Source organism: Corvus kubaryi, unplaced genomic scaffold, assembly GCF_017639235.1.
Source record: "Corvus kubaryi isolate FWS band 111438036 unplaced genomic scaffold, C.kubaryi_AGA036_p1.0 split1-131, whole genome shotgun sequence".
Taxonomy (NCBI): Eukaryota; Metazoa; Chordata; class Aves; order Passeriformes; family Corvidae; genus Corvus; species Corvus kubaryi.
In genome coordinates this window covers 20,599,555-20,740,595 of record NW_024582073.1, presented here as the reverse complement: position 1 = coordinate 20,740,595, position 141,041 = coordinate 20,599,555, and the positions used below count along the sequence as shown (strand labels likewise).

At 40.1% G+C, this 141,041-nt stretch overlaps 4 protein-coding genes and 1 long non-coding RNA gene across 7 annotated transcripts in view; 2 read left to right on the top strand and 3 right to left on the bottom strand.

Annotated features, from left to right (window-relative positions):
- The first annotated feature begins 302 nt into the window (after positions 1–302).
- On the top strand, positions 303–5,745 carry LOC121676810. Its single transcript, XR_006020616.1, has 3 exons — positions 303–1,264; positions 3,055–3,153; positions 5,378–5,745. It is a non-coding gene; the product is annotated as an uncharacterized LOC121676810 (long non-coding RNA).
- Positions 5,746–48,548: 42,803 nt separating this feature from the next.
- GRPEL1 (GrpE like 1, mitochondrial) lies at positions 48,549–54,864 on the top strand. Its single transcript, XM_042053128.1, has 4 exons — positions 48,549–48,659; positions 49,504–49,672; positions 51,165–51,246; positions 53,627–54,864. Exons 1-4 carry the CDS (start codon positions 48,589–48,591, stop codon positions 53,971–53,973), a joined length of 669 nt encoding a protein of 222 aa, XP_041909062.1. The 5' UTR covers positions 48,549–48,588; the 3' UTR covers positions 53,974–54,864.
- A 1,479-nt stretch (positions 54,865–56,343) lies between these two features.
- Positions 56,344–62,573, bottom strand: TADA2B (transcriptional adaptor 2B). Its single transcript, XM_042053127.1, has 2 exons — positions 62,279–62,573; positions 56,344–60,967 (listed from the first exon to the last, which is right to left on the bottom strand). Exons 1-2 carry the CDS (start codon positions 62,546–62,548, stop codon positions 59,975–59,977), a joined length of 1,263 nt encoding a protein of 420 aa, XP_041909061.1. The 5' UTR covers positions 62,549–62,573; the 3' UTR covers positions 56,344–59,974.
- A 1,759-nt stretch (positions 62,574–64,332) lies between these two features.
- TBC1D14 (TBC1 domain family member 14) lies at positions 64,333–129,723 on the bottom strand. 3 transcript variants are annotated; one of them, XM_042052932.1, is made up of 15 exons: positions 128,940–129,224; positions 122,808–123,543; positions 107,439–107,559; positions 92,343–92,461; positions 89,680–89,762; positions 87,529–87,646; positions 85,867–85,973; positions 84,930–85,010; positions 83,874–83,924; positions 83,445–83,539; positions 82,332–82,403; positions 80,894–81,022; positions 77,837–77,946; positions 68,904–69,162; positions 64,333–67,667 (listed from the first exon to the last, which is right to left on the bottom strand). In XM_042052932.1, the coding sequence occupies exons 1-15, from the start codon at positions 128,980–128,982 to the stop codon at positions 67,602–67,604; spliced, it is 2,190 nt and encodes a 729-aa protein (XP_041908866.1). In that variant the 5' UTR covers positions 128,983–129,224; the 3' UTR covers positions 64,333–67,601. The 3 variants fall into 3 exon arrangements, with proteins under 3 accessions (XP_041908866.1, XP_041908867.1, XP_041908868.1); XM_042052933.1 differs by lacking the exon at positions 83,874–83,924 and having other exon boundaries at positions 128,940–129,723; XM_042052934.1 differs by lacking the exons at positions 83,874–83,924; positions 107,439–107,559; positions 122,808–123,543; positions 128,940–129,224 and adding an exon at positions 96,539–96,643.
- A 6,785-nt stretch (positions 129,724–136,508) lies between these two features.
- KIAA0232 (KIAA0232 ortholog) overlaps positions 136,509–141,041 on the bottom strand; it is a 71,882-nt gene continuing 67,349 nt past the window's right edge. The window contains exons 8-9 of the mRNA XM_042052931.1: positions 140,115–140,212; positions 136,509–139,138 (exon numbers count right to left, since the gene is read on the bottom strand). Coding sequence (XP_041908865.1) covers positions 138,959–139,138; positions 140,115–140,212 — 278 coding nt within the window. The 3' untranslated portion in view covers positions 136,509–138,958. The remainder of the gene's footprint in view (positions 139,139–140,114; positions 140,213–141,041) is intronic.

The window sequence follows — 141,041 nt, the reverse complement described above, 5'->3', positions numbered from 1 at the left end:
GCGGCGGCGCCCAGCAGCGGCGGCAGCAGAAGCAGCAGCAGCAGCAGCAGCAGCGGCGGCGGCGGCGGCAGCCGGGCAGCCCCGCGCGGAGCGGCAGCGGCGGACACGCGTGGCCCGCCGTGCGCCATGGTGGCTCTCCGGCGTGGTAGTGACAGGCGGGGAGGTGGCGGGGAGGGAGGGAGACACCGCGGCGGAGGGCGGGGGCGGGGGAGGGCTGTAACCGGAGCGGGGCTCAGCGGCAGCGCCGTGCGCGGGGCTGCGCGCCCAGCCGGGGCGGCGCCGCCATCTGCTGGTCCGCGCCGAAACGCCGGGCGGGCTCCGGCACTCGCGGACACGGGCATCGCGCCCCGCGGGAGCCGCGGCGGGGACGGGTCTCTCGGTGGCAGCAGAGCCCGCCGCTTGTGAACTTTCACGCAGAGCTCCAGGGAGAGGCTTTCCGAGAGCGGCCGAGCAAGATTCATGCAGCCTCTCGGGGTGTGTGCGCTGCAGCCCGAGGGGCGCTGGGGGCGAGCACCCACCGCTGCCTCTTTGGACACGAGGGATGGCCTTGGTTGGCCGTCCGTCCCAGGAGGCTGCAGTGAAACGGTCAGAAGAGGTCTGTGGTCAGCAGCTGAGAGCCAAAGAACAAATGAAGCAGGTGCAAAAATACGATATCTGTCATTAAGACAAGTGTTTCCGTGGGGAAAGGGACCCTGTCCGTTCTTCTGCTCCCCAGCTCCTAGGAGGCACCAGGCTCGTCACCTGCATTGTCGAGATCCAATTGCTAATCCATTGTTGCCCACTGTGGGGAAGGGTGGCTTGTAATTTGGGATTGATCCATGGCAGCCCCAAGAAATGCTCTACTGGCGTGATCACAGCCAGCAGGGGCGATGACTGGGGCTGTGCAAGGTGGCATCACTCAACTGACAGGTGAAGCGGTGGAAGAAGATTCAGCCACCACAGACTGGGTGCTCTTCCTGCTTCACTGCAGTGTGCTATGTAACTGTGAATAAATTGGAGCTTGGGAAGCAATTTGCCTCAAATGCTGTGAAAAGGGCACAAGTTAGAAACCCAGAATAACTAAGGTTGGCAGGGACCTCTGGAGAACTCCTGGTTCAACCTGCTGCTCAGCCCAGGGCCAACTCTGAAGCTGAATCTAACTTCACAGTAAGATAAGGATACTCAGGCCTAAATGTAAGAAAACAAGTTTGAAAGACCATTGGGGAAAGTAATGACTCCAAGTATAGGCACCTAACAGAAGAGATCTGGGCTGGGTAAACACAAGGTGAGTAAAGTTAATAAACCAGCTTTAGTTGTAATCTGCCTTTACCCTAATGGCCTAGAAAATTAGGATTACGAAGGCTTTTCTAGGAAGATTAATAGAAAAAAATAGTATCCACTGGTTTTACTGTACCATTTACAGGCCTGTGATGACTACCACAGTGACCTAAAGTGACCTGGTTATACCAAGTTCATGTAAAAATTACTTTCAGCAAGTTATATGATTACATATTAGCTGTACACCTTCAGTGCTAGGAGACCTATGGTAACCTGCCCTGTCATTACTGTAATAGCTCAAACTAGAAGGCAGTTTCAAATTCAGGATGACTTTCCATTTCAAAAGAAATACAGAATAAAAATTAAAATATTACTTTTAAAAAATCACATGTACTTTTTCTGCAGCTCCCAATAAAGTCCTCTTTCAGAGTTCCAAGCATAGCCCCACAATCTCAAAACAACCTCTGTGCAGCCTTCCCCCTTGTTCCTTCGGCACAGCATCTGAACTAAAAGAAGATACTGTCCCTTATCTAGGAGTCTCCAGATGCCAGTTATGGAGATTCTGTCCCAAACACCCTGCCAAACAGGAGCCCAGGCAGCGATAGAAACTCAGGCAGGCAGCACTGCATGACCCAGGTCACCAGTAGTTGCCTCTGGGACTCTTGAAGGGGCCATGTATTAAATTCATTCCTGAAGTACATCTTGTGTAAAGAGCAAGTTAATTTTTCGTCTCAGACCTTGATTTCTGGAGACAGTACCAAAAGCTCAGAAAGCCTAGGAGTAGCTATAGGGAATTGTCTAAGGGAGATGAAACAGGAGCGTGAGACGAGACTGACTTTGCATCCATTTAGTTTTCTCACGGCGTCTTATCCCTCTGAAACATTACCCTTGTAAGGCAAAAAAGACCTGGGTTTAAGTGAGCAGAAAGTTAATTTTCCAGACAAAACCCTCTTGACTCTAGTAAACTGGTCTCAACGACAGCTGGGGTCAAACACTTGTTTGAATCACTGCTGTTTGGGCAGTGATTCAACAGTTCACAGAAGACACACAAGCAGAAAGTCATTCCTGTCAGAATAACAGTTTCATACTAAGCGAGTCACCTTCCATCTTTTGCACCTCTGCACAAAGAGGAACAAGAGGAAAGCACAATGCCAAATTGTTAAGAAAACACTGACCAGCCACAATTGTATCAACCGGCATGAAGGGGTCATTTGCCCATTATTAGGAATACAATAATTTTGATTCTTACATCACAGCCTATCTCCTGTGTAATTGTAATCATTACCCACAGTTTGTAGAATAACCTAAAAGTATTCAGAAGAGATGGAAGGGCCCAAGTCCCTACATGTTAAAACTGGCATGCAAAACCTAATACTTCATCTGTATAAATACGGCTGGACTTTGTCATGCTCATCCATTTTGCATTCACCACTGTGTTTGACAGGTTGGGCTCCCATAAGCAGCAGCAAAGAGATGGTAACATCCACATTCCTAAGAGTCAAGCTCTCTATATCTGTCAGTTACTGACATTTCCCATAACGTGACTTAAATAGGAAAAGAAAACCAAGCATTTGCTGCAGAAGTAATGAAGCCTGGTTTCCTCCAGCTTTGCACCCTATGGTCAACTGCAAGGTCTGCTCTAGTCTTTCCCCCATTGTCAGAATATCTTTTCCATTATTTTCACAGGAACCTAGCAAACCCACTAATAAAGTTCTCCTTGTCTGTCCAATCACAAAACTTGCCATTTATTTTTGTGATCACCCCCAGTTTGACAATTCAGTTGAAACTGTCTTACAGACAATTTCTGTACAGAAGACTCTGACCAAGGTGGATGGACAGATACACAGCCCAATGAATCACTCACTGACAAGGACTAATCAGGCCTTTTATTCTTAGGTAAGTTAATGAAACATTTCACCTAAAGAATGCTAAAGCTGACAGAAATTGATGTAATTCTTATGTATGAATTGTGAGACTTGAGTACATGGGGATGAATCACTCAACCTACAACTGTACTTGTCACTAATTGAATCCCTTAGTATCAGGCTTTTAAGAGGTCAAGGATATAATGGAACCCAAAGCAACTTCTCCATTTTCCCTTCTTTAGATATTATCATAACCAAGACAGATGTGTGGACAACACTATAAAAATCTTTGCACCATCTCTTGTCTCTCCCACTTAGTGAAAGGCTTTTGCTTGGACATTTCTTCAATGGCTGTTGAAGCTGGTTTTACATCAACCACATTAATACTCACTTACTGAATATTACAATCTAATAAATAATGCATATTTAATATATCAGTAATTCACAGTAATAAAATGTGTCTCTAGACTAGGGATGCTGTAGAAACAATACCCATATGGCATTATTTCACTGTGGTGCACACTTAATGACAGTAGAGTTTCAAAATATGAGTATTGAGCAGATCGGATGAGAATGCTAAGGTTCGCAAAACTGGAAAGGAAGCTTCATTATATAACTCCCATTAATGCATTCAAACTCCTGTAGCTAAGTCACCTAAGAGATAAAACGATGGCTTTGTATTGTCCAAAGTCAGGGGACATCATCACAGGTCAGAACCCAACTGTCTTAGGTAGGTACTGCACAAAAAGAGAAAACAAAGGGTTGATCCAGCTTCCATTCCATCCATGTTTGGTTATGCAAAGGACAATCAAAACAACATACTTCTAGTCCAAAGCATGACCAGAATATTTAATTACTTCTTATTCTCTTGTCACTATTCTAGGTGAAATGCAAACACAAGAGAACAGAAGTGCTTCTGATTTTTATAGGTTTGTTAGCATCAAGGTTGCTAATAAAAGAAGGAAGCTAATTTACAGACTAGAAAATATGATTTTGTCTAGGAAGCCCAAGCAAGCTCAGCAGTGTAAGACACCAACTCTGATAAGTGAGGAGCTCTCCCAGTTTCAAATTTTGTTTAACTGGAACTTTTTAAGGGTTGCCAGAAGGATGGTTTAGATTTAGTTTAAGGATTCCTAAAACAAAGAGGCTTCCCTTAATGTCTGTAACCTTTTATGTCTCTTATAAATTCTGGTTCAGCAAATATACAGGGGCAGACAAGAAGACAAATAACTGACTATCAGTTATCAGTAACACCTCTAAGCTCCTCCAGTCCCAGAATAGAAATAGAAAAGGCTCAAAAAAAAAAAAAAAATTAGTGTGTTGTAAATCCAAGGCAAGTTTCTTCCTGTCAATGGCAGAATTATTAGTGCTATACTAATAACGTTTACTCACATTTTTACTGACTGTCAGATTAGATTAAAAGGCTTCAATTAACTCACTTTATTTTTATCAGATTAATTTCTGATCAAATACTGGAAATATTACAGAAACCTTCAAATTCTGCTCAGGCAGAAACCAAGATGCAATGCTTTATTCCTTTTGCTTGCAAATAAAAATATTGATAACAATTTGTTACATGTTTCACCCTCATAGCTGTCTTAGGTTGATAAATCAAGATGTCTGCAGAGGCACAATATAGTAGAAAATCATGGGAGAATTACCCATTTAAGCATGCTCCTAGTACATTGTTCACCTCTTAAAGGTTGATTTAAATTAATGCATCAAGATGCATTTAGGATACGTTATTCTATTCATTAGATACAAAACAATTTCCAGTTACATTGTGTTTATGTTAACCGCATCATTACACAGTGACCTGCAGGTTTTTTGACAAAATGCTCATGCATGAAAGCAACTTAATCTCATATGTTTTTCAAGATGCCCAACCCCAAAACACCTTATGATTCACTCTGACCATATCATTAGACAACAAATTAATAAACAGCAAAGCTTTATTGCCTTGTTACTCAATTAACATAACCCAAATGCTTTCTTCTGTGTTAAATGCAAATTATTATACATAATGCCATACCCTTATGCCAAACAGCAGAGCTTTTATTTAGCTAGGCCTCTCAGGGTCCAAAATAATTTCTGTTTGTGTACTGCACTACCAAAAAAAAAAAAAATCTTTCTATAGTCAACAAATCTAGATGTCTGAACACTTTTCTCAGTAGTTGCTCCATCTGACAGAATAAAAACCAAAGCAGGTGTCAGGTTGTTTTATTAGCATTAATTCATTGATACATTGCTTTCAGCACCCAGCCCAGATGTCCACAGAAGAAAGCCTAATTAATAGGTAGCATTCCTTGTCACAAAGAAAAAAAACTACTTCTGTGGGAAGTTCTGAAGTCAAAAAAAGTGAGTAACTGCCTTTGTTCTATGAAGAACTGACTAAGCTACAAAGTACATGTTCAATTATTCTGCTCAAATTTGAACAATATAAAAGAGTAGATTTCAGTATAGTGTATTATCTCTGATTATTACAGAGTGCTCTCTGCAGGTATGGGTATACTAGCTGGCATGCAGTTATGTGAATAAATTTGGAAGAGCTGTAAATGATTGTCCTGGGTTGCAGTGTATTCTATCACCATCCCCATCAGCTGTTGAAATCAGATGGGGCAGTGTTTCCTTGCCTCCTCCCCCCAGACTATCTTGCTGTTAATTGCCCACCATTGTCCTGCCGCATGACTCAGAGATAACTCCCTCCGGACTATCTTCTGTTAATGAGCCTAATCAACACTTGGCCTCATGACTCGTTACCCCATTGTGAGATGCTCCACCCAGAGGGAGGAACCAAGCATCCCATCGTGGATATAAGCTGGGACTCTAAACGTGGATATAAGCTGGGACTCTTCCCACTGGATTTCCAGAGGACAGGAGCTACACAGCTATCATTGGACTTTCTGAGGAAGAGCAGACTCTTACTACAGGATCACTGCTTCAGAGGACTGCAGCCACCATTCTACCAGACTGCTACCACCACCCTGCCTAACAGGGTGTCAGGTTGTACCTTGACTCTGTCAGTTTGAACCAGTGTTTTCTTTTACTTTTTTTCCCTTTTCTTTAATTTCCATTAAATTGTTATTCTGACTTGGTGCCTCCCACTGGTTTGTTTTCAAACTAGTACAATGATTTAAGGAAAAGCTAAGTAGCTTCCAATTCTAGCAGTATCAAGATAGCAAATAGCATGTACACAGAAAAAACACAACCACCCCCTTGGCCAGTAGCCCATAAACAGGCAGTCACTGAGGTTGGCTAGAAACATCATCCTTTGAGCACATCAGCTCTCCTCTAATTCAATGAAAGTAACTGAGCAGCTCAGCACCTTGCAGGACTTCTGCTACTGAGTAGGTAAATATACACTATAATTTTGTTTAGCTCTAGCTCATAAAAGAGAAAAAAAAAGTTGTGAAATCACTGTCACTGAAAAAACAGGCTAACAATTAATACAAGCTGTCTTGATCTCCTTAGGTTTTATCTTCCATCAATCAAAAGAAAAAAAAAAATGTAGCCTGTACATATTTATTATGCCACAAAGCCTGAAACAGTGGCTTAGTCTGAAACAGAAAATAAAAGGTGAAGCGTAATGTTGTGGTGGCTATTGTAAAATTATCTGTCTTCAACCTTCATAATTTCTCATCAACAATTAATGAGCAGAGCTCTGAAAACATGAGAATGGACTCATTGTCTACACCTTAAGAGCTCACAGAGAACAACATGTTTTTCTTTTATGTGGTCAGCTAGACTGTGGGAACTTGTTTTCCCAGAATAGCTTTGCATTCATGTTTTCTGCCCTAAAATTTCTATGAAGCTTATTTGGCAAAATATGGAAAGTTGAGAAATATTTGGGTATTTAGATAATCAAATGTGGTGTGGAGGACATAATCCTCAGGTTTAAATTCAGCTTCATATTTGTCTATTAACTTCATTTTATTTCAAATATAATGTTAATGTCCTACCAACCACTTAAATTCTGATCTAATCTTAACAGTACTTTTATCAGTGACATTTTATTAAACAATTTGCTAATACAGTTGCATTTCTGATGAAATGGTGTGAGAAAAATAAATATTAAGCTCACCTAAAACCAAACCATTCTAAATTAGTCTTAGTCTTTTGCAAATTATCCCTGAAGGCACCATTTTTCTAGTAGGAGATGCACCCGCCTGGTAGATGTTTAGTGGGAAGTCAGTATGACATGTTTACAGCTACCTCAATCCCCTTGAACTCTTCATGGAGAGAGCTTAGCAAGGAATGCAGATGTAAGTAGACTCCAATTTATGGTTAATAGGTTTTGACCATGGAGCAAATCCTTTCTATTGCAAGCATGCAGGCTTAAGTGGGTGTGGGACTGGGACCTAACTGTGTGGTCTTGCATGCCTGTTTCAAGGGATGGGGAAGAGTTTTGCTCTGAGTTTTCCAGGGAGTGTGCTAAATTTTGTTTAATGGCTGAGGTCTGCAGATACAGCACTGGCTGGTTCAAAGCCAAACCAAGAAAAATGAGAGGGTTTTCTGCAGAAGACATATTCAGCTAAAATATCATAGAAGACCACATTATTTTTAAGCTGTGAAATAGATTTACTTAAAGTAACAACCCTCAGGAGTGTCTTCTTTAAATAATTAACAGAATTGTACATGAATTTTGTTTAGGTAGTACCTTTTTTTTCTGAGCTGGCTTATTCTTTTTCATGTCCATTTTTTTTTCTTGCTTGCTTGCTATAAAGATTTGCGTGGTCTCAGTGAATAGATAAGTCTTTACCCAAAAAAGGAAGTTACTGAAATAGCGTATCACTGTGAAAAATGTGTACTATCAGATGCCAGGGAACCTGACTGCCACACATTTTGGAGATAATTTTCAAAAAAAAAAAAAAAAGCTGTATGAGAAATAGTGAAAATTAAAGTAATAGAAACATAATAGACAACTGGTGCCAATTTCTCTCCTAAAAACTATTGTTTCTGAAAAGCAAAACAGCTGGAGGCAGATGTTTTATGTAAGTAAAAGGCTGGAGGGCTTTGGAATCACGAGCTGGAGAAATACAAAGCACTTCACACTTTCCAAGGCTCCCCTTATCAATTCCATTTCTCCATTTCAGCATTCATTTCCTTCCATGCTCTGCATTTGAGCCAGTAAAACAATAAAAAAACCTGCCATATTTTTAACATCTTAAAAATCCTGTTTTATGCACCAAACCAGGTTACTTATATCAAGATACTATACTACTTTTCCCAAAGAAAAGGTACCTTTTATTATTGCCCTATGAACATAGGATGACCTAAATATCTGGAGGAAAACCAAACTGGAGCATAAATATCATACTGTTTTGAACAGCCCTCTATAAATCCCATCATTGTTGCCTCATATAAACACATAGGATGAAAAGGTAAAGTATTTCTCTATCTTTTTTTGTTTTCTATGTGATATTTTCTCTCCAGTCTCAAACATTTGTGGCCTACTGTGAAGTTCCCTTTCAGCCAAAATCCTGAAAGAGTCTAAATGTCTAAAAATGAAGGTAGACATTTTTGGTGCTCTTGGTTCCTTATTTTTAGAAAGATCAATGGGAGCTAAGAGCCCATATGCATTACAAAATGAATTTGCATTTAGAAATTTGGCATTAGTGGCTATTTCACTTTTCTTTGGAATTATCAAAAACAGGGAAGTCTGGGAGACATCTATGTTTTTTCCATATGCCTGGTACATTGTTCACTTTGAAGCTGGCAATATGTACCGTGTGAGAGGTAAGTAAGAGCAAATGTGTATCCATAGGAAACAATTCACTTGCCCAGAGAGGTTGTGGACTCTCCATCTCTGGAGGTGTTCAAGACCAGGCTAAATGGGGCTGAGTAACCTTGTGGAAGGCTCCCTGCCCATGACAGGGGGTGGAACTGAATGATCTTTAAGGTCCCTTCCAACCCAAACCATTCTGTGATTCTAATACATAAAGCTTATACAGCAGCTTATAGAGTCACAATAATTTTCTTAGAGCTCCAGCTATAAGATCAAGAGACTACATGTAAAGTCTTAGTGCTGGCTTTAGAAAGTGTAATAGCCCTCATGTCTTCAAAGAAAGACTGAAAGCAGAATAAATTAATCCTCTAGACTCAGGATATTGGAAGCCAAAGAAAGAGGGGTCAAGAATTTTATTTTAATGCCACATTATTTAAGACATTCTCATGATTTTTCAACATTTTAGTTTTTCTTTCACAGTGCTGTGACAGAAGGGTCTAGCTTGATTTTCTCACCATCTTCATCTGCCTGACTAAACTTGCAAAAGCATTTGGTGGTTATTACGTTATTGGACTTGAGATGATTGCTTCTACTTTTGAAACAATATTTAGAATCACAGAGTCATAGAATGGTTTAGGTTGGAAGGAATCTTAAAGATCGTCTAGTTCCAACTAGACGTCATATGCAGGGAACCTTCCACTAGATCAGATTGCTCAAAGCACCATCCAGCCTGGCCTTGGGAAGTAATTTTTATGAAAAAGCAACCTTAACTAGAATTCTTTTTTTTTCCATCTTTGGTTGATAATTCTGTATCCCTGAACTACAGAAGACAGAACTAGAAATCTGGGGAAAATGACATTTGAAACACCTAACAAAACAAATCTGCCTAGGGCTCATGAAAGAGTGTTTGAAATCTGAATTTGCATCACCTAAACTGTAAAAATTGACAAAGAAACAGAGAATGACTTTTATACACATTTTAGTGACAACACTACTGCTAAATTCCCCTGCCTCGCTTTAATTTCATATATGATTCAGAGTGTAGCCAGAGAAGTAGTACATTTATCCACCAAAATACTTAAAATAAATGCAACAGTTAAAAAACCGCAATCAAACAGAATGATCACATCTTTTCTTCCAAGACAACTTGCTCAAGAAAAATACAGTAAGCCTACAAATTTGTTTCTGCTATTGTTAAGATTCTGCATTTTTAGTCTACTGTAATCATATAAATTCATTCATCAATAAACATAACTACTGTAAGTCTTATTCAAGAAAAACCATTAAAAATACCTGACTGGAAGAGCAAAAATAGCAGTCTGAAAAGCAAATAAACCATCCATAGCTATTTTTATAAGACTGAAACCACCTACACCATACTGTCAAAAATTACTTTTCCCCATGAATTTTAAAACTGTTTTATGTGGCAAAAATAATCACTCTTTGTGCCTATAGCGCAGTGTTTATATATTTTCCCTTGTTCATTTTTCGATAGAGGAATAAATCATTGTTCCTGCAATTTTCCAGCAACAGTTCCAGCTCTTGTAGTTTCAGCCTGCATAGAACTGCATCAAAGGATACAAATCTTCTGGTTTGGGAAGAAAAAATAATTAAAAAAAAAAATTTCTCATGGGGTCTCTCTTGTCAGCAGAAAATATTAGTAAAAAGATTCAGTTGCAGATAGCTTGATACAGAATTTTTCTCATCCTTAGTTTATTTCTACCACTTTATTTTCAAAGCACCTTAATTTTCCAGGTTTTCCACCTCAGCTATATTAGTAGTTATTCCTAGGGATATGAGTATTACTGTGAATCAGGTGCATATTTGATCTTTCTTTTTTTTGTTGCCTGAGTATCCATCCATCTCCAAAACCATTACAGCTGCAATGCAAATAAGATTGTTTCCTAACAATTTTTTTCACTAGATTCCATTATTTCCAGTTAGTTAGATATCCTTTCAATCTCTCCAAAAAGTTTAACCCTTAACCTCTTCATGGTGTCTGTTAACTTTAAAGAGTTCTGCCAGTGTTCCCCATCATCATCATCTTGTAACTGTGGTTTCCCCGAGTTTTACACATTAAACTAGATTCACGTGTAGGGTTGAAAGAGACAACCCAACCAGCTCTGCTTAAGCTCAGTTGTGCCATCCCCAGCTATGTTACTGAGGCTGCTGGGCTTATGCTGACTTACCCAGCTGGAACTCCAACAGAGACTGCACTGACTCCTCCCTGAGAAACGTGTCTTGCTGGACACCAGGAAGAGATTCACACCCATGTTTGCTTTTTCCTTAGGGAGCTCCCTGGAGTGGCAAATCAGGATCTGACTTCTCTTCATAAAAGGTTTGCTGATTATGAATGTTCTGTACCATTCTTTACCTTCTTATCTCCTCCAGACCTCCAGAACATACATATTAGGAATCTGTGCATCCTGTATTACAAGAGGACCTTGCATTTCAGCAGCAGAACTTTCATGAGGGTCTGCTCAACTGTCAGAGAATATTATCCCATGGGATTGATTGTTTCCACAAATACACTTGACCAAATTCCTAAAACATTCTGAATGAACATCTTCAAAAATATAGAGCAACGGTGTCCAGAGTAGGTTTTCTTACAAAAACCAGATTTTGCCATGCAGATTGTGAATGAGGCATTTATCACTGAATCAATAAACGTATCACTTACTTCTGTAGTTAGTTTGACCCTGCAATTTTGAGTGTTAAAATAAATGAACCTACAATAAGATAACAAAAAAAAAAAGAAGACAGGTGGAAACATTAAGTGTCTTCCTTAAAACAAATAAACAAGAAAGAAGGTATTTACAAAGATTTGAAGCTCATAAATGCAAACTCAATCTCATTAAATATTGCCAAGAGTTGACCCACTAATGACAAGAAGATGAGAAAATTGTCATTGGTTTAATAGGGAGCAAGATGAGGCTTTTTAGATAATCATACACCAGTCTACTCAGTCAGGGCCAGACTCTGCAGGTAATCAAATACCTCCTAGAAGCTGCTGTTCTCACAAGAATGACTAGATCACTCACCTTCTGTGCCATATCATGTTTTACACTTCTCAGAATAGCATCTGCTTTTTTGATATATGTGTGTCACAAGGGTTTGGGTAGAAAATCCTTGAACAATAATATTTTAGAAGAACTTTCATTGGCTCTATTTTTTTTTCCAAACGTGCAGGTGTAAGAGGCAGAAAGGTTTGGCTCTTAATGCCACAACATTCCTCATCTACACACCTGCACTTCTGGCTGCACTTCTCATCAGATTGCTGAGAGCTGATAACTAGCACTGCTGTATGATTAATTTTAGTGTTTAACATGTACTAGCTCTGTGCTTTGACTAAGCTAATCAAAACTAAATAATACATGGCACTATCCAACTGCCTAAAAATAGAGCAAATCACACAAATTCTTACCCATTTTGAAGTCAACAGAGTTAATTGTTCCAAACACCTTATGTGTTGAGTTTAGCCTTGGTTATAGACCGAGTGCAGCTGTAGCACTGACCAATACAGAAAGGGCATTCATCTGGCATGTTGTCTGAACATGCTTTTTTCCAAATCCTCAAGGAACCACATTGGATAAGATACTTGAAAACAGTCCTCTCCTCACACAAAATTTCAACATAGCATCTGTTGTTTTACCATATTCAACAGCAGCAAGGCCATCAATAGACACTAAATCTATGCAACTCCCACAGGATCCTCCTGTGATATGCTGATTCACTCACTCAGAATACTTTGTCATGTGGCTGGACTGTGGTGCTGAGCTTTCTTTTCAGAGCACTTTTCATTGCTAAAGAAACCTGTGAATACTTGTCTAGTTCTAGAAAAGCACCAGGAACACCTTTCTCAGCAATTGTTTCATATGAGAACTGAATTTGCCTCTCTGCTACTTTTATTATGTATTTCTCAAATAATATCAGTAATCACTCTATTGTCACAACACTTTTGATGAAACATATTCAAATTAGAATTCACCAGCTATGAATGTTTCCCCCCCAGGTTGTATGCCCATGGATTTCTCTAAGAAGCATTCTCCTTTCAAAGCCAGGCATTTCTTCCAGGCTCAATATGGTGCATTCATACATTTGCGATTGGCTGATAGATATCTAGCCAAAAAAGTAGCTACAAATAGCTGTCGGACCAATATGCAAATATTTCTGTGTAAAATACACTAGACAGAAATACAGCATCTCTTCTATTTTGTTGATGACACATGTTCCCAGTCTCCAGAGGTGATCAGATCACTCCAGACTAGAGCCCCAGGATATCATACAGACATTAGGGATGATTTGGGAAGCAGAGAACTGAAGCTTGAGCTTCAAGCTAATACATCAGTGGGATCTCATTCTCATCCACTGAGGAAGTGGTTGGAAGCAAAGGGTCTGAAATGCAGAAAGAAATATTAAGGTGAGGTATCAGGAGAAGTTCCATGAGGTGAATTGACAACACTTGGAAGAGAATGCCTCTGGTGACTGCAGATCCCTCTGCACTTTTTTAAGCACCAGTAGAACAACGCTTTCTGGAGAATGGCTGAGGTACAGCTGACCCTGGTTTGGAGCCAAGAGGTTCACCAGATGGCCATTACCAGCTACATTTTACATGTGCATAGGCCTTATTTTAAACCAGAACACCACAAATGGGAATTTATCCCCCAAAAGAGCAAAAGTACTCAGCAATACCTTTGGCTCAACTTTTCCTCTACCCCTTTTTCAACCAGATATTCCTTTTACTCCTTTCAAGCTACAGTCCTTCTTGTATACCTTGGTCTCCTGGCCCATTTGCATAGAGATTTTCAAAGCTCTTCTATGCTTTAGGCTTATATTATCATTTAGTTTTCCAGTCACTCTGCTTGCCAGCTTCTTTACCCTCCATTACCTTGTCTGATAGAATTTAGATTGCTTTTCCAGTATCTACTTCACTGAACCATTTAAAAGTCATTCTTAACCACTCTTGTATTATTTCTACAGCAACTTTCATTTATTATTCTCAAAACTCCTTACATGTTGTACATACAGGTCTAAGATTATGAGGAGAAAAATATATCTCAGGCAGAAGTTTGTTAGTAGTGGAATATTTTGTAGCTTTTTTAAAGCAGATGTTTCATCTATCAATAATAACTTTTTATCATGTCATGAGTACAAAAGACTTCCTCTGCATAAAATCATGAATACAATACTATGATAGGAAGTGCTTGTTATTAACCTTACTGTGTATTTAGCATTTTTATTTAGTATTTTTATTGCTGTAGCTGCAGAGACCTGGGGGGTTTTGACATCTTCACTTGAAGATGGGTCTGAAGCAGAAGAAAATATGGTCTCAATTCAATTGTTATCACCTGATAAAAAGAAATGGAGAAGGAGCATATACAGTATATATATAGCATAGGCCAGAATATGGCATATACATGGCAGGTATGTATAATCTGGGAAGCATTTTTGCATACATAACCTGGGGAGCTGCAGTTACACCAAGCAAGCAGCCAGAGGCAGCTGTGGACCTCAGAATGAAAGGGCTAAAAGAAGTACAGGTCAAAGAAGTATCTGCTACAGAACCTGTCATATCCAGTGAAGAGAATCTGGTCATTCAGGTGCTCTGAAAATCCTTAGAAGGAGGAAAGGGTGCATTAGACGAGATTAAAGGGGTAAATTCTCATCTTCCTGGATGAACTGCAAGACCCTGTAAATGTTGTGACAAGGTATTCAAACATTATTTTTCCCTAGGATGGTCACATCTTTAAAAAGAAATTGGGTATAGATGCAAACACAATTATCACTGTTGTGTTTATACTTTACCCAGAGAAGTTGTGGATGTCCCATCCTTGGAAGTGTTCAAGGCCAGGTTGGATGGGGCTCTGAGCAACCTGGTCTAGTGAAAGGTGTCCCTGCTCATGGCAGGGGGTTGGATAAGGTCCTTTCCAACCCGAACCATTCTATGATTCCATGAAATTCTGCATGCAGTGCTCTTCCTATTTCACAAAGGATGTAACAAAACCTGAAGAAGGGAATGTGCAAGGATGATTGAAAGTATGAGCAACACCTGTGTGAGAAGAGGCTAGTCAGGCTCTTGAGCTTAGAAGAAGGATGGCTAAAGAGGAGTACAATATAGTTCTGTGAAATAATTGGTAGGAAGAGAGTAGCTCATGAATTCAGCATGAAGAAGAGCTAAAACATATAAAAAGAAACACTTCTTAGCATAATTAAACTCCACATGAGATGTTGTGGAAGCCAGAAGTATAAAGAGACAGTAGAGACAGGTAATGGCACATTAAGGCCTTTGAGCATCATGATACAGATGAAACATCCAGCCAGGTCTGAAAGTCCCTGAGCTGCTGTTTACAGAAAGGCTGGATGGCACCAGGGAAAGATTATTCAGTACTTGCCCTGTTTCCTTTATTTTTCTCCAAACATCTGTTACTGTATATTGAGAGAAAGTGTTCTATTTATATCTCTCTGCTTTGTTTGTATCATCATTTTAACTTTTTAAATGCAAAGTACCTAAAATATAAAAGGAGAGCACAGCATCAACTTTCTATCCCTATGAACTACACTCAGATATGAAGCACTAATAACTAAATCACAACAAAGGCATGTGAAATTCAGTGACTGACATGATGGCATTATCAAACTAGCCAGACAATCGTCAGAATTTTGTCCAAATGTTATTAATTTCATGAATTTGAATTGACTTTTGCAAGACATTAAGGAAGTCAGCCATGTGAACATCTGGGGCCCAAAAAACTTGGTGTAAAAGCACCAAGCTTAAAGTCTCCCTCTTAAGGAATATGTTATTTCAGTGAAGGAAATGGTGCAAGATTACTGAACTGTAAGAAATCATTGTCTAGTCACAGAGGGATTTAGGAAAATGAAATTATTTAGTTTCTCAGGAACTGTGAGGGTAGACTGGAGTATGTGTTCTGGACAAATAGGATTAAAGACATAATGGCAAAAACAACTGTAGAAAGAAATCTGTATCTGCTGGATAGATTATTATTAGTTACTAGACATTTTCAGCAACAATTCTGGTTAAAATTTATTGAACTCTTCCTAATGCACAGTGATGGTAAAATTCTAGTAATGCTCACCAGTAAAAAGGAGCTGCAAACTGTTAGGTTTCTAAACACTCACTTTTAGCCTCATGCAGGACAACTTCAGTTTTTGAGTTTTTGCTCACACCAATCTTCTCTATATTGCCTACTCTCCTAAAACATTACATGGCACCTACCTGCTCCTTTGCATTATAATAAAGTGAAAAGTCTATTCCAGGTTGATTTGGGCAAAGTCTTGTCACTAACAGATAATACCAGAAATTATTGTCTCTATAAGATATTTAATATCAGTCTGAATAGAAGTAAGGTGTAGTTTCTACTTATTAAAATCCTGGCTCTAAACCATGAAAAACATGCATAATTAATTTCAAAAAGAGAGAGCAGATTCTACTAAAATCAAGTGCCTTCGCATCACAATGAATAGCGAATGTTCTGTTACTTATGGTCTGCATATAACTTCATTTAGTTCTCTTTAATGAAGCTTTTTTTATTATCCTAAGTTACAATCCCAACATAGAAAAAGTGTTGGAAGCCTTGATTTTACTCTATTTAATGACTACTCCTTCTGAAAAATATCTGTTTTGTTTTTTGAATTACACCTTCTGAGTATGAAGTTCAGAATTTTTCATTCACACTTAGACCCTCAGTTTACAGTTTAGTTATGGAGTGCAGTCTATTTCGATAATGAACCAAAACGCACTGTTCCAATAAGGCTGAGAAACCGAATTACACAAATTAAGTGGTTTGGGGTTTTGTCAGGTTGTTCAGAACAAATGAAAAGAGAACACCAAACCCCACAAAGGATAGCTTTCAAATTTCAGTCAGATAAATGACAAAGTTATAAAGATTAGGAACACAGGATCAATATGGTTCTATCTCCTGGAGCAAGTCTGCATTAAATATTTACAGTCTGAAAGCATCATGATGTACCTGATTACTGTGAGTTTGAAAAATAGATCAAACATATGGATCTGACCTTTATATCTAAAAGTATGCTCTAAAATATGTGGGAGGTGATATGCACAGGATTCTTTGGGAGGCTGAGATATCTGCCTTGATCTTCTTGCAATAGAAACTCTCTTTTACAAATAAATAAATAAGAAATTTTTTTCAATAGTTTTTAAGGACGTTGAGAACCTTTACAATTTCAACAATTATTTCTTGTATATTCAAAAGGTTGTCTAGTTTAAAATTAAACAACTGCAGAAAAAGTTCAGAAAATCCAGTTTTTCCCAGACAAAGCCTTCCAATTATAAACTACAATCTAAATAAACCATGTTTTAATGAGCTCCCCTGACTTAAAATATGTACTTCAACAACTACTGGCATTAAGAAAACTCAGGATGGATTGACACTGATGCCTGAATACATTTGAATCAAAGCTATTCTGACACAAACAGGTTACACCTCCCTCACCAGCCAACCTGTTCTCACAAAACATGCAGGAATATTATACTTCTACTCCATTTCACATTCTGGTGACTTAAGCATAACTATTGGTGAAACCAGACCTGGCTGTGTCTTTCCCTAGGAAAGAGGCTGTTATTATTTATTGCCACTAAATGACTCAAAAAAACTTACTGATGCTGCTCAAAGGGCAAAGGAAGCTAAAACCACAAGTGGAACATCCATCTGCAAGAACACACCATTGTCTAGAAAAATAGAGTTGATACAGCTGCAGGAAATAAAAAAGAAAGGAGCAGGGATGGGAGCATTATTCCTAATATGTCAGAATCTGACCCTACAGGAAGGAGCTTCTTGCTGTTGAGAGAGTGGTTGTGGAGCAAAGTCAGGGCATGGTGCTTCACTCCTTTCACTGTCCCTTCACTTCACAAAGCTACTGTGGGTGAGAGGAAAGCAGTGGACCAGGAGGAGTACATAATATTTGTCAGATGTGTCCAGCAGCATCCCTTCTCTCACGTTATGGCTGCATCTGGTACTGGCATTCTTCTTAGGTCAATTTGTAGCATTCCCATGACTTTCAAATCTCTGAATAAAAGCTAATTATTTTCAGCAGTTTTAAAATCAGAGGGACAATTCTTGTTGCCATGGTACCTACTGAACTCAAAAGCAACTTGGTTGCAGGTACATGGTGGAAATACGGCTCCATAAGACCTTGAGATCTTCACACTCCATGATAAGGAAAAGACAAAAGTAACAAATAATTCATATTACACAAAAACAAACAAATTAACAAACCAACCAACCAAAAAAAAACCACCCCAAAAACCAGTCAAACAAAAAAATCCGCCTGAAAATGCATTTTAAATTTAAAAAAAAAAAGTTTTCCTATAAACTGCAGGTGCACATTTCTTAAAATCCCCATTCCTTGATATAAGGAATAGTAGATTCTGTAATTTATAATCACAAAAGAGAATATAATAAACAAAACAGGAATAAAAATAAATTTCTCCCAATATTTTTATTTCCTTCTTTTAAAACTGCTGGTGAATTCTGAGTTCCATGCAGAATGTATATCAGCAGAAACAAGTAGTTTGAAAGCATGAAAGCTGCTCAAGTGCTGCAACATGTTTGCCTTACGCAGAAGACTGCTGAGTGATGTGAACGCTATGATCAATTTGACAGTTTGCAGACATGTTGAGCAGCAGAAAGACTGAATTAGAATTTTAAAATATCTCACTAGAAACTGTAGCTACAGCATTTGCTGTGCAGTGAGCCAGTCTGAAGACGAACTGGTAGAAAACAAGACAAACAAAACTGTACTAGCTGGCTTGATAACGCACCGGCTACAGAAACAATGTAAGGAGGAGAAACACAGAAAGACAGCTGGATTTTGCTTATTCAGTATAGTAAATCAAACTTTCAGTGTCATCAAAAATTACCAGTTTGGGCACCTGTGCTTTGCATAATTAATATGCAAATAATTAATTATGAACAGAATACAGTAGGTCAACAGGGTACCTGAAGTTACGAGCACTGAAAGAACAAATCCCAGTTCGTGTTTTATAAGGACTATCAATATAGCCAGGTCCCTCTGTGGACTCAAACCCAGAGAAGACTGGGACAAGGGAATGACACTCATAACCTCAGCAAGTCTCTTTCAGTATCAGTGGTTTAGCACTTTAGAATTTATTTATCTGACACAGACATTTTTATCATTACCCAATTCTGCCATGATGCCTAGAAGAAATTAGCTAATCTGTAATTAAGCTAAAAGGTTTGTTTCTTTACTTACTCTAGCAAAAACATGTGCCCTGATACATGCATGTGTGTACTTTACACATGGAATGGTCATTTGTTTTGGCTGTTTTTACATTTTCAACCTCATACTGTAGAAGCCAGACACTTTGCTACCAGCCTCATGCAGCATTAAACAGGGAAAAGCCCTGGCTTTCTCCAGCTCCTCCAAGTAAGACAGACATGATTGATAGTGGTGATCAGTGCCAGAGTCCTGAACTACTCAATACTAAGACAGAGTCATGTTGTTCCAATGCTATATTATCTCAGATGAGTCTTGCATGGACTGACTGCCACAAGGAGGGAACACTGGGGATGAATGCTGAATTAGTAAGTAATAATTGATGATCTGTGGTAAGACCTATCATGACAGGTTGACTCATGCATTAGGCGAAGATTCTTTTATAATCACAGAAAGTATCTAATAAACCCTCAGAATTTTTAATTGCTGTGCACTTGAAAGTTCTAGAAGCAATAAATTATTTTTTTCCATCATATCATCCAGCTGTTTAGATAAAATGTGTGCAATTAATAAGATGCCAGATGTATACTTCTGTAGATACAAAAATGCTGCTAGCAAGGATTTTCTTGCTATTTTCTAAGCCCGTGAGAGACTTTTCTCCCTCGCAGAAGAGGTAGTGGAGCTATGTAAACAACCAAACACCTGCAGCCTTGAAAAGTCTTGTTTATGGTACAGTAGAAAAATATTTTGACAAGGGATGTTTTAGGATTTTAGCCAATCACCCCAAGGGGTGGCTGATCCATTGTCCAATTAGACTATGAAGAAAAAAGCTACAAAAGAGTTTGTAAAATAATTAAATAAATCAATCTTGCTGCACAATTCCTGCCTGCTGGATCTTCTCTCCTCCTCCCTACGGCTGCGGGACATGGTGATATACCCTAGGGTTGCGGTAATATACTACCAAGCAAAAATATTTTTTATTTTATTCCTATATCTGATATATATGTACACATACTAAATACACCAATCTACTACATATCTATTCTCTGTATCAATCTAAAATGATATGTAAGTACTCATATATGGTTAATTTGTGTACCCAGTGTACTGTGTCCTTTCACTCTTTGAATACACTGTGTACATTCTTGCCATGGAATGAGATTTTCATACCTATATGCACATTAGGACTCAGCCAGGCAATAGGCTGTACACTGTATTGCTCCTCTACACAGGCATACATTTTTTTGTCCATTTTAAGTGTTTTGAGGAAAAGGGATGTAATTTTCTTCAGATTTTTCTCATCCTGCACTCTTGAACATATCTCAGCATGTTGCTTGTTCATGCTAATTGCAGCTAACGAAGCTACAATTCTTAGGCGTTGTTGCTTCCTTATCAGGATGTATTATCCCTGCTGGATCATTTGGCCATGGCTGTGGTCACCAGCCCATCTTTAGCTGAGTTTCCTCATGCTAAGGGAATGATACAACATATTTGTCTGACTCACTGACCCATGGAGCATTGACCTATTTGAGCCAGTGGAGAGGAGGGCAATGCAGATGCTCAGGGGGCTGGAGCACCTCTATGAAGACAGGCTAAGAAAGTTAGGGTTGCTCAGCCTGGAAAAGAGAAGGTTCCAAGGAGACCTTACAGCACCTTCCAGTACCCAAGGGTGGCCTTTAAGAGAGTGGGAGAGGCACTTTTGACAGAGGCATGTAGTGACAGCACAAGGGGAAGTGGCCTTAAGCAGAAAGAGAGAAAGTTTAGATTAGGTATTAGGAAAAAAGTCTTTACTGTGTGGGTGGTGAGACACTGGCACAGGTTGCCCAGAGAAGCTGTGGATGCCTCATCCCTGAAAGTATTCAAGGCAGCCAGCGTGGATGGGGCTTTGAGCAACCTGGTCTAGTGGAAGGAGTCCCTGCCCATGGCAGCGGGGTTGGAACGAGATGATCTTTATCATTCCTTCCAACACAAACCATTCTAGGATTCTACAATTTCTATGAAAACATACTCAGGACATCTCTTTGGGAAGGACAGAAATATCATTAAAGTCCCTGGCTGACACAAAAAACCCCAAAACTTCCGTGCCCTTCCCCAGGGCCTTCTTAGAATCAATAATGCAGAGCAAGCATCAGTGTCAGCTTTCTCACTCCCAGCCCACTACTCAAAGACACCTGCACAGGCTCCGGTTTATGCCAGCCTTGGCCTATTGGTGAAGATTTCCTAAAAACATATCAATTATTAAAAAATTGCCAAGATGATACCACCACAAATTCTCTTCCCATTGGTGAAAATTTTTGTTCATTACCATATCGAACTGCCTTAGAACTGAAAGGCATTGCATGCTTTCACCAGTCCATTCAGCAATCCAACACACGAGGGTTTTAATCCAGACACAGTTCGCTATACATTAATCCTGTCTGAATTAATTAGACAAATCCTAAATTAATTAGAAGCTTTTAGGAAAGAGACAGGAGCAGTACTGTAAACAGATTGAATACAAAAGCTTCTGATCAACACGCAACTGCAAATAAAAAGGCAAACTGTGTAGGATTATGGGAGAAGGAGGGGAAAATATGATTTCCTGAGATTCTCAGACTTATGTTTTGTGATGGATTGATATAAAAAAAATATTTTAGCATGCCATCTTATTCTACCCATTAGTATGTCTTCAGCCGAAATAGCGCATTTAGTTCTGGGCATCTAACTTTCGTCTATTATCTTTGAAAATAAGTGCTTCAGCAAAATGTCAACAAGAAGAGACATATGATGGACATTTATAATAAATGGTATAGCCACAGTCAGCCAAGGTTTGGTATACCTTCACTCAGGGAAGTAGTGAAGGTAAAAGGCAGAAATATTTTAAATAAAAAAATTGTCAGTTAACCTCTGAAATTCATCACCATCAGGCATTAAAAGCAAAACTTAAATGTTTATATAAACAGGATGAACACACAATTTATATAGCAGGAGTAAAAAAAAAAAATTTAACCTCATGTTTGGGTGGATTTCTCACTGACAGCCATTACAAAAATGCCTCTCCCAGAGGAAGGTCACTGTGTGATTTTAGAAAAGAGTTTCTCAAATCTCACTGTGGAACAGGCCATTGTCAGACCTGGGATACCAGACTAGAGACACAGTATTTGGACATACATGGCAATTCTTGTGTTCATATACTTCATTGTTCACTGAAGTGAGAGTTCCTTTAGACGAGGGCATTCGTTATCTTCGGCACTCTGGCAGAAGATAAAACAAGTATCGGCAATTTTATATTTTTTTACCCATTGTCAACCAGTAAGAGGCCCAGAGATGCATCAGCCTGTTAAGCGGATTATATTTTCAAACTGCCTGCCAGACCAGGACAGGATTCACTGATGAGGTGGGACCCCTCTGGTCCTACATTATTAAATGCATATTGTACCAGAAAAGCAAAATGTTTCAGGATTTTTGCATTAGGACCACAATCTCCATTCAAGAAAGTCAACATCAGTTATGCTTGAATATCCATCAGTTTGATTCTGCATGCAAGGCACATACATAGAAAGAACTCTACACCTTTATGTCTGAGCCCACAAAAAGTGATGAAGTGATGCTTGACAGAGCCTAGGCCACTGGCAAGACATCTGTGCTTATAAAAAGCAAGAAAATAATAAATTCATATTAATTTTTTGTTTGATCAGAATTTGAATTTCATATTAGTTACGTTTGTTCAGATTTAGAAGCATCTGTCATCCAAAACCACAAATCAATATTTTATTCATCACAAACCATTTAAATCCATTGAGAAACAACCTGAACTAACAGCACAGAATTTAAAAGTGTTACAATTAAAAACACAGCTCAGCATTTTCAGTCCAAGTTAATGTTCTTCTGAGGGCTTTTGTTGTTGTTTCTTCATTGTTGTTCATATCCACAGGTGAACTGCTTTTGTTGGCTCAATTTCCTTATGGTGGTCAGTTTATTTTTATGTACTTAGAGTGAAAAATACAGAGAAGGCATTACAAGGAGTAAGAAGAAAGAAATACCAAAAAATGCAAGAGATCATCTGTAGTCTCAGACTGGATAACCACCATATAACTGAACACGACGCTGCAGTGGATGGGATTTCCTGCAGAGTAACTTAGCATTTCAGTATATGGAAGAACATTTCAATTCAGCTTTAACTGCTGAGTAAACCTCGTGCCACTAAGGAAGTACTGAAATTGTAATCTCCAGGCTCCCGCCACTGAATCTTTCTTCTATTTCCCATCTTGTCACAGAAATTTCTATCTTTGAGTAAGGAGACTGGATGAAAAGCAAAGAAAGCTATGCTGTTGCCTTTGAATCACTGACAATTTGTAGCTATGCTGATTGCCACAGATTTTAAAGATAATTTGAATTACCACATAGTAAAACCTTAAATAATCATTACTTTTGTTTTGCAATTGTATTCTTTACTTAGTTAATTTTCATTGTTGGCATGCATTGTTACTTTATCTTTACTGACAAAAATAAATTAAGACCTTATTTGAGTAATACACAATTGTTTGGGCTCAGACTCCTGTGAATAGCATCTCTCTTGTTTGTTAAATGTCTGCTTCTTTGTAACTTCTGTGAAAATGAATTAGGGTTATAAATTCTGATTCATCCCAAATGCATAACACAGCATTTGAAGCTATTTTATGATAAGTAAAAATCTTCAGTCTGCTGTATACCTGAAGAAAAATGTCAACTAATATTTTCTCTAAAAAAACTTCCTAATCAATAAGGAAGACTTTCCTAATCTAAAATTAGCAAACTAATCTGATTGTGCCTTATTTCTGTTGTCACAAAGTGTTTAATTAGTAAATCTGATCATCCTATCAACAGTTTGAGAGAAAACCAACTTTTTCTGCTTTTTCAGCACAGGTCAATTTCTCAGCTTCGTGTTACATAATTATTGAACTGAACTATCTGAAAAGTCCAAAATAAGGCAGCATTTTTTTGTATCTGCAGAAAAAAAACCTAAATGTGTATTCTAGCCTCAGTAGCCTACGGTTTCAAACATTTACTCAGTGACTGCAGTGGTTTGTCTACTGAAAATATTGACAATATAATAAACCTTTATGGAATAAAAATAACTAAAAAGTACCTAAAAGTATTTTTTACTAATATAGTAACTTATTATATACTCATGTTTTAAATGTGTGGGAGGTTTAAGATGTGTTTTCAAAAAAAATACTTTTAACTGAAATTTTAAAATAATTTTACATTACTTGGTTTTTATTCTACTTTATCATTACAATGATAAATAACTTATTAGAATTGATTTTTCCTTATCACACAGGCCAGGAAAGAGGAAGAAACACATTTTCACACAGTATAAGGTAATAAACATGACCATATTCCTGGCGCCTCAACATGTACCTTGTTGGACCTTCTGGGAGTCTGAAGCAGCAAAACATGAAACAAGACATAACAAGATGGGAAAAAAAGAGATATATTGTATAAGAGACCAAGGTACTTATAGAGAAAACAAGGCAATATTGAAGAAGGAGTTGTCCTAGAAAAGATGAAAAGGAGCAAATTTCAAGGTGGTCAACAGCAGTCAAACATTGAGGCATACTTGCCATATGGGCCTTTATCACAGAATTGTCTGAAGGGACCCACAAGGATCATCAAGTCCAACTCTATGTGAATGGCCAACACAGGGATTGATCCCATAACCTTGGAGTTCTTAGCACCATGCTCTGACCAACTGAGCTAAAATCAGTTCAATATGTGTAGCATGGGAGGTGCTTTCTGGCTGCTGCACAAAGTGCCGAATGTCCAAGAGCCTTTTCTTGGTATGCATTCAATTCATACTGGAGACCTTCATGTTGCTGAGGACAATTCATGGTTTCAGTCATCTTTATTAGGGATTGGGGCATATTTGGTACATATCCACAGTGAAGCTTCTGGTTTAGTTTCCCCTGAAAGCAATTTAGGTCATCCAAACTGCAACTGCTCGATGATGCAAAGAAATGCACAGTAAGTGTTGACAGCTGGGAGATCTGCTTCAAAAATACTCTCCTGCTTCAAACTGGACTAACAGTGAATCCACCACTGACACATTGCTGAGCCTGGATTTTCCTTCCACACAGACCATCAGGCTGGTCCTGCCACACAGTAGGATGTCATGCTACAGGAGGAAGGGAAGGAACACTGCCTCATGTATAACACCACACAGATGCTTAACTTCTAATTTCAACCACTATGAGATGGGAGCCCTTCACATCAAGGCTGCATGTGCCTGTTTTGGAACAAGTAACATTCATTCTGACATTTCCTGAACAGATCTTTTGGAAGCCATTCATAATATTTGTGTGCGTAATTAAACACATTTGCACAGTTCCACAGTAGCAAGGGGATACTAATCTTAAAAAAATCCTCTTTTCTTACATATGGGTAGATGAGGGAACACACAGAAGCAATGAGACAATATTGATCTGCACAACAAGCAGCATGCTGCAGGGTGGATACCAAAGACACAAAATATGGGCTGCACCTACAATAAGGTTCTACTTACAAATATTTTTTAAAGGATAAAGGAGCATAATGTTATAAAGATGGTATAGATTTCTATATATAAGATTTACATACTAAGGCTGACAACATCATTAGAAGATTTAATCTCTAGTTAAAGGCAATGATCATAAACAGCCTATTGGATTGTAATTGCTGATTTTCCTTTTACCCAGCTATCTATGAAAAGTCTTCTATTAACCCTCTGTATGATACTGACTATAATTTATGATCATAACATGGATTTCTGTGGGATTTTGCATCCTATCCACTTGACAATTTCCCTAGGCTAAAAAAAACATTTTAGACAGCGCTTATAAGTAGGTGTTATCAATACACTATGTTACGCTGTTGGAAGAAAACCAAAGTTTGTTGCAGTTCTCCTCTATATTAAGCACTTTGCCACTTGGGAGGACAACATTGCTTACAGAAAACATGTTTCAAAGCAGTTTAAAATTAGCTCCTTCTTTCTGCTATTATAGTTTATGGGCACTCTTTCTCTTTCCCTTCCTCCGTGTTCCCTTTGGGACAGATGGAGTGAGTAACAGTGAATAAAACGATACAATTAAATTAAATGCAGCAAGCTTCAGCAAGCATGGTTCCTGATCCTGCAAGATGCCAAGTACTCTCAAGTAAAGATAAGGTACTTAGAGCTCTGCTCTGAATGAAACAAGCATAAAAGACTAAGTACGAAACTCATTAATATGGAAGAGACACCAAAGAAGGGCATCTCTTCCCTTACCTACAGGACTACTCCTGGATCACTTAAATGGTCAATTACCCAGGTCATCACTGCAGTATCAATTTCCATTTTTGACTCCCATAGTCCTATGAAAATCAATGACTATACCATTGGTGCATATTGGCTTTAATGCACTTTGATGCTCCCTTTTCCCAAACTGCTGAAGCCAAAAATTGATATTACAGTATGTTCTTTATAGGGTGCTTAATAATAAAATATGTTTTTAATGAGCACGGTCATACCCCATTGTTTTATTTATTTTTTCATAAAGACAAGTAATGATAAGGGACTGACTGAGGATAACTCCATGGGCCACACTCAAAGCAATGCCTGTTTTCTCTGGCATTAATGAAGAACAGCTTTCACTTTTACACCACCATTCATACTTGGATTTCAAAGCCCTTGATGGACACCAATAATACCTCCCAGTTAATCAAACAATTAGAGGGAGACAGAGGAATTACAAACACACCGAGTGGAACACTGCAGCTGGTCAGCAGCACACAGCTATGCTTTTCTAAGTCAAAGCTTAGAACAGTACTCATGTCTAACTGTCTAATTTGGAATCAATTTAAAAGTCCCCAAACCCATAAAAATTCTTGGTTCTTGTGCCAAGTTCCACTGACATTAATTAGACCACTTGCAAAAACCAGAAGTAAGGTGTTTTCCTTGTAGAGTGTATGTCAAGGACACTAAGGCTAATACCTGTTGTATGTTCATAGGAGTTCTATCAGAGCAAAACTGAGCAAAGGATAAGTTAATATAAACCTGAAAATAGTATTTATTTCAGAATTGTCATCTCCAGAGTAATTTAAATCATAGCTTTGTACTGTCAGTAGGTAAGAATCCTTGTTGTTGTTGTTGTTTTAATGAGAAGGGTGAATTCTGAAAAATAATTGCTGGGAACTGATATTTTTAAAACCTTGAGCCCATCCTGATCTGTCTCAGGCACAGGCTTTCAGTTTGGGAAAGGTAAGGAAATCAGCAAACACAGTTCACACTTCCCTTATCCAATGGTCAGAAGTTGCCTTAGCAGATATCATGTGTAGGACCAAAGACAGGCTCTGCAGGCATTTAACACTGCTGAAGCACCACACCATGGTGCTTCATATCATGGTGCTATATCCCAATGGTACCCACAGTTGCACAGAACAGGAGAAAGGAATAACAGTGTGTTACAGTGGGAATACTGTAACACGCATATATCAAACCAGGAGTCCCGTGGAAAAGAAATATATATGACAGTGCTCTCCCACGAGTGAGTTAATCTGCCCCTGCCCATGGAGTGGGCATTATGGTTGCTCTGCTATAGCCTCATGGGTAGCAACACAACTAGAACTATTTGCTGGTTTCTGAACTCTTCGTTTCAACAGTTGTTCCAGCTGCCTTTCTAAGAAGCTGCAGGGACACGGCATGATCAGGCACTTCCTTGTTCTGGAAAAGGAAACAAAGGAAGTACTTTGCAGTACTTTGCCAGAAACAGTTCTAGTGGCAGTGAAGTTGGCTACAAAAGAATCTCAACAGACTATGGCAGCAGTCCACATCAGTTATTTTCCTTAATTATGGCTCATAAATCCTGTGAGCACTTTACATCAACATTAATTGGAAGTCAAGGGTTCACAGTACCCTCCAGGAATTAACACTACAGAAGCCACAGAAAGTCTTCCACCAAGTTAACACGAGGATTTCAGGCTCAAATAAAGCCCTGTGGTTTTATTTTTATTTTGGGAGGAGGGAAGGGAATGGAGCCAAGATACAAGCAGAGTCTTTTGAGCAAATACAGATTCTTCTCCTCTGTCTTGCCCCATTAACTGTAACAAGGCTCTTCAGCCTCTCCCCTTCACATTACTCTAATTCAATCCCAGTTTCCAGTCACCATTGCTAACACTTCCATTTATAATACAAAATTTAAGTCTCTCTCTGGGAGCAGTACAACACTGAGAACCTTCATTTTCTCTTAGTCTTAAACAACTAATGTAGTCTGACAGAAATTCCAGCTATAACATTTTGCATTTTTACAGTATTGTTCACTTTTGGATGCTGTTTTACTTAGAAGCTTACCCAATATGAGGCCCTAGTGTGCTGTATGCTAAACAGCTGGTTAAAATTCACTTCCAGAATCAAAAGGTTTGCAGTCTAAATAGGGAAAGAATGGGAGAGGAAAACAAACCAGTGACTTATACATTATCAAGGCAGCAGTACGGTCAAGTCCAGAAGCCAGCTCAGAGTTGCACACTGGACCATGCTGTTATTCAGGCACTACCTGAGCTCTGTGACACTTCTAAGGATCGATACACCCAGGGAAATCGGGAGGAGAGCCAACTCAAGGACCAACCTAAGATCTAAAACATCTGTGAAAGTGCACAGAATAATTTCCAAACCTCACACTTCTTTTCCATCTCCATTTTACATCTCTCCTACATTTCAGAAGGATGTCATGTCCAGAGGTAAAGACTTATTATAGAATGGGATAATTATGGAATAGTCAGTTTGAAAAAGACCTCAAGATCAACCTCTTCCTCAAAACACAGTGAATTCCAAAGTGAAACTGGGTTGCCCAAGAACTTAACAAATTACAATATCTGCAAGGATGGAGACTCCACAACTTCTCCAGGCAATCTATTCCAGTGCTTAAACACCCTCCCCTCCCTGTGAAATAAAACTACTTCATACCTAGGAAATTTTACTAATGCCTTTGAATTCCTATGCAGAAACTTGTATCCATTACATCTTGCCCTTTTTCTATGCATTTCTAATTCCATCCTCTCTCTGTCTCTCCTAGAGGTAGTGGAAGACTGCAGTTAGATCCTCCCTTAGCCTTAATTTGTCCTGTTTAAAGAAGCACAGTGCTCTCAACTTTTCCTTGCACTGCCTTAATTGTCCTATGCTGCATTTCTCTAACCATCTTACTCACTCCCTGCTGAACTACTCCAGTTTATTCCTCTTTCTCTTGCACAGCAGGTCTCAATTGAACAAGCTGTCTACATGGGGTCTTAGAAGAAATGAACAGAGGGGAATAACCACTTGACCTGCTGGCTACAGACTTGACAAGGCTGCCCAGTATGCAACTGGCTTTCGTTGCCCTGAGCATGGTCCTGCTGACTCATGATCACCTCGCTGCCCGCTAGGACCCCCAGGTCTCTCGGCAGCATCACTTTCTAGACAGTTGGCCCCCAGCCTGTACTAACCTATCTTGGCAGAACACTGCCTTTGTATTGTGAACACTATGAGGACTCTACCAGCCCATTCCTCCTATTTGTAGAGGTGCCTCTGTATGGAAGCTCTGCTCCAGTCTAGCATATCAACTGCTCTCCTTCCACACGCACAATTTTGCATTATTTGTGAACCTGCTGAGGGTGCGGGTTGCCCCTGTAGGCTGATGTGTTGGAACAGGCTGCCCTGGGAACCAGTTAAGTCATCATCCCTAGAGGTACTTAAAAACATGTAGAAGTGTTGCTTAGGAACATGGTTTAGTGGTGGACTTGGCAGTGCTGGGTTAACTGTGGGATATGATGATCTTGTAAGTCTTTCCCAAACTAAATGATTCTATAATTCTATAAACCTATGAAGATGTTGAACACTATCATCCCCAATACTGACTGCTGAGGAAGATCACTTGTAGTTACCTGCCAGTTTCATTCCAAACCATACAGGAGTCTCTTTGAGCAAACAGTCCAATTTTTCAAAACTACCCAATTCATGCCTCACCAGTTTAGCTGCAAAGATGGTTTGGGAGACCATGTCAGAAGCCTTGTCAAGGTAAACAACATTCACGGCTATTCCTTCACAACAGAACACTCATTTCATTCTAGAAAGTAATGAATTGGTTAGGCATCATTTATCCTGGTAAACCACTGCTGTTCTCAATTACCTTCTGGCTCTTCAAATAGCTGGGAAGCTTCCAACATGACTTCCTTCATAATGTCTTCAAGGACTGAGAGATGCTACCAAGCCTGTAGTTCACATAGTTCCCCTTCTTGCATTTTTGTAGAACCTCATTAATTTAGCAAACCTATGGAACAATTGATGGAATGCAAAATAGAAGCAATTAGCATGAAAAACAGCCCAGTGGAACAAGAAACTACAAAATTCTTACAATGATTCCTGTGTCTGATTCGGCAGCAGAGGGAGAAGAATTCTGAATATACTGAGCTGACACCTGCTGTGTGGATTTTCCACTCAGAATGCTATTTGAAGCCAAAGTACACAATTATTGAAACAGACATATTAACTGCCAGATCTTTTCCATGGTGTCATACAGGAGGACCCTATAATCAAGCATTTATCGGATTAGAACAGAAACAAGGTGTCCTGGGGTGACGTTATGTAGCCGCTTTATTCCTTTACCGCCCGCTCAATGCCCAAGGACGCTGTGCCTTTAGGATGGACCCAGGGGCGGGGCCGGAGCCACGGACCCGAGGGGGCGGTTGAACGGCTCAGCCCAAAGGCAGGGCTCAGGAGCGAGTGTGCTGGGAGCGCTGTGCTGCTTTTCTGCGATTCCTTTGTGTTCCAGCTAGCTGGGAAAAGGTTCTGTTGGTTTCTCTCTTGTTCTTTTTTCCCTTCCCTTCTTCTTGCCTCACTGCCTCCCTTCCCTCCTAGCCAGTCTGGGGAGACTGCAGGGGCAGCCCTGGCGGGCCCACGGGGTGGCCCCAGCTGGTCGGAGCCTGCCGGGAATTTGTTGTATTTTGAGGGGGTTTTTATCTTGTTCTACCCTGTTTTGTTCGTGTGTTAATAAACAGTTTGGTTTCTTTTCCCCACTCACTCCTTGTGACCCATTTGTCTCATTGGCAGAGGAAAAGGGGAGGAACACCGCCCTTTTTGCTTATTCAACTTCTCTTGTAGACTTAAAGATGCTTCTCTAAAGTCTCTCTCATGTTCATAAAAAAAGTCAGGAAATTAAATATTTAAAGTTGCAGAAAGGAAACTGGATTCTCATCTCAGAGGATGATCTCTTTTTCTTTCAGAAGTCCAGCTCCTATTAAATAACAGAATAACTCCTACTGCTTTCGGTATGTGTTAGACTAAGCCACTGATTGCACTGAGTATATGACTAACATGAAGGAAGAGTAGAGGCCAGCACATATTCAATCTGAAGTTGTTTTTACAGAGCCAGAAAAAACAACTTTCCTGTAGAAAACAACCTGGAATTCAAAGTTAACAATTTTTTGACAATCAAAACCATCTGTATTACTTGGAGGACACATAAGCACAGTTTAGAGATAGAAATAACTGGAAAACACTATAGTTTTCACCTCAGTAAATTAAAGATGTTTATTTTAGCATAAACATGAGTGCAGTGAAATATTTTCTGGAAATTTTGAAGTACATACAAAACCCTCATTCAGAGCCAAACTACACTCAAGAGCTTTGAGTGTGTCTGCCTCTCCACGTTACACTTCTGTCTCAGAATTCACACAGCATTTGACACCTTTGGTTTCTTTGCTACAGATCTTTACTAGGCATTTCAGCCACCTTTAGTTTATGAACCACTTTTTCTCTTAGACCCCTTGCAGGGGTATCAATATTAAAGAATCAAAAATTCAGAAATGGTTGGCCAGGGAGTGACTGTTCCTTTCACAGGCTAATTCTCATAAGTCTAATCTAGATAATTTAAAAAAAAAAAAAAAATCAGTAACATGTACAAAATGAGTCACAATTTAGTACAGAGCATGACATTTAAAATAACATGGGTCACCGAGGAGCCAAATATTATTGACTTTCCATGACATTTATTCTTTCCAATGCCCAAGTTGATTTAGACAGTGGGGCTTAGTAATCTTTGTAATGTAGTACCCTTTCTTCCCCACAAATCCCTTTGTAACTTGGATGGGATTAATTAATGCTATTTTGAAGTATTGTGCATGAATATTATGGCATTCTTGTGCTACATCTAATCAGGTTAACACCTGTGTAGTTTACATCTGCTTCTATGAGTTTATGAGAGTTTATATGTATATTTTATGGTACAAAACTAACAAATGAAAACTAGATTTTTAGCAGCTGTCTGGAGCAGTTACTGCCCTAACATTGCCTTAGGCAGTGTCACTGCCCTAGAGCTGCATGTTGCCATTGCTCAGCTGGAAATTACTCCCTTTGCGTTAGAGCCAAGAAGAGAGAATATGTGAGTCTGCATTTCCTCAGGACAAGGTCAAAGCTTACCTTAAACCATGCCCATCTTGGCTGGGGCTACAGCGGCTGATTTTGCACCACACTGCAAACTTAGCAATCTGATGCTCTGCATGAGCCATGCTAACTTCTATCTGAAGAGTGAGTCTGTCCCTTTACCCACCTTCTGGATAGCAGGTCTACCCACACTTCGTCAGCATCTACACAGACTCAGCACAAATTCAAACAGGATTTCAACTGTGCCCTTTTAGCTCATAACAAAATTGCAGGTTTTGGTAAAAAAATTCATACTAAAATTTTAAAGAAGCAGGTAGAGCTGTTCTTATGCAGAAGCTAACATTTCAAAAAGTAGAATGATAATTACTTGTAAATAGCTCCTTTAAAACAAACAAACTTATGTCTGCTATAGAAAAGCAGGCTGTGTACATACCATGTACCATTACAATTTTTACCTGTTAGTTATCATATAGTTAGAACAAGTCCCTTTCCCTACTGTGGAAAGATTCCAAAACCCTACAGATCATAGCTCTGCACAATTTTCAGCTATTTAAAATAAGGCAGAACTGTTCAGTGTTATTAACTCACAGCAAGAGTGTTTTTCATTCCCATTACACTGGTGTAGGCAACCAACATCACAAGCCATGCTGCAAAGTTGCAGAACAAAATGAGGATATCTGTAATGCTGGAAGTTCTTCTGTTTCAAAGTAAGACCTGAAGTATCACTGAAAAGTGACGTGGAAGTTCAGGTAATGGTTCACATTCATGGTTGCAGGAAGAATGTCTCAGTTCTCAATCATTTACAGAGGTTTGTTCCTATCCCTTGCCACAGGCTGCTGCCCCCAAACCTTTGCTAGTAGAAGAAACAAACAAATGTTTTTACTTCAATGCAAAGCTGGCTGTCTCAGCTGACTTTTCTGGGAGATGGTCTGAGAACACCTGCACAGTGCAGAGCATTGGACACAGTGCTGCCATTACCAGGGACTGTAGGAATGACTTTAATTCATAGAATCATAGAATATGCTGAGTTGGAAGGGACCCACAAGGATCATCAAGTCAAACTCCTGGCCCTAGACAGGGCACCCCAAGAATCACACCACGGGCCTGAGAGCATTGTCCAAATGCTTCTTTTAACTCTGTCAGGCTTGGTGCTGTTACCACTTCCCTGGGGAGCCTGTTCCAGTGCCCAACCACTCTCTGGGTGAAAAACATTTTCCTGATATCCAATCCTAAACCTCCCTTGCCCCAGCTTCATGCCATTTCCTCGAGTCCTGTCACTGTCACCACAGAGCAGAGATCAGTACCTGCCCCTCTGCTTCCCCTCACAAGGAAGTTGCAGACTGCAATGAGGCCTCCCCTCAGTCTCTTCCCAGCTGAACAGACCAAGTGACCTCAGCCACTCCTCACATGGCTTCGTCTCAGGGCCCTTCAGCATCCTTGTGGCCCTCTTTTGCACACTCCATAATAGCTCAATGCCTTTTTTTATACTATGGTGCCCAAAACTGCAGCTTGACCAAATTACCAATTCCAGCCAGCCATAGCACTGCATTCTTGTCTATTCTCTATCTGACCTGAGAATACACACAGCATTTTGCCTACAAGGCTGCCAAGTTTTATAAATACAAATTTCATTAAAGAAAGATTCCTAAATTAAATATGACAACTACAGTTTCTGTGGAGAAGGAAAGCTCGCAAAACATTTAAAACAGCAACAAAGCTTTTAAAGCAATTTCACATTAGAACTCAAGTTAAGTGAAAGAAAAATAAGCTGACTAAGCCATACACTTCTCTGTAATGGCTGAATTGCTTTCAAGTGAACTCTTCATGACAGCATTTGACATAACTAGGAAGCTCTGCATTTTAATTCAACATTCAGGACTTGAATAAATATCAAAAGGTGTCTATCTATTTATTTTATATAATTGCTAAAATTTATATGAAAGAGGTAGAATATTAATTTAGGTTCCAGCTTGCTTACTGTAAAAGTGCTGAGAGACTCTGTTGCCATTTAACAATCAAGAAGTAACTCCACACAGATTCTGACAGTGAGCACAATGATGTTGCTGGATTTGTTGTTGTTGTTACATAATACACAGAGACCTCCATTTTTATTAAACAAGTTGGAAAATTTCTCACTGAAATTTTTCCATTGCATTTCCAAAATGGAACAAGTACTGTCTAATTTTATATAAAAATAAGTATTGTCACTAGACTTCATAAATGTTACGCTGCTTTATAATTTCTTTATTTAAGAAATAGGACAGGGAGAGGAATTTTTCAGAGTGACCTCAACCTTTGTGTTTATTTGTAACTAATGATTTTAGAACTTAGATTTTAGGTGTCTTTCACGGACTACAAAGAACACAACACTACTGGGTCACATATAACATTCTTCTGTTGTAAGATATCACTCGAACCATTAACAAAATCAATTAACACAAAGCCAGATCAGAACCTTGTGAAAAACTGAGTGTGGGTCTGTTAGAAGTCAAATAAATCATTCAGGACATAATTTTTGTGGACAAAATAAGAATGTAGAATATTTTTCTTCTTATCCAATACATTCCACGGAAATAAAAGAAACTTAGTGGCTTTGTGAAATGTTTTAAGACAACCAGCATCACATAGGCAAAATGAACTTTAGTTCTAGGCATACAGTTGTTGGGGTTCCTCCCCCCTGCCATGTGGTCCTGGGAGAGGGGCCCCGGGGTACAGGCAGGGCCTATGGGGTTTCCCTACTCCCTGGTCAACCTTGTTCCCCATTGGTTGTTTTGTGCTCCCCTGCCTGGGAAGGACCCTCTGGTCCCATGATTGTTCTTGGCCAAGTCACCAACCACACAGCTGGAAAAAAAAAGGTCTCTGAAAATATCTACCAAGAATTGGTCCATATATTCTTTTCCAGGGGCCTTGTTGTCTGATACACATGTTGCAAGAATCCCCACTGCAACACACAGTAAGTCAGAACACCAAGAGAACACCAAGAGAAAGACCTGGATTTTTGGGAGCCACCTCAAAAGCACAGGACACTAATGGTAAACGTTACGTTTCAATAGGTTACAATATGGCAAGATCTATGGTTTTTCCTGAGCCCAGCGGAAGGGAAGCCTTCTTGCCCTTGAAATCACTACTGCAGTGCATCAAGGAGAGAAGCATACAGTGAAGAGTATGGAGGAGAGAGATGCACCAAAACCAGCTTTCCAAAGTCCTGTTCTTGTGAATGGGTCATAAGATTTCAGTCTACAAAGAATCTGAAAGGAACTATGCTTTATAACATCTCAGCTGAAAGAGACACTGAACTACCTGAACTGTTTTATCAGTAATAAAAAAAAAAAAACCTGCGTGATTCAAATCCATTAATTAACACTCTGAAAGTCAAATCTACTGCTGAAATCAGTAAGGTATTCTGTACGGCAACATTTGTCACACCTTTGGAGTCCTTATAATAGAGTCCAAGGTGAAATGGAGTTGAAAGTGCTTTTACTTTCACAAAACAATGTAGTGAGTAAGTTCTATCTCCTTCTAATACAATGAACTTCAGTCCTTTAAACACAGGGGATAAGAAAGTTTTCCTTGAAAGTATGAAGCTCTACTGGTCTCCTGTTACTCTGCTAGCAGCACTGTTCTAGCAAAGGGTGAATAGAGCTGTTAAATCAGTGTATATATACATGTGCCCTTCAGTATGGAGTGTTTTTCCCAGCAACCATGAAGTGTCTACAATAGTGACAAGTTATTTTCTGAGTAATCTTGTGTGTACATATATATCACAGGACGATATAAGATTTCATGTAGTAATCTTACTCTGCTCAGTGGAGTTAGGGTGACATATGCTGCTTTGTGATACAGAACGGAGTAAAATTGAGTTTTCTAATATAAGTCCTGACAAAAATAGTAAGTGAAATGCCAGTAGTGCCAAAGACGATGGGGCAAACAGAGCCACTGTTATGGGCTTTGTAATATCTCAGACACAGTCCTTGATTTTTAGAATTAATTTCACTGGGAAATGAAATGTCTGACAAGACACAGAGGTGATTTTTAAGAGGGCCATTGACAGAAGCGACCTCAATTTAATATATCAGCTGAAAGATAGTTCCTCTTATCATGTAGCTTCTTCTAAAATCACTCTTCAGTGACAGCGTCAAATACGAGTCAAAGTCCCAAGGCAATACAACAACCACCTTGTAACTTTCTGCTCCAAAAGCAAATGTATACTGAAAAATTAACACTCTGTCACCAGGGACTTCATGGATTAATAGAAACTCATCAGGAACCACAGGTTATGCAAAAAAAGCCATTGGACAAAACTACCTCCTATCCAAAAATACTTCCATTTCTATAGCTTCCAAGAAAGAAAGCAGCACTGGATTCATTTCACAATGGATGAAAGACATGAGTTTTAAGAGATATGCTATGCCTAGAAAAGTGAATTTTCAAGAATGTCCTAGCAGATAGCTCCCACTGAGCTCAATGAAATTTGGGTAACTAGGAGTGTTCAAAAATGTGCCTAAAATTACCTGATTAGAGCAGCAAGTTAGATGTAATGTCATAAATGAAACTGCAGGGGGCCATCCATGTGCCCATCCCTGTGTCCATCCCTGCCTTGAAGCTGATCACATCTCTTCACACTCTCTTCTCTTTTTTTTACACTGGATTCAGCTCAGCCAGTTGGTCACACTCTGATGCAAAGAACTGACAGCAAAAGGTCCAGAAATGCAAGGAAGCAATTTAAAACTTGAACCTTGGTTCCATGTCATCTCCAGTAATAACATTCAGCAGCTTCTGTCTGATCTTCTACTGTCTTTGCTTCACAGTCCAAATAGCCTACATTTCGGTGCCCTTAGGCTGCTGTACTATCACTAAAGAACCTCCTTCCCGAGACATGTTGCTTTTCACATTTTTAACTCCATATATAATTTCTGTCACCTCAGGAGCAGGAAAATCTCCAAAGCAGTGTTAACATCTCAGTTCCCAGCTACTCCTGTTATAAATTAATATTTACAATGTTAATAAAAAATTCATTGTTTACCATGGCAACCTGTATCATACATATGCTACTGATGAGAGTGAGAGAACCCATTAAAAATAAATAAAAATAAGCACAGAAATGAGCCATATACATTTCTGGAAACATGATACTTCCAAGGAAGGTGAAAAAAATTAATCAGCTCTATTAAAAATACAGATTTTCACAGCAGTGCAAGGGAGACTGGAACATGAAAGGTTGGGAGTGAATTATGAATCTTCAGTTTGCAAAGAACTTCCCCAATATGGGTCTGTACAGTCTAACAGAGAGAAAATTAATAATATCAAAATAGAATTTGGATGTAAAAATCTCAGTTTGATCCTACTTCTGTCTAAACTTTATATTCCAGTATTCCTTCCTGATGTGTTTATTTTATTAAAATAGAAGCTTTGGGGAAATTCCCATTGGCCTATTTTTTTGTCCCACCTGTTGGTTTGGTTTTGTTGTTTTTCTTTTTTTAATAATCACAAAATATTCTGATACAACACTAGAAGCTTATTTTAAGAACCAAAGCTTTCCCCATCTTCATTCCAGGAAACTTTCTAGAAAATATCAAGCCTGGACATCTCGTAAGTACTAAACCAAATTTGTTTCTGAAGAAGGCTTCTGCCTAATCAGGCCTGTGGTAAAGCTTTTCAGATGAAGCATGTGATAAGGAACAGCATCTTTGCCCTGAAACAACAGAATCTCATCTCCTGCATCTGAAAGACAGATTCAAGTTGCTGTGCTCTCCTGTCTATGCTGGCTATAATCATACAAGCAGTTGTAGAGGTAAACACAATTTACCTGTACCTGTACCTGAACCTGTGTATTCAACTGAAGGGAAGAAACCCTGCTCAAGTGTAGCCCCTCCTAGAACAGCAATACAATCAGAGCAGGTCACTCTCATGCCTAGCAGAAATAACTCTGCTGGTTTCAGAAAAATTACAGCAAGGATAAATTTAGCTCTGCACAATAAAAATGAGAACTTTACTGCAGCTGAACAATTGTCTGTACCCTATCTTTTCTGAGTAGACATAAAACATTAGGGGACAAATACTCTGTATGGTTTATTATTTTTGTTGTTGTTCTTGATGCCAGTTACTGTCAAAAAATAGAAATATTTTCAGAGCAATAAAAAAATACTTCTGTACTTCCTACTCTTCTTTAACTATGGGAAAAAGACATTAAAACATCATGAATTACTATTTTTAATAGAAGATTTTTATGTGCAATGACTTTTTTCCAAATATTAATAAATCAGGGGAAAGGCTTGGTCTCCTTGCAAACTACAGAATACATTAGGTACAATTTGTTTTTATTGATTTTCAGGGGAATTTACAGAACAGAAAGTACAGTATAAAAAGAATATATTGCTTAAATATATTCACAGGCATGTTCTTTTCATTTCAGAACTTTAGAAAAATAACAGAAGATCTTTCCAATATTCTGTATGCTGGCTGCCACTTCTCTGTGGCATTTGGGACAGCATTTATCGTGAAATGCAATGGGGTTTATTTTCAATATGGTCCAAGCACCAAACATTTGATCTCCCTCTCTATTCACTTGGAAGGCACAAGTTATCCAAAGCTACAGAAGGAGCATCTTAAGGAGCATCCCAAGCCTTCTTAGGCCAATGGTTTGGTTTAAAAGTCTGTGTCCTGATGTTGTCTTAGGCTTCAAAGCAAGAAGAACATGCTCGTAAAATATTTAGGATTTCAACAGGAGACATAAGGGTGCACTCAGATGACTCAAATCCAGGTTATGGTGACCCTCACATTTCTGGCCAACTCACAAGACAGAGTACAAAACGGAAGAGTCAAAACTCAAAACACCTCCTGAAATAGCTGGGTAAACCACTGACAAGAGTAAGAGTCACAAGAAACGCTGTAAAGCAGATGAGAGCAGAGCCAGGAAAAACAGACTGAAGACCAGAAGACTGAGCCAAAGGCCTCAGGATGATTCTGAAAGGCAGACTGGAAAGGGCATAAATAATTTTGCCAAAAGCCAAGCAGACACACAAACACAGGGGATGCACAGGCAGACAAACCCAAATGAAGCAAAGCTGTGTGCTGACTGCAAGACAGAGAGCAACTTGCTGGGTCTTAAGTGCCTTTGAGAGGCCCTTCTTCTGATATGCACAGAGGAGCCTGTACAGCAGCTTCGATGATGGCTGATACAGTACATGTAGAACTGTGGCTTACAGGATTTGTGTAGACTTATTTGCTAGAATTGATGTTTGAAAAGCGATGTGGGTGCGTAAAAACAGATATGTAAAGGTATCAGTATGGGACTAGTGAAAATAGAACAGGACTTACTAAGACCTGTGCACTTCTGGAACAGATGTTGGAGGCCAGGTGGGGTACGTGAGCTGTCTGCAACAGGACTGCACAGGTTTAGCACCTGGATCACTTACTTTGTTACTGACATGGTAGAAAAGACAGAAAGCTCAGACAGCCCAAATGACAGATACAGAAGTTCCACAGTGGTCTCATTGAACAAACAAAATGAACCTTATCCTTTTACCATTTCTATGTCAAAACACTGCTTGGTTTTGAAAAGTATTACTGTTTCCAGCCTAATACCACTTCCATCTCACATTATATGTCATCTCAGCTTCTCTGCTCCAAGTAGTCTTCCATTCCAGAAATAAATGTAACAAATTTCACATAAAAACATAAGTTCAAGTAAAGCAGGAATGCTTGCAGGTCAAATGGAGGATTGCTATAAATTACATTCCACAAAGTCCCTAAACAAAGCGATATTTCACCACAGGGCAGAACAGGCTTTTCTAGAAGAAAACAGCAACAATTCTACAGGAAAAAGTTTCTCTAAACCAGAGGTTTATATTTATCTAGGTTACAGATTTACTTAGCTAGAATTTCACCTAAATATACAATGAAAATATGTCATGAAAAGCAAACAAAAACTAATGAATACACAACCACTGCAAAATGAAGCCTATTATAAATTTTATGGAACTACAAGTGAACAACATGTCTGAAGACCAAAATATTTATGTGCATAAATAGAGATCTGATGCACAATTTCAGCTACTCCATTTGAAAATTTTGCTTATAGCTTTCATAAAATGTATTGGAAGTATAAATACTGATATTTCTCTATGACAACTGGATACATGCCATTAACACGGACTAAAGAAAATAAGAAAAGAAGATACAAATAGAGTCAGGTCATATTTAGAGTTAGCAGAATGTTAATCTCACTGCAAAGTCAGGCCTACCTATTATTTCAGGTAGTGGCTCTGGCTGGGATGGAGTTAATTTTCCTCACAGCAATCTCTAAGATGCTGTGTCTTAGATTCATTGTTAAAACTGCATTAGTAACACACTGATTTTTAGCTAATACTGAGCAGTGCTTACAGTGTGCCAAGGCCACTTTGGGTTTTCCCTCTATCTCCCAGCAAACAGCAAACTGTTTGAGGTCAGACAGGAGGCTGGGAGGAGACATGGCTGGGACAGCTGACTCAAGTTATCCAAAAGGTTATTCCATGCCATATGCCATGCTCAGCAATAAAACTGGGGAGGGAGTCTTTCCAAGGCAGTCGTGGTTCAGACACTGCCTGGGCATGAGTCTGTAGGTGAGCAGTGATGATTGACTTTTCCATTTTTTTCTTCAATTACTAAACTGTCTTTTTCTTGACCCACAAGTTTTTCTTGCTTTTGCCCTTCCAATTCTCTCCCCCATTCCTGCTGTGGGAGGATGTAAGAGAGGGGCTGGTGAGTGCTTTGTTGCTGGCTGGGGTCAACCCATCCCACTGTGTCACCAGAGGAAGACAAATATATCCTGTCTCTCCCATTCACTGGCTCTGCTGGAGAAGCTGAGACTGACTTTAAGTCATCACTTCACTTTATTAGCATTTTGCACACACTTCATGATCTGCAGAGCCCTTACAAAGGCAAGTAATACCTGAAAAGTGAAAAGCTGGGTAAATCTGCTTTCTGCCTTGGAACTGCCCCCAGCTGGGAAATTATTCCTTACAAACCATGAGCTGTAACAACAAAATTGCCATTAATGCATAAATGTTTCCTGTGCTATGCTCTTGCTTGACCTTGCTTGTAGCTCTGCTGGCCAATTGCTAACATGATCTACATAGTTTAGCTGGAGTTTATGGAGAACTTGGCTCTGAAACACATTTATTTGCAATGCAGACGACCATGAGAACAGATCCTCTGAGTTTGTCATGCTGCCTTCTGGCAGAAAAGTACAGCATCTACTTTACAGCTCTCTGAGTTATCTCTGAATCCTCAACTTCTTGTTTATCCATATTTTATTCACTTGGGTTTGTACCAAAGTATTAATAATAGCTACTGAGAAACAACCAGCAGTCCCAAACAGCTCCTTCTGTCCCAAATAACAGAATCAATGTGTAGACAGTTACTAATTTATCTGCAGAGCAGTGTAGAGCTGCATGAGATACAAGTTGCCTCGGGTACTTCAGCTTTCCAAAAGCACAACCAGCTCAGGGTTAATTAGCATGACAATGTATCGGGACACTTAAGCAGGTTTTCTAGCTCATACAGAATTCTTTGGTACTTCCTGACTACTCTCAGCTTTCAACTTAAAAAAGTTAGTCTGGGTGGATCTGTCCTACAGAGCCAATAACACTGTAAAAATAGCACAAATACACTATTCAGTATTTGTGCATAATGCAGAATGAGGAAGACCAATGTTTCAACAGTTCATAACTGCAAAAATATATCACAAATATTTTTCCTATGTATTCCTATTTTACTTGAAGTATTCTATGATTATATGATTCTTACTTTCCTCAGCATCTTCAAACTTGCATGTCCCATTCCAATGAGGGAGTGGATTTTTATAGCTGTTACATGACAGTAATTTTATTCATTAAGACTTTGTCAGCCAAAGCACTTGGGGAATCCTAAAAAAGTAATAAACACATGAAAAAAGACACAGGATTTTTTTTTTTTTAAGAGTGGTAAAATACAAATTAAGCAAGCAAGGAAAGGTGGTCTAATAAAATACAGACATCACTAGTCATAAGAAAAGCTATTTCTTTGAAATGGAAGAGCCTGCTTTGTTTGTTAATTACAATGAACTAAAAGAGAAGCCATGGGGCAGGGATTCTCCACCTTGATGCTTTCCCACAGCACAGGTATAATTATCACCCAACACCAACATGGAGCAGAGCAGGAGGTGCTGGTCACACCATCTCTAGAGATGAACACAGTGCTGTTGAAGCAGTGGTCAGTATGAAAAAGGTGAAGGTGTTCTTGATCACAGTGAGTAAGGGAGGATAGCTTTGGCAAAACCTGGGAATGAGTAAGCAGAGATGGAAGCAGCACTTTAAATAGGTTCTTCCACTCTTAACACAACAGATGTGGCGATGGAAAGTGAAGAGCAGAAATTAAAAGAGGAGGAAGGAGAAAGAACAACATATGGGCAAAAGCCAAGGACCAGCTAAGGACTGTAAAGGCGATGAGAAACAACTTGTCTGATCAGACCAGAGAACAGTGCAGAGACCAGCAGCTGGTAACAGAGCCAGAAGGAAAGACTACATGGTTTCATCTACAGCAGCAGAATTCCTATGTAACACCTATCATTAAAGTACAGATTCCCTTCTTGGTATTTTATTTTATAAACATCTAGCACAAGTGTATTCGCAATGCTGAACCAATAATTTTCATTCAGTTTCTGATGATTAATAAATAACACATTAACCTGAGGTGATTCATGAATCTGAGGTGACCTTTAAAACAGCAGTGAAAGTACTTTGGGTGACAACTGTTAGAAAACTTAAAGCAGCCATGTTCTTGCTTTCTGAACAAGGTGCAAACACTGTGAATGTAATTAAGTGCTTTCCTTCACTTCTGTCTGTACCTGCCTGGAACAAGATTGACATTCAGATTTCATATCCAAACCTTGGAGATACACCATAGTAACAGAACCCAAATGATTTTGCGGAGAATCTGACAAAAACACACTTGCCTTAAATGTCATTGGCCTAGCTTTAATGATTATATGAGGTCCTATAACATGGTTGCACCTTCAGAGATGCTTGTGGAAAGCAAACAAAGTGTGAAGCATGCATTTTAGGGACAGGTTCAAGTCCAGCTTCAGAGACTGTGATCTTCACACAAAGCACCAAAAATGTGTTAGGCAGATTTTATTTATATGGCAGATTTTTGAAAGCTTTTTATTCCCTCCCACTACAGCTATTTTTATCTGAACTCTTTGTCCCCATTCTGGTCAGACTCATCTAGCCAGATTAGGACAAAATGGAGCACAGCAGTGGTCCCACAAGAGTGTTCGCCTCCTCATTAATTAGGCATAGAAATACAATTAAAAGCTCTTGCTGCTTTCTAGAGTTGAATAAAAGCAGAAGATAACCTTTATAAAATTTTGCTTTATGCTTCTTTCATTCATAGCTTTTCAAAACCATTGCACAACATCACCAGAATAAGCATTGCCACTTTGTCAGCCAGCTGGGAGCTCAGAGAACAGCCTATCTATGGGACTGCACTGGGATTCTGAGCCCTAAAACATTGTGACAAAACAGAGCTCCGTGCACTGGTCCAACCAACCCTGCCATTCAACATCCTGTCAGTCATCACAAAAAATATGTCAAAAGCAAGGGAGAAAGTCACACCTGAGCAATAAATAGCCACCTCAGGCTTTTATGGTGCTACTGGCAGCCTATTTGCCAGCATCTGGCCTGGCAATCCTTCACTGTACAGCACTCACTTTGACTAATACAAATCACTTGTACACAAGGGCAGCAGAAACAGGCCCACAACAACTAATTCATCCAATCTTAAAGAAAAATTAATAGAGGAAAATGTAGATCTGAATGTCAAAGTACCATTCTAGTAACTGCACTTCCATTGTTAGCCTGTGTGCAGAAATAGAGACCAACAACTGCTGTCTTCTTGTCAAACCTGAATGTGACCAGCGTGCTGATCTCCCCTTCTGTCCAATTGTTCTGGTAAGTTGAGAGGCAACAATTGATTTTTATGAAAAAAAATATTAAAAAAATCCATGACACCACACTCAGAGAATCACAATGGATTTGACAACTCTTCTCTCAAGGCTCAGTAATTTTGTCTCAAGGTGGAAAGCCACATCAGCATGACAATAAATAGTCTCTGTGAATCTGAACAGCTTGGTTCTGACTGGTAACTAAATAAAGTAAAATAGACAATGCCTGATTGACATAATTTTTCCATTTTTTTATCTCCAGGAATGCTACAAGGCATGCATGAGTGTCCCCAATTAACATGAGGGCTAAGAGAACTGTAATAGATAGCCAGATTTGTAAATCCTTGGGATACCAGATGACTTATGCATTATATTACAATAAATTGCCTCTGAAATTGTGGCATGCTTCTTTGGGGAAGGAACACTTCAGTGTCCTCCCAGGAGCAGAACTTTTGTTATTCTAAATTGCTCTAATTAGCGCTCTTCAGAGCCCTGTGGCTATAGCTATTAGATTTCCAACACAGCGACAACATTCTCCAGGCAACAAGATGGTTACAAAATATACCCTTCAAACTAGTTAGCAAAAGGCTATGGGGAACTCAGAAGTACTCTTCATAATCAGAGCAAGATGTATGATTCTGTATTTTCAGCCTAAGGAGAAACTAGGCAGAATATAAGTATTACACATTCACTCTTGAGAGAGTTTTCTTAAAATGTTTACATTAAAAATGATAAATTCGGAATGTACAGAGTAACTACTTTAGTACTGCTCTAATTAAAAGCAAATAAGGCTGTCTCCCTACACACACACCCCCCAACCTGCATTTCAGGATTAAAAGTTTCTTATTTAATCTTTATTGTCCTCTGTCTGAAATGGGCCCACGGGTTATCTGATCCTCAGTCTCAATAACCCTTATAGAAGAAAAATTGTTATTATTTTATACATAAGCATCAGTCCCTTAATTTTCCACTAGACATCTTCCTGGAGCAGACTATGGAATACTGTGGCTATGTGGTCTGATCTGTGATCTTTTCTAAAGGGCACAGGTATGAATGTTTGTCTTCACTGCTATATAGTTCAGTAACAGTCTTACAGCTACATTAATATTTTTTAATTTGATTTAGGTATTTCCTGGTTACTGGCCTGAAAGGTCACTGCTAGAATATTTACAGAGATATTTTTGGTGGTTCCCCCCCACCAAGCTTGCTCCCACCAGAGCTCAATATTTGGCTCTGGCTGGGATATAAAATTTGATTGGAGAAGATATGATAGCCTTTTCCTTTACTCTCAAAAGATTAATAATAAAGTTCATATCTGAAACACAAATGTAATGGCATTCTGTTTGCTGCTTGAATATCAATAAATTACATCTTAACATTAGGAGACAGAACTAGGTTTGGGGTTTTCTTTAGAGAAATAGAAATGCCTTAATTTTTCATTTAAGTTTTCAAGCACAAATCTTACATTTGTGGCATTTTTCATCTTGAAGGATTACGGGTTACTTTACTGCAAGTGCAATATTAATAATAAAAAACAGACTTATTCAGTTAATGTTTTGAATTTTCAAAATATCACATTAATTCCCTCATGTTCACTACACAACTTTCTTGTAAGGTACTGAAAAATTACTGCCCTTAATTGTAGTTGTAGAAATGTAGAAATGAGGTTAAGTAACTGCCCAAGACCATGAAGTTAATCACCAGAGGAGTGGGAATGATATTCAAACTACTTGATGCTATCACTAGCTCACAGAAATTAGAGGTTAGAGCCACTTTAAAACCACGAGTTGAAAAGTAGCAGCTGGTTCACCAAATTGCAGAATGTTCTGGGTTGGAAGGGACCCACAAGAATCACTGAGTCCAACTCTTAAGTGAATGGCCTATACAGGGGTGATGGTTGACAGTTTAGAATTCAGAATAAGAATATTTATCCTCAAATCATATTCAAACCCAGTATTTATGTGAAGAACCAAAGATCGGTTGATATGGAGAAGAGTGGATGAGAAAAAACTGTGCTTGTTACTGAACACTATGACTGCCAACTGGGTCCAGCAACAGATACTGAATACTCGGTAGCTGAGCTTAAAAACACCCAACTCATGAGCTGATACTGCAATAAAACCAGAACAGCCTGCAACAGACTGAGTCAAAACAAGACATGAAAAAGCCTTGGGGTTTTTTGGTGACGATGGGACAGTACTTACAGACAACGTCAGCCACGATGCAAACAAGCTCCAGTAAACTTGCATGTTCTTCTTGAAGCTGCAGATGTTGTTTAGTCTTGACCCATCAGCATCTAAGCCAGCTGCAGGTTTTTCATGACAGCTCTTCAACTCACACAACTCACAACAAAATGCATTTTCACTGTGCGTTATCTTGAAAGGTTACTTGCAGAACTCCTGTGAAATGTGATTTGGGGTAAATGGCTTCTAATACAAGAAGGATATTGTTCCAGACATGTTAAGTTTAATATATATCCTCAGTTTTATTGAGACATGCTGGTGGTGGGTTCTTCTCAACTTTTTGTTATCAATTCTGTGATTTTGTGATCAATCATTAATCAAGCACAACTTCCAAAGATGGTGGGCAGCGGAAAAATGGAGACAAGCTGAAATAGGAAACTACATGCTAAGGATGTGGGTAAAAACAACAGACAAGAAAGATGAGACAGACAGACTGCTTGTCTAGGTTTTGTAAGGAATAATCTTTTCAAGAAGCATTTTAAAAACATCAGACCTAAAGATCCAACTGCTTTTTCTGTCTCATTTCTTCATGGTCTTTTGTGGATACCATCCTTTACGTCTGTTTTTGTTTTTCTCCTTGTTCTTTCTGATTCTTTCTCAGCATTATCTTAATAAATTTCCTCAATTATTTCTTTCAGCACTTCTGACGATGAAGCTTGAAATTTGTGGCTCATCAGCTTTCTGGAAAGCAGATACTGACCACACTACAGCCACTCCATAAGGACAGGACACAGCACACAACCCTCCTCTTTGCTGTGTTCTGTACAGGCAAGCTATGGGACTGTACCAGTGTCACATCACAGAACAGCTGTCAGAAAAATAAGACTCAATGGGATCTAAAGTTGCCACGGGATGAGGGGACTGACCTCATGTACCATTTATCCTGCTTTCTGCACAGACTGTGACACAGCCCATCCCAGGCAAACCAATCTGCTGAATAAAGGCCATGCCGGTACTCAGGTAGACTCTGCCAAAGTTCCACTGTACTGAGCAAGGTCCTGCAGGATTCTCACGCAACAAGCCAAAAATGTCTTCTACATCTTCTTTTTTAGTAAATACTTTAATTATTCACTCCAATGTAATATTTACTAAATTTGCATTATGGTATCTGCATCTTTATCCTTCAGATTTCATTTGCAGAGTGCACAAACACATGCAGGAATCAGGCTAACAGCTGATGTTCAGGCATCTGTGCACAATCTAGCACTCAACTTCGAAGCTGTACAATAAATAGGTGACCTCAATTTTTTTTCCTCCCCTTTAACAGGATATTGACAAAGAAACTGACAAACTGCCCAAGTTCAGCTACCCCAGTATCGCAGAGCAGGGTTCCCGTAGCCTCCAGTTACACAGGACACTTGCACAGCTTGCACAAGCAGGTGGCCAAATCTAGTGGATTAGCAACATTATCCTATTTAATGAAAGCTCAAGATTTCATTAAATGAAATTATTGTCCAGCAAGCGTGTACAAAGCAGTTACAGCGAGTGTGTGTTGTCACAGGATGGAAACCTCTGTGTGGGGGTTTGCAAACTGCTGACGGGTGCTACAGGGTGTTGTTGGTAACAGAGTTATCTGACACTTAAAATGAGCTGAAATCTTCAAACTTTTCCAGTGGCAGCTCGGACACGGACGCCGTGGATCACGCCAACAGCAGCAACCCAGCGGCGAAACAGCCCCCGCCTCTCCCGTCCCACACAAAATGGCCGCCCGGCACGCGCCCCGCCCGCGGCCCCGCCCGCCGCGCGTCACCGGGGGCGAGGCGCGCGCGCGCCTCTGGGCGCTCCGCCGCGCCCCGGAATAGCCGCCTGTTCGGCCCGGGGCGGCGCGTCCCGCCTGCTGATTGGCTCCCGGCCGCGTCACTCCCGGCCCGCTGGCTCGCTGATTGGCGGCGGCCGGGGGGCGGGGCGAGGCGGCCGGCGGGCAGGAAAGCGCCATGGCGGCCGTGGCCCAGTGCGTGCGGGGTGCGCTGCGCCCGCGCCTCCCGCTGCTGAGCGTCGCGCTGAGGTGAGGGGGTCGCGCTGCGCCGCCCGCCCGTCACCGGACATTCGGGCCGGGGCCGCGTTCACCACCGGACCGGGAGGAGAGCGAGGCTCGGCGCCGCCGCGCTGAGGTCCCAAGCCCCAGTGAGCCCCGTCTGAGAGCCGGGATGGGCCGGGGCCGCCCCCATCCCCCGCCGCTCTTCGCTGCCTTTCCTTGCTCCTCTCTGGGAGAGCGGCCTGGCCCGGCCCAGCCCTGCGGGGAGCCTGGAGGGCTCCCGGCCCGGAGTGTCCATGCGGCGGGCGGGGATCCGAGCCCTTGTGTCAGCGCGGCGCTGATCCCGCAGCCTCGTCCGGGTGGCTCAGCTCGCTCAGCCTTGAAAACGTCAGGAAGGGATGAAGAGTCATTATTTATGCAGGCAGGCCTGTCCTTGCCGCGGTGTTTGCGATACAGCAGGGATAGGCGGCACGGGGCGCGCCGCTCCAGAGGCCAAGCCCTGTTCTGCGCGTGTGGTTTCAGGGAGGCTGTTGCCGGCGATTGCCTCACGGAATTTGTTTCCGGATAGAGCACTGTGCTGAAAACGAGCTCATACTCCCTTTAAAAGTGCTGTGACTCTATAAACTGAGTGTAATGGACACTTACAAGCTGTCTTGAAGCAGTTATTTTCTGCTACAGTTTAAATGGTCGGACATATGTTGCTTCTGACGGAGGGTTCTGCACACAGTATTCACAGGCCTAGAATTGTATGAATTCTTGCTTTGATGTCAGAATTTTGTGGACATTGCATGTCAAAAGTGTCTGGTATGTCTAGAAAATGCTAATACCGTACAAAATAAGCAACAGAATAATAATGTCCATCTTTTTGCCTTAGAACATCTCCACGACTGCTTTGTGCAGCAACACAGCAGAAAAACAGTGGCCAGAACTTGGAAGAGGACCAGAGTCAGAGCCAAAATGAGCAGAAGGTGGAACCCAGCTCTGCTGAAAAACTGCTAGCTGAAGAAAAGGCCAAACTGGAAGAACAACTAAAAGAAGTTACTGTAAGTGTCTCTGGGTTATTAGGTTGCACAAATTGTGTGCCCTAGAGCCTTCACTGTGGCCCAGTGAAGCCCAGTGCACAGTCTGCATACAGTTACATGACTCCTGTTTAGTTGAATAAAACCCACAGTTTGATAATTTCTTTAAAGTACATGTACTACAAGATCTGGGATGCATCTCTGGTCCAAAATTAAGATATTGGATAGTTTTCTTCCAGTTTCTGGGTGGAATTGGAGCGTCTCCTGCCTGAAAATTTGTTGCTGATTTTCACATAGGTTTTGCTCGGTGGAGAAATAATTTTTGGGAGCCATGGAAGGGTGTGAGTGTGTGTTTCTGGTTGTGTGCATTTCTGTGTGTTAAGAGTAGACTTCATGGAAACAGCTGCTGACTTTCCAAAGGTCAGAGTTAATGATGCTTAGCTTTTATACAGTAGTGTACGTGCACCATAGTTAAGAAGTTTCAGACTTTGTCTGTTGGAGAGCCCTTCCGACATGAGACTGAAACATGACATTCCTTCTGTGTGGCCTCGTGTATCTTGCATTCTCTCCCATGCACAACTCCAGCAGAGAGTGAAGGATGCCCTGAGAGGTGGGAGATGGCCATTAAGCAAAGGCATTAATGAGTGCTTTATATAAAATGTCTTTCTGGAGCATTTGAGACTTTGAGAGATAGCTCAGAACCTTCTATAGAACCAGCACCTATGGATCCTACATGGATTAAGTTTGCTTTCTGTTGCCCTTCCCAGAGCTCTGCAGGAGAAATCTGAGATATCATTTAATGTCTTTGTTTGCTGTTGGCTGCCCAATGCAGCTCTTCAGGCAGCTTGTTGACTTTTTTTATTCTGTTTTGAGATTGTTCACTGGCATATGAAGGTCAGACACATTCAGGGTGGAAGCCCACCATTCTGGGTTAGGTGGTGAAGCACTCAGCCTGAATTTTTATTTTATTAATTTTATTGAATTTCACATCTTAGTACATCTGCTGTTAAATGGCCATATTTCTAGGAATAGACCAAAACTTGACCTAAACAACAGATGAGTTAGGCTTCATAGTTTGTAAAGGCTGAGAAAACTGGAGGGCACTCTGTGGTACGTATGCAGAAGGAAGAGATGGTTTAAAAGTCATGGCTGGGTTGAATCTGATTTGCCATAGTGTCAGTGTATCTCATGACTGATGAAGGATTTCTGAGAGCACACAGCAGAAAAAGCAGAAATACTGTTTCTTCCAGCTAATCTGGTGACAAATACCGAGAATCTGGAAAACCAACTGATTTCCTTTCCCTCGTTTCTGTCCTTGTAAAGTGAAGCAAACATTTGTCTTGGCAGGAGGGGTGGTGTGATAATTGCATGTTATTTCAGATTGCCCTGAATGGTGGATTTAGGCTATGAAACTGTTTAAAATGCTGTTTTATACTGAATATGCTAGTGTGAATTATTGTCAGCTGCCTGACTAGAAGGAATAAAATCTCTTCTGTTACTGGTTTTTCTTCTTCAGGACAAGTACAAGCGTGCCTTGGCAGATGCAGAAAACATAAGGCAAAGAAGCCAGAAACTGGTAGAAGAGGCGAAGTTATATGGTGAGTGGAGGCTCCTCTGGTGCTTACTCAGTAAGACCCTGGAAATGCAAAGACTGGCCTTGCAGTACTGACAGGATGTACTTCCCAGTGATTCTGGCTACTTGGTTAAAAAATGCATTTGAGGCAGAGAGGTTTGAACATTTCCTCAATTTACATCAGAATTGTGACCATCTCCCCAGCCAAGGGCAAGACTTAAACTGCTGAAGTCAACAGCTCACATTTTCTTTAAATTTGGTATCTGGTTTCCTACAACATGTACTGCATTAGCAGATTTTTTTTTTAGGAAGTCTGCAGCCTGAAGTTTGCCTTTTTCACTTATTTTGGTCTCATATCTGACCAAGAGCATGGAATATTTGTTTGCCTTCTGGTTTGGGTTTTTGGTTTGAGTTTTTTTTGGTTGGTTGTTTTGTTTTGTTGGTTGTTTGGGGGTTTTGCGGGGTTGTTTTGTTTGGTTTTTGTTCTTCGTGTTTGTTTTGAATTTGGTTCTTTCTGATTTTGGGGTATTTTTTGTGGTTTGTTTTTTTTTTAGCCTTTTACAGTTGAATAACTGTTCTGTTGAAGGCCATAGCTTCCAAATAGAAGCAATATTTCTAAATGAATGGATTTTTTCAGTGGTAAGAATGCACAATCACTGGCTGTGAGGAGTGCTAGAAGCACATCTTCTTTCAAGAGCCAGGCTGCTAACATCTGATTTAGCTTTTTCACACTTCCAGCACAAATCTGTAAATCAGCAATTGTGTGGAAATGCTGCAGCAGAAGAGTGCTGTTCTATCCTGGCGTTTGACTGCCACTCTGCCTCAAAAAATAAGTTACTCTTTTTCACCACACACCATACACAGCTGTATAGTTTAATTCTGAATACACAAGTTCTAATTTCTGAATTCAGGGTCTTCAGTTAATGTGTACTGTAAGAAAAAGTACATAGTACTCTTGCACTCTTTTTCATGGATGTTTGAGTGCCTCATCCTGAGGTTGATTAGAAATAAGCTTTGTTACACTAATGTTCTACTTACTGCAAAGGACTTTGAGTCCTGTCTGAGCTCAGAGATGCTACAGTAGAAATTAATTTATCTTGAAAACTAAATTACATATAATCTGTAAGTTTTATTGCTTGTGCATGACTGCTTGTTCTGTTGAAGAAAGAGAAACTCATTTTTGAGACTTGCATAAATTCAGAGTTGCAGTCAGAGAGATTTGCAAATAGCAATAAAAAACTGAACCAAACCACCTTCTCAAGAGTTTGGTTGTTTGATTTGATCCAGATCCACATAACTAGACAGCTGGTTTATCTATATTTGCTACAGTTCAGCTTCAACCACAGCTCTAGTTTTTAGTTTAAAACCATGATGTGTTTTTTTCAGATTTTTGGAACTACTTGGACGTTGTTACTGGTCTGTAAAGAGCTTGAGTCTCTACAGAGTTGTGCAGTTGTTAGAGAGACTCTTTCCTGAGAACTAGGTGATCCCCACAGATCTTGTAAGGTGCTTCCATAGTTGTGGGGATTTTTTGTTTAAACCAAAGGTTTGTCCTCTGGTAATGGTCATACCACTTCTTGGTAAGGAAAAAAAAAATCCAAAAAGTGAGCTAAAAAGGCTGACTCTGGCTTAAAAAAAAAAACAAAACAACAAACCAAAAACCGAACCAAAATCCAGTGCTGTTTGTCCTTTGCTTACGTCTATGTAGAAATGTGTTATTTTATTGAACTGTTCTGATTTTTTCTTGATTGCTAGTGAATTAAGTGAGATTAGTCCAGATTCTCTAAGTGTGAGCCAGAGAACAGCTTCAGGACAAGGACTATGATTAACTTGGAAATAGCTCAGTATTTGCAAGGCACAGCTGCTGACTTTGTAGAAGAGGTTTGTAGTGGTAGGGAGAGGTGTGAGTTCTCTTCATACAAGGAAGAATCCCTGTTCATCTCTTGGAATCCTTGTCAGTCTGATTACATGCTTTGTCTTATGCAAATATTTTTATCACATCAGATTAAAGGGTAGGAATAGGGCAACATAATGCTTTGAACTTCAGGTGATGAGAGAGATGTGAGGAAATTATATGAAGCCATCTGAAGATTTTGGTAACTTTGGTAAGAATTTTAACTGTTATTGTTAGGTCATTAGCATAACTTTAGCTCTTTTGAGTTGAAGTAACATTTTGTTCCATAGAAGAGATAGTGTAGATTTCAAGGTATCTGTAATAGTTCTTTATTATCATCCAAAACTGGACAGGACATTTTACCCCAAATGATTACGGTATCATGTATCTTCTTAAACTTTTAAGAGTACAGATTATTGCTGTAGGTTTTGGGGTTGTGAGGTTGGGGTTTTTTAACACTTGTTTCCCTCAGTGGACTAATCCCATTCTCTCCTCTTTTATGCATTTTCAGGGATCCAGAGCTTCTGTAAGGACTTACTAGAAGTTGCAGACATTTTGGAGAAAGCAACAGAAAGTGTTCCAAAAGAAGAAATTAAGGATGACAATCCTCACTTAAAGAGCTTATATGAAGGTCTTGTTATGACAGAAGTACAGATTCAAAAAGTGTTTAAAAAGCATGGCCTGCTCAGACTGAACCCTGTTGGAGCCAAGTTCGATCCCTATGAACACGAAGCGCTGTTCCATGCTCCTGTGGAGGGGCAGGAGCCTGGCACGATTGCGTTGGTGTCCAAGATTGGCTATAAGCTGCACGGGCGCACGCTGCGGCCCGCCCTGGTGGGTGTTGTGAAAGACGCTTAGCTGCTCAAGCTGAGAGTTTCAAATGCCATACAACTATTAAACAGCTGGATGGTTTTTCTCTTACACCATGCTTTCCTCGTTCCTCTGCTCCCTGAGAGGTTTAAATGAGTTGGTTGAGGTCTCCCACTGAAAATGAAGTAACCAATGAAATTCTCCTGCTTGGTGGCCTTCAACATCACTGTTCCATAAGCTGCTTCTTCGGAACTACAAGAGCCATTAAGCCCTCTAATGCTTTAGATTAGATAATGTTTTTTGCAACTATTGCTCCTGAGAAGGTGCATTAAATTGGAAAGAATGAAACACTCACAAGAATGTTGCAATTTCAAGTTTATCACTGTGTGTAGATTGAAGATCCAGATAGTGGTTCAAACACTTCCCTTGGTTCTGTAGAATCTCACATTGCAGAAGTGGGTAAAGTAGTACAAATAACCTGCTTTCTGCAAGCACCCATCAGCTTTTACACAACTGATGTGATAAATGCCATTTTTTCTATTCAAAAATAATCTCAACAACTGAAACTGATACCTGTGTGAATTGTAAACTGTAAATAAATGGCAGTGGAGATTAGGTATCTTTTGTAATTGTTCAACCTTTTTGTCTTGTACTAACATTGAATCAAGAAAACCATCTAATACTTGTATGGCATTGAAGAACCAATAGAATTTATCCTATCTCTGGATTTTTAATTTAATGTTGTATAAATTGGTTTAAACAATTTTGATAGTCTTGTAACTTCTAGCTTTGCAATCAGTTTTGTTACGCAAACTGTAGTTACAATCCTGCTGAGAGCCAGAAGACCCAAAGTGAGTTGCTGAGACTTTGGCATATGATTTCTTTTAGACTTACATAAATAATTGCATGTAAGTGGCTCAAACAAAAATGTGAACTTAAGTTTCATTTTCATTATTTCTTACATTTACTCAGCTTGGATCTTAGGTTGCACCCCATGCAGAACTTTTCCCTATGCAGCTCTTGCCATGTCTAACTCCAACTGCTGCCCCCAATCCTGCAGAATCAGGCTAAAATACAATACATGATTAACTGAAGGTTTTATCCTACATTTGTCTGGTCACCTGGATAGGAGTGGGTGGAACCTGGCAAATTACACAACTTATAAAGCATCCATCCTCTTGTATCCTGGAAGCCCATACTATTAACAAACAGGACAGAATCTTCAAACTTAGGGAAGTTATTAGGTCCTGTAAAAAGTAAGTACTTCTGAATTTTTTACCATGTTTCTGGTTATCGTGGATTAAGGAGCTTCTTACCTTAAAGTCAGGTATTGATTCCCTTTCTGTGGTTCAGATGCAGAGTTGCCAAGAGCTTATTGAACATTGGACCTGCTCACGGTTCCTTAAGGCATTTTTCCCAGTGCTGGTTTGCCTCATGGGAATTAAACAGTTAACCAGGAACAGCCTAAGTGCATACAAGTGTTTGGAGATTAGTTATGTTTAAGAATTCATTCTTTCTCAACTCCTAAGAAAGAATGCTGTGACTGGGTAGAGGAAGGAGAACAATTTCTTGGTGTGTGAAGACAACTACAGTGTTAATTTTTTAAAATTAATCGAGTACAGGGAAAAAAATGCAAAGATCAGATTTAAACATATGGGGAAAAAAAAGGGACTCCATATACTGAAGTTGAATTTAGAAGTATCTTCCCTCCATCTGGGTTTAAGAGCACACTGTAGATGTGTGAAGTAGGACTGAAGAAATGATTTTGTTGCACTTTGATTAGGACCTGTTCTCAGCTGATGCCGAAAAGGACCAGGTTCCATTTTATATACCTTTTAAGAACTGTCATGTTGTTTTGTCTCCTCCCAATCCCTCTGGATCTAAACTAAATGTAATAGTAACTTCTTTAACAGAATTTATTCCAATAGGAGTTAAAGGGACAGCTTCTTCCCTAGCAGATGAAGGTTTTGTTAACGAGCTTCCCAGTGCCTCACACAAACTGTCATTTTTGGACTACATTACTTCATTTGGGGTGTTCTTAAACACAAGTTCCTGTTAAATGTTCAACACAAGGTTCATCTTTAAATCTGGTAACTGACTCTCATTTAAGTGGTTCCCCTTCCCTGGCCTGCCCTCAAAGGGGCTTTGGCACTGAGTGGGTCAGTCTAGGGAGAGCTTGAACCACCTGTGCACTCTGCCATACCGTCAGGAAGGAGCACTGAAGAAATCAAAGAACAGAGGAAAGTAGTTCTGAAATTTAAGCACCCAACAAAGCTACCACCAGTACTAGCTATTTCATAAACACCACATTTCCACCCATCGCATTTAGCTACAATGCATCTCCACCTGTTCTTGGAAAGACTTCAGCCATTTTCCTCATTGCCCAAACTACATTATTGTTAAATCAATCATGGAAAGGAACTTTAATACAAGTTTATTTACCAATACACAATGCAAAAATCTAGTAAAACACTGTGTGCACAACATTAGTTAGGCTTTGTGTGATTTCAGCACAGGCGTTTGTGTGTCTGGCACAGCTACACCAGTAAATGTCAATGCAACATTCCCTTCAAGGAAGAAAGAAGCTGATGAGCTGAACGTGCTCATGGGGTATCTTGCTTCACAGTATTTAATGTGTCATCACTTAAGAGTGACTGGGACACATGCAAAAATATTTTGTGAGAAGAGTAAACCAGAAGGCTCAGGAAGCCTGTTTCAGTTGTAAAGGAATTGGATGCAGTGGCCACACAAGAGAATAATGGCAGAGTGCTTAGTGTGTGTGATTTACAAGGCAGTTCATGGTCACAGGCTAGTGCAAACCTCCAAACACTGTTCTTACTGCTTGCTGGGCCTGCCACGGAGCAGGGGGCAGGAGGGGCCAGAGCCAGAATACTCTGCAGCATCCAAGCCCTGGGAGATGGATGCTCCCTTCAACTCAGCGCTGGGATGGGCACACACAGCACAGCCCCTACCCAGAGCACAAGATCAGTATTTTGAACAGCTTAGAGAATGTTGCTTTTTCATAGGCTTACATCAATGTTGTTAAGACAGATACTATCATTAGTAATAACTTTAATTAGAAAAGTCAAGAGCATTAAGCATATAAAACACCTTGTCATTAGCAACATGAAGGCTGGGTTATTTGTACAGTACAGGAAGCACTTCCAGATCAACACAAAATACAAGTTGAAAGAGCTCTTTGCCATCTCAGCCCCTTCACCACAGAAGAGCAGCAGCATTGCTGTAGTAAATTGCTGGATTAACATTAACTGCATCTCAATTTATAAGCAATCAAACAGAAAACCAGCAGCTCATAACAAAGGAATGCTTAGACTAAATCAGTTCCATGTGAAATATGGAACAGCAGCATCCTCTAGTGCAAGTCACCTTTAAAATTAAAAAGCATAGCTGACAATGAGACATTGCTTCTAGGGAAGCCCTTTCCAAGGGACTAGTATTTGCTAAAGCAAACATTTACCACCTTGAGTTAGCTTGCAAGTACAAAATAAATATTGATATCCATATTGCATACATTAAAAATACTTTATTTTACATTCATTTTGATGTTCAATAAGTTACGTCTAGCACCAAAGAAACATTTTGGAGGGGTTGAGGAATTAAGAAGCTACAAAGTGTAAATGCAGAATTCACTTCAACATTTAAATGACTCATTGGTGCCTAGATTTTTTTCCTAAGTTATTGTTCAGATGGGCTTTACACTATTGCTTCAGTTAAACTGAGATGTGCCAAAACAGTGTAGAAATATGAAAATCACAGATTTGAGGGAAAAAAACCCAGAAGAACCAGAACCAAAACCAAAACAATTCTCTTAAACTCCCAGCTACATGCAGAATTGAGGCATCATAACACCATGTTATGGCAGTTAAGTAACAAGTTACAGGAAGAACCAAATTGCATAACTAGAATGCTGAAAAGACAGACTGAGCTTCTCTCCCACAGGAGTAGGACAGAGAAAATAACCAAGGGTTTATACCTTATGAACTTGTGTGCTGCTTGTACATGCATATAGGGTGAAAGTGGTTATTACAGCTACTCAGCACAGTGCAGTTAGCTCCACTGCTGCCAAGAAGAGACAATTTTGTCTCGAGTATGCCACAACAAACCAGTTACAGATAAGCCAAAGTATTATATCCCAGAGGACATAGCCCTTACCTTTTCTGAAGGGACATAACATCATAAGCTCAAAAGAAAAAGGCACTAGAGTTTTGGTTTTTTTCCTTAGAAATGCTGGCTTTGTAATTTTATTCTAATCTCTGGTAACACTATTTTGGTAATGCTGGATGTATTAAATGAAACCCAGTTCTGATCAGAATACCTCTGCCAAACTGCAGAATTAATACTGTTTTACAATTTTGTTGCATCCTCACTGACTACAGCCCAAAGCACCAAAGCAAGATGACATTTCCAGATCGTGCACTCATATTGAAGCCAGTCAGGTTCCAAGTTTTTGGTACACCTGCACTCCAGGAGACCTGCCCAGCCGGCCGCCAGTCACAGCTTCCTGCTCCAGACACAACCAGCAGAGAGGCTTAGGCACAAGTAAATCTGTGCCATCTTTCGTGTGGCAAACCACCACTTTTATTCATTTATTCAAATGCCAGCATGGGAATTTAAGGATGAAATGGGCATAAAAATCTTTTTATAATCCTTCTTCAACATCTTTTCCTTAATCAATAGCTCTTACTAGAACATCACTGTGAGTCTGGCATTTGTTTCCCACTGTGTTACATCCCAGGTGGTGCCTGGCTCCAGCAGCACTCCAGGCTGTAGCTGTCAGAACTGGGAGGAGATCCCTCCCAAGGTGCACTGTTCTACCTGTCAGTAAATTCAGATTCAATGTGCCTGGGCTGGTATGTTTCAAGGTATGTGCAATTAGAATCCTACAGTGGCTGGATTAAATGCTCCAAATTTAGAAACACTTTGTGCATTTTGACCAAATCTGCATCAATTGTTATTTTTGTTTTTAAAGACCAATCTCAGTGATCACGCTCCATTTGAGAATCTTGCTCCCTTTCCCTGACTTTCCAACAAAATCCAGAAGGAGGCAGCTACACCTCCTTAGCCTGTATGAACTCAGCACTTAAGATCCCAAAGGAGGAGGAGCAGGCTCCCCCAACAAGGACAAGCAGTGATTTTGCTGGCTGACACTTCCAACTGCTGCCAAAGACCTCACTGCCTATTCTCCCAAACCCCATTTCTGGCCCAAATCAGATATCTCACTGTAGCTGACCCCTCCTCTGGAGGAGGGCACCACAGCTGCTGGGGATTCCTGACACTCCAGTACCAAGTAGGAAACTCAAAGCTTCAGAGGGGTCTATCAGGAAACTCAAGTCAAAGCAATGCCTGGATTAGCTGGGAGCTCTTCAAAAACCCCCCTCCACAGCACAACTCCCTGAAGGCATCTCACCTACCACATTTCCTTCCTTCCTTCCCTCCTTTCACTCCCTGCCACGACTCATCCCTGCTGTATTCTCGACAGGAACTCTCATCCCCGTGTCCCCACGCCTTGGCTGTAGTTACTAAGGAGAATGTTCCAAAAGCTTAGCAATGGTCACAAAAGTCCCTGCTCACCTGCTCCTGAGCACAGGACTTTTGTAAGCTTCACTTTGCTGCCAGCATTATGCCAAAAAAACAAAGGGTGAAGAAAGTTTCCAGCAAATGAAACTATCTCCTACCTTCAAAGAAAAGCAAGGATTACACTGATATTCATTTATCCAATAGTACAGACTAAAGCAACTACTCTGGGACTACCAGACTTGAGTAAGTTCACATGAAAAAATCTGTTCTAATAATGTACCAAAAGCAGTGAAATCCAATGTAGAAGTTTCACAATTAAGTATTTTCCATGATTCAAAGCAAAAGTCTATTTGAGCCACCATGGATCATGATGACTGTGGGGGTTTATGTATTTGATTTTTTGTGTTTTTAAGCGACATGGTTTCTGTATCTTTGGGGAGGGAAGGAAAAAGTAACGGAGTCCTTGAGGCTGTAATGGGCCTCTGCTGTGTTTTTTCAGATCAGCTGAGTTTCATGAAGCATCCCTGGATATCCAACCACTTTCTGTCAGAAAGTTTAAAATCCTTTTCTTCAGTACCTTATCTAAGTAACTGGGAAGGCGACTCTTTGAAGGAATTCCTTGTCTTTTTTGGAGATGGTCTTTAATGATGATAGTTTTTACAGTCACATAACGTGCAGGACTCAAGTTCAGAGAACTGCAGAGCACCTTTTCCCTGTCCGATAAGAGTTCAAAGCCAGGCAGGTTTTCAATGGCAGCAAATTCACCTTCTTTACCCTCTTCCTTCCCTCTCTTGGAACTAGCTATGTTCTTGTTCTCCTTCCTCTTTTCCCGTTTGTGCCTGGCTGCCTCATACTCTGCCGACTCTTCCATTTTGGTGATCCCATTTCGCCGATACCGCTGCAGCTCCCGAATCTTTGCTCGAAGTATCCTCTCCTTGTGCATGTTCTCAAAGAAGTCTTCAAACTCCTTACAAGACATGAACTGGTACAAAGGCCTCAGTTTCAGCCTCAACTCCTTCTCTTCTTTTGTGATCTTTCGTTTGGGAGCTTTCTCCTTGTCTTTTTTATCCTTGCCCAGGAAGGCCGGTACCAAGTTATAGTCTCGCGCAATGTTCTTCCGCCGTTGCCTCTCCTTGAGTTTCCTTACGTACATGTCCACGTGAGCTCTTTTTAACTCGATCTCCACGTCGTCGTCATCGTAGTTTACCGAAAGGCCGCTGATCAGCGTCTCGGCGTCCTGGTCGTACTCGATCTCGTAGTCGTCGCGGAGCGGCATGTAGCCCAGCTGCTGCTGCTCGGCCACCGAGATGTCCAGCGGCGGCAGCGGCGTCGTCAGGCTGGGGGACAGCGGGCCGCCACTGGGACACGTGTGGTCCGTCACTCTGTTTGGAATAGTGTCAGGGATGCAGGCTTTTCCCAGGTTGCCATGGATATACATGCTCACATAGTGTTCCATCACCTCCTGAGGTGTTCGGGATGCTCCCACATGAGCAGCCATGTCCTCCTAAACAGAAAAAAAGGAGAAGTGATAAAACGATTCCCATTACATCTCCAGCAGAATGAGCACTCAGGAAATAGCACAACTTTTCCCCTGCTCCTCAAAAGCCAACTTCCAGTACCTAAACTTCTCTAGCAATACTGGCCATGTTTCCATCAGATCTGCGATTTCAGCCCTGGATGAGTGTTTGCAGTGCACCCTGGTGATTCCTGAGAACCCACAGCACTCCCACAAAGCCAGCTCACCATGAGCAGGAAGCTGTCCAAGTCCCAAGCCAACACCAACAGGACTATACAGCTTGGGTTTTGCTTGTGTAGACCACATTACTGAGGAGCAATGTGGAAACAGACAAACAGTATTTACTGTGAGAATAACAGTATTTATTATTTTCTAGTTATTTAAGAACTAAGCAAGCTGCAATGATCTTACACTTTAAGGTTTTGAAAAAGTCTTTATATTTAACAAAGCAAAACATACGTAACAACAAATCAAGTCAATCAAAAATTAATCAAAGGGTCCAGCGGAGGGCAATGAGGATGACTGGGGGAGTGGAGTGTCTCTCTTACAAAGACAGGCTGAGGGAGTCGGGCTTGCTCAGCCTCGGAAAGAGACAACTGAGAGGGGACATCACCAGTGTCCATCAGTATCTGAAGGGAGGTGTCAGAGGATGGAGCCAGGCTCTGCTCTGTGGTGCCAAGCAATAGGACAAGAAGCAACAAGCAGAAACTGATGCACAGGAAGTCCCACATGTACAGGAGAAAGAACTTCTTCACTGTGCAGGTTTTCTGAGCTCTGGGGCAGGCTGCCCAGAGAGGCTGTGGAGTCTCCCTCACTGGAAATAGTCAAGAACCGTGTGGATGCAATCCTGTACAATGTGCTCTGGGATGACCCAACGTTGTCCCTTCCAACCTGACCCATTCTGTGATTGTGAAATGACGCTTTCTTACTGCTGTTTTTTAAAACCAAGCCTGCCTGTGCAGTGACAGGGAAGGCGAGCAGCCAGCCCGCAGCTGGGACATACCGAAGCCAAAGGCTGAGCACGGATAAGAGGCAGGTGCAAGATGTGTGACACGGACGCGCTGACGGGAGGCAAACGCAGACCTTCAGGTAGCGACAGGTCCGAGCTGCCGGGTGCGCTGCTCGGACCAGCGGGGAGCCCGCAGGGAGCCCGTCCGGCGCCACCCCCGGCACGGCCCCGCCAGACAGGGGCAGCTCGGGGTTCGCAGCGCAGGACCCGCCCCCGGGGGCTGCTGTCAGGACCGCCGGTCCGAGGAGGAGGATCGCCCCCTCCCCTTGTCCTCGCCCCTCACCCCTTACCCAGTTGCCGAAGCCGAACTGCTCGATGGCGTCCAGCAGCAGCTGCTCCTCACGGCTGCTCCAGCCGCCCTCGGCCTCGGCGCCCCAGAGGGTGAAGCGGCCGCCGTCCACCAGCTGGTAGCCGTGCCATCGGCGGTGCGGGCCGATCTCGGCGCCCGCCGAGAAGCACTCGGGGCAGAGCTCGATGTCGGCGCACTCGGTGCAGCGGAAGCGCAGCGGGCTCACCTCGGCCAGGCAGTACACGCAGTACTTCTTCCCCAGTTCCGCCATCTTACCCCGCCCGCGCGCGCGCGCGGCCGCGCCCCCGGCGCCCGCGCCGCCAATGGCAGCGCGTTCGGGGGGCGGGGCCGCGGCGAGCGCCAGCCAATGGGGCCGGGTCTGCCGGGCGCGGGGCGGTGTCAGGACGAGGGGGCGGCCCCGATTGGCCGAGCGGGGCCTGTCTGCCCTTCCCGCGGCCAATGGGAGAGGCCGCCCCCAGCGACGCCGCCGCGAGGGGCCGCCCGCGAGGGGGCGGGGCCGAGGCACGGGCAGGGGGCGGGGCCGGGCCGGTGCCCGGCAACGGGGGAAGCGGGGCGGGGCCGGGCCGGGCGAGCGGGGCACGCAGGCAGCGCGGCGGGAGGGGCCTGATCCTCCTCGTGACATTTCAAATGGAAGCGTCTCTTCCCCGGGCAGGTGAGGATTAAAGAAATAGAGCGATTCTTCTTGTAGTTGTACTCCTCTTGGCCCATGCAGAAAACGTCAGGCTGAAGCCTGAAATCCAAACGCTTGGAACCACCTTGAGCGCTCAGAAAGAACTGGTCAACGCTCTATGGACTTTGAGCACATGAAGAAAGAACTCGACTATCTGTGATGAAATCCTGAAGCTCAAAAAGGTCTCGGACATATACCATATTCTCAGCCACCTCATGGAAAAACTGGAGTTAATGGAAACAGAAAGCCAAGGCAGAAAGGCTGAACTGATGGGCGTCAAAACATGTCAGAGGAGAGCGATATCCTGACCAAAACAAAACCAGCCAGAGCCAGCCTGTAGAGAAACAACCCGAAACTGCAGCAGAAACGGGGTTTGCTTGATATTGAGATCCTGCTTCAGGACTTGGAGGAAAAGTTGGATACTGTAGAGCTGCTGAGTCAGTAGAAATGCCGCTGGAAACGCAGAAATGTCACTACGCTGGGCTGGCCCCTACTTGTAGGGGAATTCAGATAAAAAGCCAGAAAGCAAATTCCTCTTTTCTTGCTGAGCATGGCTGAAGAAACTTGGAATTATTATTTGGGAAAACAAGTAAAGTAAATCTAGTTTAGAACAAATGTGTGCAACTCCTGTAATAGATACAATAGAAAACTTTCAGTATTGAATTGGTATCAGCTTAGAGAGAACAAATCTGATTTCACATTCTAATTCTACACATCAGGAGATACTTCAGCAAAAGGCAGTGGGACAGCTGCTCGCTGGATAAACCGTGGCAGCCAAGGCTTTGCCTGTGTTCTGCATGTACCTTTATTGCACAGGTACTGCCTTCTCTCCCCTCTTATCTTTTATTTGGTCCTTCAACCTCTTTTCACTTAAGCAACAGGAAGCTTCTCCACTTTAAGTCCTGAAGTTACACCTACGTCAGAAGTAAAACAATACTGCCTTAACTTTAGCACAAAAATGCTTTGTGATTATGAAACTTGCAATAAACTAAGATTTCTTCTTTTCAAAACAAAGCCAGGATAAGTTATTTAAGCATATCTGAGTTCTGTGCATGTCACAAAGATATACTTACAACTACTTTTCATAATGAATTTATCAGACCTCAGGCCCAGTCTTAGAGAAAGGTGTATGAAAAGGGATAAAACCACAGGCATGGAAAGTATCAGATCTTCTAAAAGTATGATGGAATTTAACAGGTATTTGAACATGAGAACTTGGAAAGCATCAGCAAATAGTCCTCCACCTTCAATACAAAAATGGCCCAAAGTCCTCTTTTTGAACAGACAAAAACTGCAAAGCCACCTTTGAAGAACAAGACAAGTACTGGAATTTTTAATATCTGAATTACACTGACAGTAGCTGATTAAGATAACTTTACATGACTTTATTTAACAAAACCATATATTTACAGTTGAAAAAAGTTCCAGTTTGATACACATATCTAAACAAAACAAACATGGTAACTACATAACCCAATTTAAACATGATGTACAGGAGATGTACCAACACTTCTCTCTATGTCATTCTTATTTTAAAACATTCAAAAATAAGCTGTTACAAGGTACCTTTTCTTTTTCCAAATGAAATTGTTTACTAAATGAAATAACATTAATGATTGACTGCAGATTGAAGTTGCAAAACTGCTTTATTATAAAGTGCAGATTGTAAAGAATCCCAAAGCTGGTTGGAGTTTTCTGGTTTCTCTGATCTGCTGCAGGTACAGTGGTACTTTTGATGTGTTGCAGCAGTTTTATTTTGCCTTGAACACATGAAAAAAAGTCTGCTTGATGGGGACATTTGCTCCATAAAAGAAAATCTCATGCATCTTGTTACAGATCCTTTCAAGCACCTGAACAATAAAATTGTCAAATTTTTAAATGCAATTCCCTGAATTTCTTAAGTAAGATTTCTGTAATAGCTAATTAAGAGATTTGGTATACTGCAAGAAACTTGAAAAGCTCAGTGGCAAGGAATTCTATGCCATTACTACTCATCTCTGTTTTTGTCAAAATTCAGGCATTACCTTCAAATCAAGTTAATGAGAAGTTGCAATAATTGCATGTTTAGGCAGGTGACTTTTTTTCACATGTATTTTGTTTGAAAACAAACTGTGCAAAGCTCCTTATTGCATTGCTGTTTCTTCATTAAAGAACATACCTTATATACACAAAGAAATCCTTTACAAAATATATACAACTTCTAAGAACAGATCAAATCACAAAACAAAGTAATTACATTTGCAAGTAACAAACAGTGCACAAGTGTTGCAGCAGGCCTTTTCCCCACAACTGTGCCCACTGTCACTGTTACATTCAACATCTTATTGAGAAGAGAAAAAGAACAGGCTGTTGATGGCTGCCAAGGTACCTAATAGCTAAAAAAGCATTTTTAACCAGACAAATGAGCCACACTTGTAGACTCGCTTTAAAAGAAAATACAAATGTAGTTGCAATGAAGACTTAAACCACAAAGCCAGTTACAGTACCACCTAAAACTGTATACTGAGGAAAAAGTGATCTCTGTGTTTAAAACCGTTTGACAGCATAGTGCAAATGTTTCGGATGGCCTCTCGTATTCTTCATGGAAAGGCATATTTGTTGTAGTAATAGAAAAAGTAATATCAAAAAACACTTACTGACCTTCCTGCTTTCTATTGCACTTCAAAGCAACAAGTACCAGTCATTGGAGGACAAATTCTGTACAAATTTTGAGTGAATTAACACGTTTCCTATCACATCTTAACATCTATTTTCAGTAAGTGATGACCTAGATGATGCCTTGTGGAGGAATTAAGATGACCAACAAAAAAACCACATCCATTACACCAGGTACACAAAGTGGACAGGAGAAGAGGTCAGTGAGGTATTGGACTTGCAGGCTGCATTTGCATTACACATCTTTCAAAGTGACTATGAGTCCTCACTTACCAGGGAGTCTTGTTCTCACTCTTCTTACTATTACAATCAAATTATCCCTCATAGAAATAATGTCTGTACCAAAGGACCATGTTTTGATTACGTCCCACAGTCCTTTACATTGTATGTTGAGTTGAGCAGTGTGCAACTATTCTTCTTGGTTTTTATTTGGACAATGCCAAAATAATCAGCATAAACCAGCTGAAGAGCACTGGGAGACCGCTGACCATACAGCTGGAGGATTTATAACGCCTGTTCACAGTTAACACAAATATTGCTTCAGTTACATTTCCCTTTTCAATGATCATCATTATTATAAAATAGGTTTTACACTGTACACTATGCAATAAATATTCTTGTAAATCAGAGGCACTCACGATTTGCCCTTCAACATTCACCTGAATGCAGAGAGGATCTAAGATGTACAAGGATTTATGTAACAGCAGTTTGCTGCTGCTGTAACTTGCTCTCATGTATTAGAGGTCAGATAAAATGCTCAGAAATGACAGCTTGTACTTATGATGTCTGGCACATTTCCCAATAAACTTCTTTCACTTGTCACTCTATGGATCAGCTCCACATAACTTTCCCACTGCGGCAGCAGCAGCAGCTTTGGGAGATCCCACAAAACCTTTTTTTTTCAGCAGCAACACTGGCAAACATTAACTGCTCCCCTACCATACCTCCTCCTCAGTTCTGCCAGTGAGCAAAGCTGGGCTTAAAGTAACTATCAAAATTGCTTTTAACCATTTCTCAGTTTATCTGCTAAGTCCACAGTTTTATCTCCATGACTGGACACATGGCACAGGAGTAAGCAGCTGGTAGGCAAGAACATCCCGAAACAGCACTGCTCCAGTAGAGGGACACATGGAAACATGCATTTAGTAGGATGTGACCTTGGCTTTAAAAAGAGGAAAGAGAGTACATTTGGGAAATGATGCCACCTTAATACTAGAATGCTCTTGGTGAGTTTGGAATCTAGTCTGATGAATGGAATTTCCTCCATATGCACCCAGTCCATATTGGAAAAATAAATTTCCAAGGCATCTTGAAGAATAATTAGTTTTGCACTGCTAGTTTGACTTCTCTTCCAAGTTTACTTTCTACTTAACTTTTTCTTATTAAAGAAAGGAGTGTGGTTCTATGTCTACATGATTTCTTTGGTAAATGGGACCCCCAGCCTATAAAATCAGAAGCATTTCTAAAGAAATGGTCCTTACATCATTTAAAATTCCAGCACCAGTGATCTAAAATCCACATCCAGTTACTGTTACAGGTATTGGAAATATATCCTGCCTAAGAATGAAACAGGGGAATAGCTGTCAAAGCAACCAATATTGATGAATGTCCAGTCTTTTAAAACACCAAAGAAAAAAATTTTAAAAAACCCCAAACCCTTGATATTATTTTGTTTGACTGCTCTCAGCAGAAGTATAGAATGTGTAATGCTCTCCACAGCATATGCTCATACCACTAGAAGTTTAAGGCTAAGCCTAGGTTTAATTTATAAGGGGTTTATCCCCTATTTTCCTTTCCTTTTTTTTTTTTTTTTTTTTTACTCCTCCTCATTTTTCTTCTCTCCCCCTTAAGGCTATTCTACTACTAAATAGAACTCTGAACTAACACTTTGATTTGCAGGCTCATACATGTCAAACAGTAATCAATACTTTTGCCACTTTAGCTCTTTTCCTGGGAGTCACTGGAGGCAAACCCCATGTTAATGTTTGAGTGAAGGACTTCCTTTTTCCATTTCCCGGTTATCTTTCTGCAGAGCAGCCAGTATCTAGACATTTCAAGAAATGAGAGAGAAGAAAAGCATTAGATTTAAAAAATTACTCAATAATTTATTCTGAAGAGTTTCCAGTTATGTCTGAGCAATACTATTTTAACTATCAAATGTAATTAAATTTAGAGAAACTCTCCACTGACAAGAGACCTCTCCTGTAAGTCCTTGTGACATGGTGGATAGAAACAGATTTAACAAAGGTTTAAACATCATCTCCCCCCCAACATACACTTTTGAAGCCTGTTACTTGGGTACTTGGCAGAATAGGACCCCTATCTCTCCTCCTCCATGAGGGAAGCAGCAGCAGGCTGGGAATTTATTTGGAATGCAATCCTCATGCACACATGACATGTTGAAGGAAGGTCACACAATGAACAACTTGTAGAGCCACTCCTGCTGTGAAGGTTAGAAATCCTCATCTCAAAGAGAAAGCTGGAAATCCCCAGCATCTAAAGACACTGCTACCCCAGTAAAGAACCAGGAAAACCCAGTTGCACGTGAATTCCCCCAACCACTACATTTAACACCACCTTTCGTTTTCACTGCACGAAAGCAACTGGATAAAATGGGCAGAGCTCTGTAATGGAATGACTCACAAAGTGGGCTGTATTGCTGCTTTGAACAAAGAAGGAAAAAAAAGTGGGGGAGCTTCCACTCTCTGACATGAATGGCTGTTACAGCCACTTAATGATTTCCACATTCAGGTGACATCTTTTTTCTTTACACTGGAATTTAGTTGAAATTACGGTGATAAAACAATTTCTGAAATCCCATACTAAATCCCAATACAGAAGTCAAGAGATGCAATCACTTCTGTAGAGCCCAAAATTAGGCAGAGTAGAGATCTTCAAGAAGATTAAGATGACTGTATGATAGTGTGTCCTGACAAATTGTCATCTTCTCCCAAGGAGTAGATTTCTGCTTTTAAGTATCAGGTTGTAATGTTGCCAGCAGCCTTTGGAATTAATAAATTTTAAAAATTGTGTGACACTTTATTTCATAAACTTCACTCAATATTTCAATTTTGAATGTTGACTGAGGTCTCTCTTTCCAGAGGAGTTTAAGCTGAGGGAATCCACTCACCTCAAAGTACGCTAAGAGCATGGAGTGAGCTACACAGTCCTACCTACCCATAAAATAACACCAGCTGTGCTAAAACATTCTTCCAGACGTGGCCAAATCCCATTTCTGTAAGTACAATCACCAGTTACCAAAGATTGACATCCTCTTTACCTGAGCCCATTTTTTGTTTCTACTTTGCATCTGAATGGCAGCAATAGATGCGAAGAATTCTTCTGAAGGCAAGTCCTCTGGTAGTTTTGTTAAAAACTGGGCTATATGAATAAAGTCCATTTTGGTCAAAATATCTTCAAAAAGTTTTAGTATTCCCAGCGCTGTACGGAATAAGAACTCTTCTCCATCACGGCAGAACACATCCCAGACACGACAAGCCAAGTCTAGTGGCAGAGATTTGCTGTACAATGTGAATATCCTGAAAAGCAGGACAAAATTTTCAGAGTTACTGGACAAGAAGTCTTGGATACTCACAGAGGTACACACACCAATCATCAGTATGTTTGAAGCTTCTCAAATATTTGTAATTGAATATTCCTTTTTATATTTCAAAAGTACTTCTGTTAGTCACAGCATACCAATCCATGACACAATATAAAATTGTACAACCATTAACGCATGGTCTCCAAGTTTGATTTTCTTGGATCACACCAGAAGAAACAATATACATGGTTTTACACAGCTAAATCAAAGGCCTATTTAATCATCGCTTCAGAGTTGAGAATTGATGCAGTTTGAGTTGCAAAAACACAAAAAGCTGAACCTTAAGACAAACTGCAATGGGAATTTTGTGATGCAGATATAGGAGGTGAATAAAATTAACTCTCATGTCCCAGGCTTGATTAACTGGCAAAGTAATAATAGCATGAGTTTTGGAGGAAGGATCAGCTTGAACTCCCTTCAGCTGAGAGAAACAGGCAAGGCAGGATGTCCAGAGAGGTGTAGACTGTGGTGATAAGATGGTGGCTCAGTGTGCCTGTACGGATGTGATCCCTGAAGCAAAAGGGTAATACCAGAAGGAACAACCTCCTCCTAAGTTGCTAAAACTGTATTCTCATTAACTACCGTCAGCACATTTCTTCCTTCACCAAAATGCTGACAGCCTTGCAGCCAGAAACAAAAAGTTTCTCCCTCCTCTCTCCTTTATCCAGCATCTGGCTACGCAGCAGAGCGTGAGCACTGCCGCCAACAATGACCTAATAGCAAGCGATGAGAATTAAGCTTCCTGGAATCACTTAACAGTGTATCAGGGGAAAGGGTTACAGTGTTTTTTTTCCTTCAGAATTCAGAGAGAACTTTTCCACAGATGCACTGCACAAAAATCTCCATAAAACTGCTAAGAATTCTCTCCCTGGCAGAGGTCAGCAAAGGCTCAAATTTCAATCAAACCTTCCCACAGCTTTTAACAAAGAACTCCTTTTCAAGTACGCTGAATTGAGCAGTATTTTTCATGTGTTTAAAACTACCCTCTATTCCCTCCAATTTTTTATTTAGGAAATTTGGATTTACATTAAAAAGATAAAATGGAACAGATACACACACACACACACACACATATAGGTATAGAATATGAAGTAATGTATTTTCACAGCAGTCTAATAATCAAAGGTTTTCTGCATTATCTGTTTTTTACTATATAAAAATTTACTTGAATGATGTGTTGTTAAGTATATGACTTCTGTGTAAATCAGCACACTTTATAAAAAAGGGAAAAGATATTAGTTTTATAAACACCCAGACGAAACTAACATTTGCAGAAATTCAGGTGACAAGTGAATTGCAGCTTTATGATCCTTAGGATTTTACTGTTTTTTCTAGTTTTACATCTTATTGCAATCTTCTTATAACAAGTGAAAACATTTTAAATCCTGTTCTCCAAAAAGCTAAGTTAGAATTATAAAAATAAACAAACAAAAGGTCGAAGCCTGGGATGAAAAACCCACACACTTGTTCATCACACATACATGAAGGTGTAAGAAGAGCAGGATACAAGCTCCTTCTTTGGGTTACTGGCTGATCCTGCACTGCAGACTTCATATACTTTGTATATTCTCAATCTTTTTGCACAGTCACACACATATAAAACTGTACTGTCACAGAATATCTACATGGCAGAATTAAGACTGTTGTCTGTACACACATGTACAGGAAACACCAACAGCTTTTCAATTTAAAAGGAACAGTGTAATAGGAAGCAATTCAGCTGAGTCCTTTCCTGATCACCAAGTAGTGGGCAAACACCCAAGCAGAAGCAAGTCTGGGTCAAAGATAAGTAACCATGCCAACTTTTTGGACCTGTTTTTATTCACAAAAGCTATTATTCTGTCATGATTCAGACCTAACATGAATAACCCATTTGTCTCCAACTATGCAGAAAATTAACTGGCAAAAGAACTATTTATTAGAACACTACTTTTATATGAAAGGATTTACATCAAAAAAGCTGTCACATCAAATAAGGTATTTGCCATTGAACTCTTCATAATTTGGAAGGAAGCACCATTTGCAGGAACTTAACAAGGCAATTAACTTTTATTAATATTTGCATGGAACTGATGCATCAAGCCCTAACAGCAGAGACTGGGCCCCTAGAATAAGCAGTGAAACATCAGTAGGAATCACTGCTTAGAATGGATACAGCATTTCATCCCTTCAAACATTTCCTACTGAAAGACATTTTTTATTAGATGTCTGAGCGACTGGTCTGAAATGCAGCTGAAATTTATGAGAGTAATAAAGTAGCTGCCAGACTGAAGCAGTTCCAGCAGCGCCTTTCAGCAGCAGTGGCACACTCCTTGCACATGACCTGCTGTCGCTGTACTGCAGGATGACTTCTGTCTGCAGCTCTCTTCCAACCCACTCTAAGTCGCAGGTGCAGACAACACAGATAACTCACACAGACATATCCAGTGTCAGAGCAATGCAGGTGCAGGCTTCTGGCCTCTCTCTGTTTGCAAGAGGAAAAAAAGAAGCACCAAATGCTCCTGCTCTTCCTTGGCCCTGCTTATGATGAAAGTGTACCTTGAGGTAGATGCATGAAGTCCTGGCTGGTTTGCTGCTCACAGGGAAAGCATATGACCATAAAGTCATCAAGAAAGCAAAGCACTGCTACCATGATAATCATAGGCTCCATGCGTCTTTCCTTCACTTTCTCTTCTCCCCTCTCTTTTTTCTATTTTCTTTATTTTTTAATTAAATAGTCTTTATAAGATATTAGCAGGAGCAATGCAGACAGGTAGGCCAAATTTTGGATTGGCAACTCACACACAACACTGTTGCAAATCAGATCTTATGTATTCTTGCACTACACATTCCTTTCCCCTGTCTATAAATTTTAAAATTATTACAGTCTAAAACAAAAGTGGAAGTGTTTACTTTGTTTCTTATTTGGAAAAAAAACTAAATAGTATTTAATATAAACTACTGACTGCAAGAGAGCATTTTTTGGGGGGAGTGGAGAGTTGCTGGCATGACATGGACTATGCTTTTCTTAAAGTAACAGAAAGCAAGCTTACAAATACTTTACTGGAAGTGCCCACTAAAAATGGTCACACAAAGTGGCTTGGACCTTTATCATAACAAACACATGGTGTTAATAGGAAGTTCATGTTCACGGAGCACAATCACAGTCCACGTAATACTAAAGAACCACTGATCAATCCATCAGTACAAACACAGCCCCTGGCTATAATTATTAGTAGGGATAAAGAAGTGTTTGTATAGTAGCAGCAGGCCATAAATAGACAGCATGTGTCCTTGGCACATCCACATTCTACTCTGCTCACAAGAGCCTGCGGAACATCAGCTGATGGAGTGAGAGGCCAAGACTGGGCTGTTCAGACACACTACTTCCCCTCTGTTCTCTGTGAACCTGACTGCATGTTGCCCTTTATGGCTCTTTCACACTTGATCCCCTTTATACTCACCCAAAAAAGTAAAACCCTGTATAGCTTTTGAATTCTTTCTACAAGATTTATCAGTTGGAGTTTAGGCTTAAAGCACATGGGTCCTTTTTAAATGAGATGCCTTACTTGTGGCAGGTATCCCCCAATAATCATGTGACAGTACCTTTAAATTAAACTATTCAGTCCTTGGAATTTTCCCATAATAGAGGGCAGCAGTGGAATTAAACTAGCAGGGGGGCTCTCCTCTCTAAGTCCTCTACCAGCTCCAAGAAAACCTGCACAGCTGGGCCCACCTACAGCATTTCTTTTACTTGGAACATATCCCTTCAAAAATGATTTAAATGCACCAAGTTTACTGCTGTTCCCTGCAGCACGGGTTACAGGAAGAAGCATAAAGGAGACTAGTTGACTCCACTGTAATTGTGGCAGGAGCAGGAGGGTTTCCCAGCAACTGGTCTGTGCAGCACTGGCTACTGCAGCCTCCCAGAGCTGGCACCGGCTGGGATTTACTGCACACATGCCTGCACATTAACCACACCAGCCCCTGGAATAACTGCAGGCATCCCTTTGGAGCTCAGAACAAATGTTCATTTAAATAAAATTAATGTTAGAGCAAGGCTGTTTCACAGAGATTTTTACCTACAAGCAAAAGGTCTGCCTACTCTGCCTACACTGTACCATATTCTTCCCTGACTTTAAACACACAGCAGCCACACTCTTAGTGGCAATTTAAAGAAAAAAAATCTAAATCTGTTTCCTACAGGATCAAAATATTTTGAAGTAAAAAGTATGTATATGTATGCACATACACACATATGAATACACTTAAACATATATTTAAGTAAAATATGTAAGTTTTACATAAATACAACCTGCACTGTCTAACAAAATTAAAGACTGAGTGGTACAAGCTGTGTAGTTCAAGACAAGTGTGAAAAAGTTGAATGCAGTATTGGGCAGGTCTCCCTCAAATAGCCTACATCCCTGTGCAAGATCACAGTGCTGTAACTCTTTAAGGATGGGAAGGAACACAGTAAGTTGTCCTTGGAATTAAAATAAACAGCTTGAATATGGATGCAGGTAGTCAGCAAGAAAAGCTAATTGGCAGTTCACTGATACAAAGACCTTGAGAAGCAACATCCACAGTCACTCCTGACTGAAGTTTCTTTCAAGTGCTCTTAACACCCACAGAGGTAACAAGAGGGGGGACCTGATATGCCTCAAGACTTCAATAACACTTCAACACAGACTTCATCACTTCAGTTCTTTGCTCACAAGTCAGTAATTTTTTTCTTTTTTGGTTTGTTTTGGTTTTGTGTTTTGGTTTTTACCCTATATATGTACTAAGAAAGAAAAACTAATCACAAATGTTTACTCAATAAAATACAATAAAGAGTATTCTATCAAAATAAAATTGTTGAAGGGAATGTAAACTTTCAACCTTCTGTCAAAACAGTCTTTTTCTCTAAATCTCTAATTTCTGGTATTGTTTCTCAGGATTTCTTCTTTACAACATAGTTAGACAACAGCATGATCTTAACATGCCTGTCCCATGAGGATGCTCAATTTTAGTTTCTCCTACATAACAATCACCTTATTTATGATAGCATCATCTCCAACTAGTATCACAGAATACCCTAAGTTGGAAAGGAACCACAAAGATTACTGAGTCCAGTTTCTGGTCCTGCACAGGAGCCACTCTGAGAATTACACCAATTGTCTGAGAGCATTGTCTGAAAGCTTCTTGAACTCTGCCAGGCTTGGTGCTGTGATCACTTCCCTGGGGAGCCTGTTCCAGTGCCCAGCTGCCCTCTGGGAAGAAGAATCTTTTCCTAATATTTAACTTAAATCTCCCCTGACACAACTTCCTACACTGGGAACCAGAGAGACGAGATCATTGCCTGCCCCTCCTCTTACCCTCACAAGGAAGCTGGAACTGCAATGAGGTCTCCCCTCAGTCTCCTCCAGGCTGAACAGACCAAGTGACCTCAGCTGCTCCTCACACGGCTTCCCCTCAAGGCCCTTCAGCATCTTTGTTGCCCTCCTTTGGACACTCTCTAATAGTTTCATGTCTTTCTTATATTGTAGCACCCAAAACTGCCATGGGGACTCAAAGTGAGGCCACCCCAGTGCAGAGCAGAGCACAGCACGACAATGCCCTCCCTTGCCCAGCTGGTGATGCTGTGCCTGATGCACCCAGGACAGGGTTGAGCCTCCTGGCTGCCAGGGCACTGCTGACTCACATTCAACTTGCCATCGACCAGCACCCCCAGGTCCCTTTCCAGCATCTCATTTCCCCAGTCTGTCCATGATCTGGGGTTGCCCCATCCCAGCTGCAGAATCCAGATAGGTTACTGTGAGAGACAGTATCAAAACCTTCACTGAAGTCTAAAAATATCACATCTACCCAACTAGGTGGGTAACCTTGTCATAAAAGGAAATTAAGTTTGTGAAGCAGGACTTTCACCTTGTGAACCTGTGCTGGCTGTGCTATCCTCCAGGTGTCTTTCAATACGTCCCAGAATAACCCTCTCCATAATTTTACCAGTCACTGTAGTGACACTGACAGGCCTTTAGTTTCCAGAGACACCCAGCTTGTCCTTCTTGAAAATAAGGACAACGTTTGCCAGCTTTCAGACAATTGGAACCTCTCCAGATTCCCAAGACTGTTCAAAAGTCATTGTGAGAGGTCTCATGATGATATCAGCCATCATACTCATCAGATTGGATGAATCCCATCAGGTGTCACAGACCATGAGGCTGGAGCAGTAAATCCCACACAAGTTCAGGGTTGAATAGAAGTTTATCATCCTCACAGCCATTGTCTTCCAGCTCAGGGCTCTGGGACCCCTAAAGCACATCATCATTGTTAAAGACCAAAGCGAAGACAGCATTAAATATCTCTGCCTTGTCTGTGTCCCTGCTGGTGAGGTGATCATCCCCATCATGTAACAGGCTGATGTAATTTCTGGACTGCTATTGACATTATTGTCCATTAAAAATACAATAACCTGGTGATTTCAGTGTTGTCTATCCAGTTACTCTACCACGTTTACAGTCATCTTATTCTGATGTCCCTTTTATTCAACTGCTTCCTCCACACACAGGCTTTTCAGAACATTGAGGCAACACAATTTCAACATCTTTCCTCTATCACTGAACACCCCAGCCTCTGGTCTCTTTGTTCCCTTCTATCTTATGCTAGTACTTTTTCCATTCTCTGTGCATAGATCTACTTCAACTTAATATTCTCAGCCTTCACTCATGAAGTCCTTCTCATAGTATTTCTCCCATTAAATGTTGGGAGAAATGAGCCTATTCATTACAACCCCCAATAATTCCCCGAAACATGATGCATTAAAATTTAATCCCAGTGTAACAGCCAAGTCACACAAAGCCCATGTTACACCACCCTCTGCACAACAGGCATATACAACCACACAAATCAAGCAAAGGCAGCATGAGAAGTCCATTTGGAGCTGAATCTACCAATGGATGTTAAGGACAACAAGAAGCTGCTTTGCAGAAAAGGATGGGGAGGTTCTGGTGGTCACCAAGCTAAATATAAGCCAGCAATGTGCCTGTGCAGCAAAGATTGTTCACAAACTCCTGGGCTGCAGAAGAAACACTACTGCCAGTGTGCCAAGGCAGGTCATCCATCTACTCAGCACTGGCAAGCCAGCTCTGGGCTTCCGAGTATAAGAGAGACATGGACATACTGGAGCAAGTTCAGCTCACCATGAATGTGATGAAAGGCTTGGACATGTGAAACAGAGGGAGAGGCTGAGCAGGCTGGTACTGTTCAGCTGGGAGAAGAGATGGCTTAGACCTAAATGTCTAAAAACACTTGATAGGAACATGAAAAGAAGACAGAACCAGACTCTTCCTGGTTGTATCCAGTAAAAGAACGAGATCCAACAAGTACATGAAATACAGGAAAGTCCATTTTAAACATAAGAAAATAAAAAAACTTGTTAACTACAAGGATGGTTGAACACTGGAACAGAGTTGCCTGAAGAGACTGTGGAGTCTCGTTCCTTGGAGATACTCAAACCCCAAAGGGACAAGGTCCTGAGCAAGCTGCTCTAATTGTGCTTTGAGCAGTGCTTTTAGATTGGATGATCTCAGAGGACTGTTCCAATACTTCAGAAATTCTACAACCTTATGAAAATTAATGTATTCAAACTTCAAGCTTGTATTGGATTGATTTACTTCAAATGTATTTTTGTTTAAGAGATCAGCAACATGTTGAGTGCTACCAACTAGGTCTTAAAGATCAGGGTACTGCCTGTGAGGTTCAGGTGAAGTTGCATTAACATTACAAATATTTTCCAAAAGAACACCTTACTAATCTCAGGGAAAAAATCCCGCTGTTACCACTGGGCATTTATTCTTTTACTTAAGGCATTTGTCAGATATCTGAGAACAGAAGATGTTGTCAACAATGTAAGGGCAAACCAATTTTTCACAAAAAATCTTTAATGTCATTGGAAAACTGACAACAAAGTCTTGTTGAAAAGAGACATTTTAACTACCCCAAACCAAGGTCTGATAGGCACAAATGCAAACACTCAATCTGGAGTGCATAATACCACACTGAAATCTGGCAGAAGTACAAATAAGATCTTTGTCTTCTTTCCTCTCTAAAGAGAATATTCTGATTATACTAGAACTAAAAGGCAAAACAGTTTCATCTAATCAAAATACTCTAATTGCCTGTCTGCTAAGTGCAATAGCTCTTCTGTAGCTTCGAGTTTTACATTGTATGGACAAATGTTTTAATTAGGCTTTTCCTGATCTGTACAGGACAAAGTATACATTTCAAGTGCAAGACTGGCAGTATTTTCTGAATAGACAACCCTGGTACACACCTGCACATGCAATAGACAAATTTTCTCAGAAGATCAATTCAAACAGGCACTACATATGGATAAACACTGCTATCCAGCAGTATTCCAAAATAAACTTCCAACTTAACACAAGTACAATAATAAATGTTAGGAAAATGTTAAGCATCACAGAAGTATGTGGGAATGATTTAGATTGACAACTCATGTACTGAACAAAAAATAAAGCCTTTATCTTAGAAGAATATTAAAGCAGGTAAGAACATGGCAGTTTCTGTCATGAACACTGACACAGAGCTGTATGTTACACACATTAGGAATTACACTTTCAATGTCTTACCAATCAATTAGATAGATGTCTGGAGTTAAGTTATTTTTTTTGAAGTGAGCAAATAACTTTGGCAGATTTTCTTCGAAGAATACCTCAAATGCGGCAAAGTAAGTCAACATCTGGGAATATATAACAGAGAAAACAAGCAGTTAGCTGTGTTATTAATAGGCTTAAATGTATTATCTGTTGTAGGATTAACACTCTTCAAAAATAGGATCAAATGAATTACATGATATTATAAAGAGGTAAGCATTTACATAAAAGGCAGCATCTGCAAGCACTAAGAGTTTAAGATCCACTCTATATACAATTCTCATACTAAACAATGTAACATTTGCTTTGGGTCTTGGCCAGCTTCCTTTGGAAAGAAAAATACCAGCAGGAGAGAAGTTTTTTGCTGATTTCTCAAAATAATTATAACAGAATGGTGTTTTATGCTTGTGGCAGTAATTTAATATTATACTGAACAAAATCCAAGACCCAATGGAACATAATGAAATACAAAACTAAAACAATGTTAATACTCCACAGCAACAGTGAAGAGTCCAGTATATTCCAGTCATAAATCATATTGTAATACCAAAGCTATTCTAATACCAACATAATACCATACATTCTACATTTAGATAATAGGCATTTCATTTGCAAAAAGGAAGATACGAGTTTCACACAAAAAATTCAAAGACTGGGACAAAACACCTATGCAAGAGAAACAGTTTGTAACTCTCTGACATCATAACCCCTGAACTTCATGCTTTTAACACAATGACTTTTATGCTACTTTAAAATCTGAGTATTTAGTCAAATTTCATAACAGAGATCATGATAAAAACAAATTTTCCAATTCAACTAAGAGTTAAAAACAAAAGGTTATTTAATCACCCTCCCTAATACTATAGGGAGAAAAGTTAAGCGAAGTCCTTGAATGATTCAGTAATTTTAACTACAATACCCCAATAAAAGCAATAAAGAAAGGCTGTGATATCTTCAAAGTTTGAGTGCAACAGCATACATCTTCCCAAAGCATCATGACAGTAAAGGGAAAAGAGGCTCCTTTTGGAGACTTCTGTGTGTAACCCTTTTAAAGGATGACAAGTTTGTTTCCTAGGTTTTTTTATTGTCGTTATACAAGTATTTCCCATTTCCTCTGAATGAAGTGGAAGATGATGGACTACTTTCATTAACAGTGACAAATAAAAACCTGAGCCTGGTAGTCAGTACAAGTATAAGGCTTTAAGTCAATCAGAGATGGGTGTATGCTACAGAAGTAACTGAAGTTACGTGGAATCTCTGAACAGTCAGTTACTAAGAAACAGCTTCATGTCAAACATGACACCAGAAATTCAGGAACCCACTTCAGAGAGCTGTACCCCTGAAACAGCTTCCTAGTGTGGATTTTTACATGCATGAAATCCAAGCACCTATGAGACCTGTGAGTATAAACAAGGAAGCAGGTAATGCATCAGACAGTCCTACTTACAAAACAATCTGCTGGCACCACTGTAAGACAATTCTACTGAAGTTCCTACTTTGAAAAGTTCTGCAGAGACAGGACCTTACACATAACTGCTACAGTCATTTCTATTGATAGCAATGTGGGCAGCAGTACAAGTAGTTATTTTGATCAAATGCACATTCAACAAGACAATTCCTTAGTGGTAATGAAAAAAAATATAGTTTAATAAAATTAACCAACAAAAGAAGCCAAGATAAACCTGTATAAATTACTATTATTTACACAACTAACTTATACTGGTATTATTTTTTATTAATTTACTATACAACAAATCAGCATTTGCTTATTAAGCTGACACAACAAGATGAGGGTAGACTGCAGATCAGTATGTTCACCATAGAAAGCAAAAACCATCTCACTCAAGTGTCACTAGTCTCTTTGAAATATTAAATGACATTTTCCTTGTATTGTTAAATCATGGGTTTGCTATCATGATGTTAATATTTCATGTATCACCATCTCTGCCCTCTGTAAGCACACATTTATCACATAGTCCCTATTTGGCCAGGCTAACAGAACTGAACAGCACTATCAGAGAATACCAAACCCCACTAGCTCAGCTAAAAAAATATTTATCTTATTCTATCCAATTTAATTCCAAAACCATCTTCACAAAAACTGTATTTACACACTGAATGCACAAGCATGTCCTCTTTTTCCAAGTACTGTAATGGAGATAGCTGATACTGCTCCCAGCAGTGCTGTCTGTCCTGTGGTACATTTTCCCATGGTATTTACAACTGATGAAATTCAGGGACTGAACAGGGAATGCTTTTCCAGCAGGAATACTGATGGGATTTCTTGTGTCTCCTTTTTAAGCAACAACAGTGACTGTTGTCATCATCCACACCCTTGCTTTATTTCTTGCATTTGAACCCTTAAGAGGCAGATTCTATTTTCATAGTGCTAAGAGGTGAGAAAGAAATTCAGGATGCCATATAGTTTACACAAAAATACCTTTAAAGTAAATGAAAACCACATTTGAGGAGATGTGTCTTATTTTGCTAGTGTGCCTTCTAACATGGAAATTTAGAGACTCCGGAGACTCCAGTCAGCTCCCACCAAAAACTTGAGAGGTCAGAGGTTTCTTTCTCTGAAAAGGAGCCTGTGGGACTCAAACACAGCTGCTACAGGAAGATATGGAAAACCTGGTTCTCCCAGCAACCGTCCGTTTTTAGCAACCTATTAGCCTACGATAAAAAGCACCTTCAAGACACTTGCATTAAGGTGTTTTCAGCTGCAGTGCTGTTGAAAACCACCTACAGTAATACTCTCATAACTATTCTCTGAGCATCACAAAATAGCTACTCAGCAATTTGATTCACACGTCTTGTTCAAAAAGGTTGATGGGGTGATCTTTGATTGGGTTTGACTTTTTTGAGGGATTCTGCATACGTGTGTTGGGGGTTTGTTTTGTTTATCAAGTGTGCTGCTTTAAAATAAATTCTGATTTATTTTCCAAGCTGCTGAAATCATCAATTTTTATTTTTTTAAACTTTCTCTACACATTACCCACATCATGTTGATTACAGGTTTTTTTGCATACTTACAAGGCCATGGTCCACACGGAAAAACGCCATCTGACAGGGCTTATTTAAAAGGTTAGAAAAAGCAATGAAGGCATCTGCAGTATCCAAGTTCAAGATCAATACAGCTGCTATGAATGACATGCCCTGTACCTGAAGAAAGGAGAAGTGTAAGAAGGTAAGGAGATACCCTTTAGCAATAACTGTATTATACTGCCTCATTTTGTCCTCGTGTTCACTAGTGTTTAATGCACTCACTGAGCTGCTGCATCTTGAGAAATGTTCAGAAAAGCAAGATTTTTTTAACCCACATGCCTTTTGATATCACATGTTCAGTGCATGGAAGCTAACAATTCCCATGTTGCCTTCTTTCAAAGACTCCAAGTTAAACTCCCAAGACGAGCTAGGTTGACAGCACTTTCAAACATACAGAATAAAGATTTTTTTGAAGAATAGGGTGTTTCTAAGTAATTCTTTTTGTTCCAGGGATGGGTCATTTAGATCCTTATTTGTGGAAAGCTGGACTCGGACCCTAGAGACAAAGCCTGTACTTTTGCTTTTCAATCAATTACCAGCAGTTAAAGACAACTGCACTTACTCATTTGACAAACAAAACCACTTTAAGATTATACTCTTGTTTCATTTACCATAAACTCATGATATTGTTCCCTTTCTCTACAAAGTCTGTTGTGGAATCCAGGTAAACCTCTCTCACCCTGAGGGTACAGTGCTACCATTTTGAGTCACATGGAGCAAGGTGTGACTGTCATTCCTGCAAACCTGAGGAACAAGCTCCTTCCCAACACAACAGGTTGTTGCTGTGCCACATGAAGCACAGCAGCTGATCTGCCCTTTGTCTCATTTCCCAGCAGTCATGTTCAGCAGCTCTTGCCAAGCATTACGTGCTACCTACAGAGTAGGAACTTCCCCTCTCTACACTTGCCTTGTCTTAAAACTGCTTGTGAATAAGGAGTAAGCCTCTCTGTATAACCCTGCTCTGAATACAGAGACTAAATGAAATCTATTCAGTCCTCTCATAATTACTACGTCAAATACTATGAGTGAGCTCATGTAGCTTCAATGGGCATTGCTTTAGAGACTGGTCCAGAAGCTCATGGTGCTAAGGCACGGAAATGCCAATCATTTCAATTCAACTGCAGTCTCAGTAAGACTGATACTAACAATAAGGACTTAACTACACCTTCTCTTTGATTCCAATTTTCAAATTACCTACTTCTGAGTACAAATACGAGTTTTCCAATTACTTAACCTGTAAAAAGCTTAAATCTAGCAAAAGAAATGTTATACACACTTCTCAAGCATGTAATGGAATAGAAAAAAAACACACACAAACCCCACAAAACCATTTAATACTGGTCTAAAAGGGACTGATTAATACAATCCTTCCTCCCCTAAAAAATATCTCCTTCTCCACCCCTGAAAAAATAAATTCTTCACTTACATAGCCTACGTCAGGTCTGTAACACGTATAGGCTCCTAAAATACTGTGCAGCATATCATGGTAAGGACCACCCTATAATTAAACAAAAACAAGACAATACATCTGATTATACAACAAGCATGTTAAAAAACCTTCAGTGCTACAGATGGTCTCTATTACTGCTGACAAAGGACACGTTCTTTCCCAGTGCAGCTTAGAACAGTTGAAGTATTCCAAATAACTTTAGCCTTAAAAGAATGAAACAACTCTCCAAACTCCATTTATTATAAATACATACAGTTCATCCATACAGTTCATCCAATACATTGATTACATATTAAATACTTACACAATAGGAGTGCAAGCCTAATAATTCCTATATATTGTCAAAGTGCACTTTGACAATAGTGCCAAGAAAGTAGAACAATGATGCAAACCAACATAATTGTCTCTGAGACTGGGGCAGAATTCAACCATGAAGAAAACAGTTAAAACAGCAACATGCCGTAACACAGAAAAAGCATATTGAGAAGGACATGTACAGCTAAAAAGAATTTCATATTGTTGACTATTAATAGCTGCCATATCTTGCACTGAGTATTGTAACTGACTGAGAATTTCCAAAGGGAAAAGTTTTTCTCCTAAAAATATTGATTTATCACACTCTAAGCCTTTTACAGGGCCGCTGAAATTTGTACATTGAAGGACAAAATCTGATTAAACTGAGTCACTAAAGCACACCAAAACCATACAAGTTAAATCAGTTTTGCATCAAACCAAAAAAAAGGCCAACCGGTCCCCTTTGTTTGAGGTGCTCTCTCTCACTGTGTATTTATAACCAGCAGTGTTGAGTCACTGACTTGGGAACACTAACCTGCATCACTTCATCAGACAGAAACCAGCATGAACTAGGTTAGCTGAATCACGATGATTACCCAACAGTTTGGAGTTTTGTATGTACCTTGATGTTACTCTTTTCTAGATTATTTCTAGTTTTCCAAAATCTCTAGGAACTTTATCCTTTCAAGATGTGTACTCCTTCAGAACTCAATGGCCTGTTCCAACCAAGGGATGTGCAAGATTATGTAAACTTAATTTCCCTGAGAAGTCAAGACAAAAGTTAACATTGCTTACTTGTTGGAATATACAGAGACTAGGAAATGTTCTTGAGATATCCAGTTTTATTAACTCCAAGCTTGCTTCTCTGTCAGCTGCAGAAAACCCAGCATCTGCAAAAGCCAAAGTTACTACATTTAATACAAAATCAGTGTACACTCAATCTTGTTTTTATTTTCCAGTAAGAGTTAGCTTTTGCACAGTTCATTTATTTTTATGTGAATGCTAGGGAATAAGGCTACAGACAGAACAATTCCCCAAATTCAGCACACAGGCTAAGCAGAAAGTATGTCCTGACCTAGAGCAACCCTACAGTGCACTGTGACCCTCAATATGTTTTGAAGCAAAGTGGGGAAAGACGCAGGGCAAGGTAGGTCAGGCACTTTTCCTGTATCTGCTGACAAATCATTAGACAGACACAAGCCTGTTAATTTGTGACCCCCTCACCTCCAACAAGGCTTCCCAGTGGATCCTGAAGTAGCTGCCTCTGTGGAAAAGCTGTAGTGGAAGAGAGAAGTCCTAAAGCAGCAGCCTGTGATGGATGCTGCCTACCTCTACTAAGCTCTCCTTTCAGATTCATGTTTATTTAGTCTTTGTAGATCTTGTTACTGACACTACAGTACATTCTCCATAACTGAAACAGATCTCATACCAAGTACACTTGTATAGCACTTCTTTCTGATATCAAGATGTCTTATTGGTATTCTGGTATAGTTGGGAATTACTTACTGCTGCTTACTGAGCAAGATGTCACTAGATAATGCTTGTACCAATCACATGAGCATCTACACTCCAGAAAATAAAGAGCAAGAGGAAGCTGGAAATGTACTAGATGTTATCTTATTTAAGATGTAAACAATCTTAAGAGAACAAAGTGGGGATTTTTCTGCTTATAAATGCCAGTATGTATGTTCTCCTTTTTTTTTCTCTGCTCAGCATAATTACTCTCCAAAGGCAATTTCAATCATCTGCATGTCATTTTATAATCTCTCAAAAACAGTCAACTCTTCTAATTAATTAGTAAATCTAAAACTACTTCCATCTGCAAAAAAAAAATTGCTGCTCTCTGAAACACACCAATGACTTGAGCTCAAAGCTACAAAGGACTAAAATGCAATTTTCTGCTCTAACTTGAGTTGCAATTCCAAAACTATAGATGCAGTATTTTAACTAAATGCACTAAAAGTATTTTAGTGTTGCAATTCAAATTATAATCCCCAAACTACCATTTGTAGTTTTCCTACAGATTTGCATCAAAATAAGAACTGTACCTAGAGATTGTTTATAAAGAAAAATGAACAAGTGTGTTTTGTAACACACCAGAATTTCACTGAGAAGAATACAACTATTTCTTGCTTTCACAAAAAGACATTTTCCTTTTACCAGAACACAAATTTATAGATTTTTTTTTTGTTTGTTTAAAATACCTATTTTATTTTAAGGAATTATTTTACAAAATGTCATATTTTGTAACACAGCATGAATCATTTACAAAAAGCATACCTTCACATTCTACTTCAGCCCCTCCTGTGCTAAGTGATCGCCACTTCTCTTTGGCACGAGCCAGGCAAATATCATACAGTTCTGGAAAACGAAAAATATGAAACCAAGTCCACTATTTGTACAAGCTCATGTCCACTAACCACCTACCACGTGGGCAATGTTGCCCTAGGCATTAACAGTAGCAGAAATTCTAATTAGGTTACAGTTTTGAAAGACACGTTCCACTGACCTGTAACTTCGTATTAAGTGAAAAGGAAAGGCAATCCAAGTTGCATTTTACATTCAAATACTTGCTTTTTCTTGCAGAGCACTGATGTTCAAAATTACAGTCTGAATGGATAGTTAGGAAAGTCTAGCAAATTACATGTAAGAACTACACCCAAGGTAACTAAGCAATGCATAGAAAAGCAGCACAATACAGCAGGAGTACAGGCAGTCTACCACATTTCCTTGTTGGAATTAATTACATATGTTAGTCTTTCAGAGCTGTATTTTTCTGTACTCAGAAGTAATAGATTATTTCTATTTTCACAAATCGAAGTACAGATCTTGCCAAGGGTCTTTTAATCTCTTACAAACCTGTTGTCTTGCTTCAAATCAAAGGAAGCACACTATACACATATTCATAGGCATTTCAAAATTAACAACAATTTTATGTTTCAAAAAGAAAAAAAAAACTTGAGTCATTAATTCTGACCATCTCCATCCAACATGAAAGCAAGACAGTGACAGCAATACTCAGAAACAATTCACAGCAGCAGTCCTAGAAGCAATCTAGCAACAAGATTAAAAGGCACTGCATTTTTGAACAAAACACATCAAAGCAGCACAAAAAAGCATAACTAGATAACATTTCCTCACACCCACACCACAACAGATACAAGACTGTCCCCTTGCTGTTTGACTTTGTAAGAAAATGTCAACAAAACAGCCTCACCATGAGTGATGTTTAACTCGTTGCCAATTGCCAAGCTCCAGACTTTGCCTCTCACACTCGGTGGAATGCCCTGCCACCACAGCTCTCGAACTTTACGGGAACAACACCTGTTTAAAGTAAAACAGATTATTCTAAGAAATATTTCATTGCCAGCAGAATTGCAAATGTATCCTCCTACCACTGCTGATGGGATTCAAACCAAAATGAACATCAATGGCCCTAGAAGTCAAACATAATTTGCATATATCCATTCTTTAGTACTATTTTGCTTTGAACTGCAAAGGAAATCTTCCTTCCTTCCAATGTAATGGCTTTATATTGACAGAAGCACTGCAGCCACAATACCCATAATCTGCAGCCACACTTGATCAGCAAGAATCACAGGGAAAAAGTAAATAAATGAAAAGGAAGTCCATACCTATGCCACTGCCTATGCTAAAAACTGGACAGCTCCATACAAGACCAAATACAGGAACAAGTTATGGAAGTCTACCTCTGCCCTCTGTCATCACCCTGCTGTGCAAACAGACATGCAGTTTCCCACCCATCTTTGGAGTTCTGTGCCTCTGGAAAAATGCATGAAGATGCAACAAGGAGTAACTTTTAAGTGGGAACTTGAAGGACATTTTAACAGAAAACAGGCTTTGAAATGGATGCAGCTGATGTTCAGCAATCTGAGAGCCCAGGAGGAGGAACAGAACAGCACCTAAGTAGCAAGGAAAAGTGGCTAAACCATAACATTTCATTTATCTTTGAGCAGATTCTGAAAACTAATCTGTAAAACAGTGAATACACCGGGGAACTTATGAGTTTATAAACCAATAAAGGAAAAGGTGACCTTATTTTCACAGCAACCATAACAGATGCATCTTCAAATACTAAAGACACACATTAAATCTACAATTTGTTTAGACTCAGTTTACTATACTTCAGTTCTCCAAAAACACATTTTCCAACAAATTCTGTCCATGTTTTTAATATATATTCTCAGGATAACTGAATTCCATTGTTAAGCAAATTGCAATTCTGAATGCTGTTGGTTTATGGTGTTGTGGTATTTGGGGTGGTGGGGGCTGCATTTTTTAAGATGACTAGCAAAGCCCACCAAGATACTTTATCAACTGCCTGTGCTGCATCTTTGGAAGGAATCTTTTAGCAGTTAATATAAATAACTTTTTCCCTATTTCTCTTTTCCATCATTTGATTATCCCAGCATGTATACCATTCTGCAATTAAAGAGGCTTCATAAACCATTCACATACTTCAATCTACATTGATATTACATCAACATCTCAAGTAGTCAAGGAAAACTCAAGAGCTCAAATAGTCAAGAAAAGCTCATTTCTGATAAATGAATGATGTTCAAGTATCATGCCTTCATGCTGTTACATTCTCTACCACAAATCACTTCTCAGTGCTTCAGAGTTTCTGAGTATTGTGAGCCTTCATTACAGATAAGTAATAAGATTTAGCACAACATCACTTCCAGCCACCTTGTAGAAATATAGATGTTGCTTATTTCCTTTGTAGATGTCCAAGAACGATTTTCTAACAAAAGCTTCCAAGACCATTTAAAGATTATGCGTCCTAACTTTGTAACTTTTCTTCAGGATATAGACTCTGCAATTTTTAATTAAAACTCAGTATAACATACTATCTTACATAGTTTCCCAGTTGGGTAAGATTTCATTGTTCCAGGTTAAAACAGCATTGCCAATGCTGTCTTCCAGTTTACAGCGTTCTTCCAGTTGTTTCTTTCTCTTCTGGGCTTCTTTAAGCTCTGCAAAAAGGAATTTCCTTTTGAAGTTAATAAAATCAGAAACTAAATATTCAGTTAGTCATGGCTACACAACAATGTAAAGTGCACTGTGTTCACCCTAAAGTACAGGGGACCATTCAAATTCTGAAAATTTCCCAAGCACACAGCAAGCTGAGCAGTGACGCCGATGTGAATAAAGAACAAACTGTAACTCTAAATAAGTTTCATTTTCAACAGATGGGACAAAGACCCTTCAAATCTAACCACACTAGTAACTTTGAATTAGCACCTCAGACAGCCAACAGCCTCATCTAGTAGAACAGGTCAGAGTATTTCTGAATAAACCTCCACCCCTTTTATGATAGACTCAAAACTACAGGCCAAATGAATACAAATTTTTGCTTCATTTTCATTCTTCTATTACAATTTATGTATACTGTCAAGAAATCACAAGAGCCACATTTTTGATGCTACTTCGCATATGGATAATCTAAATGTCATACATCACAAATGGAAACTTTCAGTTCATTAACAAGAAAACATATTTCATGTCTAGTTTAGATGTATTTTACATTTCTGAATTATCACGAAGTACTTCTTCCTTCCTTCGCATCATCAAATACTACTTTTTCCACTGGAAATTTGTTAGACATGCATTTACCAAATGCAGGAAACCAGCATATTTCCACAGCAGCACAGTGGAAATACAGGACATGGATGTGTATTCACTGCCTACAGTATGAGAAGGTGCTCACCTGGCAAGCAGAGCTCACTGAAGAACAGCAGTACCATGAACAAGGTATTTGGAATGGACACTTTCAACCTGATGGGTCCACTTCAAAGGCCCACAGAAGCTGTGCCTAAGCAGAACCATAGCAACTGCCTCACAGTGTTTTCAGCTTTGATACAAGCTCTTTGCAAGCCTGCCAAAATGCAGGCTTTCAATTTTTCTCTAGCCAACAAGAAGGTGTTTACAGTCTTTGCTCTCCTGACCTCTGGACAATATATCACTCTGCAAAGCTGTTCATCTGGAGTGACATTAGGGACAATGGGTTTGTCATGGTATTTATCAGGACAGAATGACATACTCCAGTTCAGTGAAGACAGAACAAGGACCTGGTCCATCGTCTAACAATCATCCTGTTTTTCCCAAACCACCTACCCTACATGCTAAGAAAGAACAGGGAAACTCCTTTAGACTACACATACAGTAGCAGATATATTAAACAGGAGTCACATGAAGCTAGAACTTCACCGGTAGGTATATGATGTTCAAAATCACAAGAGGATACTTCTATTAGTGTGTCAACTGCAGAATGAAAGCAAGTCCTGTGTTCATATACCCTTTCTACTGTTTCATATGGTTCCAGGGTCTGGCCAGCTGGAAAAAAATATTTTCAGTAGCTCCCACTGGATGCAAAACCCAAGTCTCAATCTCCTATTATTGCAATGCTTGTTTTTAATTAGAAAACCCAGATGGTTTTCTAATATCAGCCAAAAGAAACCACTACCATCACCTCCACATCATGTTCATAGTACAGTGTTACTAAAACACTTCTGTGAAAAATATCAGGCAAAAAATTACGAGCAAATCCTTGAGAAAGCTGTAAATTTTAAGTGAGAGAATATAAAATGAACATAACTACATACATTTTCCTACAATGAAAATTATATATTTATGTACTACAGCCTGAACAGGTTGTTTCCAGTATGAAACTGACAAATACCCTGCAGTTGTAAGTCCAGTCTTCACTAATTTGACCAACAATCTCCTTCAATATATTACTAAGTTTTTAAACCCACAAATAAGTGTCACTCATTTAAGAGTTATGGATTAAAAAATTATTTCCTGCTGGATTTTAGGACCATTTTCTTTTCAGCTTGGGGCTGGGCTTTTCAACAAAACTACCTTTGCTCCTCTCTTTTTGGACTGATTCTTCTTTGAGAGGAGGCACAGATCCCTCACATTACAGAGCAACAGACTGACACAAGTGCATTCCAGGTTTAGAAAGATCCCTATACTTTTCTCCTCTGAAGACAAGAAATCCCATCACCTCTTTTTTTTGCTTGAACCACCATTTCTTCGTACTGTTGCCTGTGTTTCTGAGCTTCTTCTGCTGGTTTTGCAGGAAGGTTCCTTAAAAAAAATATATTATTTACAGTTGGCATGACTGTCTAAATAAAATTCTAGATACTTCTAAAAGAAAAGCACACTCTGTTTCTTGTCAAAATATCCAGTCAAAGAGCAGAACAACAGATCCTTGGAAAGAATCTTTTTTTTGCCAGAGTCAGCAGCTATGACTACGTTTATACACAGAATATGCTGAGTAATTTCCTTATGTTTGGTAATTTCAGCATTTTTATTATTAAACCAACTGAACCCATAGGCTGATCTTCATAAAGGGAACATACTGGTATATACCAAGCTGGTAGGTTTTGATTTGAACTGGTAAGATTCAGGACTGTACTCTTTCTTACTGTTCACCTTGTCTAAGAGTTACATCCACAACTTTCTTTACCCACACACAATGACTCCCCAAACCAGCCACCTTTTCCCCTCTGGTCTCCAAGACCCCATTTCTATTTTAAAGACTTAACTCCTTCCCCACTCTTCTAGAACAACAAGTGGCACTGGGGTCATCTTTTGTATTCTCCACTTCTTAATACCAACAAAACATTTTGATTTGTGATTAAGACTCTGCCATACAAATACATGTCAAATATTCCTATGTCAGAACACGTGACCTTTCAGTTAATCATATTTGTAATGAACGTAACCATATGTATCTCTTACAACTACAAGATCAGCAAAACATCAAAACAGGAAATGACTAACTATTTTGTTCTTCTGTATTGTAGAGCACTGTATTTTATTCCTAGAACAGTTTATATCTTCGGTTAACAGAAAACCTATGCAAAAATTCACTTTTATGTTCCTGTAAGGTGTCACACATCAGGCAGCTGACAGCCCCCAACATCATTAATAGTTAGCATGCATTACAATTTATGTAACCACAGTGCCTGTAATGTACACATAACCATGTGATACTGGCCTATGAGTATTTTTCCAAATCAAGATTGTTACTAGAGAAACAAAAGTAAATTTTCACATTGGTGAAATGTTGGTTTGTTAACCACAGAGACCAATCTACTCTTTTTTCAGTTTTCTTTTCCAGTTTCTTGATCTGCATCTTTTTTTAAATCCAACTCTTTAGAAATTTATTTAAGTTAGGGACAGTTTGGAAAGGAAAACCTGATGAAATTAATCAGGTTCTGCTAACTTAAATTCCACCACTCAAATTATTTGCCCTATGTCTTAACATTACCACCATACATGTGAGGTGATGTTTAGTATCTATTAAAATTCAACTACTACTTTTTCCATTTGAAGCTAGAGGCACTATGGAATATTCATTGATTTTTTACTATGAAGTTTTACCTAAACCCTACAAATGAGTGTGAAATCAAGAGCAACTATTGAAAAAAAGAATCCCACTCCACTTTTCTGTCTTAAAAAAGAAACTACTTAAAGCCTAATAGGTAAACATTAAAAAATAGTATAGAAACTGTAGGTAAACAATTAAAAAAAGATTCCTTAGGAAGAGTCAGAGGACAGCACTGCTGTCCAGAGCAGTAAGTGATGCTTCAATTGTCTTCAATTTTAAAAATTCCTTCCTTTTCTGCTAGAAGTTCCTCACTCTATCAACAGTAGGAAAGAAAGCAAAATCTGGACATTCTCCTGTAATGTAACACTAATTCCATCTGTCTGAACACTGTATTACTCAGATTATCCTACAAGGAAAGAGATTTTTAACAGGTTTTTAAATACAACAGATAAGCTAGTATGTTTTGTTTCCAGTTGAACATAATAAACTGCTATAACAAATAATCACTCTTACAGTTTTCTACATCTCCCAGTGTCTTGCCACACAGTCCATCAGCCAAGCCAGAAAGTTACTTAAGTAACCCTACAATTAGACTAGTTTGATATGAACATTTTTCATACAGGTTTGTTAATGAAAACACAGATCTGTGTTATGCCAGTTCTTCACACCAATGCACAGCTATACTAAAAATGCAGATGTCATGCCCACAAAGCCAGATCACATTCATAATCATAAACTGACTAAGCATGACCAAATCTTTGTAATTCAGGAGAAAAACATGGTAAAGCAGCTGCCGGCAAATCGCTTTGGAGTCAGTCTGCATATGCAAAAACCTCCTTGCAGTAAGAGGCATGAAACAACTCATCAAGTGCTTGACAACCCTTAAAATGTGATGCTGAACTCACTGCAGAGCAATCACTATATTGTTTCATTATTTATGGAGGTGTGGTCTTTCTCTGTGTAAACAGGACACTGGATTCTTGCTTCTCAATTTCTTTAGCAGATACCAGCTTTGTTTTTATGCTTAAGTTCTCTCATGGAAAATAAAAGTCCCTTAATCATGTTTAGAAGGTAGAATTACTCAAAACTAAAGCTCTGCTATCCTAATTACCTCCCTTAACAAAAAGCCATTGCTTTTATTATAAAATAAGGTTCCTTCTGTTTGAATAATTTTTCTCATAATCAACCAAATTTCATATTCCCTAGTCTGAAAAAAAAATCTGCTTTAGATTTTAAATAATCTGTTTAAGTTAGAGTAAGCAAATACACTTAGAAAATCTTTGCTAGGTTAATTTTAAAGAGACCCTCACTGTGGCACTTTCAAAACTTACGCCGGTCGGTCCTCTAAAATAAGTGCTGTAGTGGAGAGTGGTTCAAAATCAAGATTCTTCCTCACATTCTGTTTAGGAGAGAGTGGTCTCTGAGCTCGTCCAGTTTTTTCTTCATATTCCTAGAGAAGAAAAACACAGGGCTACTTACAAGAGTGGAGAACACCAAGATAATGAACTTGAGAATTTAAAAAGGGATCTACAAAAGTCTTCAAGATAATGCTTTCACATCTAGCCTTACTGCAGTACCTCTGAGGCTTTTCAACTAGAGCAACCTCAACCCTGAAAACAATGGCAAAATTTATGTTCAGGAGTGAGTCTTGATGTTTTTTTCCATTCTTTCTATTTGTAAAAACATCTTAAGTTCCTCTGGCTGACAGCCTGCTTTTACAAAGCACTACTACGAAGGCGTTTACAAACAGCAAATACTAACTGAGGTATAAAAATATGACCTATTTTATTTTTTTTTTCATTTACATGGTTTTGAAAGCAAAGTCAAAAATGACCACAAGCTCCATGTCTTAAAATCTCATTGTAAGATTTCTCCTATGGAAGCTGTTTTCATATGCAACATCTCAACAGTGGGGAGAAAAAAAAAAGGTTAAAATCACTGTTGGACAGAAAAGTCCACACTTGGTACAACGCCTTACACAATCCTAAATCACAACGGAGCATAACATGTTAACCTGTGTCTGTGATCAGACACTGACACCCTGGAGCAAGACTAGCAGAGAGGCATCAAGATGGTCTAGACCCTGAGGTCTGGAACAAGTGCCATATGAACAGAGGTCAAGAGAACCAGGCTTGCTCAGCCTCCAGAGGAAAAGGCTTTGTAGGGAGGGTAGGCGAACATTGGGACAAATTTCCTGAGATGTGACAGAACTCCTGACCTTGAAGGCATTCAGAGCTCAGGTGGATGAGCCCTGAGAACCTGGTCTAAGCAAACTGTCCTGAGAGGGGAGATAGCCCCTCAGAGGTCCTTCTACCCTTAATTACTGCATAACGCTGATCTACAGGAGAGGACTTGGTATTCAGGTACCATTTTATTTTTACTTTTCCTATAAACACTGATTTTAAAAAAAAGTATACTAAAACCATGACCTAATGGGACCAAACAACCTTTACACAACTTCCATCTGCTTCAATGCTTTAAATATTACAGCAAACATTAAGTATGCAAAGCATCAGTGATATACAAACAACAGACACGGTCAAACAGTCCTATGGAAAATCACATCCACATTATAGTTACTTCTACATTCAACTTTATGATTCTTGCCACTTCCAAAACTCAAAGGCTTTCATGCACAGCTTTTTTATACCATTTCTATTAAAATAAAATTTAGAAAAAACGTAAATGTACACTATTAACGAGCACTATGAAGAGTGTTCCAGCCATGGACCTTTTCCTGCTAGCACATGGAGTTCCTCAGATGGTACTGCTTGCTTTCTCTCAACGTAACCTCTCAATTTCAACAAAACTTCCTTGGGCAATAGATCCAACCTTTCCAACACAATGAGGTTCATTCAGCAACTAAAATGAGATCCATCCCTTCCAGAAAGGCTGTCTCCAATCACACCTTAAAAAAGGGATGGATGAAAACAAGACATGATGCAATGAATGTGGAACAACACAGCCTTGGTCTTCTACTCTGCGTTGTACAGTTCAATTCTACTTCAAGCTACTTCCATGGGGCTCACGGGTACAGGTCTGTGCAGCCCTCAGGACACAGAAAATCCCTATTTTCCCTTGTCTATTAACTGGGCACTGCCTCAACAATCAATCCTATGATGACTACATTACTGTAATGGGAAACACGGTCATGAATTTGGAATGTCTGGCTCATTAATACCAGCTAATACTGCTATGCATGACATCAGTTTGAAAACAAGGAAAAGAACCAAGGAAAATGCATTTAAACTACAGACTAGTACTCAGCTTTGTCAAGTAAAGGTACAGTGCTCATGCTGACAAAGCCATTCGCTAAAAAATCCTCCAGAGAGAAAATAAGCAAAGAAATGCTGTAAAAAAGGTATTCAGATAGAGAGCATATTCAGAAAGCACAGATGTAGTCTTACACTGGTCACTTGCACCAGCAAGCAACTGAGAGTGACCAGTGTGTAAGTGCACCATCACAATGGGCTTCAGGTGCACCAGCTGCAGAGTAAATCCACTGTGCCGATAGGAATGAAGTAAATGGCTTTTCTTTCTCTTAGTTTCTATTAGGAGACTGATTTCTTAATGAGCCCTTTTTCACAAATTAACGAAGTCAAAAATTAACCTCTATTACTCCCTAAGGCATCTCAGAATTTGACATTAAAACATATGCACCCAATGTTTATTATAGTAGAAGTTCCACTAAAGCTACTTAATTTTGACATATGAAAATGATATTCAGGGTTTTCTTTCACTGAAAGCCAGCTGGAGAGCAAAATTGCTTTTGGAAAGTGAGAAAAGAATGTCCACACTGAGCTGCAATGGGAATTTTATTCTGTACCCCAGAATTAATTTGGAAATCCCATTCAGCTAAGTACAAAGTTCTCCAGACCACCACTACGCACACCCTTATAAGAATTTATTGGTTAAGAAAATGTTTTATTTCTGAATATGGGTAGCTAGCTACAGTATCAGCACATCAGTACAATTATGCAAACCTCTCAAAAGCGCCAAAGCCCACCCTGCATTTCAGCAAGTATTCACTGGTGTTCTACTCAGCACTACCCTACAGTAAAAAAGCCAGACCAGCACAAAAATGGGAGTGGCACATTTGATCAGATTACAAGTATGATTCCTTTGTAGGAATTTCAACCTTTTCAGTGGTAGCCAAAAAAAGAATAAAAATGTCCTCTGGTGATACTATCTACAAGACTGGTTTTTAATTAGGGAAGATTAAAAAAAAAAACAACCAAACAAAACCTTCCAGCCCAGTTTCCCCCCCAAAAAACATAAAAACCAAATACCCCAAAATTCACAGAAAACAAAAGCTCATGGAAAGTATCTTTTACTCCACTGAGAAGAGAATGCAATTTCAGAGTACAATGTATGATACAGCGATGAAGCACACTGAAGCCTCCACAAACTCATATTAAGAGTATCTGCTGACTGAGCAAGTCCAAGTATTTGCACATACAGGCATACTGCAATAGGCTAAGCTACACAATAGCTCATTTAAAGTTTTTTATTTTAAACCAGATTCAAATCTCTCACAGGTAAAAGTAATTCAGCATCTGTTTAAATGCTATGCTGCAGTTAGGGGTTACTAAGCTGATATGGTTGCAAGTTAATTTTAGGATCAACTTAGGATGAGCTGACGGTTTGCGATTTAAAATACAGCCTTATCACTGGGATCATCTAGGCTTTCTTCCAGGTTTCACCTTTAGCTGTTCACAAGAGCTGAACTAGGGTTTGAAGATGTTCTATAAGAGCGTGCTGTAGATTAAAGCACTGATTTAAATAATCCAAACCAAACAAAGAAAACCCACGGAAACACGCCTCCCGAAACCAAGTTTAATTCTGGGTGGAACCTGCCAGCTTTGCAGTTAAGATGCAAGAACCTGAGACTGTGGTGATTCTCTGCGATTCTTCAAAAAAGAGAAGCCAACCTACAAAAGGATCCTCAACCATCTCTACCGAGAGATGCAAATAACCCTCCAGAACACAGGGCAAGTGCTGAAAGACCGACTGCACTACCCGGGAGAGGGCTGTGTGACTTCCCACACGCCCCGAGCCTCCCCAAGCACCAGCAGCACGGCAGAACTGAACGTACAATAACACACACTGCTCTATCAAGGTCATCTTGTTTTGGCCCTGCATGTTTAAAGGCAGCCACTTTCCGACGGAGCCGAATATGAAATATTCATGTTGGGTGCCGGAGCGGCAGACACCAGGCTGCGGGACTCTGGCTCCACGGGCGGCAGCACTGCAGGGCAGGAGGGATGGCCAGCACAGCCGGGGGTTCCAGCCTACAGCCCCCACGCTCCGACACCCCGAACCACCGGCGTGGCTGTGCCACCGCCTTCCATCCCGGCGGAGTCTCGCCTCGCACGTAGAGAATCCCCTTCCCGGGAAGCTGGTTCTCGCCTGGACCCGGCGAGGCGACCGAGAAGCGGACGAGGCCGGGTTCGCCCACACGCGTTCAAGTCCCCGCCCGCCCATCCCGCCTGCCCCGACCCCCGCGCCCCGCAGCCGCCCCGCTCACCATGAACGCTGCGGTCCCTCACGGGCGGCGGCGCCGGAGCCCCATTGCCCGCCCCGCACCGCGGGCCTGGCTGCCGCCGCCCGGGCCCGCACGGCCTCGCGGGCCGCCCGCCCGCCCCGCCTCCCGCGGGAGGATCCGCCCGTCCCGCCCCGCCCCGCCAGCCGCGCTAATCACCCGCGGAGCCGCCGCACACCATCGCTGCTCTCCGCCTCGCCCAGCGCTGCCTGGGCACGCACGGCTCCGCCTGGCGAACGCCTCCCGCCTCCCGGGCCGCCCCGGCAGCCCCGCCCGGTGCAGACCCGCGTCCATGACGGACAACCCAAACCTCCCACAAGCTCGTCTGCGTTAGCCGCAGTCTTTGTCAGCTTAGCATTACGGGTGTTGGTTTAGGACGCAGCTGTATTCCTTGAATCTCTCTCCACTCTCTTTCCCACACTGCCGCTTCCCCTCCCCGCGTCCCTGGCTCCAAGCCAGGCGTTTGCTTGTACCGAGTCCCGCTGCTGTGCCTTGCTGAGACAGCCTCGGTACCGCTCCGAAGCGCCAGAGCAGCTAAAACTCACCAGCCCCTGTATCAGTGCGGAAGGAGCAGCAGCAGTGTTACGCTGAAATACTCCTACGGCATAAGCATCTTTTCAGTAGCACTCATGCTCTGTCCACCTCTGACAACTCTAAGAGATAGATATATAAATCTCTTCTACAGTTCTGACAACTCCCACATCACCTCTTGCTAAATATTTTGCCTCAATCCAGATAAATTAAGCTTGATATTCTTTCTTTGTCCAAAGACTCTGTTACCTAAGTCAGTGGAGACACCCAAGTTGCTGTGGCTCCATTTTTGGTAGACTTGAATTTTAAAATATTATCTATTCACCTGCAACTGTTGCCATTTTCTCAACTCTGCAATAAGGATTTCATATTCTTTTATCTCACTGACTGTGGTTTGCAGCTGCCAGGGTGAATTGCTCACGGTCTTTATCACAGATAAAATGATCCTAAGTCCTGAAATTAGCAGCAAGGACTGATCTGAAAACAACTGGTCACTTAAGCATACTGCTTTCAAAGCTTTGCAATAGTTGGGAGAACTTATTTTATCCGAATTGCTAGGTGTTATATCAGCTATTGTTTTCAACCTGAGACTTCACATCTATTTCACGGATGCAGCAATACTACAGCAAATACAGAACAGCTCACTGTTTACAAGTATATCGGCTTCATTCCCACCACCACCAGTTACAGACACCTGCCATCCAAGCATCTCGTGTCAGAGCACAAGTCAACACAGCTCATGCAAAACACTGCAGACTCCAGTGCTAATGCTTTATCTCATGAACTATCTGAAACTAAGTTATCGCACATATCAAAAGAACATTCATTAAAGTTACAGCTATTAACACGGGGGAAAAAGCAGATGCTGAGGAAGAGCACCCCTGGGTGGGCAGTGGTATTCCTGCAGTAGATGTCTATGCTTTCACACTGAAATTAGAATGGTATCACAGCTCTTCTGCAAAGCCCTGACTGGGAGAGAGGAATGCCTGGTGACACAGGAAGATACTGCAGGATGAAAAGCAAAGTACACCCTGTAACAAACCACAGCTGGCTACAAGTTACACACACAGTTGGTAGCGGTCACTATTTTTAGGCTGCTTCAATTAAAACACTACCTGAGACTACTTGAACAAGTTACGTGCAAGATTTAATTACATTTTATTTTTTCCACAGGATGTCCCACCTCATTCAGCACACAAAATAAGAACTGGACCAGAATTGCCCAAGCAAACAGATAACTATTTTTTCTCTGGTTTTTAAGTCTTATCACTACCTCAACAGTGCTTCAATGTTCCCTTGCATTGTTTCATGACTGTCTACTGCATGTCCATCTGAAATCTCTTACCTTTTATAAATGATGTAGTTTACCAGACAAATTTCAGCTGGTGCATACCCAGCACTTTCCTGGCCCCCAATACCCTTCTGGCCCCTCTCACCATTTCTGTGCCACCATTACACAGCCATGGTCAATACGCTGGACTGGGGAAATGATACGACCAAAACCACACCTTTTGTTTTGTTCCATTAGTTTGGTTACTCTGCAATGCCTGCTCTGGGACAATGTAAACGTGAAAGGAAAAGGAAAACAAAGGAATATGCAGCAGGACTACCAGATCATGAAATTTGTGATGATCTTTCGGTTGGGAAACTAAGATGTGATTCTTAATGTGACACTGGGCCATAAATGAATAATTTTAATGAAGATCCTTATATATACAGTAATCAAAGAGAATTTAAGGAGACTGGAACATCAGGCAAAGATCTGATTATGAGACTAACCTTCAAAATTTAACAGAGTTCTGAACTTCTGAGTTCAGATATTATACAACCTGAGAAATCTGAATTGCATACTCAACCTGTACTTTAGTGATCTGCCAAGCTCTACAAATAATTAATGGTTCAAGAACCATCAGCCCTACTTGCTTTACATAGCTCTCTCTATATGTGTATACATATATATTTAATCCTCTTACATTAAAGAAAGGATACCTGAGCAGAAGATAGCAATTGCATAACAGAACTTGTCTGTGATAACATTATATGTGTGAAGTTTTATCTTCCACCAGGACATCTTTCATCTTTAGTACCACAGTATTCTCCTGTTCCATACTTTACAAATTAGGAATGCCTAAGCAATGTAAAAGACAAGATAACATACTATGGCCAAGTTGTGAGGAAAACCTCGCACTATTTGTAGGGATCATTTCAAGTGCTCTGAAATTTGCCTCTTTTCCCCAGGAAGCATCTACTTTTCCTTTCTGATTACAGGGGATACAGAACCTGGGCTGGCAACTGTGATCCCACAAAATCACACTGAAGTTAAATGAATAAAATAATCCATACATCTTACAGAAAGTTAAGAGTAAAGCAAAAAAATGAGAAGCCACATACTCTTGTTTTGCAGTCCTGTGCGCCAGCCACTAGACTGCAATTTTAAAAATTTTAACAATTTTTCCATATACATATTTTTATAACTTCATATTCTGAGCAATGGAGGCATTAGATTAAGGAACAGTTAAAACCTAAGCAAAGACAAGGCCAGGTTAGCTCTTCCAAGAAAGAATAACAGTTTGCTGTTTTGAAGTCTGTTGCCTCTAATCATTCAACATGCTATGTATCAGATGGTTCCCACCCTCAGGGTTCACGTTTCATTTGTGCTGTATGTAAATAATTTAACTGGTTTTTGGTTATATAGAGTGACATGCTTCATTAAAAAAAGAAGGAAAGTATTTGAAGTACTCAAAAGAGACAAGGCATACCATGAAGCATGTTGCTTAAGAACAGCTTTTTATTGTCAAAAGCAGGATCTTCAATCATATTGTGCAGCATACTGTTAGGAGTGACTCTAACATGAGTCACAGTAACAACAAAAAAACACCCTCCTGCTCAGAATACTGCAAAGGACACAATTTAATCTGCATATACAAACACGTGCGTGTTTCCCTAGGTACTGACACTATGTGGCACACTGCAATATTAATCAAATGGAAACATCTGCAAGAAAGGCCTCCAGGAGGACAAGCATCTGGGAAATGTCTGAGCAAGAAAATACAAGCTAAATGGTTGTTTTATTTTACTGTTATTTTCTTGTGAGCATCTGCCAGAATAAAACACTATCAACACTTGCTTTCAGCATAACCCATAAACATCACTTCCAGGGATTGGAATTCCATTGGATATGGACTTCATGTGAAAACATAATTTTACTTGATCTGTATGCCTGCTCACTGATCTCTACACCTTAATTATCTGTATAGTCTCAGCATAATAGCCTTCCAAAAAATCTCTCAGCAACTTTTTCTTCTGACATTTCACAGTAGTGCTGATGTTGCAGAAGAAAACTTACCTTTCCTATCTAGTCTCATATAACACGCTCTTAGTGTGGCTGAAGATCATGTCACAACTGTTCCCCTCATTCTGAGCGAGACACAAAAATAAAAGGACTCTCCATGCTACATCAACCTGATGCTGACACCACTCTGAAATGGCCAAAAATCCAGGTTAACTACAGGAAATAGAGGAAAGGAGTCACAGAAATATCATATTTCATCAATATCATATAACTCATCTTGCAGGTTCTCAAAGCAGCTGTAAAAACAACCTCAAATACTTGTAATCTTCAAGACAGTGTAAAAGTCACCCAGGAATGCCACTTACTTTGCAGTGCACAACAACTTGTATTTTATGCTGTTCAGATACCTTCCACACCACACAGTCACTATTTTTGTTTGCAAACAGCTGTCTTTGCAGGTAAGTATGTGCACACTTGTATTTAGCACCATGACTCCAGCACGTACACCAAACTAAGGTAGCGAAGGTACTTCACTGGGTACTTCTGACCATATTCTACTTCTCCCCTGTTTTCAAATCTCTCTACTAATTTCCCTTCTGCTTCCTCATCAAGATTTGGGTATCTTTATGGGTCTCTGACCTCTTAAAATTTTATGCTTGTCTGCCCTTAGAAATTACAGAAAAACAAGGTAATAAGGCTACTACATTAAAGCCTCTGAATGGTTTTTTGCATCCATGTTTGCTTCTCTGATCCCTGAAACTACCTTTGAAACTCTTACTGGTGCCAATTTCTCACATGCCTAATACAAGCTTCTTTGGTACTCATACTGACAGTGTGCTCCATATTCTCTCTCATCAGTAGTCCAGTCTTACAGATCCTTGTGCATTCTGTGTTTAATTTTACAAAAAAACCCCTATATCAAAATGTTCCTGAATATAATCATCTTCTGAATTTAAGGTTCAGTCTTGATGAGAAGAAATTGCAGCTTTTTAAAGCTACGCACAAATATAAACATAATATATGAAGGAGGGCAACATACCTTTATAGTGTGGCTTAAAGCAATGACTATTTTTAGGCTTTAATATTAATGAAGCTGTTTCCACTGAGCTTTATCATGCTCAAGTGAGAATTTCTCAATAGAGCACAAGAAAATTATGTGAAAATACTAACAGGCATGAAAAATTTGTAATAAAATCAAGGCAAAAAATAGGACCAAGAGTCCTCAGAGAGAAAAGGAGAATGAGAACATAAAATTTGCTAGTCTTCCTTCAGAAAGACACTTAAGGAAAAAGCACCAGTCTGGCTTTTCAAAATCCTTACATTCGCATCTTCAGGGTTTCCAGTAACACACAGTACCTCCATTCATTTTGCAGAGCTAAAGAACATCAGCTTTGTTTGTTGTTGCTAGAGAGCATGGTAAGAGTTAGCCTTTCAAAACCTGTATCTACGCCACTCTTTAATTTTATATGAAGTTTGAGATGCATAAGCTGGAAGACAAACAAAGAAAACCTTTGGGTCAGGTTTCTTGGGAGCTTGCTTAAACTTAACACAAAATTAGCACAATGAAGTCTAGCAAAGCTTTCTCAATCTTACATGTCAGCAGTGGAAATGTTCCAGTCTCCAGTTAGAATAGGAAGTTCCACCATATTTAGGTGTTACACATCTGCTTTCAAAAATTTATCACCAGCTTTGCTTCACAGCAATGCTTTGCCAAGTGTTTGTGCAATGCAACAGTCAAAGGCACGTGGCATTATTTCCAGGCTTGCTCTCTACAGACATCTATTTTCATTCAAAGCCCATGAGAGGAAGGGGGGATCTGAAAGCCTCCTGTGTGTTGCCAGTGGAAGGTTACTACATGGAAAAAAGCTTACCGACTACACAAAGAAGTAAGTGTTTAAGTATCTTTCTATTAGCACTGGAAGACACACAAATACCAGTTGCATGATGGATTCTTATTTAACACAAATGAGAGCAAAATTCCACGGATGTATCAGCTGTTCTGAAAAGTTATAATCTCTGGCCTGGAAATTTTGGGGTTAGAAAGAGCTGTGTACTTGATACTCAAAAGTCAATCATTTTTCCGTGAATTTGTGGCTTCCTGCCTTTAAAAATAATCTTGTGCTACCAGAATTCATATTCCAGCTAATGCTAAGTATCAACTTGGGCTACAAACTAACTGTCCCTATTGAGACAAAGAGAACAACTTCAAAGTTACTGCACTTCCCCCAAAGCATACCACCAAGCATTGAAACAGACTGCGCAGCAGATCAGCAGCTGACATTGTAACTGCAGTAACAACTACCTAAGCTTATACTTCTATTTAGTATCTTTACTTCTGAAAGCAGATACTTATCCTACAACACTGCCTGCTACACCTCTTTAGGATCCCTCCAGCTTCCAGGGCTTTTGAGCCACACAATTTACTAGGCATTTTAGAGAGCGAGAAAGCTAAAATAAAAGCTTTAAATCTGGAAAAGGAGGAAAAAACCTCTCACTTCCTTTCAAAAATACTTTGTAACTTGTAATAGCTATTTAAACCAATACTCAAAGCTTACTGCTCTCCATTTGTCTGATGCTTGTAACATATTCTGTACTTTCATATGTTGTTAACATATGGGAAGAAGTTCCAACGGCATCAAAAGCAGAACTTCGTCAGCTACACTCTGCTAGATTATGATACCTGACTGGGTCATATTAAATTCTTTTATTATTAAAATACGCAGGAACAATCACCCTGACACAGTATTAAATCACACTTTCAATTACGGTGAATGGAAGCTACGACTCTTGCTTTGTCTGTTTAAATATGATAGCAGTTTTGTTTGAGGCAGGTAATTTTCAAGACAGGACAAGGGCAACACACTCTTTGTAGAGTAATACAGTCTACTGGAATTGTTGAATGATCTATTTAGTACTGTTCTTGTTGAGGAAAAAGGAAAGACTTTTTAGGACTTCATCATTGACATAAAAGGTTTCCTTTCTTTACTTATTTTTATTTACCTTCACAAAAATTAGATGTCCTTTACATATGATTGCAATAAAATAAAAGTATTTGTAATTGGATCAGAAGGCAAGACATGAAACAGCAGTGCATTAAGGCAACTTGCAAGGTTTGGGTTTTTATTCTCAAGTGGGGAAGTTAGTTACACCTTTATTTCCAGAGAATGTAACAATAAAAGGCATAGGTTAGACCAACCACAGTAATTATACCTTCTTACACTGCCCTTGCTTCTTGTTGAAAAAAGGAACTCTGGCCCACAGATCTAAATCCTGCCTTTCTGAAGGCTGACTAATAGAAATGAACCCAACAGTGGAGACCACAGGAAGTGACTCACTCACACCCTTGGACTTCTCATGCAGAACAGAAAAAATGCACTACAGTTTCTAGCTTCAAAGTGGCAGTGAAGTCTGTGTGCTAACGCTCACCCTATTGGCAGCTATAGCCATCAGTCACGATGGCTTACTCAGGCTATCCAAAGACTAACGCAGTACAAGCAGAAGACAGTGCTCTATCCAAGGCTGTAGCTCTAGCACCTGCCAGAAGCAGCAGCCAGCCTGAACCAACGACTTCCCCTTCCAAAGGCCCTGAATGGACCATATGAATGCAGTAAAGCACGGCTCAGGCAAATGCTCTGAAAAGCTCTGTATTTTTAGCCACTGGCAGCCATCAGCAGAGGCTGCAGATGTGCAGATGCAGAACACGAGGCCGCAGCTCCCCACGCTGCACAGCTTCCACCCGCACTGCTCCTGCACATGGAGCTGCACAAGAACCTGCACACATCAGCAGTCTGGGGACTTTGCTCTGCTCTGGGCTTTTTTTAACCGGGAGAAAACCCACTGCTTATAATGGGACATTTTATCACTATCTGCCTAAAGCATGGGTTGTAGTAAATTCTTTCCATGTTTCTCGCTAGGTGCTGTTGCTTTGAAACTCTTTTCCATCTAACAGACCCAAACCAGAAAACAGACTCTGATAAAATCACTTTACTTCATCGACTAGGATTATAGCTTAAATCATGTGAAGATTGAATTGAATTATAATTAACATAATTCAATTTATGAAGTTTTTCCTACACTAATATTATAACCTTTACTCTTCATCCCATAACAAAGCATCACCTGTAAGCCAAGAAATTCATTTTCCTGTTTTGAGAGCTCATTTTTACTTTATCATGTCCTACAGAGTGAGCCTCTTCAGTACAGCTGATTTTAATTGACTGGAATGTTGACCCCCCCACATATAGCCATATCCTAATTATTACAGAAAAACATTTGGAAAAATAACAATCCCCAAGTTAAAAATCATAGTTATTTTTTAATTATTAAGGAATTGCCATTAAAATTTTTAAATATTCCAATATGGAACGTCAGAAAATGAGATCATAAAATATTTACACTGAATTTTTGAGTCAAGATTGTTATTGAAAGGCCTCAAGTGTTACATGTGCTGAATTTTACCAGTATTGAAACTTAAAAAAAAGAAGATGTTCCATTGAGCTCTTATTGGAATTCATATAGTGAAAGCTAAATTGTACAACCCTCAAAGGGTCAAAGCACACTTGGAAGGCAAAAAAAACCTGCAAAACTCATTGATTAAAAATGGATTCTGCTATTATATTTTAAAAAATTAAAATAAATACACTATAAAAAAAAGTAATTTCATTTCACTGGGGAAGAAAGCTGTAACATGTCTCTAGGATATAGCCAAAATCTGGCTTTCCTCTATATGCCTTAATCTTTTAATACACAAAATCTTGACTGGCCACATGCAAACAAGTTCTGTGAAGACAGATCACATGAGAGGAGATAACCAAATGATATGGTGATTCTTGAATTTTTAAAGGAATTTCTTTTGAAGAGCATTCACTAACAAAACTGTGGGGAGAGAAGTTGTTGCAAATATATGGTATTTACAACTTCTGTGCTTGACAATCTCGTAAAGAGTTTCTAAAAGAAACAGTGGCTGCAAAGCCTAGCTCAGTTCTACAGTCTACTGGAAAAGAAGAGAACTTAGCTGAGGTGCTGTCATTTGACTTTTAGTGCATTTTCAAACATCAATTGCAAAAGGAACTGGCATAACCAGTTCTGCTCAAGCAGAATTCCTGAAGATAATTGATATAAAAAATTAATCGTGCAAACCTCCATTGCAAATGCAGTTCCAGCTTCTCCAAAATTACTCATTTTGACAGCTTTAAAGTTTTAATTTAACTGGATAAAAACTATACAAAAGCTCTCAGTGACCCAGTAAAACAACCCAGCCTGAGCATATACCAATATTGCTTCTTCATCAGAAGACTAATACTCATGTATATTTTCAGCTTTAAAAACAGGACAAGCAACATCTTAGCTGGAGTGATTTTAATTCCTACACTGTTAAAATACAGTATGATGCTATGTTGTATATACACTTGTTGAACAAATGAGTGTTGTCACAAGAGTTTTTACATGGCTTGAGAAAAGCCGTATGTGCTCAAAAAGCCTGTCTGACCATTGTTTTGGTGAGGGATCATCTAAATCAGGCTGTGCTTTTAGATGGTGGTGAGGTTCAACTAGTGACTTACAGCACTACTCATGATTCAAAGTCTACATGCCAAAAATAATCTCAGAAAAGCACCAAATCATTTAGGAAGGATTAGTTATTGTTATCCAAGAGGCACTGGAGACAATTGTTTTAGACTGCAATTTTGCCAGAAACTCACTAATGGTTGTGTTGGGGTCTCCCCTGCTGCCATGCAGCCCTGGGAGAGGGGCCCTGGGGGGGAGACACGGTGTTTCCCTGCCCCTGCTCAGCCTCATTCCCCATTGGTTGGTTTGTGTTCCCCTGTGTAAGAAGGACCCTCGGGTCCCGTGACTGCAGAGTTCCTGAGCAGAGCCCCGGCCATGCGGCTGGAGAAATAAACATCTCTGAAACATCTACCACGAATCTGTCCATATATATTTCCTTTCCACAGGACTCCTGGTTTGAAATATGCTTGTTGCAGTAATCCCCGCTGCAACATGGTTGGATGCCATACCACATAAGTATTTAATAATGACTGTTTTGTAACAAATTTAATACAGCCATTCAAAGCTGTAATGTAAGATAGTTTGGATGTAAAGGAAAAAGAGTCACAGTACCAGCAACAACCACAAAATGTTAATAGATTATCTACTCACTTACTAAAGAACAGGCACTACAATAAAATATACTGCTAAGTGTCAGAGTACTGCAATTATTAAGTCTCTTCAATTTTGTCATCAAAAATCTTTAGTGAACACTTCAGAACCATTAATTGTGTCAAGACAAGCTGAAGATAAAGTCTGAATGGTTGAGTACAGTGACAAGTTCAAAAGCTGCCTCAATTTCACTTTACCAGCCTAACTACAGCTAAGAACAGTCACATGACACATGGATTTCCAGAATACTTTACCCTGAATTAAGCAGCACAGTCCTTCAAATCAGCATTTGCATTTCACACACAGCATCTGGTTTTGAAGTTTTACTGCATGGTCTCTTTCCACGCAAACATTACTATTCCCATAGCGATTTGAACAAGGAAGTGACAACTGAAATACAAAAAAAGCTCCAAACACATTAAAAGGCTACTTGCAATCCAAAAATCCCAGATCAAGTCAGACAGATCAAAAGAGGTTTTCTTGTCACTGAAAGAGCAGCTCATGAACTACTGACCACACAGCTGGATTTCACAAGATTTTCCCCATTGGAAAGGCAAGTCATTTGACTCACTAGCCAAGAGCTTGGGTTCATCTGTAGTAGAACCAGTTCCCTGAAATGCTGCTTTCAACAATGTTGGAAAAAAGTGGGTTTCACTTCGGATTTTTATTCTCTTATGACACACTAAGGAAGGCTCTTCATGCCTCACATACTCAGTGTAATGACCAAGTAGAACACATTCTTCTGAACAGCACTGTCGTAACAGAAGGAAAATTTCAACAAAGAGCCTTTTCTGGTATTGAAATTGTGTGCAACTCAAACAATATATGCACAGTCATATATACAGATCATAAACTTAACTGGCTTCTTCACTCACCATTAATTCTAATACAGAATTAAACAAATACCTTTTGTACTTTCTTTGGGTCTTTCTGTAAGTTTTCTCCAAGAGGTACTTTTCCAAACAACTTCCATCGCACATCATTTTCTTTTTCAAATCTTGCACTTTGCTTTCTGGTAAACAAACTCCTAAAAACAAAAGAAGTTTTATTAAGAAAAAAGGTTAATTGATTAATTATAATGAAAAGAAGGACAAACATTTGCTAAGCTTATGGATTCCTAACCACATATTCCAACTCCTCTTGTGGTTGTGCTGACAGACACTGTTTCCCAGCTTCAAAAGGTACACCATGCAGTATTATCACCATACCAGGCAATGGACTTGGTTAAATGACAACTTTTAGATAAAAAAAGATCATTTTCCAACTTTCTAAAAGTGGACACCCTTTTTTAGCCTTTCTGTAGATCATTTAGCCTCACTCTTTAAAAAAAAAGACTAAGGCACTAAACCTCTTGCTGCATGAACATTCTCTACCCACCTGTTACAACACATTACTACCAAAAATCACAAGAACCTTGGAGACATAGTAGCCTTTTACTGTATTTAATCTGCTTTAATAAAAGATTATTTTTCCTAAATAATCTTAAAAACAGCTATCAAAACACATTAATTCTGAAGTCTCTCTGAAATGTCTAATATTTACTAGCTTAAACTCTGTAGGAACAGTCATAAAGCTAGACATAAATGCACTGAAAATTAGATTAGTTTTATTGACATTGCTAGTTTTATATCATAAAGCGATTTGCCAGACTTGCAACTTCACACCACAGCTACTTTTTTCCAAAACTGGAAAAAACAGTACAGACCAGTCTTCACGCTTTTGATAGCACTCAGCTCCTCCAAGAGCACAGATATTCTATCCCCATGGCACGCCTGCATTATTAAAGCAACAAATTTTCTTTTGTCCTACTGTCTAGTTTAGCACATATTATTCAAATATGTCCAGGTTGGTTCCATTATTTACTCACCTCAAGGTAGGTTGATCTGGAAACTGACTGTAAGTTTTTGCTCCCTCATTTAAAGGAAAATAAAAATCCACTGAGACAAAAGCAATTTTGCTACTGCACTCAGCAGGCAACTCCAGTACCTTCAAACCACAGATGCTCCCATTCTGACATTACTGCTTTTCCTTACAGTTACCACCTTAATGCCGTGTGTGCTGGCACATCGAGTGCAGATTGTTTCTTATGTATAAAGTGTGATAGTTTGGAAAATAAAACTACATTGAGCTTCACGTTCTAAAAGAACTGAATACATGTCTGCAACAGGAACAATCCAGGCACTAAAAAGTTGTTTTTCCTTGTCACTTTGTATCAGATCACATGACCAATATCACAGCTATACCAACAGAGATAACATTGCTGGAATACAAGAGATATGTTTAATATGTGGAAAACAATTGAGGTCATAACATTAGAGTATGCTGAAATATATTATAAAGTTAACAGTATGCACTGCCATCCTTAAGTATGCATATATTTATACAAATTATCACATGCTTCTGTATCACAAGGGTACAGTTACCTTGAAATTCAAACCAAGAACAAATTATCATATTAAAAGATAAGAACAAAGTGTTTATGTACAGAAACCACGCAAGTCAATTACAACTGATGTCAAAGCTAAGCAGTAACTGTACTTCTCCAAACCCCTTTCAGCTACACAGAGATTATAAAGTAACTAAAGCCCGAGAGGACAGATTTGTATAATCATTTGAGACAGCTACCTGGGAAATAAAATATAAAGACAAACAGACAAGATACTAATTTTTATATATATATATATATATATTCCGTCCATTTAAAATGGAGAAATATCAAGCAAGTTCTAAAATACATCTAAGAATAAAAAGGAAAGCGTGACAGAAACAACATCCTAAAATCTACTGCGTGTAAATAGGATACACCATGTAAGGCAGACTGGCTGCTCTTGCAAAAGGGTTTTTTTCAGATTGTTACTACTTCAGAAGCAAGCAAATTCCAGATTACAAACCATCTTCAGAGAAAAGAAGAACTTCTAGCATCGGGGACACTGGAAGAGTCCAGTAAGGAGGCACACCTCTGCGACAGCTCTGTGCACATTCAAATCCTTTTGCAAGTAAAAGGCTTTCACCACACTTCATTAGCACTGCAATAACACAGAAATTAAAGGCAATTTTCTCTCTGTCTCTATCCACATTAGAGGTTGCTAGCACGAGTGTATATACAAGCAACAACTCCCTCAGTCTCCTCTGAAGGATTTTAAGAACAGCAGTAGGTATTTACCCTCAGAGCAAAATAAAGATGAATTGGAATGATAAAAGTGTAACAGCTCTCTGCTGCAAGTGCCTGCATAAAATGAACTAAATCTGAAAAGACAATCTCACACACTTCCTCCCAATTCAATTCCACAATCCTAACTATCTACTTTCCCTTTAGAGGCAGCATCATAACAAATAATCTGTTCTACAGCTTATCTAGCAGATGGCACAGCACTTGTTCAGCTCACTCTTCTCTATCCCTACATTCTAGGGCACCAGGCATCTCTTCCTTCCTTTGTACTATGTCAGGGATTTCCAGATCACTTTTAATTTAAAATACATATATTGAACTGAAAGCAGTAGGTATGGTCAATATACAGATTTCATTCTGTACTCTTCTTTTCCTCCACCCTCTGTTTGGGCCTAAGTCCTAGTGTTTGGTTGGTGTCCACACTATTTACAAACTCCAAAAAGTCTCAAAATCCCCCAAAGGCTTAACATTATCAGCAGTCACAAATCAGCACAATCAGATGTAGAACAGCAAACTACAACCTGTTCTTGCTTTGACTGAGGACACACAGCATTAAATCCTGATCTGCCCCAGACTGGAACAGACCAAAGGTAATATATGACAGGATGGCATAGAAGGAGCAGAAGAGATGCCACCTAATTTTCACCTATTCTGAGAAAACTTAAGGGGAAAAAAACCCCAACCAAACAAAAAAACATCTATGGAATGTTCTCTGGTTCAATTTCTGCAGAGCTTTGCAATAAATCAGGACAACACCACAGGGTCCTGATAAAGCCACTACCTGAGATTCCTGAACTAAAAGTAAACCCTTAAAAACCCAACTGCCTTAGGAGGAAGTTTCTGCCATATATATGTCAGAGCAAATAACTCATAGCAAAACCTTTCATTTTTTGTTATTACAGCACAGAAAGGAATTACTTTCCTCCTATTCTTACACAGCTCCCTCAGATTTTCAAGAAAAGTACTAAGTGGTTTCACTGTGAGCAAATTCACTAAGAAAAATTCCATGCTAAAGGTAACTTAAGGAGATCTTACAGAAAATACAGGTTAACAAGAAGCAAAACTTCCCTATTTGAAAAAACAAAACAAAACCCTAAACAAACAGATCTTTACTCCAAAGATGAGCTCAGAAATTCTAGTGTAAAAGATGTCAAAGTTTCATTACAAGGGTTTTAAGATAACAAAAATTAATTTGAGATCTTAAATGTAAAAAAGGGCTGACATGCCTTGAAAGAAAAGATCACATGCTCATCGTTATCTCAGTATCACTGTCCTCTTCACAACTATCAGAGCACATCATGATGATTTACAATAGGGATAGTAACAAGAACATCTGACATGATGCATGATGTCTGCAGTCTCATTAGTGTGCAGTCATTAAAGTGTCATGGGTTACATCTTCATTTCTGTTGCACATGGTAACTATTTTACACTAAGTGTCTGCAGCTGCTTATTTTAGAGAAGCCAAGCACGGAAGTTAAATTGAGATCAAATTTCAATTAGAAAACTGCTTTTGCACAGTCCCCTAAAAACAGTATTTGGCACCAAACAGCTGTTTAACATTGTTATTTTAATTGAGCTGTGGAGAGGGATTACCTACCTGAAGAGAATTTAATTCTAACTCCAGGTTTAATTTTTACATACAATGAACATCCTGTGGTAGGACAGAGATGGAACAATCATTTGCTTGAACATACAGATATTCCATCACCACTCTATACTGATCTGCCCAGCTGCCTTTTCTGTGGGGAAAAGAGGAAGTTAATACCAAGAGGCAAGTTTAGCAATGTCAGGAAAACCTTATTTTTTAATAAAACTTTAGAAACAATTCCATTTTGGTTCTCCAAGCACTGCTAAAATAAACATACAAAATAGTTGCCATATATATGTACTGCACATGTATATATTGCCACTATTTTTGTAGCCTTGTGTGCTGTCATGATCGGGCTGAAGCCTCAATCAAATTTTAAAACTGTGGTTCTAACGATATTAGATATTCTAACGATATTACAACAAGTAATCGAGTCAAACCTATCCATATTGCATCTGTAAGAGCATTTTCAAGCTTTTGCTTTTAAAAAAAGTCTGGAATCACCACCAAAGCAGAAAGTTTATCTAGTTCTGTCCAATTCTCTTTCCAAAAAGACAGGAGGTCTGCAACACAACTGCCAACAACTACTGCCCTGTGAGGAGTTGAGAGCAGCAGCTCCACAAGCATTCAACTATTCATTTTTCCACATTTCAGCTGTGCTTTGTTCCAAGCAAGGTTAGTCACTTTTGTGAAGTCACCTCTTAAGAGGTCATCCCTTTCCACCACAAAGTCTCAAAGTCTCAAAGTCTTCTCTATCCAGGCAGGCTCAATACTGAGCCCATCAGATACCTCTGAACTTTGGTACCACCAGAGTCAAGGAACTGTTTCTCTGGCACATGTCACTTAAACAACGGGAAAAATGGATGGGCTCACACAGGAGCTGTCAGAGGGTGGAGCTGAGCAAGGCAGGCACATACACACCCACTGACACCTGTTGGTCCACACACACATCCCTGGACTTCCAGGCAACACACGGTATTTTTTTACCAGAACGCCCAAGATACACCAGTTTCCTGAAAGAAAGGGTAGAGGAGCTTAGGATTTAGGAGTTTTTACAATTACAGCATCTGGGTTCTTCAGAAAATCTGAATTTTAACTGTATTGCTGTGACTGTTTTGCCAGGGCTCCTTAGATGAAGTTCTACAGTACTTGAACTACTGGCATGCAGCACAGAGTAACAACTGCAAGCAATAGAAAAGTGAGATGGTATATGCTGCTCTGTGGTAGCCTAACACTGATCTAGCATAGAGATTACATTTGCAAGTAAATGGGTTCCTTACTCTTAAAAAGACAGTTGGTACACAGAAACATGTATGAAAATTGTGAAGAAACTGACCCAGCTCATGCAAACTGATGCAATTTCTTATCTGCATTTAAGCAACACTAATTTGCAAATGTAAGTAAATTTTTGTTACAAGTTTTAAAAATACACACAACATCTCCTGCTCTCAAGATGCATGCTCCAAATTTTAATTAGTCTTTCAATTAAGATTATTTTCAGAAGACAAAACAAGTGGAATAGTCATGCAAATTAACTACGGGAAGGACTTACCAGTGTCATGAGCAGAACAGATGAAAAATAAGGACAGTGAAGAAAGTTCAAAAGGTTCAGTTTTGTAGAACAATTTTATCTTGAAAGACAATTTTTCAAATGAGTATCAGACTTGCATGTGTTCTTAAGAAGCAAGAAAGAAACAAAGTCAAAGATCATTTCAGCTGCTTCTGAAGGAAGACCCTGAAATTACCCTGATAACTCTAAACTACACAAGGAGAGAGCACCAAGGTCTTGAGCCCCTCGGCCTATCCAAGGCTAAGTACATGCATAGACCTTAGATAAGTAAGCAGATATTAATCATAAGAACCAGGTAAATCCACACTGAGCACATAAGCACTGTAAGAAATGTCTCCACAGAAGTTATTCCACAAGGCATCCAGAAAACTACATTGAAACAAGACATTTTAAATAACATGTACCTATTAAGCAAAAAATATATTAAGATAAATTTTATTAAGTAATTGCTGCATTATCATCAAAAGTGTCCAGCCACCTGACCTTATGTGGCATTAATTCAATTAACACTATCTGCTATGGAATTCTACTATGGAATTTAGTCAAAAGGTACAACAACACTGTTTTCTTCTCATCCTCCACTGACCTTTTCTATTCTGTACTAATCATAACTTTTGCAATTTACCAATAAACAGAAGAAAGATTCTCACGTCTAGATGTTCCCAACCTGCTCACTTAAACAATTTCCAGAGACTGAGAAAACAAATCCTGAAAAAACAGCAACATTCTATCAAAGGAATTTTTGTTACCAGATTAGTGGAGGAACAAGACTGACACGTAAATCATGGTGACTGGAGAACTGATGGACTTGAGAAGGCATTCTTGTCAGGAGACCCACCAAAGTCTCCTGAAATGCCCTAAATCTACATTCTCCAAAGGTAAAAGCCAGCAATTGGTAGTTATGACGCAGTAACACTGGTTTCTAGAAATAATTTACTAGATGTAGCGACTGCCAGTTCTTACATTCCCTTCTCTCAAACCCCAATCACCTCTAAGTCAACCTATACAACAAAACAACCAACAGACAGAACACCATTAAAAAAGTTCAAGTACTTTGGCTATGGTGAAGAACCTCCATAAACATGTCCAAAGTTATGCTTTGAATAAGATTCCAAAATTACATACAAAAGCAGGGTTTGCAGAATTTTATCTCTGGGAGATTGCCAAAGGTCGGACTAAAGGAAGAACAATGCTTGGTTTATGGATAAACAAATCAACAGAAACAGAGCCAGACAGCCTGCAAATTTACCTACCTATGAAAGGGGTAACTAATCACAGAATTATGTTTTATAAATTCCTACCACATTTTATAAACAAAGTTTTCCAACCACTGACATTCCAGTATGTTCGGTAAGAATCAAGAACAATGACACTTCACAGGGTAACAGACACCTGGAGGTCTGGAAAAAAAATACTTCCACAGTAGAGAGAAACAGTAATACAATATAAGTTAGCACTACAGGATACCTGATAGCTTGCAATAGGGTAACTTGGAAATTTCTCTGTATTTCTGGGAAAAAGAGTAGAGTTTAATAAACTATTTTATCAAAACTACAATATTCTGCATTTATCTTTTTTCTTGCAGATTCCCCTCATTTTACAGGGGAACAAAGCAGTGCTGACTGCCCTGAAGTGTCCGAAATGTGCAAAGATAAATTGGGCAGTACCCTGTGAGTTTAGCTGTTAGGACTGCTTGCTGTAAGCCATGAACTATTTTGCATATGGATAATGCACAGTGCTGGTCTACCATGAAAATACTGCAGAATTCTCAGAAAATGGAGTTTCAGCAAGTTAGGACTGTCATACAAAATCAACACTCAGATCCAACTTCAAACTAATATGTTAGCATCAACCAGCTACAATTAACGATCCTTTTCTAGCTGGCCAAATTCCCAGTTCTCCTCATATTATTGGAATAAATGAAAATTCTATTCCTAAAATCTGAAAGTAGATTTCTTCATTGATTTGAAGCACTATTACCACACAAATAAAAAAACAGAACACATGAAATGTCATCCTAAGCAAAAAGCTGAAGCCGAGTAAAATGTAAGACCTTACAACAACAGAGATTAAATATGAACTTGTTTGCATAAACATCAAAAGCAAAAAGTGAGTAAAAGCTCTGCCTGGTACCTACAAGACTATATCTGTATCCAGCATGGGGCCCATGGACTACAACAAATAAGATCAAAAACTGGAGGATGACCACTATGATGGCTGGGTGCTGAGGCCTACAACATACATGCAGGGATGCTGAGAAAGGTGTTTTTATTTAGCCTGGATGACCATCCTCAGGGATGCAATGAGGAATAAAACCCAAGAGGCGAAGCAGCAAGCTGCTGCAAGGCAAGTTTTAAATAGATAAAAGGGGAGGGGAAAAAAAAAAAATCACAGCAGTAGAAGATAAATCCCGAATTGTGCAGTCTAGGGAGGTTAACTCCAAGCTTGAATGTACTCACAACAACTGAACAGGGTCCTGAGCAACACGCTCTAGGGCTGAAGTTGCCCTGCACCAAGCAGGGACCTACACACAGCGCTCCAGAAATCCCTCTGACCTGAACTGCTCTGTGATTCCATACTCGTGGAAGGTTCCTGCTCACAAAGGGGAGACCAAGCACCCAGTACATGCCTTGTCCTACCTCCAGTTGTTGCCAAGTTCTTGTGTTTATTCTGTCAGCTCTAAGGTGTGAATGACCTTAATATTTACCGTAGGGTTTTTTCTTTATTATTCTTATGGTATGGCTGAAAAACTTTGGAGGCATTTAATGACTAAAAAGAGAGGCTCAACACAAATAAAGGAATGGATTCAGAAAATTCATGGTTTCCATATATCATTTCTGTTAATAAAATTCTACATAAGAAGGAAAACTTCTTCGACAGACCATCTCTTATTTGAGCCTTTTTAAATGTGTTTAAAACCGAAGTTAATATTGACTCCACCTTCTCCACAGATTATGTAACACAGGAAGTGAGACAGTACAAATAAAAACATCAAAGAGCAAAAACGATATTTATTCCATCTAATTTCACCTTGCTCATTGCATTTTTCAGGAAAAAAGAAGTCATCTGAACATTAAACAGTACTTTGATCAGATGGAGAGAGAGATAGAGTATCACACAGCAGTAATTGCACTGATACTCTCCATTCCCCATCATCTACTTCTCACAGCTCCTTTTAACAAAGGAAAACATCAGGAAAGCTCTCGCAAATCAAATGAAGATACAAAGACCATCTAACCCACCCATTCACTAAACCTTCATATAGACAATGAATCAGAATGAAAACAGACCTTAATTTCATTAATCTGAATTAGCTCCTAAAGTCTCATACACATCTCTGAGAAACGTCTGTAGTTCTCATGCTTTCTATTCAAAAGCAAGTGTGTGCAGTGCTGTATTGGTTTTGCATGGCAAGGTTTTAGTAGTGGAGGGCTACAGGGGGCCTGCTGTGAGAAGCTGTCAGAGGCTTTCCCCATGTACAACAGAGCCAATGCCAGCTGGGTCCAGGACGGATCTGCTGCTGGCAAGGCTGAGTCCAACGGAGACAGTGGTAGCTCCTCTGGAATAACAGTTAAGAAGGGAAAAAACTTGCTGCACAACAGCAGCAGCAGTCAAAAAAGAGGAGTGAGACTGTGTGAGAGCACCAAGCCTGCAGACAGCAAGGTGAGTGCAGAAGGAGGGGCAGGAGGTGCTCCAGGTGCCTGAGCAGAGATTCCCCCGCAGCCCCTGGTGCAGCTCATGGTGAGGCAGCTGTGCCCCTGCAGCCCATGGAGGTCCAGGGTGGAGCAGAGATCCACTTGCAGCCCATAAAGGACCCCATAGCAGAGCAGATGGATGTGCCTAAAGGAGACTGTGACCCTGTGAGAACAGGAGCAGGCTCCTGGCAGCACCTGTGGCCCCTTGGAATGAGGAGCCCATGCTGGAGCAGGTTTGCTGGCAGGACTTGTGACCCCACAGGGGAAGGGAGGATGCGGGGAGCATTATAGCTCAATGCTGCAAACAACATACAACACCCATCTATGCTACAGGTCACATTCACCAGCCAGTATCAGACTTCTGTAATGCTTCCCACCAGCCACTAGAAAAGAAACATACACGTTTTACCTGCTTTTAAGTAATAACTAGACCACATTAAGTCCTCACTGCACAGTTTTGTACCGTTACTAAAAAAACTCCAAAACTTAAAGTATCACTGAGCAGATTTTCATTTAGCTTCTATAATGAACAAATAACTTCAACAAACCTCTTTGTTTAAAGTCTTGTATGTGCAAAACTGTTTCCAGTTACTCAACAGCAAAACAAAGATTTTAACCTACAAAAGCAACTTCCTTTTATTCTAAAGAGCCACATCTCAAAATTTAGTGAAAAGTTTAAGGAAGAACTAAAAGAATTGTAATTGTAAAGAGTTACATTATCCCACACATAAAGGGAAAATAAGGATTGCAATTAATTTAGACAGTTTCAGTTCAACACCTAGTGGAGAACAGGCCACATGACAAAGTTCAAAACTTCATACTCTGAATAAGAGGACAGAAGTTCTGAAAACTGCATCATACAATTTTCAACCTTTATCAAAAGCAAAGGCTGTTATCTTTGTAGAATTCCAACTTTTCACCTGTGGAACACTTGCTCGGAGAGAGAATATTTATTTCAGAAAATTCCGCAGCTTTTCTTTTGTTTCACACAGAGCTGTGGTAGTAAATACAGGTGGGGAGAGGACCTTTAGTCTGTCAGTTCAAGTAGACAGAGTGGCTTTCAAATATGAACTATCCAAAATCACACTGTGCAGACTGAAGCACCCTTCAGATGAGTACAACTGAATGCCTCACAGGCTGCAGAAATACTGCCAGCATCCTCTGTTAAACAGATCCTCAGTGCCTGTGCTGCTTCCCACACCACAAAAGCATGAGCTTGTTTGCCCTCCTTTCTTCCCTGACCTTTCAGCTGCCTGTTACTGACAACAATTTGCTAGAAATGCACACAGATAAAGTAGCAGGGAAGAGACGAAGGGACAGGAGGGAAGGACAAAACTGCCACCAAATTATTCTCTTCCCTCTGACAGGGCAGTGAATCCTGTGGTGCCAGGCAACTACAGCACTCGGGAGCCCAGCCCAAGGCAGGGAAGGGAAGCAGCCTGTGCTGGGTGGCCATGCAGGTTCCCTCCATCAGAGGCATGGTTTCTGGAGTCCTTCCCATCAGCTTCTGGCCAACTCCACCTGCAGCTCAGTTTGGTTTTATTCATTTGTGGTTAGAAACAGTGAAGTTATATCTGCCCCCACAGTGCATCCAGCTCTTTCTGTTCCTCCTCCTACACGCTTCAGTCCTGTTCTCAGCCTGTCTCCTCCTGAACAGCCAATACTATAGGAGGCTTCACTGAACAGAAACTTGCATGGAAGAGGAGACAACATAATATCTACTATCTTAGATCAGTCAATTGCAATTATTTTCATAATTTTTCTTCCTTCCTGTGCTCAGTGAATTCCCATTTTTGGAGACATGAAAGCAGGAAATCAACACTACAATGCTCCTTGTCATTCTACCTCCCTTTTAGCACCAAAATTAGAGAAGTACAATAAGCTGTCCTCTCATTAAAAGCATTATGAAAGGGTCCTATTCATTAACACAGATGACTGATCTACTCCATAAATGGACCTAATTCCTAAATTCAGAACCACAAATTATGTGTGACCAGTAATCTCAAAACATGTATGTACATATGTGATATAAACATATTAAATTCACATGATTTCAGACTTAACACTGAAAGCAGTAGCTACTATTTCAAAATTAAAGACCTTTTTCTTATCAGATTACAAGTAATGTCGCAGCCTGGACTAGATATGTGCTTCTATGTATGGTATAGGATGCCAATCCTGCTCCAGAAGCTTTCTCCCAGAAACGCAGAGATTCTTTGCAAATAGTACAATGTAATGTTGTTCTTAAAGCCCTTTACTTCATGTGTAGGCCCTATGCCCCTGAGAGGTTTCCTGAGATCCAAATACTTGGATCAGAAACTTCTAGGAGTAGCCTGAAAAGAAAGAAGATCCAGATTCCTGAAACAGACAATATCCATGCAGTGGACTAAGTAAAGACTTACGCTGCTTGTAATCCATTCAAATGAAACAAACTGCATGGCTTATTTTTAACTGTACATAGCCCTAATCCCTTTATGGTCACACTCCGTGTAACCCTAAAAATCCTCATTCTCAGTCTCCAAAATGATAATTGAAAATGATAAATGAAAAGTGCAACTTCTGCAGTAAGATCACAACAGTTCTGATTCAGCAAAACTGTTTAAGACCCACACACTTTAAAAGTTTCAGCAGTACTGTGCAGAAGTGAAGTCCAAAGGCATAACTCATTAACTCAGACTACTCTGGGTCAATAAGGCAAAGGTGCAGACAAGCCAACTACTCTTTAGTCTCCCACCCAGTTACTTGCTCACACTAGTTTTCAAACCAAGTTCCTGCATATATTCAAATAAAGGAAATTAATTCCAACTCATGCTTACGTGAAAGACCTCTGGGCTTTTAAAGCTGATACAAGTGACACTTGAAAACAACCAACATGTCAGGTTTTTTTGTCAACAGTCAGCATTACAGCTGCTTTCAGAAGCAATAATCCATTTTCATACACCAACCTGGAGCCTAATGAGAGCACTGTACCTGTGGTGCCTTAAGCTCTTTCAAGAGGAAAGCTGTGCGTAAGCAAGAAAGCGGCCTCTTTCTCACTTTGGATCTTCCTGCCCACACCCAAAGATGCACCCAACAGCCTGAGGAAACAACCAGACCTTTTGGATACTCAAACTGCTGAAGAAACAAACTGAGCCAGAGAAACTGTCTTCACCACAGTGCTCAGGAAGGCAAGGCAGGAGCACTTCACTCTCAAGTGATCTTGAAGATGCGAGGACTGAAGGAAATGAGCCAACAGGTCATTTCATCATCCTTTTCTTTGATATCTTCTACAAATAGTTTTGTAAATGCAGTCTCAAACCAACACCTCATAACACACCACAGAACTGACAGAGAACATGCAACCTTGTGCACAGTACTCATGCACACGTGCATATAGTCTCAAAAGGAAAAATAAATGTAGAGAGTGCCAAAAAATAACTATATTCTAAAGCAAGTACTTCTGTAACCATTTTCTTGATACCGCAGAAGATTTACCCCTAACTGATATGTAAGTAGCTTAAGCACGTGTGACCAAGCACTGAAGGCATCTAATTATTGTCAGTATTATCTCTACAGGCAGCCACAAATCTTAACTGACATGTCAAGGCCAAATTTACTCTCGATAAGATCAGAGAAACTAACACATCCTCAGAGGCCAGGCGGGGTTCCATACAAGCACAAGTGCCATTTCAAGAAGCAAGGTTTCTCCCTTTTACCAAATACCAATAACCTGTGCAAAAAATTAAGCTGACTCATCTTTGCTCTCAGTGGTTCAAACCTGTATCCTATTACCCAGAGAAGCCCTCAAAGAGCTAAACATGCAGATTAAGGCCGAGTCCCTGCACTGCAGCCTTACACCATGACCACTGGGCTGCTGGAAGGCTGTGTACAAAGCACTCAGGGTTCATTCTTCCATGTTGTACACAAGTGTGACAGCCACTGACCAAACCCAAGGCAATTTGACTTTCTCCTGCCACTATTCACCCTTGGCTCTCTAAAGTGAAATTTATGCACTTAACCTGCGAGACTGAATCTCAACTGAAACTCCTTTCAGCACAGAGTGCAATGCTAAGAACACACTCCTTTCTAGGACTTTGTTTATACCCACCACTGCAGCACTTGCAACAAACTGCTTTAGAAAGCTCCCTCTCAGCAAGCTGGTCTTTAGCAATACTAAACAAAACACCTCCTCTTCATCTCACACTGCACACAAACCCCAGTGCAGAGCACAGGGTGAGCTGGGTAGGAAGGCCTCTAGAAAGCAGCTACTTTCAAACAATACACTGCAAGGCCCAGGTTCATTTACTTCAGTACTGGTTTAAGCCCTGGGAATCCAAGGAGCCCACAGGAACTCCAGGGAACAGGGAGTTTTCAACCCCATGGATGGCAGATTACAAATACCAACAAAAACTAGCAACAGCATGTTTTGAACCTTAACAATGCTGACAGCATAAATATAGATAGTACTCTGTGGCACAGAACAACCTCCAAGGCTCCCTGCTTGTTCAATACCTTGTGAAACTCACCACCAGGCCTCATGACATGAAACAGATGCATAAAACACGGAGGTGTGGTGTGCAAGTACAGACAAAAAGTGGGCAGCTCTTGTTTCCAAAACAGAACAGGAAGTGGATGCCAAAGAGAAGAATATTCAAGGTCAAGTTACAGACTGAGCACCTAGAACTTCAAAGCCGATCACCTAGTTTGAACTTAATCCTCATATTCTTACAATGACATCACCCAATGACCAAGATTATCTGTTCTCCATTTAAAAGGCAATAATGACAGCCTTTGTTTCCTGGCATTCAATGTACCTGCAAAGATTCAGGTTAAAAAGCTCAGTCTGGTGACTACTACAGTTTCTGTAACACTGGTAAAACCTCCACAGACTACAGTGGAACAGAATTTGGACAGATGGCTTTGCTTTGTTGGATAAGAAAAGTTGAGAGGTGGTTAAGCATCCTACTCTGAGCAGGGTCTAAATGTGCCTGTTCCACTGTGCTCCCTCCAAGGCTGAAGGACAGCATTTGTTTGAGTTAGCAGTTGTACTACCAGAATGGGTAACAAAAGTTCATGCTTTGAAGTGCCAAGAAGCCTCCTGCTTTAGAATTAAGTCTGGTTCCTTGGCAACAAACAGACAAGGGTCCACAAAATCATCAGCACCTCAAACACGACTGATGACTGGAGCTCTGCTGCACAGTACTTTAACCTAAGAATAAAAATCAACCAAGGCTTCAGCCAGTTTAGTAGGTCTAAATAAACTGATTCTCTTAAGCTTTGCAAATAAGGCAGCCTTTCAAAGAATGATGTTTGCCAATTCTTGATGCATTTTATTAGCCTACTTGTCTCACGCAAAAAAAAATTACATGAGGAAAAACAGATTAGCTGAAGCCATGTACAAAACAGGTTATACACAGCCAACTCTGCTCGATGTCTAAAATGTCTTTCTAGAACAATTTCTCTAAAATATACCACACTTCAAATATCATAACTTAGGAGACATTATGAAGCCCTTACATAACTTAAAAAAAAAAAGAACCCACCAGCAAACAACTCAAGCCCCCAGAAACCAATTAGTCCTTTTTCCCATTCCCCACTTCCCTGGGGGAACCTTATCCTTCATACAAGGGCCACATTTAGAAACTGCTTTGGGTGGCCAATGCTATCATTTCAACAAGTGGGTGACACAATGTCAGATGTTTTCATTCCATACAAAAATTAAGGAAAAGGCTATTAAAAAAAACAGTAACTGAGATTTGGAAACATAAGAGTAGTCACACCAAGTGTTTGTAAAGTATTTGTATTTTAAGCTTCATACCCTTAGAATGATCAATAAAATATCCCATGACTACTAAACTATTTATGAATCCTCAGCTGTCAAAGCTCTTTAATACAGGTATGGATCCTACCTATATTCATCTATTTATGTGACACAAGATTAAGGACCTTGGCCAAAATCACAGAAGATACCACTGGAGAAGCCACTGTTCAGAAGAAAAAAAGACCTTGTTCAGAAATCCTTTTACTGCAATGTAGAAGGACTCTTCCAAGATTTAAGATGCTTCCATACATCATAAACATAATATAGAATAGGATGCAGAGCCTTAGTCCCCAGCAATATTTGCCTATTTACTCATAACAGAAAAAATATGTTAATACCAATCTACATTAAAACAGCTATCTATTACATCTTTCAAAGCACAATATCAAACAAGACCTTTCTCCTAAGATCTTACATAATCTGTTAAAATATATTTTATGGAAACATTACCTGGCAAAGAAGTTTGTAAAAGGTCCCAGTATTTTCCGTTTACTGTCCACATCTGTCTCGTGACAATACTGCTGCTGGCTCTGGTCATTGCTCTCTTTAGTGGAATTCAGGGTAACATCCGAAAAGTGCGCCTCGTCAGTCTCGAGATCCACTATTGCACTTGAACTGCTTGTGACCACAAAGTCCAAAATGTCTTCATTGCTAACTGATAAGGTTGTTGACAGTTCTGTGCTAAGACTAGACACACTACAAACAGAGATATCATCACTTCGATTTAGAGTTTTTGAGGTTGGACTATAAAGTTTGACAGTGTCATACCCAGTTCTTGGGAAAGTCGAGGATTTTCGCACAGCGTGGTCATGCTCAGCAGTCAGTGAATGTGGAGGCACATATGGTGGCAGTGCACAAGCACTCTGAAAAGCCCTGTCAGGCACGAGTTCAGGTTCTGATTGCTTTCTCTTCACATTCAGCACACTGCAGTGAACAGGCTCTGGATTTCCTATTTCTAGAGTTGGAATACCAGAATCCACTGATTTAAGGCTATGACAATCTTCTAAAGCACTGGACAGCTGGCCAGGTCCATATTCAGGCAATGAGAGATGTCTCAGGGTCCCAGAATTCAAGTTTTGAAGGCCCTGGATACTGCTGCCCACTCTTGAATCCAGAATTCCCACGAAGGTCAAACCATTTAAAGAGTTGGATAAATTTGCATCGGTTGTCTTGGCCCAGCTGGTAACTGGTTAAAAAGAAAGAAAAGATTATGAGTTTGCTGGAGCGTTGTGGTTTGTTCTCGACTGTTTGTTTGGTAGGGTTGGTTTTTTTTCCATGGTCGTTTCTTGGTTTTGTTTCTTGGTTTGTTTTTTTAATACACTTAGTCCTGTCCTAATTTAGGCTTTTAATTAAAAATTATTTGTCTTCTCTTGCACATGATTACCATCCCTTCCCCCAGCCTGAACAACCAGGACAATGGCAACTTAAATTAGGCTTCTAGAAAATGTCAAGCATGAAAAGCTTTTCATAAGCAGTTTGTGTGCCCACATTTGCTTCTTACACATCTCCTAAGAGCAAAACTACATACTATAAAACCTGCAGTATTTTAAGGTTCCCTGCCAATATTGAGACAAATATATGAATTTTTTTTAATACAGTCATAAATTCATATTTGCTGATGTCAGAGGGCTACAAAACTTGTTTCCATACACTTAGACCAGATTCAGAAGTGTTCATTTAAACAGAATTTCTCAGTATTCTTGGAAACCATAAAACTGATAACAAATTCGTCACAAAAGAGAATCCATAATGTATCATTGTTGCATTAAGCAAGAGATGCAAAATCTGAACATCTATAAAGCTATCCATATAGTCAATGTTTTGACAACACACATGATGCACTTCATCAGTGCATATACAGTAACAATGACATTTGCAAATACGTATTATTTACTGCACTCAGGGACTGTGATCCTTCATCTTTGCAATATCCATGCAGGCTGTCACCCCAGGGGCTCCCAGCAGGTCAGTTAATCCAGTCAGTGCCTCACTTCCAGTCAGAATCTGAATGGCCTGCAAAGTAAGGGCTGTCAAATAGGAGCTACAGGTTGGATGCACCAAACTCATTGGCAACTTTCATACACCTGGAACACCATCAGGAATACTACCCTGGCTTCCAGAACTGCTACTGACCCTTTAAACACTACATGATTATTAATACGACATTACACAGATCTTCTCTTTCCATACGAGTAGTTAAATTGTCTACAGCTCTTCTGAAGTTTGCAATGCAATTACTCTGCAGCAGTTGGCAGAACAAATATGCACATATTGCTTCAAGTTCTTCCCTCTGAAACACTCTGGGATAAGTGTGAATGAATGAAGAACACTCCTTCCATCTTGCAAACAGACTGCTTTCTAGACAGATTTTTTCTTCAGTTCCTGAAGCCTGGTCTCCTGCTTCTGCTCTCCTACTCTCTCTCAGGAGTAGCACTTAATTAAAGGTGCCAGTTGTTCTTTAGGTCATCCCCACATTCTATTTTTAAAAAACAAATACAAACATACCCCAAAAGAAACCCCAAACTTCTCAATTTCAAACAGCAGTGAAAACTGCTATCTCACAGCAGTTCTAAACCCCTGGTTAACATCACCTAAGCCCTGCCAAACACCAGGGTTTCACACACAGTACATTCTTAGATCTGAGGACATCAATACACTTTGGCATTGTGATACCAACAGGCAGCGAGTGAGAGAAAACTCATTTCAAACATATCTCACTGGTCCAAACAGAAGGTTTTTTTCCACAAGTTTTCAGTCATGTGGAAAGTTCAGGAATCCAACTGTACTTTGTATGCTATACTAAATCTTTAACTTACTACCCCAATGGTATTCACTTGCAGATATGACACTCCAGTTCAATCCACTCCTAAGCACAGACAAAAGTCAAGGAGAAACAACCCTGGATATTTCATCTTTCAGACTTCTTCAGAACTTTTTAACAGCCAACTATATGCTACCCATCCAAATCAATCAATGCACCAATTGCCTAATCTTCTGGGTAAGCAAGGTTTCAAGTGTATTGTTTTGACTAAAAAGCTTGTGAAGATGTACACTGTCCTTAAAGAGTTGCTATAGCAACTTTTTTTTTTCATATTACCATGGTTTGAAAAGTTTACATCCCCTGCAATTAAAATGATGTCTTGAAATAGCTGGCACACCAACCATGTACATTATGAATTCTCTATTCACTAAATTAAAATTGCAAGGGCCAGCAAAAAAACAAGCAACCCTAAATAGCAACCCTTGAATGCAGGCAACAAACTACACTCAAGAAGTCAACAATGATAGTTGAAGTATACAAATAAGACATAACATGGAGCATTAGGTATAATTACTGTTGTATACTGGGATCGCCTATTCTCAGACCTTCTTGCTTGAATTCACTTGTTTTTCTAATGTAAGTCTGACTGTTTTCTTCTCCCTGTGCTCACCTTTATCCCTTCATATACATTACATTGCTCTTTAAATACACAGCTCACCCAGCCCCAATGTTACGCTACAGCATATATAGATACACACTTCAGAACAGTATAACCAAGGTGTTTGACATAAAAGAATTCAAACTTATAAATGCATTTAGAAAGTGCAGTCCAGAAATCAAAACACAGAAATGTAATCTGCCAGGAACAGCTTTGATGATGGTTGGGTAAACAGTACAAGCATGTTCCTGTAATGAATTCCTCCCATGACTGCCTTCACTTCTGCTCAATGATTTTCCCAAGTAGCAGCCAGTCCTTAGTTTAATTGCACTGCTCTTCTCAACCAAGCTTACAAATAGTAAGCATTCAAGTGACCTTGGCAGAGGCAGTAACCACAGCAGCTCCAGAGGCCAAATACTATAAACAAAAGAGTTTAAAAAAAAGGTGAAAATAAAATTCCACGCTGGCTTCTGAAGCTATTTTAACTTGGCTTGTATTTTTTCAAGCAATAAATTTAACAGGAAGAGATCCTTTAAACGGGCAACCAGCAAATGCAGAAGTATACAACACTACAGCTTGCTGGAGCAAATTATGCAACATCAAGCTACAAAGGTTTTACACAGTTCAGCGAAACTGTGGGAGGCTTTGAAGTGTACCCGTCAAAGGCTTTAAATGAAAACTTGAGATGCAATCAGCTGTCAAGGATACACATGAGAACTCCTTGATTCATTCTGCGTTAGGTTGTTGTAGGATTGTTTTTAAGGATGAAGTGATATTTATACTCTGTTTTATCTGCCTCACTGGTAAGTGCAAAATCTGACAATTGATGTCAAATATTCTGTCGTGCTCCAATGCCAGCTTCTTTCCATAAAGCATTTATTAACATAACAATGTTGAAACATTATCATCTGAGTATAATAAACTATTGAGAAATAGCATGCAATTTTGTCAGCACAACATTAATAATCCCCATTGTTTATTTAAATATATTATGATCTAAATAAAATCGATATTTGTAAAGTCTTAACACGTATGTCTTATAGAGAACATGATCTCATAAGAGTGAGCATTCCACGAGAGGTAACAAGGTGAAGGGAGTTAGGAAAATACAGCCAAGGTCACAAGTGGTGATGAGAGAGCAGGTAGATATTATTTACTCATTAACACTTCCAACTTAAGTGCTAAGGACAAAGACAGTTTTGTAGCCAGGTTCAAAATTAACATCAGGACACAACTATTCACACAAAGGGCAGCTAAACTGTGCAACTCCTTGTCACAGAACACCATGGATGCCAGAAATTTACATGAAAGCTTGGGAATAAAAATCCACTGATGATTCCTAAACAAAAAGGAACTCAGAAAGTCTCTAAATTGCAAGTGTCAGAACTTCATGAAAACATCAACATACATTAGTTCTGCTTTCAGGCCCTCTCCTGGGTAATTTTTTCTCTGACAGGTGGAGTTTTTATCTTTCTCAGTAGGGCTGTCCATAGGGCCTCACATTCCCCAAATTCTGATCACAGCATGTAAGAAGGCATGCTCTGACAATAACCAGAGGCTTTAAAACAGATTTTGGCTTTGCATACCACTCAGCCACACAGAGGGAACAAGTCATATTTGATTAGAATTTCTAAGATTTACAATAAAATGGCTTTTTAACCATTTTGATAAAAAAGTTAAAGAAAGATAACAGCAATGCAAAATCATTAGAGTAAAACAAAAACAGAAAGATGCCAACTCAAGGCCCATTATTCCAAGTTTGTTATGAGTTATGATACAATTTAGGCAAGCAACAAGACTAAGACAACAATTTGCAAAACAGGCTTTATATTTTCTTGCCTCACAGGAATGAGAAGGGGAATGGTTACACATACTGCTCAGTTCTCAAACAGTTAACATCACAATTTATATCACACACCTCATCTCTACAACACTTAACCTCTGCCAGCATTTTTTCTTAAGTCTTTAAGAACAAAGAATTTCTTAAATTACAAAGTTGCAACTTTTTTTTTCCTCCTAAAATAATTTTTTTTCAAATTAATGGTTTATATTCTCCATGCGTTTAACAATATTTTTGTTGCATGCACCAAGAAACACATTGGTGTTATCAAGTGCAGCTTTGGGTGACCTTGGTGCACAAGAGCATCAAACTCAGTTTTATTAAAGATTTCTTGGTCCCGTTTGTTTACATGCCCGTTCCAACAGCCACAGCATTGCCAAGAGTGAAGAACTCCTGAAGCTACAAAAAGTCTGCCTTTAAACAAAACATAAGATACAGCAATCAAGGCTACCTTTGTAAGTACGGCTGAAACTTTACTGAAATAAAAGAAACCAGGGGGGAATTTTTTTTTTTTTTTAATTAAGATGATTGTTATCTAACTCTCAGCTGGTGACCTTTTAGAAAGGCCCTTTAGAGCTTTACAAATCTGGCTTCTGAGTAGAGTGCTCGGAGAGCAATCATAAGTAAGCCATTCACTGCTTTTCGACTGTTTTTGCTCCGTCAGGCAGGCAATACAAACAAGTTACAGTGCTCTGCTAAAGCCTCTGCTCCAGAAGCGGTTTACACGGCTTTTTCTCTCCCCACACCATTATTACTTAAAACTCTGTGAACCACACTAAATTAGCAGCAGCGTCAGGAGAACTTCAGCTATCGTGAGATGTAGTTTTGTTTGGTCTTTGGGAATTGCCTGGGAGAGTTCGACTAGAACAGAAACAGCGAGATGAAAGTTTCTTCCTTCTCACGGGCTGAGCCCGACTCGCTCTGCGAAGGTTTCCGAGCTGGCGGCCTTCGCTTACAAAACAACCTAAAGAAACTGAAACAAAAAACAAAACAAAACCAGAAAAAAAAAAAAAAAAAAAAGCCACGACCAAAGCCTTGAGGAAGCAGCGCTCACTCTTTTCCGCGGTCTTTAACCCACTCGGTGAACACTCCGACGGCTCAGCCCACCTGCTCCTCTTAACTTTTAAGGTGGCCATAGCCGGGCAAGTCAGCAGCCGCAGCCAGCGCGGCCCCGGCGAGCCCCTCGGCGCTGAGGCTGCTCCCGCCGGCCCGGCACCCCCCGGGCTCTGCCCCTCACGCCAACAGGTACCCAACACCCCCAGCCCCGGCAGGGCTGCGCCGCCGCCCGGGCGGGAAGAGCCCCGAGGAGCCCAGACACCTCACCGGGGTAGCGCTGCCCTCCGTCGCTCTCGTCACGCTGGGCCATGCCCGGCCCGACCCGCCCCACAGCCGCTGCTGCGGGACTAGGAAGCGGCCGGCGGCTGCGGCGGGCGGTCCATATCGCCGCTCTCCGGTCCCCGCGGAGCAGCGCCAGGTTCAGCGCGGCTGAGGCGGAGCAGCCACCCCTTGCCGGGCACCCCCTTGACGCGGCGCGGGGCCTCCCATGGCGCCGGCGGCGCACACCTGGCTGCGGGACAGGTGCCGGGCTCCTCCGGCGATGCTCCAGCCCCCGCGGCTCAGGCTCCTCCCACGTCGCTGGCCCGGCCCGGCGCGGCGGGGGAAGCACCGCCCGCCGGGGAAGGGAACGCCTGCGCGGAGGGGAGCGAGGGGCGGCCGCTGGGCGCCATTTTAAATGGTCTCGGTGCCCACGGAGCGGCGACTGTGGTGTCTGCTCAGCCCCGGAGAGGCGGCGCCCCGGGAGTGGGGCGGTGGCTGAGGGTGCTGGTTCCGAGCAGCCCCTGGACGGGAGGGAAGCGGGGCTGTGGCTGAGGGCGCTCATTCCGAGGAGGAGCCCCGCGCCCGGCGGGAGCCGCTCTTTGGCTGCCGGGCGCTGCAGCCCGTCCCGCGTTACTGCCGGGCCGGCGGGCAGCCCTGTCCGTCCCCGGGGGAAGCAGGTGAGCAGGCGGGCTGTACTCCTGTTGCCGCCTGCGTTTAGGAGGAAAACTAAATTCAGCGGTTTTACAAATGTGGGCTGCGGAAGGGGTGGAGACATCAAGTGCAGGTGTGTCCTTAGCTCTGTGGAACTCCGGCATTACGCTCTGTAATGCCAAAAGTGGAGGCTCTGTGGTGGTAATTTTTTGTATGTTTATCTTTCCATTCTCTTCACCCTCCGTCTCAAAGTGCACCCTTTTGCCGTTCACATGGACTGCTTTACACCTGCACTGAAATTCCGAGCAGTCAGCACCTGACAGGAACAGATCTGTCATGTTTCCTTATCGTCTGTGAAACTCGGCACTCCCTTTTTTTTCTGCAAAGGTCATATGTTTCGCACCTAGACTCGGTGATCATGTCTCTAGAACGGTGGTGAGATAAAGCTGTCCCCCATCTGAACCGAGGTTGTAAGTACTCTCGTCACCTCACACCTCTCATGTCTACACTGAAGCTGGAAGTGTGAGGGTAGCAAACGCAGAAATATCTGAACTTGTGTTGGTGTAACTAGTTCGATATCAAGCAGTGCAAACCCAGGATTATTCAAGCTTTGATATGGGCAGGTTACCCATGAATGAATTGTGAGAGGCTAAGGTAAACCTGTACAGAAGTACTTGCCACCATGACCTTGTTGACACCAATTCCCTACTGTAAAGGTAAGAATTAGGTAATTATGAAACTGCTCTGAAAATCTACCATCAGTCAAAAATTATACCTCTGCAGATAGTTTGTTTCTGTGACTGGATCAGTCCTTAGTCTGCTGTATTTCTAAGATGGGTATCATAGATTTAAGATTTGCACTAATTTCTCCATATCATCTTTTGAAAAGCACTACTATATCTGTAAGATAGCTTCCATATTAAATGTAAATAAATAAAAGCAAACCAATTTTGAGGCACTATAAACTTGTTCATAGGCAAAAAGATTTTTGGAGCATATACTGTCACTAATTCCTTTTTCAGTATTGATATTTTTCCTTCTGTTTTTGAGAGTGGGAATCAATTCTTTTGTTGGAGCAATCAGAAGAGAATACTGTTATCATGGTATGTCATTGTACCTGGCTCAGTTTTTTGGTTCCCAGGGTAAATAACAGAATGGAAACACACAGTCAGGAATTCTCTTAAGTAAGCAAGTGCCTGCACAGGAAATAATGATACTCCCAGCTTCGTAACATAATTTAGGCTGAAGAAACGATTAGAAAAAGCTGCTACAGAAAATCTTTCAGCAGTATCTCAGCATACAGAAAGTCACAGAAAATTACAGCCTAGTCAATATAAAAAAACCCCTCTATTGCACGTGAATGGCTGTATAACTCAATAGGAAAGGGGAAGAAGCATTTCTGGTTGTCATGAGCTATTACCAAACAGTGTTTTGCATTAGCAGTCAGTATCAGTTCCGTTCATACCCCCTCCATCCCAGAGAAGGTAGTTTCTGTCTGCAAATGTTGTGTATTATTACTCCTCTGCATGGGGAAAAGCTGAAGGGCTCACATTGCGACTACATAGTGTCACACCACTAGCTCTAATGAAGTGTGGCATGTGCTAATTCCTAAAAGGAAACAGAACAGGTACTGCCAGGTACAGGAAGTATAAAAGCATAACTCAGTGCAAAGGGGACCTTTAGCACCTTTTTGCAGCAGCTGTGCAAAATTTAAAGTTCACACAGGAGGGCACACAGAAATCAAGTCTTCCTGTTTAAACACATGGGTTGTAAATAAATCCTCAGGAACATGATAAGAAGTTAGTTATCAGTCTTCTGCCACTGATTCAGGGTCAAGTAAACCTGTAGAACACTTAATTTTATAAAAATTCTTGGGATAAAAATCTTGTTTTGTTTAAGTGTCTTGCCTGCAGCTGTTGCATAGAAATGAAACACTGCATAGAGCAGCCTCAAACTGGCAACTGATGTTCACCTAGTGGGCAAGAAGCTTCTACATGTCTAATAATAGACTGGTGCTAGAGAATTCATAGTTCAAAAGTGCTGTCATACAGACACATGCCAGCAGAGTTCGATATGCCAGTTTTATGGTTATTCTGCAAGAAAGCATAAAGAGTTTGTGCTCTGTTCTGTCTCAGTGATTTCTCCAAAAAATACTATATATGATAAAAGTACACCAAATACCAGTCCTTCCTCTGTTTCATTAGAGCCAAAAAACAAAAATGCAAGTTTCTGTCATACTTCTTATGCCTGTAGATGTGAGAAAATATTCTCTGCTTAGGCTTTCAGTTCTGTTTTGAAGCTTCAGCAATTTTGTAATTGATACAGCTTCAAATTTATTTAAGAGCTAGATGAGAACATCTAGATTGAATTTTCATCACAAGCCAACTGTGATGCAAGCAGCTTTCAGAGCCAGCCAAACCGAGCTTCATTTGAATCTGCTGTGCAGCTCTTGGAAGTCAGTAATCCTCTGTCATAAGCCAGAGGACATTTTAATATATTTTTTTCTCTAGTTAACCAAAGATTTGCATATTGTGAAAGTACAACAGTTGTGCATCAATGAATGTGAGCTGACCAACAGCTCCTGCCTCCACTTGCCATCACTGTGATTTAAGGCGGTTTTAGCTCACCTAAGCCAGAGTGCAAGGGTACCAAGTGTGGCAGTGCTGGATACTCTGAGTTATCATCCATCATGCCACGAGTCAGAGAAGTTCTCTTTTGAAAGCAGATGTTAGCACAGAGATGAGATGAGATGAGATATTGCTCCTTTTCCTCCTTGCTTTACAGAATTACCTGCAGGCACAGGGAAGTAACTCGTGCATGTTATATGGCACAAGAAAAGGGAACAATGAATAAATTCAGGTTTCTACTTACTCATAGCAATGAAAAGGGTAATAATTCTGTGAAGAATGTCAATACCTTGGAAGCAAATGGTGATGCTTTTGAGAAATGAGTATTATGCTCTTCCACTTCAGATTCATCAGAAATTAATTTTGTTCACACAAAACTATTTCTGCTTGTCTGTATTGATAGCAGTCCATTTCCAGCATGGCCACCATTCACATGGGTGTTCCTACTAGCAGTGGAGTATCTGTACACCAGGCCATTTTAATAGGTTTGGGATGAATCAGGAACAGCTGGAGAATGTGCCATTTGATCATCCCAAAAGGCTGCCTCTTCCTATAGGAACTTAGACCTGATAAAGGATGAGGAAGCTTAGTCTATAGCTTTTAACCCTTTTGTTACCACTGGGTAAGAATAGACTGAGATGGTTACCCTCCACAAGATAGCAAGAAAATGAAGAGCAGGAAAGGCAGGGGAAGAGTGTGTGAGATTTTCCAGCATGTTTGAACAGATATTACTGAAACAGGATGCATGACAGGATTGTTCCTATCGCTGTCTACAAGCTGTTTAGGAAAGACAAAATGAGTAATAAGGTGTAAGGAGTAAAACTATATTAACTAAAAGTACTGCTCCTTGTATAATATCTCAGAAATGCAGAATCCTAAGTGCCCATAAATAACTGTTAGCAAAGTATCCACGGTACCTCTGTTACAGATCTTCACTCATCACTAAATTATGCCAGAGAAGGAAACACGGTTGTTATTATGCACAGCTGCATAATGAAAAGTTGGAGTTCTATAACAGATTTATTCTCTTACGCAAGTACAATTTAAATTAAATTTCCAAAAGCAAACAGATCTATTCCATAGCAGTTGCCAACATGGCAACTTCCTAGTGGAACTCACTACAAAGAAAAAAAGTACTGGACTAAAAATCAATTGTTGTCTATACCCAGGAAGGATGAATTAAACTAAGTAACATTCAGTTTGGGCAGGGAACAGATCCCATTATTATGTCTCCATGAATCTGCAGTGCTGCAAAGAATTTAGTATTTTTTTATTGAATACAATTACAGGAAAAATGGTGGAAAAATATTTAAAACCCATGAATAACAACTTAGACTTCCTGAAGACTTTGTTGTCAAATAGATGAGGGTTCCAGAGTCAAATAATTGAGGGCTAGAGCTCCATTGCAAAGTGAGGACATTAAGAAGCCAAATATCAATGCAAAAATTATTAGTTATTAAATGTAAGAAAAAAAGGAAAAAGGCAAAATCCTACTTAAAGGGTATTGGAAACATATTGAATGAGGGCTTCGGTGGATCGATGCCGTGTTTGTCCCTGCTGGGTCCCTCGTGGCCCTCTTAGGCGGCGCTCTGCCAGCACCCACGCGTGCACACAGTCTCACCTTGGCAGTGGTTGTGAACAGCCGCTCACACCCACAGGCTGTGCACAGACCGGAGACAGAGAGGCGAGAGGGGTTCTCTGTGTGCAGTTCTGAGGTGTTTAATGGCAACACACCCGAAGAGAGGCAAGAAAGAACAACCAAACCGAAAGCCCACGCCCGTTTTATCCCAAAAACTCCCAAAGGCCGGCAGAGCATTTAAAACCAATGGTCTGAGGGCTAGGGGGCAGAGGCAAGGTTGAGTGACATAACAGGGGCCAATGGGAAAAGGGATGGGAGGGGGGAGAGGGCCAGTGACCATCAGAATCTAGACAAAGGGAGAACTTTCCAGCACAGTGTTGTAGGGAGAGATCACTTTTAGGGTAACTTGGGGGGTGTAAAGTGGACTTAGCTACCGCAACAGAAACATAAAGGCTGTTCTTAATATTCATTATGGCACAAATAAAGTAACTGCAAAAATGAAAAATTCAACACCAAGTTCTGTCCCGTATCTGTAAGGGATCAGGCTGGCCCATCATAGCAGGTAGAGGTTAATGAGGCAAATCACTCCTCAGACAATGGGCCTAAACAACACACAAGTTGTACTTTTTTTCAAGTAAGTTGGGGATCAGTAAAGGAGAAAACTACACAAGTTTGTGTGGGTCATGACATCATTTCTGACACATTTGTCTAATATGCTCCTAAAAAACTCCAGTGGTGGAAATGGCACCCTTTTTTTAGGTGCTGCTTATGTATTTGCTTTCAGTACTGCTATTGTACTGTACTGCTCGTTGCTTGAGCATTTCCATGGCTACAAACAGAAAAGCAGAGATTAATCTGGAAGTGTACTCATCTATAGTTTTTAACAGTATTTCTAACAGGCATGATTGCTTAGAGTGGTTTGAGAAGAAATTCAAGAATTTGGAGACAAGGAGAGTTGCTGCTTCTCCTGTGTCTCTGCTTGTAGTAAGTAAAATAAGGCCTGTGCAGAAATGATGGGTAGTTAACCATTAACAATTCCTGAAATCTTTATATGACAAGCAGCTGTAGCACTATTAAATGGCTGTTACTGCTGTTAATAGAAGGGACCCTGCATTTTTACCGAGGGACACAGAGACTTAGGGCTTTTGTAGCCTTCCAGAATCATTTGCCCTACAGGAAGGCCCTCAGGCAGAAGGCAGTGTCCATGGCAGCCTCTCAGCTCAGCCTCTGTCCTCACTGTTACTGTTACACTGTTACACACAGATGAAGTAGGGCAGTGTTTTGTCACTCAGTGGCTTTTTCTCAGCAGCATGTTGGCCCACTGCCAGCTCTGTCAGCTGCTTTTTCCTGTTCATCCCATTATCACTCCATTGGAGCACAGAGGTAGATCATAAAATTTATAAGCACCTGCATGTAATACTACATTTTCAGAGGAACTTGAACAATGGAACAGAAGTCTTACAGTAGGAAGCTAAAATGTATCAGTAAAGTCTCCTTTGTCCCAAACCTCTGGAGTCCTGTTGCTAATAGTTTCACAGGTAATAAAGGAAAATTATGTGAGATGCTGTATGTGAAAGGTAATGACTAATTAATTTGGGATAATACTTAACTATGCTGGTCCTGGCAGAGAAAGAATGAGTTACTGTGAAGGAATCCTGGCTTTCCAGAAGGTTCACTACCTTTCCATGTATTTTCACATCAGACACTCCCATGAAGTCACAATGTGACATGCATTTACAGCCTGTCCTCCCATTGACAGATGAATTTGCTGCCTAGAACTATACAGTCATTTTTGCATGACAGAAGCATTTTTTACACTGGAAACAAATTCTTTATGATACATGTATTTAGTATTAATTCAGATACAGGAATTGAAAAGCCTGGCTGATGCAATGTAGTTCTTTAATCAAGCACCTTCTACAAACGCTATGAAAATATACTCCTTCTGCTGTATTTAAGAAATAATTGAGAATAATGTAGGCTTTTAAAAGTTTCAACGATGAAGTTTGAACAAAAGTACTCACCAAAGGACCTTACAGAGTGACTCTTCCATTATTTCCAAGCGTGAGTTTCTGTGTTGTTTTCACTGGACTTCTAATTCAGCAGAGTCAGAATCATTCTGCCCAGGATCCCAGGTCACTTTGGCTGCAGACTTACAACACCAAAGAGCACAAGGCTCCACCAAGTGGAATGTGAGCTGTTGGGACTTTTTTTCTTTTCTATGAAAGGAGGTGCAGCCATAGACTTAGGAAAGTGCACTTTGTTGCCACAGATGCAGTTTTTCACTTATATCACATAGAAGTGAGATACTGATTATTTGATGGCTGAACACAAGTTGAAAGCAGAAATAGAAGTCTGCTGGGTTAGATCCCGTATTACATACAAGTTCTGTAACTGTTATGTGAGAGAGGGTCTGCTTGGGTTCAGGGTTTTTTTTGAAAAGGTCTCATGTTTTCTAAACATGAATTTATCATTATAAATTAACAATTAACTTCTACAGAAATAAAGTGGGGACAAAGCTAATTTTGTCTTTTTTTTTTTTTTTTAAGAACATATGCAATGTATTTAATTTTCCTACATCCTAAAAATAGTTTAAAAAATTACAGCAATGAAAAGGACTCCCAAGCTACTTCTCCAGAATGTTTAATGCTTAACTGCATGTTGTATCTAACTTGTACACATTACAAAAGAAAATGAAGACACACACACACCATCCAATTGTCCTTTTATATTTTTATTCGGTGTTAAGTAACTCCACAAGAAAACAAAATCAGTTACTCTGGTGTACGTGAAATCAGAACAATACAACCACTTGAAGCAAAAAGTAGAAACAAATTTCAGCCCAGGAATGGAAAACTGATACTTCAGTGCTATGGATATGCAATGCGCTTCATCCCACAGAGCGGTTCAGCGTATGCCAACCTTTAATGCTCTTGTTGTTATTGTTGTTGGTGTGTGTTTCTATCCATATAGAAAAACTAAAAACCACACTTCAACTCTCACTGAAAGCCTTAGAGCTTTAGCTGTTAAACTATGAAAACAAGTAAAGACAATTTGTTATTGCCCAAACTCAATCTAGGATTTTATTCTCCCCAAAGGTGCTGGAATCATTACATGCCACAATGTAACTACGAGCAACACCTTTGTTACTTTTGAGCCCTTTCTTACCAACAAAGCAGCTCTAGCCAGAATAACTGAGCTGAAGTTTGTGTTTGAAATATGTCCATTTGGTCATTTCCTGTTCTCAAATGAAGTTCTATTCCATTCTTCACTGTAGTGATTTGAAGAATTTGTGTGTAAAGTTCTTTTTTACTTTCATGTTATAGTTAACTAGTTTCAGTGCAGGTGCTAAACAACCTCTCAAGGAAGCTCCAGAAGAAAGTAAAATATATAAAAATCTATTCAAAGTCTGCAAATAAATTAAGAAAAGAAACTGTAAAGTGTCAAAAGATTTGTTGTATGAATACAAACCCTAAAACATAGTCTAAGAGGAGGACCAAAAGAAAGTCCTTGGGTAAGGGCAACCAAGCCAGTTTTAGCAAGTATCTCACAAAAAGCATCGCACAAAGACTGGCATGGTTTCCCAACCACGTATTTAAATTCTTACACTGTCAATTGAATAAAGGCAACAAAACCCAGTTACTCAGAAAGCATTTCTAGCGCAGAACATATTTCAAAGGCAGTTCAGCTCACATTTCAAACAGCGACATTTCTTGTGAGGTTTATTGCCTGTCAAAAATAATGGTGAAGCTTTTCAAGTCAGTATTGGACTTTCTGCACTTCCTGGTGTTATAGACATGCTGCAATCGTGTAGACTAGTTAGTTGTTGTCATTTTTTAAACTAGGAGTTGGTAAAAACTTAGGATGTTTAGTTTTGCAGATATTGCTCCTCCTGGCTTATACATTTTGCATAATGTGTTAAAAGCACAAGGAGTTGATAGTCTTGTACAGATGCAACTTGACAACGTATTGACTTTCTAAGTTAACGAAATAAAATTTAAAAGCAAGTCACATAAAGCAACAATCACTACTGCAATCACACATGTAAGTTGTAATCATCACCTTCCCTACCCCCACCCACCACACACATAACTTGCCCCACACATTCTCTCAGAAACACAAAATGAACTACAAGATTTACTAAATTACAGCCACAACAGCAGCTAACTGCAGCAGCCACAGGATTTCTTTCAAGTGAAGCACTGACTCTTTGCATTTAAAACATTGAACACTCTGAGCATTTTAGAGTTTCAGTCATTCAGGCTCAATTTCAGTTACAGGATGCTTTTGCAGGTTACATGAATGCCTTCATCTGCAACAAGACAACATTCTCATTACTCATTAACAAAATTCACAACAATCCACACATCACCCCAGTGGTTTATTATTTTTGGTGTTACTTTTTGAACTTCTGCCCCACATCGGCAAGTTGCTAAAAAGGACAAAAAAAGAAAAAAAGGAAAAAAAACCCCACATTGCCTCCATACCTACAAAAAATCCTTGGCTTCTCCAGTTAGCAAAAATACAAACCATGGTATCCTCAGTGTTGGTTTGCGGGAGGGGGGAGTCAGAGGATAGAAAACACAGTTTCTGTAAGTCTCTAAAGCACAACCCTGTTGTTCCTACTTCAAAGTTATGAGATTTACTGAATGAAGACTGGACAAGTCATTCATGCTTTTCTCCTGCATTCAGAAAGGCACTGATAGATTACAGTGTTAAGTATTTATCTCCCAATTCTTAAAGAACAAAGCCTAATGTGCAGAAAGCTGAAGTCTCTGAATAGCAGAAGTAGTTGTAGACACTGCAATGCTAAGAAGATCGTAATAGTGGTAGGGCTACAGTTACGAATGAAAATAACTGCAATTAAGATGCAAAAAAGCAGTGGTACTCCTAAGACAAGCACATGCACATCCATTCTTGATTTGACAACACAATCTAGTCTAGTTCAAATAGCCAAGAATTTAACAGTATTTTTGGGGAAAAAAAAATCTTCAACAGGACAGCTGTGTCCTCATCTATAAAATAAGCAAGAAGAGAAAGATAAATACACATCTGAATCCATTAACTGAAGAGGAAACTCAAGTTGTTGTTTTAGAGCTACAGACCCTCAAGAAGGATAGTTTTCCATCTCATGTTACTTTTCAATCATCTGTTCTACTCTGCAGTTTTTACAGTTGAGTTCGAGAAAAAAGCTCCTCCTCACACGGATCAGCCCATTCGCTTCCACCTTCTGAAGCTGTGTCTTCAGAGCTGGAGCTTTCACTGGAGTAGATCTTCTTCCTGAAGCCATTTGGTTTTGCCTCAGCATTTATATCATCTGCACATCTTGCTTCACAAACAGAAGAAACCTAAGGATTTAAACTGACAGTGTTGATGGGGAACAATAAAGAACACGCTTGCTTTTCTCTGGGCTAGGAGGTTATATGGTTTTGTAGTTGTCCAAGAGAGATGCCATGATTACAGGGTAAGTCCTCCTCTTTCCTGACTTAGTCCACTAAGTAGAAAGGACTGCAGAACAGCAGGAAAAAATGTGGGGCTTTTATTATTTTTTCCTATTCCTTAATTTTAGGATTTGCACAAAACAGCAAGAGAATCAAAAGTGAACTCAGGATGTACCTTTATCACAGTTCATGTTAGAAAAATTACTGTGAAGGTTATCTCCAAAACTTGGTAGTAAGTATTAAATAGTAAGAAAACACAGCACGTATCTGACTAAACTTCAAGGAAATGTATTTTAAATATATTTTCATCTGGATGAGTAAAGCTATAGCAAGCATGCCACAATGTTAAACTAAGTGCTATCATCACTATGAAGTTTAAAGGTATATCAGTAAATACATGTGTACATGAAATTTTTTCCCTAGCAAAAAAAAATCAGGGTTTTTTTTGCTTGTAATAAGGACAGTATTCAGCATATATTATCTTTATGCCTTTAATTACTGGTCCTTTCTGCCTCATAGTGCACTTCAGCTCACTCTACGCTTACTGAAATTAGAAGTTGAAGGAAAAGAAGACTCATGTTTAACACTCATGACAAGCAAATGCCAAGCATTCCCAAAGAAAACTGGCTTTGCTTATCTACTAGAAGTACAGCTGTTTGTACAAAGGGTTGTACTCCCCACAGTACAACACCTTGAGGAACTTTAAGAACGATGCTCAAGATGCAGAGGAAGTTAAAAAAGTAAGAGAAGAGAAGCTTTTGAAAGTTTTTGCAGGAATTTGATTTGAGGGTAGACTGAGAACTGTGATGAAAGGAAAGATGCAGTAGCCCACCCCTATGAAGTAAGTAAAAAACTTCCTCCCCAAAACCATTGACAAACTTACCATATTAAAATCTAAAAGATGTTCATCATCATTGGATACTTCCTTTACATCTGCAAGTTCTCCTACACCATTCTCTCCCTTGGCATTTGTATAGCACTCTTACATTGTGTTTGTGGGGGTGTTTCAGAGGCAAAGAAAGAAAAAACAGAATTGAGGAACACTGTTATTTACATTTACCATAAATTAAAGCATCCAGAGAAGTATTCTTGGAATTCACACTCTATGCCATGTAAACTCTGTGCTTGTGGGGGATTTTATGGTCTGACACCCTTAAAAAAATAAGCATAATACCTCACAGAAGCTTAATCAAATCCTACCTGGATAACCAAATAGTAAAAGAAAAAACTACTTAGATAATGAAAACACCTAAAATACTAACGTGCAAAGAGCAAGAATTACTTTTTTATGATAAATGGTTCAGCACATTTTTAAATTCTGATACTGCACTGTGTTCCACATCACTCCTATTTCTATACCCATACAGTATAGACTGAAACAGCAGCCTGATCCTCACTGAAACTCAAAAACCTCAGTTGATGTGAACGGCTGTGATTTCTACTTACCAGAGTAAACTTATATATATAATGCCAACATCTATCATGTAGATAGATACATATGGATCACATGCACTAACACCCATATATAAAAAGCACCCATACTGAAAACGGGATACAGAAAAAGCTTTGTGGAAGAGTAACACCACCTCTGAGGAGAAAGTCCCGGTCTTGTTTAAAAACTGAGTCCCAAAGAGCAAAGCCTGGCTCTGTTGTCCCTGACAGACACCCTGGCTCTGCGTCAGCAGCTCCGGAGCTGGGCCGCGTTTCCCCCGCGCGCCGGGGAAGCGCTGCCGCAGTGACGCGCGCTCGCCGCCAGGGGACAGCACCGGCCACCGCCACCGGCCACCGCCACCGGCCACCGCCACCGGCC

Excerpts from the sequence above, each read along its gene's own strand:
- GRPEL1 (XM_042053128.1), top strand. The coding sequence starts at position 48,589 with ATGGCGGCCGTGGCCCAGTGCGTGCGGGGTGCGCTGCGCCCGCGCCTC. Across the intron at positions 49,673-51,164 it reads AACAACTAAAAGAAGTTACT|GACAAGTACAAGCGTGCCTT; the intron begins GTAAGTGTCTCT and ends TTTCTTCTTCAG. Across the intron at positions 51,247-53,626 it reads AGAAGAGGCGAAGTTATATG|GGATCCAGAGCTTCTGTAAG; the intron begins GTGAGTGGAGGC and ends ATGCATTTTCAG.
- TBC1D14 (XM_042052933.1), bottom strand. The coding sequence starts at position 129,708 with ATGTCTCCACCCCTTCCGCAGCCCACATTTGTAAAACCGCTGAATTTA. Across the intron at positions 85,974-87,528 it reads TTACCCAACTGGGAAACTAT|GTGTTGTTCCCGTAAAGTTC; the intron begins GTAAGATAGTAT and ends TACTTTAAACAG. Across the intron at positions 82,404-83,444 it reads GTCTCTGTATATTCCAACAA|GGTGGTCCTTACCATGATAT; the intron begins GTAAGCAATGTT and ends GTTTAATTATAG.
- TADA2B (XM_042053127.1), bottom strand. The coding sequence starts at position 62,548 with ATGGCGGAACTGGGGAAGAAGTACTGCGTGTACTGCCTGGCCGAGGTG. Across the intron at positions 60,968-62,278 it reads AGTTCGGCTTCGGCAACTGG|GAGGACATGGCTGCTCATGT; the intron begins GTAAGGGGTGAG and ends TTTTCTGTTTAG.